This window comes from Salarias fasciatus, chromosome 23 (assembly GCF_902148845.1).
Source record: "Salarias fasciatus chromosome 23, fSalaFa1.1, whole genome shotgun sequence".
NCBI lineage: Eukaryota > Metazoa > Chordata > Actinopteri > Blenniiformes > Blenniidae > Salarias > Salarias fasciatus.
Window position 1 is genome coordinate 6,356,170 of NC_043766.1, and position 144,179 is coordinate 6,500,348.

Below are 144,179 nucleotides of genomic sequence, written 5' to 3' on the forward strand. Positions count from 1 at the left end.
GGCACAAAGACTAAAACGGAAAACTTTGTCCAATCTGCAATATATATCCATCTTTAAACATCTGGAAAGGCGATTTATATTTAGATTCAGGAACATATCTGGATGTACTGAATGCCCTGTGAAAACAGTGGAATAGTGAGTGAAATCCATATGAAGACGAAGGAACACATAATAACACAGGACTTGTTTGGATAGTCCAGGTTGCCACTTGATATCGAGCTGTCTGCTAGAGTGAACTGAGCTGAACTTTTGTTCATTTCTAATTTGTGAAGGAGAAGAGATACGGGCCTCTTTAGGTAAACATCCCTGACAGCCACCTGCATGTGAAACCAGACCTTTTCTCCTCTCTTTTTTTTCCCTCCTGCCTGTTCCCTTAATCTCTGCTGACCTTTGAGTCTGTTTCATGGCTGCATGTTGACCAGTCTGCCACATAACACTTGGTCTTTGTGTGAGTTTTCTTTTCTTTTTTTTTTTAAGGAAAATTTCAGTGAAGTGTCTTATTTACTCTGATGATTAATCCTCAGGAAAATGGACCTTTGATGATGAGAGTCAATGCACACACATTTACAACCATCTGACCTTTAAACCGGGGGTTTGCAGAGTGTTGGAAGCTGGACAACCAGCCTCTACTCTGACAGCACACATGCTTTGTCTCACTCCTAATAATAAGTTTGATTAACTTGTATTGTGTGGATTAGATGCTTGCAAGTTGAAATATCTGCTAGGTTTTTATAGAAAGTCTGCAGTGTCATATTTATAACATATATGGTCATGTGCTAACACTTTATCTTATTTTTTTCTCAATGAAGGTCTAAATATATTTATTTTAATATATGCGTAGTAATAAAATGCGGATAATCTCAAGTCTCTGAGTTGGATGAAACAGGTCAGTCAACGTGACGAGTATTGTATGAGCGACGGCCCTGACATCTGATGGTGTGCCGCAGTATAAGACACCCTGATGATAGCAGGAGACCCTTTTAACTCTTGAAAGTTGTGAGAACATTAATCTTTAGACCGTTCACTGATTTGTTTTAATCTTTTTTTTCCCCCTTTGTATAAATTTTGATAGATACTGATCACTGCAGATTGACCCCAGAAGAGCTGCAGTTTTAGGAATGCAGGAATGATCTAATCCAGTCATCTCACCATCTTTGTCAAACAGGCTCTTATCTTTACTACAGCAACCCCTCCCCTGTCATAAACACCCAGCAGAACTGGGAATTTAACACATTAATTCCAATTATTTAAGTCCAGGGGGACAGAAAGTGTTTTCACTTTACAATCCAAAACTAAACATGAGTGAAGAGTGCGCCTGAGAAAGTTCCCTTCGGTTCCCAGCATGCCCGTCATGCTGCAGCGACCCAATAATGCCAGTTTTATATCAACCTATCAGTTGATACTAAGTGTTGAATATTGCTTTCAGCGCCTGTTCTCAGACGTGAGGAAGTGCGGTTCTTGTCCTGGTTGATGGAAAGCCTCAGTAGAAAAGCATGTGATGAGGGAGTTAAATATGTCGTTCAGTTAACACAATAAGTGATTTGAAAGAGCTCTCTTCTTTTATTGAATACTAATAAAATGTCAATAAATGTGATCAATTATGAAAAAAACACCTAATTAATGAGATTGATATTTTCTAATTGTGTTCCTCAACTACTTTTAAGACATCAACATGGAGGACGAACCTGGAAACAGGTGCCATGGTAAAGACGTCATCGGTGATATTTATGTCGCCCGTCAGTGGCCATGAAGTCCACTGACCACGTCATGGATGAACAAAACAACATTCAGCACATGAGAGAAATCTTCTGTGCCTGCTGTTCTTCTGGTTCGATCACTCGGATTATCTTAAAGCACGTGTCTTATAAAGCAGCTGTGAAGTTAGGCTTCCTTCATTTCTTCCACAGGCTTCATGTTCTCCTCCACACATTACCATTCACTTCTTAAAAACACGGTGAGCTAAGCCTGGGTAATTGCTGGGAAACCTGGTGCAGTGACCCTGGGCAGACATTCCATACATGCAGTGGCCTTCAGTAGGAGGGCTATTAAACACATTTTATCAAGGTCTGAGCCTTTCTGCTGTGTTTTTTTTAAGGGTCTTTTGTTCCCCCCTGCAGTCCAGCCCCTGTAGTTGGCAGCTCATCTGAGGGCCCGAGGGCAGATCTCTTGACGCAGCGCTGACAGATCCGCCTGTTCTGGACAGTGGTGATGATGAGAGAGGAGACCAGAGGAAAGGGGGCGAGGGGGCATGGGGAGGGGGGGGGCCGAAGGGAGAGCGAGAGGTGAAAGTGAGGAATGGGAGGAAGGGGAACACAGAGGACCGGCGCCTCAGATCCTCCCGGGCCCGGCCTCACACAACGTAGGCCCTCTCCTCCGTCCTCCCTGCCTCTTCCCTCCTTCCACCTCCATTGCTCTGTCACTCAGGACTAGACTATTTCATTTTAATAAGGCTAATCCCTCCTTGAGGTAAGCTGCTCATCACCTCTCTCCCTCCCGCTCCTCCAGAGGAGAGCAGTCTCCTTTCAGCTTCTGCTTGATAGGAGAGAAAAATGTGAAAGGTGAGCCTGAAAAGAGGCCGTGACACCAGCTGTGGCCGAGCTCAGGAAGAAAGCTTGAGCCTGGCTGGTTTGATAAACTCGCAGGTGGCACACCTTGAGTAGTGGTTCAGCCTCTGGTGAGCCTTTAACATTGTGACGATATGAAGTGCAGTGATAACTTTGATGTAAGTGGAGGAAGTGAAGGGATGCAGGTGGTATTTTAGTGTATGCTATCGCCTTCCTGCTGTCAGCGCGGCGCTCTGCAGCTATCAACAGGAGAGCTCAGTTCACCTGCTCCTGGAGGTGATGTCTCCTTCATGCACAACACCGGTCGCACGGCCCCTTTTGTCAACAGAACATTTTGAGAAGCACATTTATCGAGAAATATGATTTCACTGTGCATTGTTTATGCCATGAGCAGCAGACAAGTCAACATTTTCATATGAACTTTTTAAAATCAGAACCAAAAAAGTAAGTATAACACAAAAAAGTTGGGATGAATGATTGACCAAACACCCAAGCGTCTTGGTAATGGATATTATGGCATTTTTAAAACATGTTTCTTTGTCTTTGGTGCAACATCAGAAGGGAAGATGCATTTGTAGGATGAGCTGAAGAGCTAGGTCTGTGCGTCTCCCTTGACAATCTATCAAATCTTCTCTTCCTTTGCCAAACAGCTTCACTCTGCTATTGACTCTTGTTTTCAGCTGCAGGTGTTGGCAAATTATCAATGACCTATTAAAATAGCATAAATTACCAAATTATTACATAGTATTGATCCTGTGAAACCCTTTTTCTGACATATTGAGGTGCATCCACTAAGACATCATTCCATAATAATGGGATGCTTTTTGTAAACAGGTTCTTAATTAATTTTTGACTGTGTCAGCATTTACTTGATAGTCCTCCTCTCTCTTCATGTTTTCAACTCAGTGTAACATGCATCAGTATTCAGCAGTCTGCTGTGATAGTAAAAATGATCAGGTTTATAGTTTCATATGAGCTTGAAGAATTAGTTCCCTGTAATGATTCATTGAATGGCATTGGATGGACTGAATATAAGTTTTAATGTTCTTGAAAGAACTCAGGATACACACACGGACACACACACTGATGCGTCGAGCGGCTGTGTATCGGGGAGGGGCCGCTAAAATGACAGGAATCCAAACCTTTGAGAGCTCTGAAATTAGAAAATGAAAAGGAGTCAAGAGGGAACATTCCTCAGCAGTGCCCTGGTCACCTGATCTCTTATGAGGTCAAGGGTCAACTAATGAAACCTGCCACCAGCCTCTCAGAGGCTTTGAGGAAAAACAGCTTTTAGGTTTACAACAACAAAATTACCCAAACAGTTTGATTGGAGATACTTTTGGTTACTCTGCAGCTGCTATGATGAACCAAAGAAGTTGTGAATTGTTTTATGTGTTTTTTATTAAAAACAAAAACAACAACAACAACAACAACAACTTGTTTTGTTTTTACTGGAGCCAATGGCAAATGCATGTTTCTGATGTCCTTATGCTAAAACTTTTAGCCCAGTTTTGATGCCCTTAGCTTCTGTCACACAGCACGGGCCTGCTCCGGCAGGATCGCTCCTCCTGCAGCTGGAGTCCAGCTTGGATGACCGAGTGTGAAATGTGCAGGGTGCCCCCATGATGGGAGATTTGTTGAAGCAGCTCCTCACTCCACCCCACCCCACCTAACACTCTCCCCAGCAGGAGCAGCTAAGAGGCCAGCCAGAACAATGCCAAGGCAATGGCTTAATTCGGCAGGCCAGATTTACAGCCCCTCCTGCACAGCACCTGCTTGCATTGTTTCCCAGGATTTGGCTTGAGAGCTTTGAAGAACTGGCGATAAAAATTGGGCCGCAGGCAATCCTTTTCTTCATAGACATCCCATTAGTTAAAGATCTCTCTTTATGTTTGGGAAATCTCTTGAATTAAGATGAAGAAGTCAACTGGGGAAAATCTGACATCCTGAATGCCCCTCATGCAAGTGGGGGTCGCATGGTTTATGGCTTTGCTGTTAATTGTGCCAAACATTAAAGGAGTGCTGAGTAGCCGAGTTCAACCTGAAAGCATCAGTGCACACATCAAATGAGTGTTGACGCTGCGTATAAGCTCAGGAAAATTGCACAGAGCGTTCTTTGCACCAGCCACTTTAATAATAATCAACCAGGGAGTGTTGGAACTCTCCACGTGCGACTCTTGGTTTGCAGAAGGCACATTCCTGAGCTGGCCTGGAAGAAAGTGAGAGGCTCTGCAAAGGAGAGGGGGATAGCAAAACGTAATTCCCAGTGAGGTTTGAGGAGGAGACGACTCCAGAGCAGAGGCCCCTTTTGTCACCAGGACCTTGTTGGTGCCTCAGGGGCCATATGGACGCCTGCCTCTGTGCACCCTCACATTAGTCCATTCTTCACCCTCCTCCACCCCCTCCACTCCGTGACAGGACCGTCCACGTGAATGAGTCATGGCCAGAGTGAAGTCGACCCCAGCTCATCTGAACTGAGCGGACTTGTCTGCGTGTCTCATGTCTTACCATCTTCTTTTTCTTCCCTCTGACTCTGTTTGCCACTCTCACCAAATCTGTGTCTCTGTTGTTTGTCTGTCCTCTCACTCCTCTTTCTTTTTGAGGCATTTCAGACAAAGTGTGAAAACCTGGCAAAAGACAGCTGCCCTTATATTATGCAGGAGCCCCCACCTCTGTGTCTCCCCTGCCTCTTTTCTGGCAGGATACTGGCTGTCACTTCTGACTATAGGTTTGCTGCACTGCTCCTGACCTGAGGTGGACCCGACACTATGAGGCGTCCTTATTTTATCCCCATGAAAGAGCGAAACTAATGGACCACAGAGAGCTAAAGAGGGTAGTGCGAAGAGAAACTTGTACTCTCATAAGTGTTTTAGACAATGTGGCAGAAATACAAACCAAATCACAAAGACTTGGGGTTTTGCATTAATTGTGAGCAAAAAGAGATCATTTGTAATTTTCTGACACCTACTGTCTATTCTGCTCCCTCATGAACATGGACTTGTCAGAAGAGTCACTGTTTCATTGAAAACATCAGCATTTTTTAATGTAATAATATGTTTCTCTCATCATTCGTCGGTGAAAGCCTGTGAAGTGAGGGAAACAGCAGCAGTAGCTTTGTTAAGGGGACGTTATCAGACTTTTTTATGAGAGTGTCACAAAGGTTACTCCTAGTTCTTTAAGAGTTTTGATGATGGACACGTCAAATTCTTTGCAATTTTGCATTGAGAAACGTTCTATTTCAACTTCTCATCTCTGCAACTGACAGGGCCGACCACTCTTAAATTCCACATTACTCCTGTCATGTTACTAGGCAAATTTGCCTAATCAGCTTTCAAATATTCCTCCCATTGTTGATTTCCTGTACTGACTCTTTCAGATGTCATACAATAATATAGTTAAGCAAATTACAAAATGTTTCAGCATCTAATTTGCTGTTTTTATTGTATTGTTGATACAATTTGTTTTTATGTCATTTCTCAAAGTTGATGTTAGATGAAGAAAAAGTGAGATGGCACTGGGCTTTAACAAGGACTGGATGGGGATGTCTAGATGATTGAGTCAGAATATCTCCAAAACTACAGCAGTAATTGTTGTCACTTATTGGGAAAGTTAAGATTCTTTAGTTGATGAGGAAGTAAATGCTAATTCTTCCAGAATATGAAGCATTTCATGTTTTTGATTTGGATGTGATTTATAAGTGAATTAATGCATTTCCAAATTTTGTCATGTCTTGCAAAAAGTCATATTTTGTGGGTGACATGAAGCTAAAGAATCAAAACATGGGATCCACTGCTGCCTCACACAGCTAGCCAATCGCACATTAGTGTGCATTCTGTGAGAGCGCTGACCAGACCCGGCTCCAGAGAAAATTAGCTGGGGGGGGGCCGTAGCTTATTTTGGGGGGGGACTAATTTTTTAATATTATTTCTAAACAAATTGATTTAATGTTTAAAAACGCATAAGGAATTTGGTCTTTGATAAAAAATAAAAAAAAAATCAGTGACTTTTAAATATACTCAGTCAGCTTAACTCAGATCATACATTTCAGAATTTTTAGGAACAATAAATCTGCAGTATTGGATTTTAATCAAATTGCTTGCAAAAACAAAAACAAAAATCTTGAGTGCAGAAACTTGAAGCTTACAGTCCATCAACTTCCGAAGAGAAATGAAAATGTTTCTTGAAATGTATTTGACATAATAACCACTCTTTTTTGCACAAGCCTTAAATGTTAAGAACAGAAAAATGGAAAATTCACAAAACAAAACATTGAAATCAAATGTGTGTTTTTGTGTTTTATCAAATCCTGGACTCGAGTGAATACAAATGCTGATTCTGCTGCTACCGCTACCATGCAGCGCTGGACACTCCGATACAGCAGACAGTGATGCGGCTGGTGTCGGAGGGGAGAAGTGAAGATGCAGCCAGTGTTGGGGAGGGAAGAGGTGAAACTGATGCGCTGGTCGCTGCAGCGCCTGACTGCACTTGCCTCGCTGACGCTGGAGTTAGGATTAGCAGCATCATTACTGCTCTTTTATTTTATTATTTAGCCATGTTCTAATGTCCATTTCGGATATTTATGGTAATAATAGTGAGGAAAATAATGCTTTTTGCATTCACCTCAGTCCGTGAAACAGAAGACTGTTTTCTAATGTGGCAGTCTGTCTATGTGATCCTCATTGTGTGTAGAAGATAACACGAAAAGCATCATCATAAACAGCCACTGGAGTGGTTGCTACTTCATTTAAAATGGTGTTGTAGTCTGTCCTGGGGGGGCCCGATTGCTGGGTGGGAGGGCCCAGCCCGCCTGGCCCACCCTCTCGCCAGGTCTGATGCTGACCATAAATCTGAAAAATGCCCAGATCACAACATTGCAGCACTTAAGGAAAAGCTGAAAGAAGATGGGAAGGTGTTTTATATGTTTAGGTCCAAAACATATTGCCACATTCTTCAGAGTGAAGGGCGCAACGTGTGCCTCTTGTGGAGCAAAGTGTCATGTTGCTGTTTGTGAAGGAAATGAATCTCAGATAGTAACAGTTCCTGAAAATACAGACACTGTCATTTCCTCAGTCATTCCAGATAAGATGAAACCCTACATTGACAGCACAGTGCTGTTACAAACCAAGGTATGGGTGTCTGGTCCAGCAGGTCAAAAAATAGCACGTCGTTTGCTGGATGTGCTGGAGTGGACCATCCTCCACTCGAAGACCACTACCACACAGCCAGGAACAGCTGGGAGGGTCTGAAAAGAAAACTCAAAAAGAGATGTAACACTTTACAGTCGATACAATGATGTGGTGGAGGACAGAATGGCTGAAGATGCTTAACAGACAGCATCAGTTGGCCGCATATATTGCTTACCCCATCATGGGGTACTGAGAGAGGGCAAAACAACAACAGAAGTATGAGTTGTATTTTATGCTTCCTCCCATCAAAATGGAAGTCCCTCACTAAATGACTGGACCCAACCTGACCCAGATCTGTTGGGTGTTTTGATGAGATTCAGACTGCATAAAACTGCATTTCTGGCAGACATCAAGCAAGCATTTCTGCAGGTATCACTCAAAGAAAGAGACAGAGATTGCTGTTAGATTTTTGTGGTTTAACAACCCCCCAGCTGAAGAAAATGAGGAGAAACCACACGTTAAGAATGGCAGGTCTCGTATTTGGTGCCTCCTCTAGTCCATTCTTACTGGCAGCCACATCAGGAAACATGAACCGGTATGAGTCAGATTATTCACACATGGTAGAAACCATCAGAGCTTCACTTTACGCCGATGACTTTATTGCAAGTAGACAAGAGGTATCATAGGCTCATTCACTGACAGTGACAGCAAGGAACATCATGGCTGCTGCACTGATGGATCTCTGTAAGTGGATAGCAGAAAAACACAAAGACAAGTGTCTTTCAATCAGCTGCTTGAATATTCAACCCTCTTGGATTCTTGACCTCCTTCACTATCAGAATAAAGTATTCGAGGAAATGTGGAAGAGAGGGCTGAGCTGGGATGAAGAACTGCCACCTGATCGCACTCAGAAATGGCAACAGTGGTTCTCAGAACTTTGTCAGTTACAGCAGCTGTCCATCTCAAGGTGGTACAACACACACGTGCAGCCCCAGAACATTCACAAGTTAAAGCTGCATGTGTTTTGTGACTAAAGTCAGAGCTTACCAGAGCTTACAGTGCAGTTGTCTATCTGCAGGGAGAAACAAAGGATGGAGAAATGACAACAAGCCCAGTTGCATCTAAGTCCAGAGTGGCTCCACTTCAGAGAATGACACTCCCACGACTGGAGCTGATGGGAGCAGTCACAGGAGCTAGACTAGGAAACACCATAATGAAATTGATTCACCTAGACCAGACTCAAATCAGACTGTGGACAGACTCAGTGATAGCACTGCACTGGATATGCAGTTCTTCTCTGAAATGAAAGTCTTTTGTGGCAAACCGGGTCATGGAAATTCAATCTCTGACTGATCCAAAGTCCTGGTCCCATTGTCAGGGAAAAATGAATCCAGCAGATCTTCCCACCTGAGGACTGATCATATTAGATCTAAAGCAGGGCACGTTGTTGTGGGACAGACCTCATTTTCTGATGTGAGATGAACACTCAGAAAGGATGCTGTACAACAGTGAAGTGAACCCTGAACTCAGCTCTGAATACCAAATCACTGTGCAGCTCAATGAGCAGGATGGCCAGCAGCTCACAGCAGTGTTATGCCTCGAAAGATGTGGTAACCTGAAAAGGGTGTATAGAGTGACAGCCTGGATGAAGATTCAGAACCAAAACACACAACAGCATGAAACTGTGTGGTGCACTGACATCAGAGGAGACACACAGAGCAGAAAAACTGCAGGATCAAGGTGACTCAGAGTCAGAGCTTCAGCCAAGAGATCAGCCCTCTTAAAGCTGGAAAGGACCTCAACACTGACTCCAAAATATGAGAGCTTAAACCCTTTCTGGATGAAAATGAGCTACTCTGTGTAGAAGGTACACTGCAGCACTCTGATTTCACCTACAGAGAGAAGCATCCATGGATTCCGCCTAAAGACCACAGATACACAGAAATGCTGGTTCAGCAGGAGCACGAGAAAATATTACATGCAGGCATGAGAGACACTTTTGTGCAAATCAGAGAGAGCTGTTGGATTCTGAGATAAAGACAACACAGTTGTTGGGTCGCAGGCAGTCCTTTTCTTCATAGACATCCCATTAGTTAAAGATCTCTCATTATGTTTGGGAAATCTCGACACACCGGTGTGTCGAGTTCTATCAGGTTCAACACTTTGCAAAAGTCTTAATACAAGGGCTGGACAGCAGACCACTGCCCCACTCCCAAAGGACAGGGTGACTGAGTCCCTGCCATTTCACATTATATGGGTGGATTTTGCTGGACCACTCTATGTATAGATACAGCTCTACATGAGGAAATTCTAGCATTATTCACCTGTGCAGTGAGAAGAGCAATTCACTTAGAACTTGTCTCTGATCTGTCCACTGAGAACTTCTTGCTGGCATTAAAAAGATTCACCGGATGAAGAGGATTGTGCAGGGTGATCTAATGCCAAAACATTCAAGAGGGCTGATCAAGAAAGGAGCTTTGGCAGAGCAACAAGGACCCTCAGCAGCAAGAGGTCTTCTCAGAAAACAGCATCTCTTGGCAATTCATAGCAGAGAGAGCTGCCTGGTGGGGTGGATTCTGAGAGCGTCTTGTGTGCTCAGTCAATAATATTCTGAGAAGAGTGTTAGGGAGAGTCAAGCTCAATTTTGAGGAAATGTGCACCATACTGACTGAAGCTGAGGCCATACTAAACTCATGGCCTCTCACTTACAGGCACAGTGCCCTCTTCGATAGAGGTGGGAGATATGATACTCTTGGAAGATGACAACACCAACACAGTCCTGGAAGCTGGGAAGAATCGAGGAGCTTTTTCCAGGCCGTTCTGGTCTCGTGCGTTCCAGTGCTGTTCGCACCAGCACTGAAACTATAATAAGACCTATTCAACTTTTATATCCTATGGAAATGTAGAAGACCTATAATTCATAGGTGGGGAGAATGTTGTGACTTATTTGAGGAAGTGTTTGAAATGTTAGATCAAAATCAGTTGCAGAATATGAAGCATTTCAGGTCTTTGAATGTGATTTCTAAGTTAAAGACTCCCTTTCAGAAGTTGACATGTGCATTAATTCTTGTTTAATGTAAAAAAAAGACTTCATTACCCATGATTCAATGGACTGAGGAAGTTGTTTGGTGCAAACTGAGCTTCATGGGAAGAAGAGAATGAATGAATTGAAGTGTTCAGAGAAAACATGTTTTTTGTAACTTGCACATTGAGTTTTTCACAAAAGTTGAAGTTCAATAGTAAGCCACATTCTCGTCTCATCCTTTTTAGACGTAGTTTAGTTAAACTGCAACAGTAATATTCCCATCCTCAGTGGTCATTATCTCTCAGTTGTGATTAAAGCAACAAAAGGTGGTGAAGCAGCTACAGGGCTATGACATTGCTCTCTCATCCTGTTGAGGCCTTATTTAGCAAATTACAAGATTTGTAAGTCCTTTAGTCTTTCACACTGGCGAGTCTGCTGAAGCGTGCATGCCTCTTTGAGCAGAGCAGTTTTTCTCAGAATACAGTATTAAGACAGGTGGTAGTATTATACAGACTACTTGCTTGTCATACTAAAACACCGTCAGAATACATTTATGCATGAAGTTGGGCCAGTCCAGGGTGGGAAATCAATTTTCTTGAGGGGTCCCATAAAATAAATGAAAAATTATTCAAACGTTCTCATAAAAAAGCAGTATGTTACATGACTGATAAGCTACTTTCTACTCTTCATTTGTGAAGTTAAACATCTCTGTTTGTTTCTGCTATTAGTGACTTAAATTACAATCTTTATCACAGTGATCAGCTCTATAAATGCAACAGATGGATTTACTTTTGACTTCAGCAAATATAGTGGCAAGAAAAAGTATGTAAATAATCATATGATTTACATCAAAGTCACAAGTAGGCAAACAAGAAGGGCTTCACATAATACCACACAGTTATAATATTCAATGCCTTTATTGAACATATCCAATAAAATGTATTTGTACAGATGGACAAAAAAACAAAACAGACTTCTCTCGCTAATTTCTTTAAAAATGTTAATCGGACTCAAGAGTTTGTCAGTAGGCAACAGTAAAAAACTGATGCCTTGTTTCCTTACAACATTACTATTTCTGTTATTCTGGTTTTATCACTGTAGCTGCTTGTTGTAGAGATCTAACCAAGTTGACCTTTAAGCGTCAATGCAGGACACAGCAACCCAAAACCACCAAAGAAATAAAGGAATCACTCAAACTGGTTAAAATCCCCAATGTTCTGGACAGCGAGTCCTCATTTCGGAGTTGATTAATTCACAAGTTTATAAGAGGACCCAGCAGGACAATGACGGGGTGGCTCTACAAGCTAAAACTCATAAGTGATGCATTGAGACAAAAACCAACACATGCAATTTATTTGAACACAAAATGGCTTTAAAAAAAAAATCTAAAAATTTCTCTTTTTGAGAGGCCTAAACCGTGAGCTGAACCTTTTTCTGCATTGAAGAATGAAGAATGATCCAACGTGTGTGTGTGTGTGTGTGTGTGTGTGTGTGTGTGTGTGTGTGTGTGAGAATCATTAGTTATCCTGTGGGTTGGCAGTAACAGGCTTCAGGTCCATGGCCTTCAGGACACTCTCCTTCAGCACCAGATAATCACTGTACTCCTTCATGTTCGCCTCCTCGGAGTCCTGCAGTGATTTCACAGGCTTGTCAGGCTCCTGCAGATAAAACAAAAGAACAAACAGCTCCATAAACTTCAAGGTGGCAAAATTCAGGCATGCTTCATCATCTATTATTCAAAGTCCCATAAAATGTTTACAGGTTTTTGGCATAAGAGGTGTTTTCTTTGTGAAAGTAAATGTTTAGTATTGTGAAAGAAGATAAAAAGATTGCATTTTTCAAAATCATTTCAAAATCTGGATGTGGCGTGGTCATCTTGAACATCAGGGAAATTGCAAGCCCGTGAGAAGAACCAAGGAAAAAATATCTGTGCGCACAGAAAAATACTGATTACTGTGGCAAATGAAAGATTTAGCTTCTATAGTTAGCAGACGGACTGCTAATGCCAGGACCGACACTATTCCCAGCGGCTGGGATCGAGTAACTGTTGGGATGAATTAAACATGAGCAAGGAAGAATGAACTGACAGAGACGGTGAGAAAGAGGCAGCCTGCAACGAGCTTTTAAAGTGTCACCTTCAGACTGGAGCACACATTTATAGTGTCAGTAATAAGCATTTATTTCAAGTCATGTTTCGCGTTTGAAGGCCGTTTTGCGTACAGTTACTATAAGTGAGGTTGTAATCCCACCAAGGCCAGTTTGACAGCAAATGGTTATGACTGTGGAATAAAATATCAGGCATTCATGTCTAAATTACCACACTTGTATTACTACCGTGACCTGAAATGCTTCAGAAAGCCTCAAATGAATATTCCTCACAGCATGCTTTAAAACTAGACCTGAAGTTAAAACCGTTACCGGACATCCAATCAAAAAAATCTTTGTTTTTTTCTATAAACATTTTTAGAAAAGCTCCACTCAGATATAACTGTAATGCAACACTTAATTGTAAAGACTTATTAGATAAAATATTAGAGAACAAGTTTATTTTATGGTCAACTGCATATCAAGTGTTTTGAAATTAATGTTTAGAAATAAAATCCACCACTCACCGTTTTCTTTTTGAGTTCCCCTTCCTTTTTCAATTTTTCCCACAATTCCTGTCTCTTTAGACAGTCCATCAGTCTGTCTCTCTGAAAATCAAAGTATTTTGTCACATTCAAAGTGTCTTAACAGAGACAGAAGAGAGACACTCAATCGAAGCTCCAACATGTGATGTATCCTTTTTGTCTTTATTAACAAAAAAAGACACACGAACCACTCTCAGAGATGACCGGGGTTCTTACCTCTTTTTTGACTGAAGTGCGAAGAGTCCGAGGCAGTTCAAAAACACGAAGCATGCCGAGATCAATCACAGCCAGGAAGTGCTGTTTGGCTATACAGGCAAGATAAAACAGAGAAAAATCCTACAATGTAGATCCACAGAAAATAAGCTTCGATGCATTCCTTTGTTGAAAATAAGAAAATATCTTCCACTTAATGAATTTGAGTTTTTATTTTTAAGGTCTTGTTCCTCATACTCAGCCAAAGATTACAGAAACCTCAAAGCAGCTATATGGCCTGGAATGATTTCACTCATCTTCAGTTCTACCCAGCAGCGTGTAACAGTGAAGTGCAGCCTGGACGGTGATCAATACCATTCAGTTTTAACTCAACCTCGCTGTTCAGGATTTCATCATGTTTAGGTTATTGAAGTTAAATCAACAATCTGCACCACACAATAGTCTTCATGCGGTCACTTTAGTTGCGTTCAATATAAACATGATATACAGTATATTACACATTTGATCAAGTGCATTGTGGTTCACACTTCTGACTTAATGCACTTCAGATCATGTTTGATGACAATGCAGACAACGTGGAATTGAGATTCAGCTTTTCTTGCATGAGACACAAACAAGTAATTACTCATGACTTTGCTCCTGTGTGAGATATCAAACAGACAGAGAACTCACGGGAAATAATCCAGGGCTTGATGCAGGTAACCTTGACATGTGTGACGTATGGATAGACCTGTGAAGGCGCACTGGTGTTTGTCAGCAGGTTCCACACCTCAATACTGCCATTGTCTGTCCCAATAAAGAAAACAGCTGGTCGGGACAGGGACCAGCATCCTGCAGTGCATTCCTGCTCAGAGCTGGGCGACACGATGATGGGACCCTCCTGTCAGAGTCACACGAGAAAAAGATGTCGCCTTAAAATGCGTGAAATATGCGTCACAAAAAAATGAATAACAGAGGGATTGACTGAGGTGTAAGACTTGGAAACTTCAGTGTATTTTTTGTTACCTTGACATCTTCCTTCCAAATGGCGAAGTTGCGGCCTCCAACTGTTAAAATAATGTCTTTATAGAAAGGCGATCGCTGTATCGTGTTGACCAGCCCGTGATGAATCCTGTGACAGGACAGAGGCTTGACACCTGGGTGAGAGGTGGGTGGGAAGAGAAAAAGCACATTTTTTTATAAACATTTTTTTTCAAGGAAACCACAGTGTATCCTTATCAGCAATTATACAACATTTACACACAACTAACCTCTAATGGTTACGAAACTCACGGTGGCTGGCAGTGATTAAACATAACTGTTTAATATTTTAACTGGTTCCCATCAGAAGCTTGTTTTACCATGGAAAAGCGAATACATAGCTATACACGGTTCATAGTTAAGATGACAGACCAGACCACTCACTGTACATGCGCCCAGAGTCCTCTTGCACCAGTTTCCAGTCAGTGTAAACAATCTCTCCATCCTGGCAGTGAGACAAGGAGCAAGAACATTATGCATTTAAAGCATTATATAAAATTGAGGTGATCTTAAACTGAATTGAATTTTCCATTTTAGTGCACAAGTTTTAGACTGTTCACCGTAATGTAAGCACAGATGGTGCAGCTTGTGCAGACTATGGGCATTTGGTTAGGTGAGAGCAGAATAATATGCAAGTAGTGAGGAAGTGACCAAGAGAAATTCAAATGAGCATTACTGAATGAGCATGCAGGCTTTGGGTAAAACAGTGGCGGGCATATAAGGATCTAACTACTTCACTTTCAATTTCCAAAGAAAAGCCTCCAACTGGCATGCTTACAATAATACCTATTGAGCTCAACAATGCATTCACCTTCGACTGGACCACCAATCCCAGCAGTGTGCAAAGGCAGGGTACATTCTCAACAGGCCATCAGTCACACCAATCACAGTTATTTACGATTAAAAACACATTTTCATATGAAACTTCTCATTTAGTCCAGCGTCAACCAAAACCTGATTAACGTGACTTTCTCGATGCCTTTTTATCGTAAAACTACTGATGGGTTTTGTCCAATCTGCTGGTAAAGTAGCTTTAATCACAAGGGAGAGAGATTTTATCTGCTTCTGCAATAAAAATAATTCAACAGAAGGGAGGGTGTGTAGAACAGCGGGTGGATCCCTTCTGCAAGTCGCACTCCGTCCGCACATTTGAACTTAAAGGCATGTGAGGTTAATGATGATAGAACTTGCAGAACAAGTCAAGAGTGAAATTAAACTAAGATGGTGTTTTGTGTTGAGTTTAACAGTAGAAATACTTACCTCTGTTCCAATAAAGAACTTAGTATTACCATCCTCGAGAGGAGTGACTGCTTTGGCTGAGCGTGTTCTAAGCTGGCTGTTCTCTGGGATGACCTCTGACCTTTCGTCTTCATTTAATTTGTCTGTGAGATAAAAGAGTGAGACAGTGAGCGCTAAGAGAGTCAACAGAGTCCTCATCAGGAGCACAAATAGTGACATATAATATTATTATTATAAATGGTAAATGGACTACACTTGTATAGCGCTTTTTACCCTGCTTGACAGAGCCCAAAGCGCTTCACACTGCAATATCACATCAACCCTTTCACACCATACTCGGTGGTGGTAAGCTACGACTGTAGCCACAGCTGCCCTGGGGCAGACTGGCGGAAGCAAGGCTGCCAATCTGCGCCATCGGCCCCTCCGACCACCACCAACCATTCACTCTCACAACTTTCATACTAGGCAGGGTGGGTGAAGTGTCTTGCCCAAGGACACAATGCCAGTTTTACGCCTGCGGGAGCGGGGATCGAACCGCCAACCTTCCGGTTATAAGACGACCCACTCTACCAACTGAGCTACTGTCGCCCCAGTTTTATAACATATAATAGTCACAAATAGTGAGGTTGCAAAGCAACATTAAACATAAGCAAAGCCAGATGCATTTGCTATAAATCTGTCATTTACTACAATATGAAAAGCTAATAAAGACATGGCCTATTGATTCAACATAAGAAAGCAACAAAGTCTGAGAATGCCAGTGGTTGAGGCCGCTGTAATCTGACCACGAGCAAGATGGCAGAAGAACAAAAGTGAGGGAAGTGGGGTGGGGTACAGCTGAGGTGAATGGAGTGGTACGAGGGGACGTGAGTACAGAGGGAATAAAAGAAAAGGCAGACGATACAGCCAGGCCACAAACAACGTTTCACTTTCCCAACATCACACTGCTACTCAGCTGTTTTGATCCCCATGTGGGGTGTCCTACAATAACCTTGTTTGGAATGTGGTATTGAAAATGAGGAGGAAATAACTGTAGCTGAAGGGAAAACGACTCCAGGATTTGATACCACAAAGGAAATGATCAAAATGATGAATATAAACAGAGACTGAGGGAAAATAAAAAGAACACACTCGATAAAACAAGTCCTGGAGCACAAATGTATTAATCACACAGGTACTTATTGACACCATAACAATACACCATCCGAGTTTATCAATTGCTTTTGTTTTAAAGCACAACAACTTTATAATAACCAAAGCTGTGTTAGTGGAAGCTGGCTATTTGCAGCCAGGACACACACGATCATCTTTGAGCCCTCAAGGGGTCTGAGCAGCATATAGCAATGACCTGAAAGCCAGTGAGGCCAATACTTTCCAACTATGAGGGCCTTGTTTATGAAGAACAATGTAAAAAACTGGCTTGAAACAGACAGAGAGTCACAGACAGAGAGGCAGAGAATGAAACTAAAGCCCAACCATTGTCCATTAATTCAAGAATCTAAATTTCTTAATTACTGTCAGAGAATAAAAACACTAAGAATCAAAATCACTAATAATTCTTTAACTTCATTAAGCAGCTTTGGCAGTGTACATGTGAGTGAAAAAACAAACAAAACTAAACAAACAAACAAACAAAACAATCAAATCAGATGGTGGTGGCCAAATTGCAAAAAAAAAAAAAAAAAAAAAAATGCACAATACACTTCAATTTCAATACTGGTGCCACCTACAGACAGCAAGGTGGCACAGTATCATTATATGGTTGAGTAATGAGTAATTGAATTGATCAAAGAGTAATTGAGAGAAACATTAACAGCAAGAACAACACACTGAGGAGCCTCCTCAGTCTCTTACCTGTGTTACTGCTTGGACTATCATTTCGAATGTACGGTTCCAGGCTGATCTTCAGTGGAGCAAATTCTCTACTTGTTTCAGTCTTTGTCACAGAAATCTGACACATCAGAGAGAAAACATTTAAAAGACTAACATCAGTTATCCTTTTTCAGAGTGCTGAGTTACACACATATTGCCACAGATTTAAATGTATAATGGGGATCGAATGAAGACTCGTACCCTCAGCAGTGGTTTCCATGTCTGACCCAAGTGTTTATTATCAGGAACATCGTGAGGCGTCATCGGGGCCTTCGGGTCCACAGTCGGCTTCTGCAGCTTTGGAATCCGCACATCCCAGAATAATACAGTACTTTTGAAGAGGAGGCACACACACACACACACACACACATAGAGAAAGACAGTGTAGAACGAAATAAGAGCACACAAACATTAAATAATTCATTCTCACATGGTCGTATATGTGCAAACACAATCAATATTGACCAATACAAACAGAATGTGTGGGGTTATTCCAATACAACCCATATCCACTCCTATGTAACCACTGAGAAACTGAAATCAACAACGTGCAATCAATGGACAAAAAAAAATCAGCCAAATATTCTATTCAATAACAATGAAAGCAATAGGTAAATGCCTTAAAGGACTTTAACACAGGACTTGCCATTATTTTACAAACCAAACAGAAGATGTAAGTTGTGTTCTTACTCTGGCACAGACACAGCATGGTAATGATAATAATAATAATAATGCATAGGTTTTATATATATGGTGTCTATATAGTTGGAATATTTTACTGTATACATGTAATCTGTAAGCACATTAAGGGTTTTCATGTTGTGTGATAGAAAATACATCTAATGAAATATGTTTGAAAACTCACGTGTTCACAATAAATACATTCATAAATTTTGTTTTATATATCAGATCACTTAATTGCTTTAATCTTGAAAGACAATACAGTATGACAAAAATGCAATTAACATGATATGCCACTGCTTTGAAAAAGGTTTTCAAAACAGGAACCTTGAGACAAAAAGTTTTTTTCTTTTTAGCTTCAGCTTTGATTGTGGGTAATATAAATAAAGGTACAATGGATGACAAGAACAATATGGCTTTAGAGAGCATCATAGATTCCTATGCTGGGAATCAAACGTAAGAATGATGTACTAAGTCACATTAATTCCATCAGTACCACTGCGTGTCGGTGCAGCATCACATAAAATGCAGCTGTGAGGTTTAAACAGTAGCACAGTCACAGTTCACTTCATCATCTGATGGTACAACATGATCACACACAACACACCCATAATGGTGGCAAAGTGCTAACGGCTACATGGCGAGATATACTGAAGTTGAGAGGTGTTTTTTTTTTGTGTGTGTGTGTGTGTGTATGTGTGTGAGTGCAGTGCCTACCAATCTGGAGAGCAGGTGGCAACCTGAACAGAAATGTTGTGTTTATTCTCCACTGGTAAACCCGTCCTGGTCATCTGAAGGGAGGGAGAGAGAGAAAAAGAGAGAGAGAGAGAGAGAGAGAGAGAGAGAGAGAGAGAGAGAGAGAGAGAGAGAGAGAGAGAGAGAGTAAACATGTACTGGTCTTCATCAGGTGCGGTTTTGTAAAGAGCTGATGGAGATGAACAGCATTGCTAAAGATCTGTGGCAGGTTAATATTTCCCCTGTGAGCACTTTGATGATTGCCTTATACTTATTTAGAAGAGTGCAGGTTGTGATGATTTATTATGACTAGCCATATAGAGATGAGGAGAGGAAACCAATAGAAAGCCAGTATTACTGGGTTGATCATAAATATTGATTGTCTTTTTTTTTTACAGCCATAAAGTTTTCATTGTGCTTGTGTATTTCTGTGGGTGTTTGCTTTTCTATGAGCTGCATTGCTTTATACCTGTTACCGAACAAAACTCTAGAGTTACCACTTCAAAATTTATGCCTTTTCAGAAGTACGGTACAAAACAATCACAGAACCATGTGTTTACAGATGAAGAAGGAAAGCAGGGCTGATTTCCCAGATTTATCAACCCCTAAAATACAATTTTCAATAACATGAAGGTAAAAGAAAAAAGGGAATTGAAAGCAATTACAATGATAACAGTTGACGAATGAGAGGAAACACTCAGGTCTGGACATAAATTACCTAACACCTCAACATGGAGAGGGTTCGATTAGAGAGTGAAAATGTGTGATTTTAACATGCCAGTCCTCATCTCAAAAAAGTAGGCGACATTGCTCATGTATTCTGAGATTGCCCAAAGCGAGAGAATTTTTGTAAATACATGCAAAAGGAAATCAGGAAAACTGAATTTACCTTATTCCCACTGCATACAAACTAGGGATACTACTTGATGTCCAGGTTAACAGATACTGTAGATATTTTAGAAGAATCCCACTCTTATTAGTAAGGAAACTAATAACAACCTCTTGACTGAAGCCTCAGACACCCGACATCATACAACAGAGAGTAAAAAAAAATTCTATCATGGAACTAACAACTACAAGACTACAACTAAATTTGCAAAGAAATTAGAGAAGATGGCAATGCAAAATAAATCTAGTAATTTCCTTTTCTTCTTATTTACATGATCTAATAATCTCATGTTCTTTCTTTATGTACATGGATGCATTTGACCAGCGAAAACTTGAGAGAAGGAAAACATCCATCCATTTTGCTCCTATGCCACCGGAGCTAACCTGAGCAAACTCTGGGCATGGGCAGGATGCACGCTGAGCAGGTCGCCAGTCCATCATGGGACAAACACACTCACTCAAATTCACACCTAAAAGCAATTTGCGGCCACCAAGTAACCTCACATGCATGTTTATGGACTGTGGGAGGAAACCGGAACACATAAAGGAAACCCATGCACACCTGGGGAGAACATGCAAAGTCCACACAGAAAGACCCAGCCAGTACGATCTTGCTGTCAGGTGAGAGTAATAACCACTGCCCTATCGTGCAGAGATGGAAAACACGAACTAGGTCTTGCTAAACTCTCTCTGGCCTGTTTGGTTTGAGGCCTACTGTTGCTGGTGCCTTAAAACCCTTCAACTCCAGGTACCTCAAATGTCTGAGGCAGCCACTGCACATCTGTGATTGGTGCTTTGTGGCTGCTTTCCAAGGCCGACGCTGCACAGTAGCACACAACCGGAGTCTTCTTGTGATCTTCTTTAAGGTCCTGTTAGGAAGAAAGAAAGAGCACTGAGTTCTGACGATTCAATTTACATAAAAAGAGAATATAAAACTTCTTGAATGGCCCTGCAGGATATTCAGATACACCAAACTCAAACTTGTGTGTACTTCAGTTCAACTGTCTGAGAGCACCTCAAGCACTGTATGCACAAAAAGCAAACAGCAAGCAACAGCTCTATAAATATATATTAATTTTCTTGAGTTTGGATTGCTCGGTTTCAACTTCTAGTGCTGCATGCTAATTCAGAGTTTACTTACAGCTACTAGGTTGGTTGTGCTGAGCACCCACATCTGGATGTGTTGTGTACAACGGTGCTAACAGACCACAAACCTACACAGGGGTTTTTAATTCTTCTGTTATCTGATAAGTCAGCAACAGGTGCTGGTATACTAATGTTTTCACAGCATCCAGAGGCCAAATAAAGCCTTGTCGCAGATACAACTGCTTTGTTTACACTGCAAACAGCGGGGAGGGCGGTGATCTGATTTGCTTGTGTGCAATCTTCAATGTGGGGACCAACTATGGTGGCAGAGAATGACTTTTGTAACAGCTGGCATATGTGGGTTGATTCTTGCTGTTGACTTTGGGGAATGAAGAGCAAACAAGGACAAAGATAATAGTGGGAGGTGCAAAGTGTGGGAGAGGGGCGACAGAGGAGCATGGAGAGGAGCAAGATGGAGACAGCTGTTCGACTGTAGAGGCAATAAGAACACACAAAGCAAACACAGGCAGGATGATGGGGACATATGTGTTTGTAAGGATCAACCGTCTATTGAGGATTAAATGCACTTAACATTTTGGTGCATGTATCATCATGAACATTATACATTCACTTCTACCTTTAGTATATTTGTGCAACTTTTTCTGACTTTAAAATGGGACTAATCTCACTGCATTGCCGGCTAATGAAAAAAGTAAGAATGATAACAAAACTTAGGAGTGACATATCAGTTTTTCCTGTATTTAGAGCAATAATGCTACATGCTTCGATAAAACCGAGGAACAATATGGACTGACACGATCACTGGCAGAAAATGTTCCAGTAAATGGCGTCACATTTACACCCACAGCAACAAAAAAACACAGAACAGCATGTGACAACACTGTACACATTAGGGACAGGACGTGGTACTTACTGCTGCGTCACTGTTGACTGACACTTTTTTACCACAAGTCTGTGCTTCTTGGAGGTGTGTGATTTCAGAAGAAATGTCCCACAATACTACCTGCAACACCAGCAACATTAAATCAGTAACAGCGCATATGACTCTAGTCTTGGAAATTATAATGCCCTTGGCAAAACAAATACTCAAGTCTCAAACATTTCACTTTTTTGATTTCAAGCACAAATAAAGCCGTACACAATATTTTCAAAGTAGGAATTATAAGAGCATTCAGAGCATATTTTGTGATAAGAAATTAGAGAGGAGAGCTTAAATTTTCATGTTTCAGTGTGGGTGCTTAAATTGGCTGAATGATAGACTGAACAAACATAAATCAATTAACGGTCATGAATTTAAAAAATAACTAAAGTATGAAAAAAACAAAAGTGAAATTCAAAAGAATTATCTTTATGAGCACCTGTCCATTCGTGCAGCCACCAACTATAATATTTGGATTAGAAGGGCAGAAGTCGAAGGCTAAGATGTCATCTGGACACTCCAGGAGCAACTGCAAAAAAAAAGAAAAGAAAAAAATCTCCATAAAGACAGTCTTTAAATGCAAAATTTCAAAGGAAGCATTTCTAAGCACTAAACACTTATCAGCTGAGTATACTTTGCTGTGGCCTTTATCTTATTTCACAAACGAAACTGCATGCGTAAAAAGGCATAACGCTAAAACCAAACAGTATATTTTCAAGTGCAGTGTTTCCATTTATTCATCATAAAAAGATATGGGCATTTCACTCTCATTTTAATGATTAAAAGAGATACATATCAGGTTTCCATGGCTTTAACATCCCAGTACAAAGGGTCATGTGCTATTTCAACTCCTGACCAACAGACACGGTTCATTCAGTATCATGGAGAACTCATATTACTTCTGAGTGATTTAACAGCTCAGTTTTATTGATTAAGTGCACTATGTTAAATCAATAGACGCTCTCAAATTTTTGTAAGGGAATAATGGTATTGAATAACGAATGGAAAGCTATTCCGTTATATTTCTCGAGAGAATGAGTCTCAAGCATAAAAAAAGAAACAAAATACAGAAAACAAGGTAATAAATAAATGTTTGATTTCAACAATTCCTCACTTTTATCGAAAGATATACTCTTCTAGAGAGATACTTATTTTACATACCTGAGGAGTACTGGGATCTGAGAAGCAGTAGAAGACAATGAAGGCTGATCTGACATCAAATGCGGAGGATTCCTCCAGCTCTTCCTCCTTTATTTCTGTTAAAGCCACTGCTATCACACCTGTCACCCCAGCAACACAGAAACACAGGAAATCAGAAAACAAAGCACATTTTACACAATAAAAGAATTTGTAACTCAATCAATTAGTTAAACTTTATATGTGGGGCACTTTTCATGCCAGAAAATGAAATGATTTCATTGATTATACCAATGAAGACATTTCCGAGATGCACCCTTTGACTTTAATGCATGATATATGTGTTTGCTCTGATTATCATTAAAAAAAATAAAAATAAATCACTATTGGTTGTGAATAACTTAAAGACAGTAGGAGCTGTGATTGAACTGGATCAAATTTGTTTGATGAACACGTTTACAAATAAATGTCCATTAAAATGATCTCTGTCTGCATGTATGACTCAAAACCGAACATCTGTGGTTGAATACTGCGTCAGCCTGAGTCTGAACCAGGCATCAATACAATCTCATTACTTTCTTTTTCTCAATACATGACAAGTCATAGTGCTTGTCATTTTCAAATCGGTCGCAATTACAGGCAATATTGATGTTCAAGATTGGTCTACTGATGTGTAATCTGAAGAGTATGTTGCACTGTACCTTGTATGGTAGGGTGCCAGTTCATAGTGCTGATTTTCTTTCCCTTTGAGTACTTTTGATCTGCGAAGGCCTGATAGAAGGCCAAACTTTCAGAAGCCTTCAGTGACCAGTCACCAGCTTCAGCGGTCTCCAGAGCCTTCCAGTCATCAATACACTTGTTCATAATATCTTCCTGTTGAAGGGCCTGCAAGACGCTACAAAATAAAACAAAAAGAAAGTTACTAGGAGAATTTTGACAACAAATATTGTCTAAATTTTACATTTCTAGGTGTGTATCTCTGAAGCCACAGGTAATAATGCTCCATCTCCTCTTCTCTTGTCCAGACACACTGGAACACAACATATCTGTATTGCTGTCTGAGACTGTATGTATTCAACAGATACCATAAACACATTTTCTTCACAAGCATGGGGAACACATGCACTTGGAAAGTACCGACTGTTCACCAACATCTTATATGCTGTAAACACTCTAGGCTTGATACTGTGCTGAATGTGTTTAAGGATAACTGAAATTCATCCTGCATGATTTCTCCTCCCTCAAGAAACTGATATAAAAGTGAATTACAGCATTATTTCATTTTACCTGTTCAGAACTGAATTGCAGAAAGTCTTCAGACGCTCAGACTGGAGGATGGTTGTTATTTCCGTCTCGTTCAGCTCTCCTGGCTCATAGTGACTAAAAACATTCCTCTGAAACTTCCTGTGAATCAGAAAAAAAGGCACTGATACAAAAGAATATGTGCATAGCATTACTAGTGAAGTGATGCAAACTGTCTATTCTCTTATTATTTTTATCACGTAGCCATACAACCAATGTGGAGCTTTAATTTCCTCTCCTGTATAACAAAACCATGTGATGGTTTGCTGGCATACCACTGAGTCTGAGCACTGCTGCACTGCAGCTTCAGCACTGCCTGAATCCCACAGTCCCTCTGCATTTTCTTGATGCTGAATCTGCTGTCTCGGTGAGAAGGACACTCCTGGAAGCTATCCTTAATATCTGCAGCGTTGCGGTCAGAGAAACAAACCGGTAACCCAAACTTCCTTCTGACTCGTGAGAATTCATACCGCAGCTGACGGTAACAAAGAGGCAGAGCAGAGACATGAAATGAAAATACAAGAATTAATGTCATAAATCTGGTCAGACATGCATATTTAATGCATGCTTCATACACTACACTACCTTTTCTCTGCTCTCCTTGACAGATTCTTGATCTATTTCCTGCTCGCTGCCGAGCGATATCCACGGCTTTGGTTCTGGGGTTTTATTGACTTCATCATGAACTTCCTCTGGTGTTTCAGGGCGTGGGGACTGCAGAACAAAGATAAAATTACAATCCATGGGGTACAGAACATGAAACATAATAGTTTGTGATTTTAATGGCTAATTCTTTAAAACAAATGTAGTGGAGAAGGTTTAACTATGAAAGACAAAACCAATCGCGTTATCACACAAGGCTACTCTCTGCTTACGCTAAATATTGTAGCCCTGGCTTCCGGTGTCAGGACCAGGTAAAAATTGTGACCATAAGTGAAATTCCAGTCATACACCAGCAAGATCGTTTCTTCTGGATATTCCTGTCAAGCAAAAGAATGAGGAATTCGGCTTTAGATATTGGTTGATTATGGCCATGATTATCATAGTAAATGAGAGAACAGGTTAAGAACTTTATATAAGAGGACGTTGTGGGGCTTACAAACACAAAAACAGAAACCACAACATACACTGAAGTCAAATCCAAACCCTGCTTGTAAGAGGAAAGTTTGCAATACTACCTTATGCATTCTACCTTTTGAGAGACTCTGTTCTCACTAGTGCATAGTGAAAAAAGGGGCAAGAATGTACAAGTTAAAAATGGTGTATACAGTTTATTTAACCTACGTAGATCAGAGGGAGAGGAAATTAGGCTGAATGGGTCCTTCTGTCAGTTCCCACAGCCCTTCACTGGAGATCTGTGCATCATCACAGTGGCTTGAGGGAATTATCTGAGTTATCTGTGCAACAATAGATCAGCCTCACCAACACAATCTGCTTCACGGGGCTGAAATCTGACACTGCCGCCCTTGTCTTAATGTCCTGCATGATGTCGTCTTTTTTTAGCAGCTTGTAAGGATTTTCCCTCGTGACATCCTCATCAGCGCAGCAACCAAAGAGCTCCTGAGTGGCTGATGTAAGGACCATGGGGAAGATATCATCCGGGTGATCTTGATGAGAAAGTTCAGAATCAGCTTAGAGTGGACAGATGACAAATGTAGAGATATATTTCTATATAACAATGAGTCACATATGTGTCAAACCTTAATAAAACCTTAATAAACTGTTTTTCATGGCAATCTGTCACACAATTTCAAGGTGACTGATAAGATGGACACTGTCCGAATAGGGAACAGGTAATGCTTAGAGCCTCAATATGTGTGCTGCTTAAGACTTTGCTTCCAGCCTTTCTGATCAAACATCTCCCTGTGGGATGGACCATCAAATTATATCACAGCATGTAGTTCAGTCCTTACGAAAAACCTATGTGCAAAATGTCTGAAGGCTTATAAAGAGAATTATCTTAATTCCTAATACAGCTTGAATATGTCAGAGTAATATCAATACTGCATATTTTACCCCTAAACTGCAGCTACAGACATCAACCTGCATCAGTACTGCATAAAACAGTCCAGCACCGCAAAGTATTTCATAATATACAACTTATGCAGTCTCTACCATATATAAGGCCAGAGTAAGTCCAGTGCATGCTACAGTAAACAGGGCTCTGCATAATGATAGTTTTCATCCTGCTTTTGGTCTCTCTCTTCAAAGCCTTTCTGCAAGGTTGCTGAGGGGACGCTGGGAATGCTCAAGTACAGCTTAAGTAACCACTTCCCAGCTGGGTGTGTCAACCTTTTTCACTCACACCACTTAGGCCTCATGCCAAATCATTGTACTGGAAACTCACACCCTTCATTTTCCAGAGTCATGTGTCAACTATGAAATTTGCATTCATGTGAAATATTTGCCTTGGACACAAAGAGTTTGGTGTGCGCCATTTCATGTCCCTTAAGAATTTAATTCAGCATTTCATATTTCAGATTTCTTGGGTCTCTTCCTTGTTGTGTAATCCACCCAATTCTTGGATCACATGCAGTGACATATTTAGTATACATCCCTGTATGCACTTATTTGACTTTTTTTCATCTGTTTTGTTTCTTTTAAACCAAAAAAGCTTGCCAATGATAAACAGGCGGGGCTGTGGACATAGCCTGAAAACTCAAACATCTAACTAAAACTGAAAAATTTAACTAAAACTAAAACCTAAGCAATAGGGAGCCACAGGTGAGTAGTGGGCTTTTACAAAGCCTATGCAATGCCACACTGTTCACATCAGAACATCTGTGATTATTCTGCAATCAGTCACGACAGGGAATCCAACAAACTATAATAATAAATAAACATTTTAAGCTCAATTTTGTAAAAGATGAACACAAAGGACTTCACTTTCTCATACCAGGCTTTTCCTGAGGTGTCGGTGATCGCGTCTTTCCATCTAAATAGAAATTTAGCAAACAATTCAAAATTCATCTAACAAACGATTTAAATAGCAGCTCATCTTTACACAAACTTGCATGCATTCAAGCACATGGAAAACTCACCTTTGCCTTTCTTCCTACTGCCAGCACTGCTTGATGCTTTCACTGGTCTCTTCGGTGCCATTCTTGCTCTTTGGAAAGCTTTATAAAGAAATGGATCAATTATCTTTGAACAAAGGTAGGTGACAGATTTCTCAAAACAAATAAACATTGTGTTGTCACTTTTCAAACTTCTCTGTTTTACTGAAGTTGAAGTCAGTAAAGAACTGAAAAAGCGGGGCGATTCCCACGTGTCATTGTTAATGTCTGTGGCGACATCTTGTGGAGAATGAGAAAAGTGTAACGCAGCCGTACCTTTCATTGTTTCTGTAAAACAGTAGTTAGACTTTTTTAAGAATATAATCCAAAGAGTTTTTTTCTTAAACACTCACTTAAATGAAAGTAAAATGTCAATATTGTGGATTATTATATTATTCAATATTGCTTACATACATGCAAGTGAAGCTGCAGAAGTTATACTGTTTGATGGCTTGTTAGTTATTTTTTGCCTTCCAGACTGCCTCATATAGGTTAGGATTTATTACTTATGAAAACTTTACATAGGTTCTTTAATTGAACTGATATATCGGCTCAGTAAGTAGAAAATATTGGAGCATAATGCATGAATAAGCTCTATGACTGTATACTTTGTAAGTAATCACACGAAAAACAACAACAAAGTAAAACACAATTCAATTATCATGCCGAAATGAATATATTAATGATTAAATCAGGAGGATGCAGCCAGGGAAAATCTGAGTGTTCTCCTGATGCCAAAGTACAAAGTACTGTTTAACACATCTTATTACAGCATACTTACATTTTGAAAGAATCAAAGAAGTATGCTTTTACCTAAAGTTTTGTTTTGCTAATATGAGCCAGCTAACGTTAAACTAGCAGAGTTATTAGGGCAAACATTTATGGAAATTACACTTGAAGAAACACAAGGACAAAATATGCTGATTATATTCATGCTCGAGCTCAGCAAATAGCGACAGCGGTGCTTGTAGGAATATGTGAGTGTTTACCGTGGATTTAGACCAGAACAGCTCTGTACTCCTCCTCGTGAAAGCTTCTGCTCGCGGTTCATCAATGGGATTGTTTGGTTGACATGGTGACAGCAGCGAGGGAAGAGGCGGGGATTAAACTGACTGACAGAGCGAACAGCCAATCAGCGCTCAGATCCGTGTTGGCACGTCACCTCGACATACCTGCGTGTGACACCGCAAGACTACTGCAAAAGGTGCAGCTTCTGGACTTCCGTCTCCTGTAGTTCCTTCAGCCGTGATTTTAACATAAAATGTTTTGATTCCTTATTTTAACTGGAACAGATGTGTCTTGACTTTATTTTTTGCGTTGCAGTGAAAAAGTGAGCGCTGAGGGACTGGACTGCTCCTGAACTCTGGTGAGTGTCCTTTTAGCCTTCAAGTTGGGTGTTGTTACATTGATCGTGTTACAGTTGTCACAGCAATCGAACTGGATAATGCTCTACTTGAATTGTGACGTTTTCACTTATACTCTGATATATTTCTTTTCATGTCCCACCTCTCTGCCAAGTAAAATTACTGAAACTTGTCCAGCAACCACATGAAACTACTTAATAGTTGCTTAATTTAATAAAAACAAACATGCCTTTAATTCTTTAGAAATTTCTATCTTTTCATCTATTCTCATATACAGTACAAACCATTAGAAATTAGATCCCTGACATCAAGTGATATAACATTCAGATTCCTTTTCTCATATTTCACAGATTTTTTTTTGTCTGGTGAAGATGTTGTATCTGAATCTTGAATATAAATGACCCATTTGCAAACAGTTTTGAGGTATGGAGGACTCCAGCGACCCGCATGATGTGTATGGCATCCATGAAGCCTCTCCCTGGGCCGACAGCCAATCCCAGCAAGATGATGAGGATCGAGACAAAGTGGATTCCCTCAGAAGGAAGATCAAATATTACTTCATGAACCCTTGTGAGAAATACCATGCTCGTGGACGAAAACCATGGAAACTCATACTGCAGATTGTCAAAATTGCCTTTATCACCATTCAGGTACCAGTCTCAAAACATGGCCAAGCCAGCTGTGATCATCTTCACAATTCTAAGAGATTCCTGTCATTTTTTTAAAATCCTAGTTGGTGTCATTTGGCCTGAGCAACCAGATGGTTGTTACATTCAAGGAAGAAAATCTGATGACATTCAAACACCTCTTCCTAAAAGATTATGTTGATGGAGGCATGGACACATATGCTTTGTACAGACAGTCAGATACTTATGATCACATCTATCACATCATTACACAGGTGAGTGGATTTTGTAAGAACTCCAAAAACAAATGGGTGTGATTCACTGTTATGGGGCTTATTATAGTTTTACGGATCTGTAAATTATTGTAAGAATTTTATAACTCTGAATGTTTATATGCTCAAAAACATAACCAGGCAGAAGTTTAGTCATGTGATTGACCTTTGTTCATGTGACTTGAACCTGCCAGTAGTCGTGTTGATAAAGACGCTACAAATATGCTGCTTCAGAAAACACTTTTTAAATTCAAAGAAACGAACAAAAAAAAAAAAAAAAAAAATCAACACAGACTTGGTGTTTAAATTTTTTTTTTCAAATTGTTTGTTTTGCAGTTTGGACTTCTGCATAACACCACAGTTGGTAATCATGAATATGAGAGAAATGGTGGCATCTACACCCCGCTGACCCTGTGTCAGGAGTTCTACAGGAATGGGACCATCTACCCTGGAAACGAGACCTTTGAAATTGACACTCACGTCGACACCGGTAAGCACGGGTGCTGTTCAGACAATTCCATAATAAAATAGGAATATGTTAGTATGTGAGTATTGTAACATCTTGGGGAATGTGAAGTGACTGGTTTTATAAAATATTGAAGATAATAATTGTGTCATTGTTTAGCCAACACTCCTGTGAGGGTCCTGTAGTAATTTTGATAGTAAGAAGTGAGGAAGACTTCAGGAATAATCTCATCAGCCTTCAAATCATTCAGTTAGGAGCATCTCAGTCTACAGCCCACATTGTCTCTTCAGTCAAAAGTTCAGACGCGTCCCAGCGTCCACAAACAGTTTTAAACTGGCCTTTGTGGTTGATTTGCTATAAAGAAATTGCTACTTTGGAATATTAATAAAGAGGGATTGTTTTGGCCAAACCTAGCAGGATTACACCACTGGACATCTGGATTTTAGTCAAGTTATTTCAAATGTGAGACTTTTGGTTCCAGCTACTTTGTCTCTGAGAGCAGATGGTGTCTTTGTGTGTGTTCCCAACATGAAGAGCTGCGACGGTGTCAGAGGCTGCTTTGCTTATGACACTGATGAAAGCTTTTTCAGAATTCAAGGCAGCACTCCATCGGTCTGTGAATAACGACAGCCCACAGCGCCACAACATGCCGTCTCATCCTGTTGAAGTTTAGTGGGTCCCATCATTTGTTCCCTCACAGCACATCGAGCCAAAACACCAGATGACCTGGCCTCCACACAATAGCCTGACTTAAACCCAGCTGAGAGGGGCTGGGATGAGCTGGAGCACAGAGTTCAGGAAAAACTAGCAAGCACAAAGTCCTGCAATGTCGTTCAGAAAAGATTAGAGTTTACATTGTCAGAAAGCTGAAGAAGACAACTTAAAAACAACTCAACATCAGGGGAAAAAACAAAGCATTTTCAGTCTTTTTTTTCTGTCTATTGGACACTTTTTCAGCTATCTCTTGATCAGTGGCAAATCATTATCACAATATTATATCGATATATTTTTTGGTTTTATACCAAATGTAATAATGTTAATAAGAATAATGAGCCCTGGTGAACTCCACTTCCGACTGCTGAAGATTAGTAGCCTATTGATAGTTTTTCAGCAAATTGTGGAGGACCACAGAGATATGAAGTAAACCAATTAAACCAAGAGAAAGCTGAATTGTTCTGGTCAATAAAAATTAAGCGGTTAACATAGCATTAGAAGGATGCTACAGGAGATTATTTTGAAAGATACAGTGAGTTCAGAGAGGATGATAATGCTGTTTGATTTCTGTCTGCATTAAAATTTGTGGAGACAGATTTATTTTATGTGCATATCCAAATTTGTGGTTTTTGTAATTTTATTTATGCTGACACACATTTATGGACACATCTAATTGTAGACACAAAAACATCATTTCACTTATATCGTCAGTTTACATACACAAAAGGGAGATTCATATAACGCAACAGTGTTTTTGCTACAATAATAGTTAGAATAGAATAGCTCCATACCTTTAGCTTTTGTTCCATCAAACTTCTCAGGATTTGCAAACAATTTAGCAATGGTGACAAAGAAGTGACTAAATGATGCACTAATAAGTAGTAACTGCTTTGAAAAGTTTTTTTTTTTTTTTTAATGTATGGTACAAATTGTTTTGTCATTCTGCATTTTTCTTGTGATGTCTGACAGACTGTCTTCAAGTTTATCCAATGCATCACCCATCGCTTCCACAATTTGAACTGCACTTTAAAAGGTTTGTAAACCTTTTTTGTGCCACCATAATTTTGCTTCATTGTGTGGTCTAATAAATGCCCATCATTTGTACCTGCTCTGCCCTCCAGGATGCTTTCTGTCAAGATCACATTTGTCCTCAAGGCCATCAATTTGCAGACAGTGAGACATCGCGAGTTGCCGGACTGCTACGACTTTGCCATTGCCGTATGTCACTTAACCTTATCTTCATGGCTCAGTGAACACAAGGCTTTAGTTTCACGAGCAGCAACGTGACACGTGTGACTGCTTCACGTCTGCCTGGAGTGTGACAGCAATCCGGTGTGACACTGCAGCTGTTTACGTGACAGAGACGATTCAAGGCTGAAAGGAGCTGTGTGAATCCCGTTCTCATTCCTAAAGCTAATTTGCAGACAGAAATCACACCAGTGAGAATTTCCACAAATAGGACCTCCTGTCTATACTTTGGGGTTTAAATATTAAAAAAAAAAAAAAAAACTTTTACGCCTGGCAGCTCAGTGGGAGGCCTGACTGTAAAGATGTGCTTTTGGGGGGGGGGGGGGAAGGAAAAGAAAACCTGAAAAATTATTTCTGCTCGGTGAAGTATGTCTGCCTGCTTAACAGATCACTTTCAACAATGGCGCTCACAGTGGCAGGATAAAGGTTGATCTGGAAACTGATGTTGACATAAACGAGTGCAGAGACTGGAAAGTATCTGGAGCGTGTAAGTTTGCTCAGCCAGTTCTGTAGAACACTGATGAATTACTGCTTCAAGCCATAGCCAGAAATGTGTGGTTAAACCTCGAGACAGTGAAATTGATTAATTAAAATTTCTTTGTTCCCTCAGCGGCAAAAAGCATATACTTGACGGTGCTGTTCGACTGCCTCATAGTTGTGATGTGCATCACCTCCTTCACCCTCTGCACCCGCTCAATAATCAATGGCATTCTGCTGCAGCATGTGAGTATCATAAACAGTCCTGGATGTATTTGTCTCATCGGTGGTTGATTTACTCAAAGCTGAAAAAGCTGTGATATAGCTTTTGCAGTGTACCTATCAATGCTTCAGTAATGTTAAATTTAAGGTAACAAAACTAAACAAAATTAAACAAGCAAACAATCAAGCTGATAAACACAAAGGCATCCTTGTGGAGATTTATGATGCAAACATGCGTTGTGGTTGTTGTGGTCTGAACAGGAATACACTAGCTACTACAGGAAGCGCTGCGGAAAACACGTGCCGTGGTTAGACAAGTTGGAGTTTGTGAACGGTTGGTATATCCTGATCATCGTCAGCGACACACTCACCATCATCGGCTCCATTCTCAAAATGGAGATCCAGACTAAGGTAATGAAAATATGGGCACCAAAATTACTTCCTGTTGTAGTCATATCATGGAAACTACAATATATATATCTGAATGTCGTTGGATGTTTGCTCATGTTGCATTTTCATTATTCATATTTTTGTGAATATCTTTCAGGTTGTCACAAACTACGATGTGTGCAGCATCTTCCTTGGCGTCGGTACAATGTTTGTCTGGATCGGTGTCATCCGCTACATGGGCTATTTTAGGAAGTATAACGTAAGACCACACTTTAAAATACTTCACATGGAATGTTGAGTTGAGGCATAGAGCTTCAGTTAATCCCGGCTGAAAGGGTTGCCGTCCATAGCAGGGTGGTTTAGGGTCACTATCTCTAACAACATAACACTTGTTTGATCCACCTGTTCAGGTACCGCCTGCTTTTCTGGCTTTGCAGGACAGATGACATGCCGGAAAACAAAAGAAAGAAAAAAAAAACACTTCACCGCAGAATCTTGTGATATGAATGTTATTACAAGACTTGAGAGGGGAGCTTGAGTAGAAATGTTAGACCTCTTCATTTTCTCATCTCTTGTTAATTTTTTTAAATACTTTAAACAGCCATTGTGACATATGTGCCTTTAATCGATGTAAAACAATTTCCTGGGAATATAATTTAGCTTTATTATTCTAAAAATGAAAAGCAGTTCATTGTTTCATACCAGGCCAAAACATAAACACAACCATCGCCTCGTAGAGGATCATTTTTGTATGTAGCAGAACACTAGCTGAAAAAACTCCCAATATGATGGAGGACCACAACATATTTCTGAGTTCATAGACGCTAAAGCAGTGAAAAGGCTGTTTTTATCAGCATCACATGGTCAGGTCTGTATGTGAAATTTGATCTGGAAGGATTTTGGAGCTCTTTGATAATGATTGCACATGATTAGGAGAACATGCAGATCAGTGAAATCTCTCTTGAGCATATCTGTAGGTCTTGTCAGCACATCTATTACAATTTAGAGGGTTTTTTTTTCTTTCTTATTTTTTGGGCTATTTCCAGATTCTCATCTTGACACTCAGAGCAGCTTTCCCAAACGTTATCCGTTTCATCTGCTGCGCGGGAATCATCTACCTGAGTTACTGTTTCTGCGGCTGGATCGTCCTTGGCCCCTTCCATGAGAAGGTAACGTTCATGTACTGCATAAAAGAAGAAATGTGTAAGATTTAACCGAATCCAAACACTGCTGATAAAATGACCCGCTGCTCTGTGACTTTGCTTCAGTTCAGGACCTTGAACACGGTGTCGGAGTGCCTGTTCTCGCTGATCAATGGAGACGACATGTTTCCCACTTTTGTTAACATGAAGCAGAAGAGCAGCCTGGTGTGGATTTTCAGCAGAGTCTACCTTTATACCTTTGTGTCGCTCTTCATCTACATGATTCTAAGCCTCTTCATCACAATCATCACTGACACCTACGACACAATCAAGGTGACGTCTGCCTTAAAGGTCCCATGAAACGATGTTGATTTTAGTATATTAACTTATTTTCTGTTAATAATTGAAATCACAGTGGACATGCTTCTGATCTGATTAACTTTCGTTAGAAAATGTGAGATGTGTGCTGGAAAAGTCCTGTGGGTCATTATTACAATGAACAGGCAGAAATCAAGACATAAAGAGTTGGTATTTGAGGAAAAATATTGTTCTTTTAAATACTAAACGTTCACATTATTGGTGTGATAGTAACACTATGATTTGCATACTTCAGCAGCAGCAGCAGAGTGGAGTCCCAACATCAGAGTTGCAGAAGTTCTTGTCAGTGTGCAACGATCTGCCGAATTCTGGCGTGTACAGGCTCGACAAGAGCAACCACAGTTTTCTTGACTGCTGTTTAAGGAGGTAAGTTTGCATTGTTACTCATACATGTTTAACCTAATAGCATCAGAGATCAATTACCTTACTCAGTGCTCAGACTTCATTTAAGTTTAGGAATTACTACACTTGTTTTGGATTCCCCATCATACTGGTCAAACTTCTCCTAGTGTGTGCCAAATGAGAAAATCTCAGGCTCTCCAGCATTATGGCTGATCTGAACATTCAGTAGTAGAGGCTTACCCTATTAGATATGGACCTTTTTATTATGCTATTATTTTAAATGTAAAATGTAATGTTTTCTATTGTTTCCATTGTTAGCTTTTTTTCTTTACTGTTTAAAATTACCATGACTAATGTCATACATGTACCACTATACATGTACCACGTACCACAATTTCAAAATATTTCTAAAATTCTCAAACATTCAAACACTGTCAAACATTCTAAACCAGTCATTCTCAAACTTCTCCCCTCCATGCAGTATCGAAGGCTTACAGTGTAAGCTATAAACTTGCTCTATTTTAAATGCGAAACCCTTTTTTTTTAAATTACAAGTTTTGCACTATTTTAATAATCTGATGTAACAAATATATTTTATTGTGAAATATGACCTTACAGCTTGTCCCCACATATCACAGTTTGAGAATCACGGCTCTATCAGAACTAATTAAAACCAGTAAATCAAGTGTAGCATGTCGAAGCAGTTCCTCGTATGTATTGACCTGAGGTGAACTTTTTTCCCCCTCATTTCAGACGCTGGAGCCAACAAGAGGGACTGACTTCAGAAGCCTAGCAGGTCTTTATATACAGATGAGCTGTTCACTTTATCTGCATCAAACTAAGACCTCTAGTCATTAATGTGCACTTTATGCTGGTATTAAACGTGTGTTACCCTCTTTGGCATTCTCTTCAGATAAAAACTTCAAACAGTGCCATCAGTGCGAAATCTTGCTAGTTTGGTGAAGTTGAGTTCCATGCACTGCCATGGCGGACACTTTCTTAAAATGGTATTGGAATTATGGCTTTACATTTATTATATTGACAAATGTCACTGGAAAAAAAAACCCCACCATATATGACTTAAACGATCACTTGACTGTGAATGTTTTCTTTGTCAAAACACAAAATCAGCGCTCAAGCTCCATACTATTTTCTACTCAAGACACTACCTAACTTTTCTATGAAGTGTTGTTACAAAGAAAAATCCTGTCGCTGTACAGTTTTGACCACAATAAAATGGACAGTTTCTTCAAGTCTGCAATCTGATGCCTTTGAATTCGAATGCATGGCCCACCGTTACAAAGAGACATCCACAGAATTTTGCTTGTGCCAAGAAAAATTTATTGACTTTGTGATACCAAAACAACCAAAAACCTGAACCACCTCAGTGTGGAAGAAAAAAAAACCCGTAACAGTGACTGAAAACTATTATAAAGGTGCATTAAGGAGTTTTTCAACTTTAAAAATACTTATTTTCCACCATAAATATGTTACAAATGTTCAATGATGTGTACAATGTGCCCTGACATATTCATTGCAAGTACCGCTAACAGCGCTAAATTGTCACTTGAAAGTTGCAGTGCCGGTGCGGCACCAAAATTTTTGGGGGACAATTTGAGATGATATGACGTAATGCGTGCTTCCGCTGGCCTGATATCCTTAGGTTTCGTTTTGTCTGCCATTACCCCGCCAGATGGATCTTCCAGAAAGTAAGAAAAGACCGGCTTCTAGCACTGCCACAGCTCCACACAGACCCCACCAGGCAAAAGAAAATTACATTTTACTCGAGCGCTACTTTAAGAGCAAGGAAGGAGTTCTCCTCTTCCGTGCACGTACATGGATGCGAGCACAGGCACAAGTGTTTCACTAAGCTGCAGTTACGCCCAAGGCCTGCAGGGGCCATTGTTTCGCATAAAACGTGCAAACTCCTTAATGCACCTTTAAACAAACAAGTAGACACCCTCATTCCTTCCTCATTCCTAGGAGATGACAAAGGAAACAAAAAAGCCCACTACACTCCATGTTTTTCGTCCGGTTCAGTGGGGGTAATGGCAGGGGGAGGGGGGACACGCTGCTCCTCCATCCTTCTGGACTGGAGAGACACGATGAAATTGTAAAAATCCTCATCCGGCAGAGTTTGTGCTTTTCTGGTAGGCAGAGCAAAGCTCTCGCCGCTCCAGCTGGAGCCCTGAAGCAGAGCAAAAACAAATTAAGCATTAAAAAAAAAGAGAGAAAAAAATCAGAATCTGAATGTTATTTTATTTTAAGCAGTAAGTAGGTACAGTAACGTCTGAGACAACGTTTCTCAACTGCTCTGAATTTGCCATTTTGAACTGTAAAATGAATAAAGTTAAGGTTTTACATTTTGATAATACTGATCTTGTTTTTTTGGGAAGTTCGTGTTTTCATTGTTTTTCAGACATGAAAATAAAGACTTAAAATCAAAGACATGTTTGACAAAAGTATTCGCCTAAGGGTAAAAAAGGAAAAAAAACCAAAGCCAAAAACAAAAACACATTTCCACCAGATAAATGTCTCACAAGTTTTCTTTTGTGTTATAAATCTATAACCTAAACATTCATCTAAAAGGATGTGAACATAAACTATAAATGTGGACTCTTTTACCAAATTGTTTTCTGAATAAATCCATACTTAGTCCCCCTAAAAAAATGCAGTGGAGCACAAATTGTGACTTATTCAATTGTAGCATTTCAAAAAGGAAAATTAAAAGAGTTCTGTGAGTCTTAAACACAGCAGGATGTAAATATCTGCCCAGATATACACATCTGAACATAGAGAACATTTTTTAATGGCACATCAGAGCCCATCATTAGAATTAAATCATAAATTAATCAAAGCATGAGCTTATCACTGTTAATGTAGATTAGTATTTCTAAATCTAGAGATCTAAATTATGAAACAATCACGCATCAGGACTCTGCCATCACTGATAATGAGTTTTAGATATGTAGACGTCTGTATCAGGCAGGACTTATTCTCACCTGGGACTTCTCCACCATGCTATGGAAGACACTGTCCTCAGACGGCTCTGTACTGGCCTCGTGGCGAACGCACTGGGAGGGTGTTTGAGGGGAACCTGCTGTGGTGGCTGGGAGGAGTCAAAAAAAAAAAAAAAAAAAGTCAAAATATGAGCACAAAAAGCTGGAGGGCAAATACAGGGGCAGTGCCTCGTGTTTCATCACCTTGAGAGGGGACTTGATCTGTGCTGGAGGTGGATGGTGTACGAGGCTGGCTGGATGTGCTGGGACGTAAGCCAGGAAAATGGCTCAGGCTCACTCGCTGGTCGTTCAGACGACGGGCCTGGGAGCTGGCCAGCAGCTCCAGGAAATGACCAGGATCCTGCGATGGTGTGGTGAGTCCCGGAATGGCTATGGAGAAAAAGAAAACAACATTACTATGCGAGGCTAAATAATGTGGGATTCTGCCTCCTTTTACATTATGAATCTGTATAGGGGTAGTAAGGTGGATAAGATATCTAATTAGTTATCCCAAGAAGCTAAGTGATGCCCAGCCCAACATGAGTGATTGTACAAGTAGAAAATGACCTCTGGTGACGAGGGAAGGTCATGAAGAGCTTTGACTCTACATGAGCACTAAAACTTACATTTACTTTATTTACTGTACGCTACCACCAACCAAAGTAACAGCTGAAATTGACAACTGTCCTGTTTGGTATTACACACACTGGTCACAAAAGTTCAGGATATGTGGCTTTCAGGTGAAATTTTTTGAAAAAAAAAAAAAAATCATGCTACAGTGATGCATCAAGAAAGTAGAGCATTTTAGTGGAGGCATCCAGTGGCAATTTCCTCATCTCAAACCATTTATTGAAACAATGTAGACACTTAAGTTTATCCTGGAGCTTCATCCAAAAGTCTAATACCCCTAGCTTCTCGTGAGTACTGTATAGATGCCCTGAGATAAACACCTTTCCTTCATAAGAGTTCCCTTTTTCTATTTTCCAGTCTTCACCACCAGCTTTTTAGTTGCTGCTGCTTCCTGTCATTTTAGAAATTAATTTGCTGTGGCGGCTTCAGCAACCATCACTATCCGCCATGAGCATCCCCACCCGGAACAGGTCCAGGTGGTAGCCGCAGCCTTCCTGCAAGGACGCCACAACAGGAACACTTTAGAGGCAACATCCAGAAAACGTAGAAGTGAGAAACCAGCATGACCAGGGCAGCTGTTAAAGTATCACTATTAAGCCTTCTAAACCACCTCCACCCACAGCCACTGTAGAAGCTTGGGTCATGTGATGCATGCGGTGATTGACAGGTAGCTACAAAAGGGGCGTGTTTACCTGCAGTCAGCTGGGCAGAGGGGACCGGGTTGCTGTGATTTTTGTTGAGCACGTCGCTTTGTTTTGCTTAGTTCTGTTCCAATCAGCAATGCACTGCTAAGTACAGCACTACTTCAGACTGTATGTTCCATGCTGTAGCTACATTGTACCCGAAGCAATCCAGTGTGTGTGACTGTGCAAGCAGATGTTATATTAAACCACCTAAACTGCATCCCAAGTGTCAGTGTACTTCCTGGACAAGACATAAAAACATAAATCGATACTGTTGTGTTCATGAAGAAACAACAAATTACAGGGTTTGGAGGAGTACAACTTCAGGTCATCTCTGACACAAAATGAAGGACTGACAACATTCAACATGCACAAGAACATTTATGCACATGTTGCATTGAGGGGTTTTGGCTTCTCTTCACTGTAAGCAAATTAACTGGTCCAAATTAGTCTCAATATGGTGGAACTGACTTAAGCATGGAGCACTGAGCTAAACACACTGTCGTCCAGTCTTTCAGGTCAGAGATGTCCACTCCTGGTACTAGAGGGGTGCAGTCCTGCATGTTTTAGAAGTCTACCTGCAACAATACACCTGATTGTAATGAGAGACTGGGGCTCTCTGCAGAGCTTTGCGAGGATTCAGTAATCAGATGCAGCCATGTCTGAGCAGGAAAGACATTTTAAAACATGCAGGGTCATGGAACTAGAGGATCAGGATTTGAAGTTTCTTGGTTGGGATGATCGGTCATATATTTGACAGCCACAGATAAGATTAAAAAAATATAAAATACTATGCTGTCAGGTGGTGAATACCAATGAGAACACAGGGCTGACTCACATTTCCTTTCAGCTACAGGTGGGGTGTAGGAGGGAGTGGACGTAAGAAAATTGGTCTGGCCATCCAAAGTACACCTTTGATCGTCCATCCTGTGGCTCTGAAAGCGAGAGAGGAAGTCCAAAAAGGTGTCCTCCCCGATAGTGTCCAGTGATCCTGGCTGCAGCATTAAAACATAAACAAGGCATCTCAGTATCCTCAGGAGAAAAACCGGCAAATGAGGCATTCAAATAGCCCAGAAGACTGCCCCGACTTTCAGAAAACACTCAACATTGTGAACAGTAAAACATTTTATTTTTCATATTTTCTAACCACATAATTATAAAGCATGTTTATGTGATTATTCAGTAAGAAATAATGGTTTGGCTCAGTCTAAACCATGAAAATCTTTAACCTGTAGCTGACAGAAAATGCAGATCTCTACAGACATTGATTAAAAACATCTGATGAGCACTTCATTTGAAGGGTAGTGGATTTGGACAAATTAATACTCAATGAATAAAACTAACCATTTTCAAGAGGAAAACCCACCCCAGATTGAACTTGTTGTAGAAGTTGTGTTTTTTGCACAGCATTCCTTAGGCTACAGTTAATTCATCACCACTTGTACTGAAAAGCCCTCAAGTCAGTTTGGCCATAAAGTCACTCCAAGGTGTTAGGACATCGCTTTGAAACACATGATTCACAAACGATGACCCCGTACTGCAATACTGCCTCACTTTCTCAAACATGACCCCTTTGACATAATATGCATTTAATCTTCACTTCGTCTTTGCAGAGAATCACTGTTGCGATTAAACTTGGCTTGCTCGGATCTTTTGTTGCCAGTGACCAGAAAATACCTCGGGAGACGCCAGCACATCTGGCTCAGGGTCAGTGGACTCGGTGGCGTGCTCAGGTTCTTCAGGTTGAACGGGTGACTCGGCGTCACGTTTCTCTTCATCGTGTTTTTTGCTTCTCAGCTGCCGAGAGGGGAAGAGCGTAACTGAAACCTTGAATACTCAGGGGATACAGGAAATGTATCATGATTGTTTCCTCAATGTGATAATATTCTGAGTTATGCACCAAAATAAGATATAACTATATTAAATATACACTACTTGTGAAAAATATTTCCAAAAATAAAATAAGTGTGTTGTTTCCTCAAACCACCTACAGAATAAGAAACTGAGCCACTACAATAGAAGGGAGCCTTCATAATATGAACTTGATTTGTCAAAATAAACATGGCTCATTTCAAACTGCAGTTATTTAATATACACAGATGCAGATTAAAGAGTTTAACTGCAACATAAGCAATGTTTCGGAGGCAGTATCCACTAGGTTTGAAAGTGAAAAAACAAAAAGGTCCATACTACAGGTCATTTTATACATACTGGAGGTGAAGGAGAATCTTCACTCTGCTTTTTCTGAGGACGTGGACTGTCTTTCTGGGCCTCTGGACTGCTTTGAATACTGGATGGGGACTGCACTACAGTGAACAGAAAATAATACACATTTGTTAACTTTACAAAGCATTTTCATAACATGAGAGCAACAGCTTATCAAACAAAAAAACAAGTTAAGGTGATTCTGGGATCTTGTTTCCATAATGTCAACACAAAATGATTACCTGACTTTTCTGGCAAACACTTTATTAAAAACCAATCACTGAGAGTCAGTGAGACTCTGTGAGAGTGGTCCACTGAGAGTGGACAAAGTACGCAGAGCTTGAACTAAATTACTGCACTTGACTTGTCACATACTAAGATGTAAAATGTTCTTGACGACCAAGCAAATGTTTCTCACATTTTAAGAAACTGGTACTAGCTGTTAGAAATCTTGGACAATAAAAAAGAACAATGTAAAAAAAACAAAAAAAAAAAAAAAAACAAACATTAATTGCATCAACCATTAGAGGTTTTGTATTGTTTTTGTATTTAAACTGACGTTTAATCAACTCTGCCTATTCCTGTATTCATAGTTTCGACATGAAGTTAAAAGGAGATAAACTGAGCAGGAGAGCGAGGTGTAACTCTTCTGGTGACACCCAGGGTAGATCAGTCCAACAGTCTGAAAACCACTTGCCTTAAAAAAAAAAAAAAAAGAGAAAAAAAAGTCCTTTGGTGTGATGTCAGTAAAAACATCTTGAATCTGAGTGATTTACCTGACTGCTCTTCCAGTGAAGTGGCAGTGGTGTTGGATTTGAGCCTTAGAACCTGCTGGAGGTCCAGTAAATTCATTCTTGCAGTTGCTGCTCCATTTCTATCCCCCATCTGCAGAAATGATAACATTAAATTCTGATGTGTGCATGATCCTCAAGAAAAAAAAGCCATTCAGTTCAACTTCATATCAACAGTGTATGCATGTGAAGTCCCTGTTAGGTGCAGTTCCCGATGTGACCAATAGATGGCAGTGTGGTGTGATGAAAATGATGAACAGACTCAGGCAGAAGGGAAAACTATGAACTATCACCTCCAAAGCAATTTCCAGATGTTTACGTGTATAATTTATCGCGTGCTCGTAGTTGGACATGGTCGTGTACAAGTTAGCCAGAGTCCAGCACACTCGGGCCTCTCCGACCCTGCAGTGAGAAACAGACACAACAAGCTCAGCTCGATTTATGCAATAATGGCAATGGTGATCATCACAACACTCTGCTCCTAACATGAACTTATGTACATTTTGCAACAGCTGGCATAAGACAATTCAGCAATTGTCAGAGCCCTTCATCTATACATTTCAGAGTATAACACATTCCTGTTTTTCACAGGAATGCTCTAAAGTTATGCTTGTACAGCTTTTTTTTTTTTTTTTTTTTTTTGCATGTAGACATTTCCAAAACCAAGTATTCACAGGAGAACATTCTTTGGGTTTCCCAAGGCTATAAAAAGAGAGGTACTCTCAGACTATACTACAGGGTTTCCATTCAACCAGAGATGTAGTGGAGAAATAGTCTATTTTGTCATTTTAAAAGTCCATAATTAAACACATTATTGTGGAGGCAACTTAAAAAAATTGTTTTTGGATGCTAAAACCACCATTTTATTGAAGTCTAAAAAAAAAGTAACTTTCACGTCTTTGTGAAGGCATGGCTTTCCTGGACCTTCCTCTGCTTCCTTGTTGCTGGTTTTTAAGTATTGGATCTGTGCTACCAAGCTAAACCACTAATGTCACATCACTTGTTTATGCCAGTTAACAATGACTGGCAATAAATGGCTTTCATACCTGTCATTGAGTTCCCGAGCGATGGCCAGATGTTTCTGGTAGTAGTCAATAGCTTTTCCAAAGTCCTGCAGCAGAGTGTAAGTATTTCCTATGCTGTAATTCACCTGAGCCTCTAAGGCTCGCTCGTTCAGCAGCCTGGTGAGCACCAGTGTTCTTCTGAGGGCAAAAGAAAGCGGGAAGAAGAATAAGGTCACACAATGGAGGGCAGGTGGGGGAGAATGATAGTCCTAAATTTTCTTGGTGAAGAAGTCTTTGAAGAGTGTGAACAAAGAAGAAGAGGACTAACAGTCTGTGCATTTGATCTCATGCTGCTCACAGAGATTACACGTTTGTAGTTGAGACTGGGAATGGTGGGGTTAATTTATGATTGTGTTTTTATGCAATGATGTGTATTGTGATGTATTTGTGTACAATCAGCTAAAAGTAAAACAGTTTGTGTAGCACTTTGCATAACCTTTGTTATTGAGCCCAAATTTCTACTAGTATTCAATATCAGTGAAAACTGAAACGACCCACATCCTGTGACTGAGTGTGTGTGTGTGTGTGTGTGTGTGTGTGTGTGTGTGTGTGTGTGTGTGTGTGTGTGTGTGACATGCACGCCTCCTAGCAAAAAGTTTTGTTGTTGTTGTTTTTTGTTTTTTTTTTTTTTTTTTTTTTTTTTTAATGTTTCTGTTGTGGATACAAATAAAACTCCAGAGGATGTTGCCATGATTTGATTAACCAAAATTCTAACATCACTGATTAAAATCTGTTTTGTTGGTAATCTGGCTTTTTTTCTCATTGTCTATTCATTACTGTGATTAAATATTTTTTTTCAATTGTTGCTGCAGCTCTTGTGGAATAAACATGACACGGGAAATTGTCACTTTGATTCACTTGTTTGAGTTCCAAATATGTGTTGAATCAAAATCAACAATCACAAGGTGAGGAACTCAATGAGCTCACATTTACTCACTTATAATGGAAGATTGCCTTTTCGTATTGGCCTAGGTAGATGTATGTGCTGCCCAGGTTACCATGGGTCCGTCGTGCAGCCGGCCTGTCTCCAAACTCCTGTGCAATGAGCAGTCGCTGCCAAGAATTAAAAGTCAGATGCACATTACTGTAACCGAGCCAGGATTAAAACATGGAACACCTCCTTCATCGCAGACTGAGAAATATTATTGAAAGAAGTAAAGACATACTACCTTTTCATGTGCAGCAACTGCACGTTCAAAATCACCCAGGAGATGGTACGTGTGGCCAAGTTTGCCATAGGCATGGCCCTCGGCTGCCCGATCGCCGAGCTCTTCCACTAGGCATAGATTAACCCTTTGTAAAAGGAAAAAAAAAAAGAGGGTATGAGGAGATCTTAGCATGTTAGCAAATAATTTTTATTAGAATTTAGCACTATATAAACACTGATCAGCCATATCATTGTGATCACATGGGTGAAGTACTTGACACGGATTATCTCTTTATTGTGAATCCAAAATATCAAGCAGAGACCAAATATTTAGTTCTGAAAGTTGAAGTGTGAAAACCTGAAAGTGATCAATGTGTGCTGAAAGTGGCCCAAGGAAGAAAATATCATAGACTGATTAAAGGGTCATGGATGACCAGCGCTCTCTGATGCACATGACCCCATAGAGGACCATGCCTCTCCCAAAGGAGGATCTGCTGCCAATATGTTGGCTCTAGATGCCACAGCAGAGCTTCAGATAGCAACTGGAGTCCATGCGTTGATAGGCCTGTTCTGGTGAACGAAAAGAAGAATCTACACGTTGTTAGGCAGGTAGTCATAAAGTTGTGGCTTGAAAACCTTAAAATGTGACAAAGTTTGACAGTTTAACCTGTCAACAACAGACTGATAATCTGACACTTTATCAATTTTAAGTTCCTAAATAAACCTTCCTTGTTGAAGTCCAGGAAACCTATTAAGGACACCTGATGTCAAAACGCGTTGTAATAATGAACCTCTTCTTAAAAAAAGGCTATAAGACCTGACTAAAACCCAGAGAAAAATAAAATACAAGAATAATCTTGAGTTGAACTATTTCATCGTCATAACTTTGAGAAAAAAAAACTCATCTCAGATAGAGATTCCTTACAGCATTGCTCCAAACAGAACAGGACAGTCAGTTCATGTGTACAGCTCTTCAAGATTTTCAAAAGAAACAATGTGATCGACTGATGCCAACTCACTCGTAGTACTGTACAGCCTTCTTTAGGGCCGCTGTTGCTTCCGCTGTGAAATGTCCTGGTTCCACTCCACTCCAGGACATTTCCATAGCCTTGGCGTGGTACACGTTCCCAAAAATATAAAGTGCTTGGGCTTGGCCAACCTGCAGCGGGCACACCAGATTTTTTACAGAGGGAAACCAAAGTGAGCAGTTCTGTAATTACACACCTAAAATTACACAGACACCACGCTTTCCTGTTTGTAACCACTCCTGAAAAAAGTTTGACGTCTGTATGCAGAGTCGGTGATCAAGGAAACTGTTCAGCTCCCTCAAAACATGTTATGCAGTATGTTTGTAAATATACCTGGATCAGCAGCTTCAAATTGAAACTAAACTGCCAAAATCACAGAAGAAGACAGAAACTCTCAATGTGATCGACCTACCTTATCAGACATGGCTCTGGTAATATCCAAATATCTTTGGCAGAATGGCACTGCTTCATCACACCGTCCTACGGACTTTAACGCATGTCCAAGATTACCACAGGCTTTGGCCTCACCAGCTTTATCGCCGATGGTGCTGAAATTGCATATGTATTGTGTTATCGGTTAGAATGAAAACGCAACAGGAAAGACAGTACAGTTGTACAGGGACAGTGATGAAATACATATTTAAAGAAACAAACTATCCCTTTTGCACGATTCGTAATAGAGAAATAGAGGTAAAAAAAAAAAAAATTACACAAATGGGAGAAAGTTATTTTTTTCTCCCAGGTCCATCATACAAATTGAAAATAGACAAACGCTTAGGGAAGAAATCTATACTAAAGCTTTGAAAATGTTTACCGTGCAAGCCTGAGGTCATAGTCATAGTACTCCAGTGCTTTGTTATGCTCTCCGAGCTGAAAGTAGGCATATCCGATCTGGCTATAGATGGCGCTGAGTAGTTGGAGGTCTTCAGTTCCCACCTGCATGGCTGATTCAAAAAAAGACACGCCCCTGCGATAGTTTCCCAGCTTGCAAGATAGCTGGGCTTCCAAGGCCAGGTCAAGACACGACAAGTCCATTCTGCAGTGAAAAAGGAAGTGGCGTTAGAGGGAACTCAAGGTACAGCTTTATCCATCCATCCACACAGAAAGGCCCCAAGCAGTACTTGAACCCAGGACCTTCTTGCAGTGAGGCAAGAGCACTAACCACTGCGGCACTGTGCATTATCCAGCTGCCGTAAATCTTTGTCCAACACGACAGTCTACAATGGACAAAAGAAGGCCACAGCCTCGATCGCCCACCAGTCTAAAATAAACAGACAGGTCATCACCCACACACTAATATTAAAACCTATGGGCATTTTGGAGACAAAGATTCAGCTAAAAATTATATGAGGGACTGATTGACGAAACTGACATGTACAAGGAGACCTCATCCCACCTTCACTCAGAAAGGGCCCTTATATAATCCAACTGAGGCAAGAAATCTCTTCCTAAATGTAGAGGTTTCAGTATTACAGTTTTAGATAGCAAGCTTAAAACAAAGAGGTTGGATAAAATTCCTATAGTCACGTCAGGAAAACGAGCAAGACCTCTCAAATTTTCCATTGAGACAGTAATCAAATGAAACAAACTGAATCATACTTCCTGACTTGCGTTGTGAGTCACATTCACATTGTCATAAGGCGCTGAAGAAACATCTGAGTCATAGTTGTTTTATGTATAGAATAAAAATGAAAAAATACTTTATGTACAAAACAGAAAGCAAATATTGATGTCACAGAATAATCTCCATTTCATCTTTTGTCATTATTGTAAGTTACTAACAAATATGAAAGACAAGAGTTAGATGTGCTGAGCTGCATCCATAACTGTTCATAAAAATCAGCAAAGGCACCACATGTGCAGCACAGCATTTTCTCCTCTGGTCTACGCTTGGTAGTTTCATATGCAAGTTCATTTCACTTGACCCAAAGAACTGATGGGATTCTTCCGTGCTTCAGTGTGGCAATTCCTTCCCACAAATAAACACATGAGGCAAAACAAAAAGAAGTCCTTGTAAATCCAGACACAAAAATTCAAAATCTAAAATAGGCATCTTTCTAGTCTGTCACCACAATTACCCTGGAATGAAAATATATACCTTACTCTTAACCACGAACACAGATTCAACCCAAATGCTTTTGTGGTGGCGTATAGAAAGAAAGCTTAGAGAGTCTAAACTTTCAGTATTACACAAGAAAAGTGAGATTTAGAGTAAATCTGCCATTCAAATGTTAAAAGGAACATTTTAAAAGTAGGCTAAATGGACTTTAGTTGGCTCCTGTTGAATTTCCAACACTTTTTTTTAAAAGAGTCAAAGAAAGAATTGAATTTTCTTCTAAACACATAGAAACAATGTATGTACATATTAGTGTATATACATTGAGACAGTGAACCCAAAAATATATTTTTAAAACACTTTTAAAAAAATAAAGATGAGCTAATTCACTCAGTATTAGAACAAATTCGGCTACTGAAACTCTGACGATGCAAATGGAAACTGATGTTCAAGCTCTGCACCCCCCAACAGAATAACCTATATGGTATATTACTTACTTCAGTTTCTTCTTACTGCAGAAAAACATGCATGTCGGCTTAAACGATGACATACATTAGCTGTGGTTATCAATGATTCAAGAACTACAGTTTTTCCTGAAAACCCCCATAACAACACCGAAGTGCACATACCTTTTACCTCTCCCCATTCTGATGCACTTCAGGCAATTTGACACGATGGACATTTCAAGCTTCTTGATCACTCTCTGGAGCAAACACAGCTCTTCCAGCACAACACCCTTTAATTTCTCTTCCTTCATGGGCATACTCATAACGCATGAATCCACAAGGCTTAGGGTTCACCGACAATTAAAAAAAAAAAAAAAAAAACAACTCTCTCGGACCTGCTGCCTTCTTTTCTCGCTCCCTGCTAACTAGCGGCAGGAGCAAAACAAAGGACTTATCCTCTCAGCATTCACGTGGACCGCGACTGTCATGCGCCAAGGAGAAGAAACCGTTCGTTTAAGCCACTACAAATTAACAGCAAGTTGATTCGGTGTACACATTGTTGTGAGAGCAGTCAGAGAAGCATCCAACTTGCTGTATTGCTCTATCATCTAGCAATTGTAGCCTGCATGTCTTAGCCACCTGATGGTGTGTGTCACTTTCAATTAGACGAGATCCCAGAGGTAATTATAGCCACTCTAAGTGGCTCCAGTGAACCCTAAGGCTATTTGCGCAACACTCCATGAAATAATCATTGGGTGGCCAGCAGACTGGATAGACTTTTGACCTCTCAAAAATATTTCACCCTCTATTCACTTAGATGGTTTGAGAGCTTTTGTTCTCAGTTACTGCTAAAGGCTCTGCCCACAGTGACAGCATAATGATGTATTAGTAAAAGAAAGGCTTGAAATAAATTGACACCACTTCACAATCCCTTCTCCAAAGCTTCTAGCAAGTCAGCTGCCAATCCGAAGAAATCCACTTGACTAAATTAATTAGGATATCCGGACCGACATGACCTCTGCAGGGAGAAGTAACTTCACCTCACCACCCGCTTGGCCCTGAGCACACCAACAGGCCATGTGACACTAAACTACAGAATCTGCCAACAAAAAGCAATGACAGCCTGTATAGGCAAAAGGACACTGTTCTGCAAAACCCAAGCCCATTTAGGAAAAGAAACAACTGTACAGGTTGGTAACACTCAAATTCTTTAAACATCTTTACTGCAATATCTACATGTAGCACAGGATAATATATTTCAATCTGGATAAAAACTACGTTGCGAGCACTTAAAACAGATTTTGCAGTTTGTGACGAACAGCCTGGTTGTCAGGTGTGACATGCACTGCACTTTGCACAGAGACACTTTCTCTCACTCACTTAGCACTTTCATGCACACAGCACTTTTAAGAAGGCTAATGTGCACATAAAGAAAGAATTTGCATGATTGTCTTTTTAAATTATTTATTTATTGAAAGGCTGTTTGTCTGGGTCCGGTCGGATTTGGTGATGGTGTCGGGCCTGCAAGACAAACATATGACAAATCAGATTGGGTAATGTGCATGTGCCTTTTTTTGACTGGCTTTTCTTTTAGGTGTTGGCATGCATGCAGTGAGTGTGAGAGGGTGTTGGATGTGTGATTGTGGGGTGAAGTGTATGTGTGATTTTTACTCATCTTCCGGGCTGGACCAAGAGTGGAAATGGGTGGGGGGTGGTTGCACAGATTTTAGATATGGTTTAGGATTTCATGTATTTATTTGGGTAGTTAGTTTGGTTTATTCTTAAAGGTGCATTAAGGAGTTTTTCAACTTTAAAAGTACTTATTTTCTACCATAAATATGTTACACATTTTTAATGATGTGTACAATGTGCCCTGACATATTCATTACATGCACCGCTAACAGCGCTAAATTGTCACTTGAAAGTTGCAGTGCCAGTCCAGCACCACAATTTTTTTGGGGAGAATTTGAGAGGAATGACGTAATGCACACTCCGGCTGGCCTGATTTAGTTAGGTTTCGTTTTGTCTGCCATTACTCCGCCAGATGCTTAGTGAGCAACAACTGAGCAGGATCTTCCAGAAAGTAAGAAAAGACTGGCTTCTAGCACTGCCACAGCTCCAGCACAGACTCCACCAGGTAAAAGAAACTTACATTTTACTCGAGCGCTACTAAAAGAGCGAGGAAGGAGTTCCCCTCTTCTGTGCACGGAAGCCACAGGCACACTAAGGTGCATTACCCCCAAGGCCTGCAGGGGGCGCTGTTTCGCATAAAACGTGCAAACTTCTTAATGCACCTTAAAGTATAGGTTTTGTTATCTTTAGGTTAGTATTAGGAGTTTTGTAGTGGAGAATTTTAAAATAGTTTTAGTGAACTAATATTATGTTTTACACCCCAGGGAGTTTTATGGTTTCACCCTGTTAGACTGAATGTATATAAGGGCCCAAAGACATTCAGACAGCAGTGATTGTGGTAGTGGCAGCTGTGGGCTACGCTGCTGCTGGGGAAACCTAGCTCTGGAAAATCCTCCGATGCACCTTTTTGCAATTTCTGCACTTTAATTGTGCACAAAAAAAAACAAAAGAGAAGTGGACCACCCAACTTGGACTCATCTCCTCTTCGAGCTCACTGTTTTTCCACCGCTCGCGTCACACTGCTTACAAAGCTAATTCATGAAAATGTCTGTGCACAAATACCAGCTGACATGGAAAAAATCCATCACACTACAAAAGGCTGCATTGGAAAATTCTATGATCAGTGGCAGCCATTTCTGACTTATTTTGAAGGTGTATCTTCTGACAGGCTAACATAACTTTCATTTTTTGTAATATATTCAAGCTTTGCATTTCTTTTTATTCATTCTATGATCCGGTAGAGCTGGGGTGGGGTGCTGTTTGTTTGTTCTGTTTGTTTATTTTTGTCTTTGTAATTGTTGTTGAAAAACAATAGAAAGACATTATTCAAAAAAAAAAAAAAAAAAAATACCAGCTGACAGCAAACCCTGCTGTTCACTGCGATTGGAATTCATTCAGAGCAAAAAAGACCTGACAGCACACCGACTTGACAAAACTTGCACTCAGCGCCTGAAGTGACTGGTGTATGATGTAATCCAGGTCTATTTCATTTGCATACACAATAAGTTACACAATGGAAAAAAATAAACACTAAGCAAAGAAGTGCTGCTGTAAATGTTTTCTGTAAGTACAAGCATAAAGCACAAAAACTTAACCTGCAATCAGGTGTATGTTCAAATAACTGCTTCAGTCCAACTATGAGAAATTCACACTGTGTTCAGTGAGGAGGACCTCCCACAGCCTAGTCAGAATCACCCAGTTAGTCATGTTACAGTAAGAAGCCTAAGATTGAGGGGACAACTTGTTGAAGCTGCACACATCTGAGCTAATAAGCACAAGCACAGAGACATTTTTAATCAGTTAAAGTGTTTAGCTGGTCAATGGCACAAGACAAAGATATCCATGCATGCACATCTGTTATTATTCACCTTCTGTTGTCACTCCAGGTGATGTAGACTGAATTTGCTCACAATATTTGATGAGTAAGCAATCTTTAACCTTCTCAGGTTTTATATTTTGAGAGCTCAACATGATGGAGCATTGCAATTCCAATAAAATCATGTTGTCATGTAACACATACAGCCTGCCACTGGCAAATATAGAGTAAGTGATTCTTGTCCTGTGCACTTTGCAGACAAATTCCACCATACTTGATAATCAGTGCTAACCAATGCCTAGAAAAAGTAGCGGTGATGAACACCACCATAATGGATCACCTTTGGAAGTGTTAAACTCAGCTGAAACCAGCTTTGTCTGAAAGTCTGGAAACTAACTGATAAGAAATGGGCACACAAACACACGTGAAAGTCATCAGGAGAAACTGCACTCACTATATGCATGGGTTGAACCGTCACTTCATCTTCATCCCACCTCTTATCTTGAAACAGGAGGTGAAGAGCAAGAGCTCACTGTCACATGTTCACAATAGCAAAATATACTAACAATCAAGCACTTTTAAGAGGATGCAGATGGGAATGCACTTGAATCAGCAATTCTTTAGAGCTTAATTGAAGTTGCTGCAGCAAGAAAAAAATGCTGTTGCTTGTGCTTTAACCAGAAAAAAAAAAATCTTGTCCTTGCTGCTTTGTACTGCCTTCCCATTGAAAGAGGATTACTTGATGTTTGAAAGCTGTGGCTTCTTCCTACCTGTATGAATTGAGCCACTTTGATACTCCCTGTTGCTCACGTAGGTGGATAAATGATTGTATATGAAAATAAAAAAAAAGACTGTACCATTGCGTCACTCGTGGTTTGTATATTGCATAATAGCAATATGTAGTAGATCCATCTTTGTTACAAGGGATCATCACAGAAAGAAATAAAAATGCTGCTTCACCCACAATTCAGCATGGAGTGTGCCAAGAAAATCTCATGTCATCCTCACAAGCCCTCACCTCTGAAACCATGCTGAACAAAAATACCACTATTCATGCCAAGTTCCCATAACTGTGTCAAAAGAAACCTGAGCTTCACCAACCAGTTTTATCTGCTCTTCACGCCTCAGGTCTTTGGGCTCACGTGCCCACTGTGGACTGTTTGATTTGATCTGATTTGCACATACCAATGCACCGAGCTGTACTGGACTGCTCTGCCTCCCTGTTGGCTTGAATGTGACTTTTTATTATCCTTTGACCTCGTTCACTGACTGAAGGGTTTTCACTCACAGTACTACAGCTGACTACATGACTTTTTGTGGATTGCATCATTCTCTGTGAACTACTGACATTGTAGTGCAAATATATTCCACTAGGGTAACAATTTCTGTTGCTCAGACCATAACATCTGGTAAAAATCACTCATTCTTTTCAGCATTTATCAAACAGTAACTTTCCTTTATGATACGTTAGTCCATTATTCTTGTCTGTAGTGTTTGACTGTTGTAGCTATAAAAGTACAAAAACAAAAGCAACACATGCTAGTCTAAAGCCTGCCACACACTACAGGATTTTGTCAATCTTCCCCGATTCAGACACCACACACTAGAATACAACAGAGGACAGATCGCACCCGATCTTCCTCTCCTGATCGTCTAATGTGTGGTGTCGCTCTGGAGCAGACCACACACTAGCAGATTCTTCAGCCGAGAATCGGCTCCTCACTCCTCCAAATCTCGCATCGTCTATCGTGACTTTGCGCGGTTTCCCTTCATTCCTGTGTTTAACATTCATCTCCACTTTAAATAATAGGTGGAGAACTCATTCATTCCCTCAGTTCATTCATTCACATCGGTATCGCTGTCAGCGCAAACCCGCCCCCCCACCCACCCCTGCATGCACACAGAGCACGGACTGTCGGGACCTTGTCAGAAAATTTAAATGTTCCTGGACGGAATAAGGAAACATAGTTTGAGATCATTTTCTTATAATTTACCCTCCACATTTGATAATAATTCAGTTTATTAATGTGTGTTTTTCAGAGCGGAGCAGTAGAATTAGTACTAGTAGAATTAGTAGACAAATGACAAATAAAAGGTAGTGTTTTAAATCACCAAATATCTTAAATCATTCTTTTTGTCCCCAGATTTGATATTTTAAACCAGAATAAAAACTCGATGAGCTTTGATTAGGTAAGTTTCATGATATGTCCGCTCTCTGAAGGCAAGGAGTCAGCGGAAAGTTTTTTTTATTTATTTTTTCTCCATTCTTCCGTGATGGTTAATAATGTAGATAAATTAAAACATTGGGATACTTGCAGGACTGGCGGAGATGAGTTTGGGTTTGAATGGAGGAAATACAGTTTACTCAGGAGCGATATTGAGGAATGATCTCTCATTTTCTGCATTACTGAGTTTAGGAGCTCTGGCTTTCTGTTTCACTGTCATATAGTGAATATATTTCACTGACATATATTCATGTCCCCAGCTCTGACAGCTAAGAGGGGATTTTTTTTAGCAGCTTGGTGAGACGGAGCTGTTCAGCCAATCAGGAAGCTTTATTCCGAGGATGTGAACAGGTCAAGTCAGAGCTGATCGGCGCCTCTCGGAGCGCACCACACACTACAGGATTTGCAACCGGAAATATTAAACATGTTCATTATCTACGATCTCCCCTTCCGAAGCCTCCCGAGTGGCTCCGACCGGAAAAAATCTCTCGGAACACACTGCACACTACATGAATTTTGGACCCGAACTCATTTGCATACTCCCGACAATCGGACCCTGTCAACTTCGACCGGGAGGAGGTGGTGTGGGTCAAAATTCAGCCCGATCATCCTGTAGTATGTGGTGGCCTTAAGGCAGCAGTTCCCAACCTGATTTAAGGGACACCTTCAGGGGGCATCAGTGATGACATAGGGATAAGCAAGGCTGTGTCTGCTCTGAAGAATCCATATCTCAGGGGGAAAAAAACAAAACAAAACCAACAATACATCTTGAGCTAAATACAAAAGCAGAATGTTTTAAGAGTCCTGATTTTGTGTTTGAAAGTGTACTTAGAGAATACTGACAATTTGATGACTGTATTTTTATATTTGCACAGACTATTTAAGCTGCAAATCACAGCATAATAACAGCAGAAGACACATTCATTAATAATGGATGCTATGAGGAAAACAACACCAGAATAAAAAGTAAAAAATAAAATAAAATCTCCTGTCCCTGCATAAATTCAGTTGTGTTTAAATGTGTTAGGATTAAGGACTGCATGATATGGGGCTGTAAATGGCCCACGTTCCAAAAGTAGTCCGCAATAAGTTTCCAAAATGTTAATTGGCTGCAAGAAAACTTGGCCAAGCAAAAAATTTCATTTGTAAATTAAAAAGCTGACATCTGAATTCCTCTGCCTCTTACTTAAATAGCTTTGGAAACACTACACACAAAGCACAAAAATAGACACTGTTCACAGCAATCCTTTAGTCTCCATTTCAATATGACGACGTCTAAGCAATCCCTCCCCAATTAAGTGATGCTGTCTGAAGTGATAACTATTTTTCCCTCTTGACGAAAGCTTGGGAAACGATCATTAAAGACTTACCCTATCAAACACAGGAAAACGGGTCACAGCCAATTTAAAAAGAAAACTGAACTTAAACCCATAACTGAAGACTGCTCTGTAATTAAAGATTATCCTGAAGTAGTTTGTGCTTCACATAGAAAATCATCAGAGAAGAGTGAAGTGTGTTTAACTGCAAAAGCTGAGAGATAAATCTAGATGTCCTCTCGGTACCTTCCTGCAGGACATCAGAGCTGAACTGGAAGTTTGTGACCTGTGCCTCCTCCTGTCCACTTCAAATCTGCAGTGTGAATGTCTTTGCTGTCAGATATCAACTTGTTTGTACATGTTCTGCTCTCTGTCCTGTCAAATCTCTATCTCCTGATCAAGAACAGCAGAAGCGTTTGACCTCCACTGCCAACTTATCCTTGCTCATGAGGGACTGTTGGGTTTTTGTATGTAAAACTGCAAAGGAAATCACTGTTGTAGTTGGTGCTATAAAAATACAACTGACATGCATGGGTCAAGTGGGCCACCCCCAATTAGCATTCAAATTTAATTGACTTGAACCCACTTTCATTTGTCCATCTTGCACTAAATTAGTGACTAGTCCTGAGTTCTGGAGGACTGTCATCAGGAGGGTCCCTGCTTAAGCACACCTGAATCAAATGATGGGCACACCAAACTTTGAGGAAAAAAATAAAAGAGCCCATTAAGGAGTCTATCAGCTGAGAAAGACCATGACTTCACCACTGGTAATATTTATAGCAGATTTTTCTCTGCATGCACGTGTGGTTTCATTACAAAAACAAATGGCAACAACAGGAAACCTACATTCTTTTCAGTATTTCTGCCACTTTCTTTCAAAACACTGCTGTATTGACACAAAAAAAATTCAATGTCAGTCATGCCGAGTGGAAGGGTAACATTATTGTTACCCTTAGTCTGCCTTTTAAAAAAAGAAAGAAAGAAAGAAAGGACAATAAGCTTTATTCTAATGAAACTTTGAAAACAATTGTGTGTATGGGTTTCACAGAACAGGGAGGCCGTGATGGACTGGTCACCTGCCCCTGTGCATCCTGCTCTCACCCAGTTGGGATTGGCTCCAGTGCCCTGAGACCCTGAACAGAACAAAGTGGGATGAGAAATGAGAGAACAGGGTGGCCTGCACACACCAAATCTCCTGTATGGGCGAAGTGATGATAAAATCAATGCGTTTTAAACAGTAAACATCCATAAACAACTTGTTTTTCCCCACATATATAGTATTTTAGTCATCGTAATTTACGAGAACAACCAGCTACATGGTGATTAAGAGTCACCAATAAGCCAAATAAATCAAACATTTGCTTGGCACTTAATCAGTTTAATCACGAATCAAAAGTTTCGTCGACATCTACCTCCCTATCATAACATGACATTCATCCCAGACAGGGAAAATTTGCCGTGACTCAGAGAGTTTGGGGGGGAAGTTACACACCAGAAAGTCTGAAATGACTCAGTTTGACGTGGACAAGCTGTCACACGTTTCCCCGAGCGAAAAAGAAACATTCAAATCCGTGGTTTGTGGTCGAAACCCTGAGCCGTAAACTCACCACAGAAAGCAAAAACAATCACAGCACGCCCACAACGTGTCCGAGAAACGAAGCACCGCGGAGACACACACTCTTCAGCTACCGACTCCTCAAACCGAGACGAAACCTAACGTGGCTCGGGAGAAAAGTAAGCTTGTGTTAAAATCCTGGAAACAACTGAATCCAGTTTAATCCAGGTGTGTGAGCACTCACCTGTCCGCAGGATGAAGACGCCGCCTCTGGAAGAACTTCCCCTCTCCTGCTGCCTTCACGGACTGTCGGAATCTCCAGAAGCTACCAATCACATCAAGTTTTGTTTGTGACGCACGGTGGGGCAGTGATTAGCGCTCTTACCTCACAGCAAGAAGGTTCTTGGTTCTGTGTGGACCGGTCTCTCGGTCACGTACATCTAAATGTTTAAATGTTTCATTGATATAGTAAGAGTAGTAAAAGGTAGAAGTATGCAGACATAGTTGTCGTGGGAAACTATCTCAGCTGTATTTACTCATTTTTGAACTATTTGCCCTTTGTGACAAGTGTGTTCCTCTGTCCTTTAGATGAAGACATAGTGCTGAGTCTTGACCTGTGCGCTCTGCACTATGTTGGTCGTATTTCATTCCCTGATTTATGGTTTTCTGAATCTGCCAGTGCTGTAGACACAAGATTGCTGTGTTAATGTTATGGTGAGGTGTTGCTTTTTTTCTTTTTTCATCATACCAGGTTCTTTGAAAGCCTCTGAAATTTAGGTCATTGACCGTCCTCCTGACTGCCACTTCAGCTGAGATAGCTTATCATATTTGCACTGATTCTCTTGTTTGTGTCGGTCAGCTCTTTCTAATAGCTGTTGATGCTGTGTTGACAAAGGCTTGCTTTAGGTAGCTGCAAGCTTTTTTGAGGTTTTCCTGAAAGGTTTGCAGTTTCTTTTGAATGAGTGCTATCTGGCACAGTCTTGGGCCTGTGGTGAAGAACTGTACTGTAATAAACTTTGACTTTTCCTCTGCTTCCCAGGACATATTTGTACAGCTCTTTTAAAAGAGAGTTGATATTGGAATATAATGTGATGAATACAAACTGGTGTTTCTTCTAGATCCATCTTAGTTTTCATTTTCTGAAGTTTTTTTGCTCATTAAATGAAAATTAAAATGTGCAGTTGTTTCATAAATGTGGCTGAAAACATATCTTGGCACCAAGTACAGTAATAAATAACCAAATAAAACTATTCCATCAAGATGATCACAAACCCAAACATCAACCACTGGTCAGATGATCCATACACAGGCATGTGAACAGGATCATCAGTCAACGAAACATTTTAAACCACAACAAAATATGGTTGTACATTTTATTTACTAGAAAGAATACACAGGAACACCCTATTTATTTATTTATTTATTTATTTATTTATTTATTTATTTATTTATTTATTTATTAACCCTGAGACTGCTCATATAAAATTACTAAAAATGTGATAGTGAAGCTGAAGTTATCAAATAATTTCCTGATGAATGCTGGAAGAAGAAAAGCCTTTGTTTCAAACAGTTGAAAAACACACTTGAGGTTCGCACAGCATCAAACACACACTCATCCTCAAGATGTCTTTGGAGTCTTTATGACATTTTAATTCTCTTTATTTATGACATTAAAATTATAAAATGTGGCTATGAAAGGAGAACAAGGCATTAAAAGCATTAATCGCATTAAGGATCACAAAGCTTCTGGGAATTTAAATTCCAGCATTTCAACATTTCCTTACATCAGCTTTTACCTTTACATTTTGTAAATTCAGTATTATTTGCTCATTTGATACATGTGAAAAAAAATTTATCGGACTGATCGTAAGCATATAGTGCTTCATTCCAATCAGAAACACTATTTGTTTTTTGGACTTCTGCAGCTCTGCAGACCATGCAAGGACCCCTCCATCCCCTGAGAATCACCAGAGAACGAAAATGAGGGGAGAGGCTGAGTCTGGGACTGAACCAAGCCCAGCTAAGAAGAGGAAGAAACTAATTTGACCAGCCAAGCACCCCGGCTGCAGAAAAACTGTCCCTGCACAGGACTTATTGGCCCACTGACATCTGATATTCAGACTTGTAATAAATGACTGCTGATGATCAATTAGCATCGATGACATTCAAATTCAATGACAAATAAAGTGCCCGAATCTGAAGTTTGAACCACTTTTTGTTCAGTCTTGGGAAAAATTAGATGAAATAATACGGGACACTGAGTGATGTTTAAAAACTTAAACTGATGTTTTGAATTGATTGGTATTGAATTGGTTGAGTTAATGAATCAATTGATTTGAAGTTAATTTGAAAAAAATATCTTAAAAATCAACAAGAGAAATATGAAATATGAATAGATAGATCGAAATATGAAAATAGATAGATAGATAGATAGATAGATAGATAGATAGATAGATAGATACCTGTCTGTGCAGTTGATGTGTTTTGGTCCAGGGGAAGGGGGGATAGAAAGAGGAGGTAGCGGACAGAATTCAGCATCCTTGACAGCCTGGGGGATGAAGCTGTTTAACAGTCTGGTGGAGCGAGCCTGGAGGCTCTGGTACCTTTTTCCTGACGGCAGGAGACTGAACAAGGGATGTAAGGGCTGGGAGGTGTCACTGGCGATAGTGATAGCTCGGCAGGTGGGGCGAGTTTTGGCGATGTCTGTCAGGGAGGGCAGAAGGGCACCGATGATCTTGCTGGCTGTCTTCACTATGCTTTGCAGGGTCAGTCGGCAGGAGGCATTGCAGCCTCTATACCACACAGTGATGCAGAGCGTGAGGACACTCTCTATTGTGCCCTTGGCCAACGATGGGATGCTGTTGATCCAGGAGACGTCGTAACACATGTGCACCCCTATTGACTTGGTGCTGCTCGCCCTCTCCACTGCTACAACATTGATGGTCACTGCATTTACAGAATGTCTTCTCCTGAAGCCAACAGCAATTTCTTTGGGTTTTTTTTCCACTTTGAGGAGGAGATTGTTGTCTTATCTCACAAGTTGGCTTCCTTGGTAGAGGAGATGAGGCCCACTACAGTCATTTCGTACGCAAACCTGATGTGAATGGTGCTGAATAGGGTGCACAGTCAGGTAAGCAGGTAGAAGAGCAGTGGGCTGAACACACGCCTTTGTGGAACCCTTGTGCTCAGCATGAAGGCCCTGGAGGAGTTGCTGCTGACCCACACTTTCTGTTGTCTCTACAATAGAAAATCTAGCACCAGTTTCAAAGAGAGGTTTTCAGTCCCAAGTGTCCAAGTTTCTGTATGAGCTGTGGGGGAATGGTTGTGTTAAAAGCTGAACTAAAATCTAAGAACAGCATTTGCACATAGGGATTCTTAATAGTCTATCTTTGTGAGCGCTGGACGGAGAGCGGTTTCTGTGGATATGCATGCACACTGAAATGGCTCACGGTAGGAAGGGAAGAGGGATTTGGTGTGACCAGCCTCTCAGAAGTCAGTGCCACAGCCTGCAGTCACTATAGTTGGATGGGTGAGGCTTCTTTTGGGATCAATATTACGTACAGTATGTATTTGAGATATGTGGGGACAACAGGCAGGCTCAGAGAGATCTTCTACAGCTTCATACAACTCAGAATCTGGAAGAGATCCCAGGTGACTGTGTGTGAAGGTTTATCACAGGAAAAACATACACACCCCACACAGCAGTCGGAAGAACAGACTTTGTTTCCTGGGGACAATATTTTCTGACAGAAGCAAAATGAAACCAAGAGACAGACAGCACACATATATAGCGCTGACATTTTCAGCATGGTGGCCAACGTTGCTTATTTCTGAAAACACACTGCCTTTAATCACAATCATCAACTTGCAGTTTTTCCACTTGCGATTCATTCAAAGGCTGTTCTATGTGCACTCCTTCCGTTGCTGCATCTGCAATGTGGCTTTTGTTGTTGTGCCGTGGTGTTGACTCTTCTCTGAAAACCGTATAATTGATAATAATGTATTTAAACTTATTGAAATGCAGAGTTAAATTATGTGTTATATCATTCATTTAGAATAAAAACACCTTTTCTAGTAACGAAAATCTCTTTCATGTCATAATATGTTTATTGTTAGTATTTGCTGTTAGTGTTGCTTGCAGTTTCCAATGTTTGTTTTTGATGGGTCCAAATCAGGACTCAGTGATGTGCCAATAGATACCACATTTCTACAGGAAGATAACCGAAACAGGACAAATAAGCTGTCAGTATATGTCCTGCACCTCAATTCAGTAACAGACAGCATGATTTATTAAATTCTTTAAAATATTTGAAGGCATTTTTAAATACATACTGAAGCTTTTGACAGGTATATTAGTTCATAATGCTCTTTCTTTCTGGTTATACAATTAATCAATAAATGAGAAACCCCAGCTAAACTGTGGTGTATCGAGCTGGTCCAGGACAAGATCTGAAGGGGGAGGGACCACTGGGGAAGTCCGACAGAAAGACTGGGTAGTAGGAGGGTGAGGTCTCCACCAAAGCCTGACGTTTCTTGCGGTCGCGCCTCTGGTAGCGGAAGCCGAAAGGAGGTCGCAGAGCCACGAGGCCTGCAATTTCCTCAGAGGAGGAGTCCACAAATCCAGCAGTGGGTGGCTGCTGCTGCTGGTTTACTAGACTTTCTTCAGATTCACTTGAGGAAGAGGAGAGAAAGACAGATGGGTTATCCACAACAGCAGGGTCAAGGGGCACAGGGTCAATAGGAGTGGGGTCGAATGGTGTTGGCTGAACGACAGGGGGCAGTGTGGGGTCCGAGGGCACTGGCTGTGCATCACTCCCCTTGTTGTCAGTCTGAGGCGGGAAAGTTGGAATATCAGGATCTTGGGGGAAAGGGAAGTCGTGACCCTGTGGCAGTACAGGTCGGATCACGTCCACATTCTGCAGACAAGACCACAACAAATTGACAGAGTCACAGTCTGCAGCAAAAAGGGTCTCAGACACTGTGGCAATGTTACATTACGAACCGCGTATCTAAAAAGACCTGAGAAGACAGCATAATTATAGCACAGAAACATACAATTTCAAATCTCATGCATACTCTTAAACACGTGTCTGCACAGCACATATTTGAAGACACAAGCACAAGACGTGACAGAGTAATTACATGTCCAGTGGCACCAATTCAGAGAAATAAATTGTCATTCTAAAGGCTGCTTTAGTCAAATATTAAACAAAAACAGAGCAGGAAACACATTAATCAAAATTAGTTCATGTAGGACTTGACTATATTTCTCAGCTCGTATTCTTACAGATTGAAGTGACTTTCATAACATGCTATGTTCCCTTGGAGTTTTAACATTTTACTCACTTACTTACATGTATCTCTAAACTTATTTCATTGTTTTATGTATTCAGGTTTCATCAGTTGTATTTACTATGGCCAAATCTCTTTACTGTTGTTTCTGTTGTTGTTTCTGTATTTCATGTGCTGTTATGGTTCAAGGATCATGAGAGATTACAATCAAAACAATTTGATGTGGTCTGTGACTCAAATTCGACATGCAAATCCAAGGTCAAAGCAGCCTCTTATTTTCTTTTACTTTTGTTTTAATCTGCACAGTCTCACATCATTTTGTTATTCTTGTCACCTCACATTAGAAATGATTGCAGCTGTTTTGTTTTTGTGAGTCGGCAGTAAGTATTTAATAGCAACCTGTACCTGTATTTTAAACATCTCACAGGACACCTGAGCATCAGCGATGTCCATTTGTCCATGCACCGACCCTGTGCAGAAACCTGCAGTCTGAGATAAGAAACAAAAACATCTTTAATTTATTTGTTTTAGGACACTCATGAAATTTTAGAAGACTTTCAGCGGTGTCAGTTACAAACATAGAAATTAATCTGTTTGAGGAACAGCTGCTGAAAGCATTCTGAAATAAAGTCAGCAGATATTATCAGAGTTTTTAAAACACCATAAGTTAATATCAGAATGTAGACATATGTTTTGTTCTATACATTGATTAATCAATTTTTGACTCACTTTGAGCAGTAACGTGAAAAACACATTAAATGGACAGTCAACAGGAATTATTGATAAAATCTATCAAAATATTTGATGAATTTATAGCTAGTTTTAATTATTTGCTGAGGTGATGGAAATGTGTATGTTTTTGAAAATGTCTCTAAAAAAATCATTTCAACATTATGGCCTGAATGTTGGAAATCCCCTTCATATATTATAAAGCAAAAGATTACTTTAAATTGGGCCTAGCCATCACAGTCAGAATTGATCATCTGGGCTCCGTTTACACGACAATGTGGTGAAAATTTAGAGTGAAAACGTATCAAATTTATGCTTTCGTTTCAGAAAAGTTTCACATTTACATGGCAATGATTTAAAAAAAGACAATGTTTGTTTACATGGCAAGGGCAGAAGTGCTGAAAATTATGTAGCTGCAGTAACTTGTAGGGCAAGTAGTGGGTGCTGCTGTGTGTTTTTGTAATGAAACCACAAACGCTAACAACGAACAATTTGCTATAAACAATAATAGTGGTGAGTGCGTGGGCATTCACATGGACAGAGGATGAAGTTGGATTGTTATTACAGTGACTCTCAACTATATAACTACCAAATCTGAGGAGTCATGACACTCTGCAGGCCGCCATTGTTGTTTTGGTCCATTTACTTGAGCTTGTGCAGAACAACTACTGACTAAAGCTGCAGTGTGCATGAGCATTAGCAGTTTTTCTGTCATTTCCACAAAGCTTGGTTTTTCAAATGTAAATAATGACCGAATCAGAGTGTTTCAAAAAAATGTCCACCTTGGGAGCCATTTGAAGAATGGTGCATTTTCTGTAGGTTGTGAGCACCGCTGTTGTTTACCTGTACCCCCAAAATGCTATGGATGTTTGTTTTTTCACTTGTAAACATTTTCATGTAAATTGGGCTTCAAGATGAAACTCTATTAGGGTGTACAGGTGTATTTAATAGAGTCAATATCATCTTTATAACATTTTTCATATGTCAGCACGACGTTGGTCTGAGTACCTCTGTGTCAGATTTGAGTGTGAGTCGATGGCATGTTCCTCTATGCGTAATACCCTCTGGACACTGTTGGACCGTATACTCCACAAAGTGGGCCTTAAATGGCTTGGTCTGGCATGTAAAAAAGAAAAAAAAAAAAAAAAAAACAAGAACAGGGCAAATTGTTAATGCACACAAACAGGCAGAGATGGAGTTGGTGTGATTTTCTGCGCCAACGCCATGCGATGGCTGTTAAATTGCACAGCTGGACAATCGTATTACAATGCATTGCGCTTTGGCCCCCGAGCCAAATTCAGTTTCTGATTTGCTCCTCAAACAGAAGCCGTATCAGTCAGTAAATGCTGCAGTATCTTCAGTAATCCTTTGCAACCTTGCAAGACTTTTCTAATATTATGTTGTTATGGTTATTGTGAAGCAGTAATGATTCTCATCTTAAGTACAAGAGGCTCGAAGGGAGCACTGCTCAGTCTGTTCATGCATACTGAGACATTTTTCTTAAGTGTAATATCCCCATAAACTCAGCACTCAACATATTGTCACGCCGTGAAATCTTCCCCTGAGCTTTGTTTGCTTCATCAAGGTTACTGTTACTGTGTAGCTGTACCTGTACTGCAGCTCTGGTGATCTTTTTAATGCCGAGTCCTGCAGCCAGAGTGGACTGCCTTTTAAAGGAAGCCAGCGTGACCTGAGCGGCTGTCATGGCCTCGGGGTCATCAACAGAAAGAAGGGTGGGGCAGGTTGGGCAGGTTTGTTGGAGCTTTTCTGGGGGATCTGCAGAAAACAGAGGGTGATACTGAGTGTGATTTAGTACACTTCTGAATAACAATTATCTCTAATAAGACCCGAATAATCCTTTTAATAAGGCACAAGCAATCAACATACAATAAAGGCAAAGCAAGTAATGATGCTTAATTAAGAACGTCTGCTGTTTTGATTGGATGAACAATCCCTGATACACCTTTAATTTGGATGATTGCATTTATTTTGTAGACTGTAAGGAACTGACTGATTAAAGACTGCCTCTGTGTTTGTTGACCTCTGCTAATTATCAACATAAAACCACTGATATTTTACAAGAAAAACGTTTAAACGGGCAGAGTTATATTGTTGGATTTACACACTATTGAGCAATATAAACAGTAAGCACAATGTAAAGGGGCATATTGTAATCATGTTGAAACCAATGAGGATTTTCATGGCCGACATTATGATTTGTCTTGGTAGGAAACACACAGGTGTGGCTAATTAATTAAGGCTCAGTTCCTTGTTGCTGTGCAAGCAATCCATTGTTAATGGCATTAGCAATACCTGTGTGCGACACCGAGAGAAACACAGAGAAAAGCCCATTTCTTCTTCTTTCACATGAATTGCTTACAACGGAAGCACAAACATGTATTCTGTAGACAATTTTCCCCTGTAATAATTTCTCCTGAGACTTAAATCAGCATTTTTCTGGTGTCAAAAGGATTTGCAAAATACAAAACCAAACAGTATGTTAAAAGTTGTACAGGGAGGAAAAATAAGCCCACTGCCCTCTGTCAGATATGCTTTGGTTAAATGGAGGAATCAACAATATTGTCACGTTATGTTTCTGTTAACTCTGTTTCCGATTTTGTTCTGAAGCCTATTTTTAAAATCATTTAATTCGTCCCATATACAATTACATTAAAACTGGCAGGAAAAAAGTGAGCCCTGGATTGCTGTGGCCCCCTCAGGCTCTTTGGTGCCCTCTAGAGGGTGGATCCCACACAGTGTAAACCACTGATTTAGTTAAGGTGGTGATTCTCTGCTAGTTGCAGAGACGCCTCCATCAGTCGCGGAGACTAATTTGTTCTAATTTGTTCTGCAACGTCTCCAAGACTCGGTGAAGAACAAAGGACACTGAGGAGATGTTGCAGCGGCATCTCCGCTTTGTTGATTGAAGCTGCTTGAACCACTTGACGCCTCAGTCAGTGCATACACCATTTTTTGGTCTCTCCTGAGTTGATCCCACTGATCAGTCGCCACGGCGATGAGTGCTGACCCTGAAACTCATTCAGGTACATCTGGATGTTACCTGGCACTAGAGCGCAGTCGTAGCTGTACAGGTAGGAGTAGCCCTCCGGTGTGTGCAGAATGGTGGTGTTGCAGTTGCCAGAAACTTGCTGAAAATAAATATTTTTTTTAAAGAGATGAAAAAGAAGGGAGAGAAATCTTTGGTTAGCACAATCACTGCCATTTTACTACAGAGAGTTGGCAACATCTGACCAACGTAAAACAGGTCTAATGAAAATGCCTTTCTGTGTGTGTGTGTGTGTGTGTGTGTGTGTGTGTGTGTGTGTGTGTGTGTGTGTGTGTGTGTGTGTGGATTAGGATAGGGGATGTTTGCTTGTGTTCTTGACCTGGAATTACTTTTGAAACTAGAGGTTGGACAACAAAGAGAATAATCTCCTAATAAACCACAGTTCCAATCAATAGTTTGCAAGAGAGAAAATTAAAATTTTTTTCTTGGTCAATGAATTCTTAGGATTTTTACCAACAAACAGAGATGTGACTAATACTTTGTGAGAAAGAAGCCTCACTCCTTTCACCAGTGATATATCAGAAGTCAGTGATAGTTACTGAAGTTCAATGATGAAGCTTTGATGCAGTACTTCAGCTGTTTGTGAGCTGCTGTTTCTCTTTGTTCTGCTCTACGAGGTGACTGTTGGCATTAACATTACCCAAAGCTATTGTCTCCAGTGAAAAGCATCCCTGCTACCACTTTGCCATTTATTTAAGAAGCCGCTCCCCATTAATCCTGCCCCAACTGTGTCCACCTGACAGTAATGTGAAGGATGTCTAACTGTAAGCAGTAACATTAACCTGTAACCACTGCTGAGATTGATCTCCGCTGTTATCTTGCTGCTTTCTGTCTGTGGCATTGCTCGTGAATCAACAACTGATAGCATCCAGATTGTAGGGCATCTTCCGCCAACTAAAGAAATTAGTGAATCGGTCATTAGTCTGACCCACACAAAGCTGACTGCTCAGATAATAAGTCACGGCAACTTTACCAAACTTTATTTCTATTCTTCACTTTAAAAACAACTAGAGCTGAATCAAAGTGCTGCGCCTATACGTGATCATAAAAACACATAAAACAGAGACAATACAACAATAAAACCAAGAGCAGACTCTCATGCCGGGCTGAACGCCAAGAAGTAAAAATGAGCTTTAAGAGCATTTTTAAAAGCAGGCAGGGAAGGAATCCGTCTACTGTGCGATGCAAAGTTGTTTCATAGTTTGGAAGCAGAATTAAAGTTCCATCTCCTCTTTGCTTCAGCACTTTCAAGAGCAGCTGATCAGAAGCTTAGGTTTTAAAGGTTTAAAGCTTTAATTCCATTGAGAAGAAATGTCTTTAACGTTACAATAATACAGTCAAGTACACATTAATAAGGCTCAGCTGAAGGACACAAAGGCATAAGGAAAAAGTTACTTTTCCTTTTAACTTTTTCTTTTTTATGTAACTAAAAAGTAACAACTTCATTAAAAGATACCTAGTAACTCAAATCAACTAACTCTAGATAGCTGTAATAACTTTTAATGAAGCATGCAGTATGCTCATTGGGCATTTCTTGTTAATCTTGGGGTAAATACTCTATTACAATTCATGCCTCTTTTCAGAAATTTTTTATAGAAATAATGTTTTGTGTTTGTATGTGTGTGAATGAATGAATGAAAGAATGAATGAATGAATGAATGAATTATGTCTTTATTAGTACCACAAGGGGAAATTTCATGTCTGCCCCGGCAGCCCTTTACAGGCGCCTGACATGGGTGAAAAAAAACAGGGGGGGGGGGTGTGTGTGTGTGTGTGTGTGTGTGTGTGTTCTGCAGTTACAACACATTCTAAATTGAGCATTATTTTCCCCAAAAGCTTGAGTACTCGTATGTTTGTTATTGCCGTGGAACACATGAGATAAAGTAAAAACACATCAGTGTGATTGTTTGTTTGTGTGTGTGTGTGTGTGTGTGTGTGTGTGTGTGTGTGTGTGTGTGTGTGTGTGTGTGTGTGTGTGTGTGTGTCCTACGGTTTCCATGAATGGTCTGACGTCACATCGTTTCCAGGGTTTTGGGCTGCCTGTGTGACACTTTGTCTCCAGGACATCCAGGTCCAGGTAATACACATTGCCTGCTGGACCCTGATATCCCAAATATAAACACATACAACAGACAGAAGACAAATAAATAAATAAATAAATTTAAAAAAAAATGCTGTGTGAACTAGGTTACCTCACAGCGAAAAAAAAAAAAAAAATCATCAATATTCAAATTAATAAGAAATCTTCTCATTTGGTCACCTACAGGAGATATCTGTTTATTTGTATGCAACAATAAATTGATTCCAGCTATACCACTAAAAACCCTCTGAGCAGGTGTAATTCCAACTTTTTTAAGCTGTGAAGCTGAACAGCCCCTTTTAAACCTGATCCATCCCACAGCCTGTGGCTTCTGCAGCCTTCAGCCACTGACAGCATGAAGTTTATAAAGTATGTTGTGCAAGGTTTGTCCCAGCGGTCCTGCACTGAAATGACCTGGACATTATTAACAGTCACTTCAGGCCTAAAGGCCTTTTTTCATGGGGCGTGAAAGGGGGATGGCTACTCATTTCAGGACATAAAATCATGTCCTTTGTCTTTAATGTTACGTTTATTAAAGACGACACGCGCTGATAGTGATCGTTCACAGGAAAGTGCCAACTGCAAATATTTATTGTTGTTGTTGAGTATTTAATGGTTGCACACTACTGTAGCTGCGGGTTTTTTGTAACTTTGAGACTAGAATGAGTCCAAGTAAAACACAGTTTATTCTAACCCTGATTATTACAGACTGAGAGGATAATTAGAAATAATTAATGATTGGAAAATGCGACCCTGCAGAAGTAAACAGCTCTCGGTGCCTCGTGCGGCTGGTTAGATCCGTCAGCCTGTGGCTCTGTTTTCATTTGTTTTGCTGTTACAGCAGCAGGAGGGGAAACAACCTTTCCACCCCGGTTAAACACGAACAAATCAGCCAGTGACAAGTTTTTACACCAACCGGCTGCAGCAGCCTGTCTCACCGAGGCGCGCCCCCCCACCCCCTCACCCCCTCACCCCCTCACCGCCCATCCATCCCTCCATCCACTGACCTGAGCGTGCAGGTGGACGTTTGTCACGCGGTTGAGCGCAAACTTGTAGCCTTCGGTGCGATCCTCGTTGATGTAGGTGATGGCCAGACGAGACAGTTTCTCCACCGCCTTGTCGTTGCAGGGAACGGGAGCCAGTTCCACGGGCATCAGCAAGAATCCGTCCGCGCGCACGGCAGCGGTGCGCAGCCACAAGAGCAGCAGCAGCGCGGGGACGGCGCGTGTGTCCATGGCGGTGGCGCAGGTCGGGACAGCGGCGGAGCACAGTTTGCTCTCTTGTGTTTGCCCTCAGCTGAGAGGCAGTGACTTTTGGAATGAAAACAGGAGGGAAATGTTGAAATGACGCCAAGGACAAAGTTTATTTGATGGCACGAAGCCAGTGCTTGTGAGTGAACGAATTAACCCTCACCCCAAGCAAACTTATTTCACAAAAAAATACGAGTCAAGAAATGTCAGTCCTCATTATCCACAAGTACTCCTCATTAAATATTATGGGATTAATTAATATTTCTATTTTATATTAGGACAGGACCCATACTCAGCCTAACCTTCTGGTGTATTTTGTTGATTTATTTACACCAAACGAGTTCAAAAAGAGTCCCGACATTAATCAACGTCAATGGCTTTAGTTCTGAGGTGCAGGGATTGTATCTGCAGTGCTGCCATCTAACCAAGAGGGGGCACTGTGTGTCTGGGGTGCCCTGCTGGAGAGAAACCCTTTGGTTCCCCAGAAACAACGAGGTTAATGATTCTATGATATCCAGTTAATTAGTTGAAGCATTACACTTTCTTTGGTCGTGGATCTCAAACCTGTAGTGTTTGAGATTTCACTATTGTCTGTGTGTATGTGTGTGTGTGTGTGTACTGTGTACTGAAAAAAATTGTATTCTTATGTGTGCGGGTGGCACATTAGATGAATTTATAATGAATGAATACAGTCTGTTTTTTTAAAAAACGTAATTATATTCGTGTTTTGTTTCTGTTTTTTATTTTTGTCATTCCTATTTTTCTTTGTTTTCAAGTCATAAACAGCAAGCCAGACCTGTCTCTATATTGTGGGTGCAGTGTTCACTTTCAGAGCTCTCAGGTTGGTTTCATTGTTCATGACAAGATCGATTAATGTCTGTGACTGCAGACTCTTTACACACACACACACACACACACACACACACACACACACACACACACACACACACACACACACACACACACACACACACACACACACACAGAGTTCCCGTTCCTTTATGTCGCTCATACACATTTGATTCAGACATTTTCCAGGAGAAATAAAGAAAATATTTGTAGATGAAAATAATGTGAGATTACATATGTAAAAGATTAATTACATGATATGCAAAATAACATCAACATCAGCCTTACATCTCAAGCTGCTGGCACTGGAATTGCTCGGTTCTGTATTAAACAAGGAGAAATGTTTGCCCAAAATCTTGGAAAATATCTGTTTATTTTGGTGAAAATAGTTTGCTTTGCATGACAATTCAACAACTTTGTGCTAATGTACTGAAGATGACAGATATATTACTGTGCATTTGTAGTTCTGATGCGTGTGAGCTATCGACACCTAAAAATAATTTATGTCCACAAACTGTATGAAAGTTATGCAAGAGGAATGAAAATTACAATCCTCCTTATAATCCCAGCAGAAATACATCTGATTGTTTTTAGATGTATTTTTCAAAAGAATCTGCAGCTGCCTAATAAGAAAAAAGAAGTCAGAATGGTCGTGCAAGTGATGGAGTGGCCCCCACAGGGTCTTCTTCTTCACTATTCATAGCAATTTTTCTTCAGTGTGTGAGGAACCATTTGCATCATATAACCTATTTAACCACTTTTCACAATTTATACGAATAAAACATTTTGATCTCAATTTTGGAGTTTAATGATTTTATTCTTTTATCAGATAATATTAATTCCTGCATGATTTCTAAACACCTATAACTTTCATATGACTTACAAATCTGCTTTTAAGGAAGATATTTTTAAACAAGCATAACGATTGAAATGCCTGCTGTTAGCAATTCAATTTTGTGAAACCTTGGAAGAATTTGTGAAATGGGTATGTTGTATGTTTACTAAGTTTTCTTTTTTTTTCTTTTATTAATTTGACAAAAGTAGTAGCAATTGTATACAAGTACATACTGCTGAGAGCTGGAAACCCCACTCAGCTGATGATTCACCTATGAGCCTTTTTTTCCCCTCATTTTGTTCCTTGTTATTCATGATAGAGTAAAACTGCATGTTATTTAAGTCACAAAAACTTCCCCACACCACACCAGTCAAACTAGCTACATGTTTCATGTTGTCAACAAATCCCACAATGCACTGTGGTGCGATTTCACTCTGTTGTTGGGGTTTAAATAGAACTCCTTTCATACCTCAAATGCCCCGGAGGGGCCTGAGTAGTGGCAATGTACTCTGGCCACTACACAAAACAACTCATAAAGTCCCTGGTGGAGCTGGTTCCAGTCCACCTGGACATTAAAAATTCATATATACCCAAGCTGGCAGTAAAAAAACAAGTGACTTCTTATGTAAAAACAGACTGTGCAAAAAAAAAAAAAAAAAAAAAGAAAAAAAAAGAAAATGCATTAGTGGAGTCAAGAAGAAAATCACTCAGTGGCTTTTTACCTCAAATATTAATTATGCATCTCAATGTAGTTTCATCAGGTAGCTTCATGAGCCAATCAAAAGCTCCATGAGTGTCAGAGGTAGTCAATGTCAGCCTTCACTATCTGCAGGTCAAAAAATGAAAAAGCCGGAAAGTGCAGACATTGACTCAGCAGTAACTGAAACCAAGAGGGAGGCAATGCTGAGTTTTATTACCTCTAGTTATCGCAAAAAAAGGCAATTCGATTGAAATGGTGCTTTGTGATGTTTTGTTTATTTCTCTTTGAAAAATGATTACTCGATAGTTATCAATACAACCATGTTTTAGCTATTAGAAGTGCTTTTTGTGATCATTTTCATGGATTGTTAAATATTTGAAAACACCATTCTCAAAGCAGCATAATGAATGTTCTCCAATTCATTACTCAGATTTGATTTTATTTAGTTGTACAACAAAACTTTTGAAACTTGATCTGCGCTAACTGTAACACAGTAGAGTTAGACTGTTTTAATTCATTTAATTCATGCAGATGAGGATTTGATTTCATATGAAAAGTATCTGAATGTAATTTCATTTGACTCTTGTCTGTCTTGTTCATAGGTCGGGGTGTGTGTGTGTGTGTATGTGTGTGTGTGTGTGTGTGTGTGTGTGTGTGTGTGTGTGTGTGTGTGTGTGTATGATGAATGTGCATTGTGTCGGTGAAGCTCCTGATGAGGACTGGAGCCATATTCCACCAGGCATTGGAGCTTTTCCTCCCAAGTGTGAGTGGAGCTTCAGAGCCCAAAATCTTGATTCCCTGTGTGAAACTGGGTGGGATAATCCTAAAATACTGTCAGTAAGTGGTGGTGGTAAGTAGAGCAGGTGCAGGGAGCTGTATATTATTACCTTGTTTTGAGCTAAGCCACCCAAATGCTGCCTGTAGCTTTATATTTAACATGCAGGCATGAGACACTGGTGGCATGGTGGTGCAGTGGTTAGCAGTGAGTTTTACATGTGGTAAAAGCCTAATTTGAACCTTCTGGCCTTTAATGAGGTAAGGATGTATGTTGTCCCTTTGCAAAACAAAACATGTGTTTGGTTGATCAATAATTTTTGGGATGTGTATGTGTGCAAGTAAATGTTGTCTCTGTATCTTTGTGGTTTGTTATCTTGCTCATATCTTCAGTGGAAAATGTGAGGCACCGCATTCTTTAAGTACTTAAGTTTTTCCTACAAGAGTAAATTGTGACATTCAGAGGCAGAGCCTGGGTCTCAGTACAGAGGGGGCGGAGCATTCTCTACGGGCCCTTATGATAGTAATTTACCATTCAAACAATACCTCATGCTACCATCAAACAACACACTAATGCTCACTTTTATTGAGCCAAGCAAACCTATATGCCTCAGAAAGGAGAATAGAGTCACAAACCAGTTGACAAACTTGTTCTGAAGAACAAATACACAGACGCACGCACGCACACACACACACACAACTGCAGCCTGACAGGTGTCACTCAGAGCGTCCGCTGTCCATGGTGCTGAAAATGCAGATTAAAAACTTACTGGCTAAATCTGTACCATCTTTGATACAGCTTAAACATAAAATGAACACAGCTGGTCTAAAATTACACAATCTATTCAGATAGATATAGACACAGCTATCTATATCTTTGGGAATTCACGTATATTAGAAAAAAAAAATAGACTCAGAGGTCTCTTGTAGTTGAGAGCCACACAAGGCACATTCAAACAGGCAGGTGTTTAAGACCACAGCATTCTGATAAAGATAATATTTTTGAAGGTTTCACTGACTCACCAGTGGCTCCGATGTTAGGTTTTGGGTAGTACCGCTAGCAGCTAGCATAGTGTTTAGCATATTGTTTAATTTCACTCCAAAGAGTTCAGATCAAGCGCAAAAGAAAAAACTCGTTCATGCCGCACAGCCAATCAGCGCTGGCTTACAGCTCTGATGCATTCATGGACAGTCGTAATGTAAGAATTGGCAAATTGGAGCCCACAATCACATGAGTATACCTTCTCGCACACACTGCACATTTTATTATAATAATTTATTTAAGAGTAAATGTGAACACATCACATGAAACGGGGCCCTATGACCTTGTGGGCCCTGCCCCCCCTTGCCCCCCCTTGCCCCCACTCTGGCTCCGCTACAGGTGACATTTGTTCTGTACGGAATGGTAAATGGGTTTTTGGAGTCAACATTAAAGAAAGCAGATATTTTAGACCTTATGTGGCTTTTTTCTGACAAATAATTTATTTCACCAAATTGATTTGTTTAACATAAAGATAAATGCTCTATTGAATATTCAGTTTAATTTATTTTAATTAGGTTATTTGATTATACTGAAATTGAACACTTTTAGGCTTTAATTACTTTTTAAATCTACATGTATATTCAGTTTTTCTTTGTAAGGCCAGTTAGCATGGCACTTCCAGTGAAACCATCATTTCTGAGTTTTCATTTCAGAAAAGTTTTGCATTTTACAAAAATTGTTTGAAAACAGTGGCATTTACAGAAATGGCAGAAAAGGCTTTTTTTTGAGGGGCTACTAGTTGGTCACGTAGTTGTGTTTTTTCTTTTATTTTTTGTAATGAAAACACACAACAGAGAGAACACTGGGTTACAAACATTAATGATGGCAAATATTGAAGCCCCAGGAGAATCCAGACTGGGACACTCTGGAGGCAAACGTTGTTACTGTCCAGCTCATCACTCATGTGAAGTAGAGCTATTACTGCAGTTGTGGTGCACAAGAACAGTAGCAGTGCTTCCCCTATATTTCCAAGATGACGGAGTTGGAGCGTTTTTTAAAGGTTCTACTTTTGCAGCCTTTTTTAAAAAAGTTGCTTTTTCAGTGGCTCCAAGCACCATTGTTCTTTAAATGGAAACCCAAAATGCAACAAGTTTTGCTTTTTCACGTAGACTCATTGTTGTCCATACCGACCCTCATACGCCGAACAAGAACATTTCTTGAAACTCACTTAAATGTATCTCTTTCCCCCTGTTTCCAATATCACCCCCTTTATTTCTTACATACAGTGACAAAAGTTTTATTGTCTGTCCTCACAGGAAGAAAGAATGAAAGAAAGAAGCAGCAGGTGCCAATGAGAAGAAAATAATATGCTGAGGACTGAAGTACTCAACTCAATGAAAAATACAGAGTGAATACTCAAGGAGCGGGACTGAGGGGACACTACAGCAATTCACCACTTCCAATGTAACTTCAATCTTACTCACTTCAACACATTAAAGCCAAGCACTTATAATCACAAAAAAGTGTTTTGTTAATGTGTTACTCTTCCTTCAACTGATTTATAATATCACCTGTAGTGTCTTCCCTTGAAATATTTAACAACATTTTCAAATGCAGTGCATTCCTTGTGTGAGCATCTGTCCAGGGATAATCATTTAATCCATTTCAAATATTCAGTGAACCAGGTTCAGCTCTCAACAGAGGCTGGAGGAAGGAGGGGGAGACTCACTCAGCAGAACCAATTCTGCTAATATCAGAGTGAAAAAAGAGCTGCCACAATATGTGTGTGTGCGTGCGTGTGTGCGTGTGTGTGTAGTGTGTGTGGTGTGTGAGCTTTCATACAAGAGAATGTGAACTGGTGTTTGTCTGTGTGCACATTTGACCGTGCAGAGCCATGCATTCATGCGTCAGTGTTACCAGGAGCCAGTTTGTGTTGCAGCAGAAAGCAGAAAGAGTCTGTGGGGGAGAGATAAGAACGGCGAGGCTGCTCTGAGGACTCGCTCTACCAGCACCAACGCCAGACCCAAGTTAGACAAACCTCCTTTGATGTGAGCACAGAGTAATCTCCCCTTCTGCTTGCTGCTGAGAGATGCCACGCTGTAGTGATGCCCAGGCACAGATACGAGATACGAGGGGGACTCCTGCTGCTGCCGCTCACATTGTGCAGTGACAAGGTCTGGAGAGAAGAGAAGAGAAGAGAAGAGAAGAGAAGAGAAGAGAAGAGAAGAGAAGAGTTTTCAGAGTGACTTGGTCTAAAGAGAAGAGTTTTCAGTCGTGGCTTCAACAGTGCCTGGAAAGCTTGCACCAACATGGTTCAAATGCTGTTTCGGGGAAATTCATTAGGATTGTTTTCAGTGCAGAATTCCACTCTTACACAGTCTAAATGTTGTTTCACGGGCCTTCCTACCTTGCCAAGAACACATTTCTGGGGGAAACACTGGCAGAAACCTCCAACTGTATCACATCTCCTGCCAGTGAAGAAAAAAAAACAAAGAACTGGTTTACCTATACTGCAGTACACATTAAGGGGGAAAATAATGATAATTAAAAAGGACCATTGCCAGTTTTAAATTCAGTCCCATTCTACCTGGGACCTGTTCATAGTGTTTTTCTTTTTACCTTCTTGAGCAATGTTGGAGATAACGTGCTATGAAATGTGGAGACTTCATCAGAACTGCAGGAATAAGGAAAGATTTCTGTAGGTCAGCAATTTGGCTTTCAAAATGACTGCGTGACATGATAGAATAATTGCTATTTAATTGTTGGTTTTACAGTACAGGCACACATTTTCCACCCATTTCAATGGGTTCCTCTTACTACAGCTTCGCTGTGTTCCTGCTGAGATTAAGTTTTTTGGTCTTTCTGCGAATGAAAGGTAGATTTTATTGACACCAACACAGCGCTAGTGTAGGAACACTGGACATTTATATGCTGTTTTCTGATTTGCAATTTAATGACTTGTGTAATTCTACAACAGTGCTTTTCATTATTCTAAGTTTAGCAGATGGAACCAGCTAATTCAAAAGGAATGGAGCGTAACCTCTATTAGCAGTATCAGATGTTAGTAAAGTTACCATTTTAAAATGATTAACTATCTCTGTGAAAAACATTGCTCTTCACTTTGGAGTTACTGCGTCTGTCCTCCTGGCTGAAGATACTGTTAGCTTTAATGTTAGCCAACAGCCACAGCGCTGGAGATGTATGTGCAGTGTATCAGTAAGTGTTTGCTCACTTTGTAGGAGCTGGCAGTTTATCGCGGGTATTTTGTTACGACTTCTTTGCCTAATTATTTATTCTTTAAACAGTTTCTAATGAAATTATGCTTGCACCACAATTTAACTTCCAGCTGAATCAGTCATTAGTACTGACAGCTGAGCCAATGTATCACAGCGGCACTACAACACAAGTATTTTCACATTAACAAGACGGGCTCAATTGAAGGAGTAATGCAAGAGCTCTGTGTGTGTGTGTGTGTGTGTGTGTGTGTGTGTGTGTGTGTGTGTGTGTGTGTGTGTGTGTGTGTGTGTGTGTGTGTCCGTGCGTGCGTGCGTGTGTGTGTTTTGTTATTATAAAAATAACCATAACTTTTTGAAAGATGTAAGTGATAGCTGTATTCCAGTGGATTTTTTTTCTCCGGCAGCTTTCCCCAATGTGGTTTATTTGTATTTCTATCAATGATAAGTGTGAGGCGAAAAATCAAGAAGAAACAAAACAAAAAAACAAAGCAACAACACAAAAACAAACAGAACACCAGGAAACTGTTGCCCTCAGAATGCTCTGTGTCAATCTCATGCTTTCTCTCACATGTGTGCATTTGTCCTTTCGTTCTTTCTAGTTTTATCTTCTACAGCTCTCTCTACACTGTCTCTGTTTTCTTAATGCTGCTGGGACTTCTTTCTTATCTTATTGGTCACAGTTGCCACGGAGAAGCAAAGACATGGGGACAGGGAGAGCGGAGGAAGAAGGATAATTCCCCTCATTTAATTGGTTTCAAACTTTTCCTCCCCCCGGAGAAGACCTGTTTCCTACACTGTTGTGGCCAAAACATGGACATTGATGCTAAGCCCATTAAATTTCAGTGTAATTGGGCAAGCCATGAGCTCATGTTAGGAGAGCTTTCCCAGTTGATTGGCATTCTCCACAGTGGTAGTCACAAATCCCAGTCATTTGACTTGGATAAAGTAGTCAGCTTTAGACCCTTAATTTCTCTGTCATGCATTCATTTATTTTATTGCAGCACCATGAAACAAATGAAAGGACACATGGAGTGAAGCCTTTCTTCAATTAGTTTGCATCTTTTCATGCCTGCAGTCAGCAGTAGATGTGGCCGTTAAACCTCAGATGTTTTTTTTTCTTTTTTTTCTCTTTATTTATGTGCAGCATTTTGTTCTTTAAAGTGCAGTATATATAAAGTTGAGCTGAGTTACTCTTAGATTATCGTATCCTCATTGCTTGTAGTGTTTGTGATTTTTCAAAGCATGTTTGGGATTTCTGCTGTTAGGCAGCACCAAACATCCCATTTGTTATCTAAGATGAGGCTCATTGGAATCTCAGCTGAAGACGAAGCTGGAAGGAGCTCACACTAACGGTACCCTGACTTCGTCAACTATCCACCACTTTATAAATGGACTGCAGTATGCAAGACTTTACAGCTTGGATGCCAACATGGGAGCTTCTTCATGTTTCATTTGAACATTTTGACTGTCGTCATAACTCAGTAAGCTGTTACCTCCAGATAGTAACACCAAACATAAAGTCAGAGTTGGATGTCAGTTTGGTGCAGTGTTGGAAATGGAGCATCATTATGTAACATGGAACTTATACATAAAGTCCAAAGTAATTGATCATTAAAATGAAATGGTAACATGTTCATCCCGAAGATTAACAAAGCACACTATAGTAACATACAAAAACAGTAGCATTAGCAATTTAGCTGAAGCTGTTGTGTCTACTGAAGTGCAGCTTTATAATCCTGTTTGCATGAGGTTTGAATCATTAATCCTGAACAAACAGAATCCCTCTGAAAGCAGTTCACCTATAAGTAGTAGTATACAGGGCCTATCATATTTTAGCAACATCACACAAATGTTTGCATTTTCAGTATTTGTCTGCTGCTGTGTGCATGCCTGTAGAATATCTCAGCTGTCATCACTTCCTCTCATTTCCGTTAGTTCATAAATTCCAGTGATATCCCCAACAATATGCACGACTTCCATACTCAGCCCCTACTTCTTCTTTCCGATCAGTCACTTTAGAGGCATCTGTCAGAAGCCATACTACCAGACTGCTCCAGTGTTTATCTTAAACCCTGGTAGCATGGCCATACCTCTTCCAGCATTAATACGGCATGCTACAGGCAGTTAAGAGATTAAAACATTAAATATGGACAGGTGGATCAACCTTGACCTGAAGTCATCCATTTGCTGTAGAGGGTGAGGTTCATTGGAGTCTGCAGGACTCCGTAAAAGACATTTTATTACTTTGCAGTGAAAACAGCCATTTTTTATGCAGTGGTCTGCTAACAGTTTGCGGAGAGAAACAGAGACAGGAACAAGCTGAACAGACTCATAAAAAGGCCAGCTTTGTCCTGCAGCATCCCCTGGAATCCACTGAGAAGGTGGGAGAGGAGGATGCTTGCCAAGCAGAGATCCATCATGGACAACATCTCCCACTGGCTCCACAACATTATGGGATCTGTAATCAGCTCCGTCAGTGTGGCAGTCTGCATGTATGAAGATATGCTTCTGCAGGTCATTCATGTATGGTGCAGCTTAAGACTGGCATCGCCCCAGCTCAACGTTTCAAGAACACCTTTTTCTTATTCTTTATTTACACTTTTCATTTCATCCGATTTGCCGCATACAACATGATTTGCATATTATTTTTCAATTGAGTGAATTCCATTCATGCTTCACACCTGCTTCAGCCACGTTGGTGTTGTACGGAGCTGTAGACAATCGGCGCCAACACCAGGAAGCGAGACAGAGCAGTCCATCACAGAAAGGAACAGATCAGCACAGTCACCCACACATTCACACTTACAGACAACTTACAGTTATCAATTATCTGACAAGTTCTTGATCATGCTTAAAGCAGAAGCATCCCTAGAAATCCACACATGCACAGGACGAACATGCAGACTTCACAAAGAGCAAGCCAGTGGGACAGCAGATTTAACACATAATGTTTCAAATGAGAAAGCGACAGTACTGACTGCTGCAGACCTTAAATATATTGAAGTGTATTGTTACGATATATTGTTGTTAATGCTGGTGTCTTAAACCTTATCATGGATCTTATAACTTTTATTTATTTTTTACCTGTGAGAAGCTTAAATCATTGTGGAAAAAAAAAACTTATTTGAGCAATGCAGTTGTATATAGTACCGCACATAAGTGATTAATATTCCTAATGTTGAGTGTTTTTTTTTTAAAAGAAACTATTGTTTATTTATGAATAAACTCTGTGTATTTATCTTTCTTAAGTCTTCTCTGCTTCATGCATTCTCATTTTTTATTCTGTACAGATTCTCTATTCACTGAAATTTCTCACTTCTGCCCAGTTATAAATTGCAGATTTCAACTATTTCTCCTACTGTTTTTCAGATATTTTTGGTAATTTGTAATGTAGTTTCAAAATTCATACCATGTTTCAGTTTTTTTAAATGATAACCAATATCTTAAAAATATTGCAAGGTATAGTTGACTTTTTTTTTTGCTACTAAGTAATGTTTTCAGCACTTCGAAAGTTTTCCAATGCTGACATCAATTATTTACATATAGTTCACCATAAATAAAAGCAGTGGTGAAATTTACACTTTATTTTTCTTCTACTATTTCTTGGTGGCCTGTGGACACTGACATATTATATATGTTTCATTCTGAATAACTCAATTCAGTTGAGTATGGACAACTACACTGGAATGTGATGTTTCTACTTTCGCCTCACAGCAAGAACATCAAGTTCTGGCTTAGTGGCCTTTCAGTGTGAAGCTTCAGTGTTATCCATGTGTTTCCGACCACAGTCTAAAGACATGCAAATTCACTGACTTGCTTTTCTATGGTGACCTTTGCTGTAATTGAGTGTGTGACCATTCGTGTCTGCGTTGGCCCTGGTGTCCATGCAGGGTGTCTCTTGCCTTGTGCTCAATGTCAGCTACGATGTTAACGGAGAAATTGACAAGCCCTGTTGTTTGAGGCGAGTACAATTATCTTTTGTAGCTACGTATTATAGAAATATTGTAATTAACATGGGGAATGTTGCAGTAATAATATGCATACAAAATTAAAAATTCCCTGGCACTGTGAGATGCACATGAACACACAGCCAAAACAAAAACAGTCAAAGCACCGAGCATCACTTTGACTAACAGATAGAAAATACAGGGGAGCACAGCTATATCAGGGTGTATTATAGAAACTTGATGATGCACAGTATGAGAGACTGGCTCAATCACTGAATGTGATTGAAGTACCATGTGTGCTACTTGAAACTGGAGCTCTCATGATGCACTGCCCACTTCTCATTCTTCCTCCGTGGACATCTCTGTGCTACATCAACACCGTTCACCTGCTGCCCATCACCCAGCTGCTGTGTTATAACCTCCAACTGATATTCGTATTAAGAGCTGTGTGTGTGTGTGTGTGTGTGTGTGTGTGTGTGTGTGTGTGTGTGTGTGTGTGTGTGTGTGTGTGTGTGTGCATGCATGCATTTATGCTGAATATATTAAAAAGTGTTTGGAGTCTCGTGTTTATTTGCACAAGCTGTACAGTGTTTGAGAGTCTGAGAGCAAGTTGTCTGTCTGAGTATTTATGTACTCCTCTCTGTGCACTTGCATGTTTCTCTGAGTGTGTGTGCAAGAGACAGAGAGAGAGAGAGAGAGAGAGAGAGAGGGAGAGGGGTTAGAGAGAAGTCACTGAGTCAATGCATAACCTTGTCTAACCGACTGGGTATCAAACTCATGACAACTAAAACTTTTTCAGCCCTAAAGCCTATTTATACAGCCATACAGGCCTCTTTGATGTCGGCACTTAAAAGCACCACTAACTCACCCTGGAGGAAGAGCCTGGCACACAGAGGATGCTCTGAATGTCTCAGCCTGTGTGAGTGAGCACACATGAGGGTGCATGCTTCTGCATGTCGGTGTGTGTGGGTGTGTGCATGCATGTGTGTGCACACTTGGAATTTTTAAATCCATGTATCCATGCATAGATTTTATTCATTTTTTTTTTTTTATAAGGACATATGTGTGTCGTGCTTTATGTGACACACATGCACACTCATACACACACCTGTTCACTCTCTTTGTTTTAGGTTCATGATGACTGCATTTTTTTTAATTTTTAGTGTAATTTAAATTTTTCATATCCCTCTGCTGCTTTTCTGGACCATCTGCTCTAGCAGCTGAGGTGCACTCTTTGTTTTAGGGTGGAACACTTTAATTAAGCTTTATACTTTTTAAATTTTTCAGGGCATATTGTGTTAATTGGCTCACTAAATTTTCCTTTTTCTTGATTATTTTAACTTTCAAATCTAAATTTCAAAGTTAAAATCTGTATTTCCCCAGCAGTACTGCATCAGTGTCTCTTCTGTCAATACTGCTCGACTACATTGTTCTTCCCAGCTCGCCGTATACACCACAGACATGGGATGTCCTTGGCAGCAAGCCATTTCAATTATCTTTCCCTCTCACTTTCTCCAGAGTAATCTTTTAATCTTACTGCTATCCACCATAGTCTCAGCCTGCTCTTTGAAAATCACTTAGCATTTTTTCCCTCTCTTTAATGTTCATCAAATATTGAATTTTTTTGGTGTGTGTTTTCAATCTCAATGTGTGTCTTGTGAAAGCCTACCACTGTGCAAAACCCCAGTGTGTGCTTCAGAGTATTACTGTGCAATATTTTAGATTAAAAAGTACCTGCTTGTTGTTTTTTTTTATGTCCATTTTGTGATGTGGTGAAGTTTTTAAAGTTCATTTATTATTTCAGGATTACAATTAAATTAAATTAAGTAAAAGGGCCGACAGCGCCACCTAGGTTAAAAGGACCTAGGACTCAATTATAACTACACGGGTTTTTTGTTAATCAGGTAAGCAGAGTTAAAAATCAAAAGTTAAAAAATCAAATTTTTAAACCTTTTATTATCAACTAAAAGAAGTTAAAGATAAAAGCCCCAACCAAAGTCTCCTTACTGCAGGCGGCGGCTGCAGCTGACAGAACGCTCAGCCCATCCCCCCTTCGGCTCTCCATTCCAAGGTGTGTCTTCCCCTTCCCTGCTCCTGCTGGTCTTAAAGGTTCTGGCCACACACCTGTAGCCAACGTATCTGATTGCAGCCAGTATGCATGAGCCATTCAGGGTCAGGATTAAAACAAGACATGCAATAAAAACCTCTAAAGACCACAAACACAGTTTATATAAAAAAAAAACCCGACTTCGTCACAATTTGATTCCACCTAACAATGGTCCATTTCATCAGATATCTTCGTTAGGATTTCTATCTTGTATGGATACACATGAAAATGGATTCTTCTCAGTTTTACTTCAGATTTACTTTTTTTGAAAGAACAAAAAAAAAAGATGGGAAATAGATTTATGTGGGAATTTTAGGTGTTTTAAGGAAATAATGTAATTTCAATATTTTGATTTTCTTTCTCTGATTATGTTTGTTTCTGTAATAGTTGCTCACCCTTTTCCATTCGTCCATCCATCCATCCATCTATCCATCCATCTCTCCATCCTCCTTCCATCTATTCATCCCTCCTCCATCCATCCATCCATCCATCCATTCATCCATGTATCCATCCATCCATCCATCCATGTATCCATCATCCATCCATCCATGTATCCATCCATCTAGCCATCCAGGTGGTTTTCAATAAGGTCAAGAAAAAAAGCAAGACGAAATCCCACCAAAATGAAGCAATGTATAAAAGTGGTGAGGAAAAATCTCCTCAATATGAGGGTAAAAGACCAATGGATGAATGGATGGATGGATGGATGGATGGACTGATTCACTTTGAGTCTAAAGTCTACTCTACAGACCCATGATTAGCATCCAGTCTCCAGGATGTGACCTAAATTACATTCAGTCTAAGTAGGTCAGGTAGAGTCATTGTGTGGCAGCAGTGGTCCTTGGCTCTGTGCAAGACCCTGAGCACATTATGCAGATGGAATGAAGCAAATATTGATCAGTTCTGATAATGTATTGTGGCACACTCGCAGCTGGAACTCTGCATGTGGGATGTGTTGGTTTGAACAGACAGTGAACTGTTGCACACAGCAAGAAACATATTTGGACATGCTGGTTGTTTGCCCTTGTGCATGTTCTTGAAAACATTTAAAAAACAAATGCTTTTGGGGCGTGTTGGTGACTTTAAATTGATGAGGTGGGATCTTTACCAGGTCCCTGTGTCCTCAGCTTGGATCAAGCTGTTATAAAACATGAAGAAAGGTGAAGTATTGTGCTGTGTGCCTAAATTCCCCTCCTCCTCCTCCTTTGGTCTCTCTTTTATGCTCCCTCTGTTAGCTTTATTATTTATGAATGTTTTCATTTGCCCAATTTAAACTTCCAATTTATTGTGTAAGCAGTGCCTTAATTCTGAAATAACCAAGTCCAGCAACAGGAAATATGTTCAATTGTTGCTGATTATTCTTGTTGTCATTCATGTGTCTTATTTTTATATTTTTAATCATTTTTTTTAAATCAGGAACAGACGCCATGATAACTGAAAACTGAATCTCACGCATAGAAGTGCAGAGATCGCAGTTGAGAATCTGTGACTTTAATGTTGGGTGATTACAAACAGATGTAACTGAAACAGGATTTAATGAATTAGACAATTAGTTCTAGTTCTAAAGTAACAAGTGAGATCATGTACTGATTTTAGTAACTGTGCAACTCGGTTTCAGATTGATTTTATCATGCATCTCAGTCAGGTTCTGTGAGGTTCATGTTGGGTCTGGGTGGTTATTGTACCTATTACTTCTTTTATTGCAATTGTTTAGTCGGTTTTATCACATTGTGTGGATCTGTCCTGAAAAGATGGACATGTTCAGTCCCGAAGCTGTTTAAAAAAAACAAGCCAAATGTGCCATCAGTATTAAAGGATAGTGACTTTCTTGGCTGGATCTTGACCTTTACTTCACTTCAGCTGGATTGATCATGGCTTGATGTCTGAAAAGGAACGGCTGGTTGGGGTAGAATAAAAATTCAGGTCCTGCCACCACTCCCACTCAGTCTGTCTCTTTGTCTGACTACCACTCTTTGCTTGGCTGCATCTGACCAACTATCTGCCTGATTGCACTCTCTCTCTCTCTCCCTCTCTCTCTTTTTCTCGCTCTCTCCTTTCTATCTTTCTCTCTCTCTCTGCCCATCAGATCGGTGTTGCTCACAGTCGGAGAGGAAGGATGTGTGAAAAGCTCTTGCGGAGACAGCAACCCCAGGAAACGCCAGCCAAAGGATGACTGAAACAAGACAAGTGTGTGTGCGCATGTGTGCATGACTGATGGTGTGTATGCGTGCACTTGTTTGTGTGAAGTTTTGAGTCTACGTGTTTTACATGTCATCCCCCTCTCTCTGGTTTTCCACCTGTCTGATTCTCTTCGCTTGAAAGGATGAGACCCTCACCCTCACAGCGTTACAATGCATGGCAGGAATATTAAAATCCTGTTGTTTTTAGTGAAAACGGGACCACTCAAGATATACATCCACATTCACACGCATGAATACACCTCTCACACGGTGGCCAATTATAGAATACACTTGGATTGTAAGTGAGGGACTGCCACATTGCATTGCAGAATCACATATGAAATCCATTATAAGATGTGTATGAGCACCTGCTGAAATATCCCTGAAGTGTTCGCTCTGACTCCGGAGGCACATGAGCAGCATGAGGAACATAGTCATGTACACATTTCAACATTTTAATCTGATATGTTTCAACACTTACAGGCTGTAGGAGATGGAATACAGAGCGCCACCCTCTGCCTGTGATATTACACGTTAATAGATTAAAGGGAAAAAAAAAAAAACACTCCATTCACACACACTTCAGTAGCTACTGCAGGAAACAGTCCTGCAGCTTTATCAACCCTGAAATGGGAAGTGGTTTGTGGTATTAAAAAGGAATACGTGACTGTGGCCAGCAATTGAAAGCGGGTGGCTTGCCGGTCAGGAATGAAGAGAGAGAGAGAGAGGAAGTGATGGTCCATCGGGCAAACAAGGTCCCTGAAATCCTAATTAACCCTCCCATGTAACATAGCTCTATTCCAGGGATGTTCCTCCCTCTGGCTGGTGTCGGACACAGAGGAATGATGGCTGTTGAACACGTAACTGATATTGGGACATAAATAATAACACATCATAAACAAAATGCCCACAAGCTGGTTCACTACACTTCCTTTGAGTTTGGTGTATAGTTCAAGGGCATCACATCTCCTGAATGTTAAAGAAACATTTTGGATATTGTTAGAGGTGGAATGCACGGATGTCAATACTATAATGCTTCTACTTTAGGTGTCAGAATATTAGTAAGTAGCTACTCAAGATAAACTGTTTGTTGGCGTTATTTTTGTCAAACGTCACCAGATGGAGAGTTGCACAGCTGCTATCTCTCGTCCTGCGTACACAGGCATTTTAGTATTATCATCATGTAAATGCTGCTGTCTGAAGAGTACTGCTGTTCAAATTTCACCAAATTCCTCTATACAGGATGGATGCACTCTAATAATCAAACAAAATCCTCTTGCCTAAAAGTAAAATGTGTATAATACTGGTATCCAAAGTACCCATGATGGATTAGCACAAATGTCAGCTCACTTTCAGATTTAGCTTGCTCATGTTGGTAGTTTATCTCAGCTAATTTGTTGCGATACTCCTGATTGTCATTAGCACATCATTTATTTTCAGAAATGCTAACATGCAGATTGTACAGAATCTTCCTCCAACTTCAGCTAAATATTAAGGGTCAATCAGTCATTATAGTCGCCCACATAAAGCACATTATTGCAACAAGCTGAAATGATGAAGACAAAAATAAACTATGGCTTTGGCTCAGGTTATGGAGCTGGTCATCTTCCAGTCCTGAGGTGGTTCAATAGTCCTTCTCATCCTGTCCATATGTTGAAGTTTTCCTAGACAAAAACGTTGAACCCCATGTTGTTCCTCCTGACAGTGCAGGAGCCCCTTATTCACCATGAGTTGGTCAGTGGAAATGGGTGAATGTGACTGATCATGTAAAAGCATGTTGATTCTTCTGAAGCTGTAATTTGCCGTTTACTGTAATTTACTATAAACCATTAAAGTAGCTGCAGTTATTTAGTGAATTATTTTTGTATCTTGCAAAGTAACTGCACTGCTTTTAAAGTATGATGATAGACTAACTTTGGGAACTTGCATACTGATGGAACATAATGAAGTAAAATCAAATTACACTTTAATTATCATTGCCTGAGTATTTTTATGCATGTCCTTTGTTTAATACTGTTAACACTGCTTTCTGATTATATTTTGCACAGTAGTATTTCATTTGTCCTCAAGACATCAAGAAGGTCTCTTACTTAAAAACATGTCATGCATGACAGACAAAAAAGAAAGAAGACAAAACAATGTAAAGGAAGCAAAAACAAAAAGAAAAAACTCATAACAATTTACACCCAAAAACAATAACATGCTTTGTCAAGACGTAGATGACTGAATGGAGGGGATTTTTACTTTGAATACATTTTAGAGCCTGTCATTTTGTATTTTTTATTTAACTTGAGAAAAAAAAATTTAAATTCAGAATAATAATGGAATCTGACACACCTGTGCTACTGCTAAGCTAAAATATATAATTTCCTCGCTCTGCCAACACCCTGCAATTCCTAAAACTGAGTGTGACAAACTATCATCTATAGCTTGAACGTGCAAAAAAAAAAAAAAAAAACATTCAATCCATTTTTTCTCAGTTTTCCTTTGATTAATTCTCCCACATGGGTTTATCAGGAATCTATTTGATGATTAAGGTTCAGCATTATTTTAGTGTTGTATTTGTTTATGACACAATATCAGCATGTCGAAAAGACCCACCACATACCGTAATCTCCAACATGCATTGAGTTTCGAAGAGTAATATTTGGGATACAGTAATTTGAGATACTCACCCAAATGAGGACAGAAAATCTGATGCATTATTTTATATTTGTGTTGCAATGCTGAGACACTGAGAGATTCAAAGTGGTTTTTAGAAACATTAGATTATTATTGGGACATGAAGAAGACACGATGAACAAGAGGAAACCTGCGGCCATCAAATGAACAGGTAAACATGAAAAAATAGTAAATATGTTTTCATCGTGCTAGAAAACAAAAATGCAGAAAATGTTTGAATCCTCAATTGATTTTTTTTGAAACAGACATCCACAACAACAACAACAACAACAACAACAACAACAACAACAACAACAACAACAAATACTATTGTTGCAAAAACTTAAAATGAAGTCAGAAATTAAGAAAAAACAAATGCAATTGATGAAAAATACAGTAAACTGAATTAATCAGTGTAATTGCAAACTCTGGCAAATAGTTTCTTGTAGATATCCACTTTGAAAAATATACTTCTGTGTCTTACATAACTTCCAGGCAGTTGTAATATTTTGCTCATCTCATCATGTAAGAACAAGAAAACCGCATATCATTAACTCATGTTTGCATTAGAAGAAAACAACTCCAAACTTCCAGCCAGTACTCATCAAAAAACATTCAATCTGAAGGAGAACAAGAGATCTTGACAGTCATGATATGTCCCTCAGACAGCCCTGGATCAATCAACACAATCATATTTGCCTGGGTTTTCATGTAGGACCAGAAAAATGTGAACCAGACAACATACACAAAGATCTGTGTATCCAAGTCCTAGATGAATCACTGTGAACTTTCTCCAAAACCTGGGAGCAGCATGCTGAGAAGAACTGATGCTGCTTAGAAAACAGAGGCCCGTAACAATGTCATATCATTCAATATCATAACAAACAAACAAACAAAAAAATGGGATTAAAAGTCATGAAATTTGAATCAACTCATGAATTACTTTCATTATTTAAAAAATAAATAAAGTTAAAGCTAGGGTAGACGATGTTGTCCAAAAGCACTTTATGTCATACTGAGTGAAATGCTCCTTGCTCCCTGGGAGAAGTCAATACTTTATGTGGACGGAAAAAGGTGCGGAAAAAATCTGACAACTGTAGCGGCCAAAGGAGTGTAAAAACTACGACCAATCGTAAGGCGCGGACCGCTCTTAAGAAACCAATCAAATCCCTTCGCCGTTCTACCAGCCCCCTGCGCGTACATCTCAATGGCGTGCACTGGCCCTGGTTCAGTGCGCGTTGCCAAGGCGCTTGCGACACTCGTGGCTCGCGTGAAAAATAGAAGGAAGCGGAGCGGGCGCGCTGCGCTCCTATGCGCGTTGTGTGCGGGCAGTCAGAAAGGTTAATAACATTGGAGGCAATCACAAACTCCGTGCGCGTGGTGCTTCCGTGCGCGCGTGCGCGACGCTTCTGCGTCCAGTGCTTTCGCTCCCAACGGGAGCTCCTCCAATGGGGTGGGAGCTGGGCGGAGCCTTGGGGAGATGCTACATTCGTGCTACATGCTAATTTTCCAAGATCGGCGACTCTCGCTTTAAAATGCAGCACATTGTATATGGGCATTTTAAAATGCAAAAACATATAAAGTCGCAGTGTCAGGTATTAAAGACACTGACCTCTTCACTAAGCATTTAGAGACGAGAGAGATAATTTTTCATTCCCCACGCACCCTCAAGGCAGCAGCATCTACAACAACAACAACAACAACAACAACAACAACAATGACTATAACAAGAAGCAATAGCAGCTCTGATGTGACTTTGTTCAAAATGCCTTCAAACATTTCTAAACAAATGCTCATTTGAGGGTCAGCTGCACACTGGTCCTTCAAAGAATGACCAGAGGTAAAGATGTTAGACTGGTGCAGGATTCGCTGCATTGCAATGAGCTGCAGCTATTGTATTTTTGCATGTACAATCATGTGTGAACAATGCCACTGATCTGTGAGGGGACCTCCCACTGCGGGACCCCGTGTTGCCAGTCCCTATGCTTTCACATCTGGCAAGAGCTTTGAAGTGGCAGGTGTGCATCTACATGCCACACACACACACACACACACACACACACACACACACACACACACACACACACACACACACACACAAAACGCTGGCAAAAGGAAAGAGAGAAAGGATTGGTCTTTGTTGACAAGTACAAAGAAAATACACTTAGTCGTTCTGGTGTCCAGGGATTGTTTTTCATGCAGCACAGTCATATTCACACAACTTAGGTTACTTGAGGCTTTAACGAACAAAAAGAAATAGGCCCAAACCCCTCATAGTTGTCATGCAGAAGTCATCTGGGATGAATGGTGATTTGACTCGAGTCTCACAACTCATGTGTGGAAGACCCGATCTGACACATTTTCCTCTCCCAAAGGCACAGCCAACTGCTTCAGAAATGTAAAAAAAAAAAAAAAAAAAAAAAAAAGGAAAGATGTGTTTTACACACATGTGCACATTCACACGCATGCAAAAGCACCTTGAAACTGATGCAAGTGAGTTGAAGCCTCAGTAGAATCAGTCACAGAATCGCAGAAAAAGTCATTGTCAGCCTTCTAATGTCACAATTCCACACAGGCTCTCATACATCAGCATGCATGTCTTGTTTCAAGGGTTGTAACCAAGCTGGAAAGTTTGATGAAACTAGAAGGCTCTTTAGGGATGCATAAATGTGATCCCCTAAAAGATTTTTGCAAGGTTATATGTGCATACTTTCAACAGCAAGTCTAAATGCACACTTTATGTTTTTTTTTTTGCAACAATGGGGGTGAATCGTAGAAGAATCGTTTGAGTTTTGTAAGTCATTTTATGTTAATGTAGAATAAAAATTGTTAATTGTTTAAAATTTTCTTTTATCTGATAATATTGGTGTAATTCAGAATATTCCCAGTTTTCTGAATATTGGAGTTTTACTTTTGGGCTGAATTATCAATCAAACAATTCAAAAATATTCACTGGCCTGTAGGTCATAATATTCCCTCACTGGCACCTCGTAAACATCCAAACTTGCTTGGTTATATAATCACTGGAGGTCGAGTCCATTATGATGCATTGGTCTCTGTGTTATGAATAATAAATGCTCTCAGAATGGTGCTGCATGAGAAGCTGCTGCCTGGACTTATAAATGCTGGGATGACAGTCGCAGGTGGTAGTAGTAGCTTTAATAATGACTGTAAAACACATTAAATAATATTGAAATATTGTCTTGCATTTATAGCCCATTTCTTTTTATGCTCACAGTAAATACACAACATGTGAATTTGTAAAATAATTGTTTTTACTGTCATATATATATATATATATATATATATATATATATATATATATATATATATATATATATATATATATATTATGAGTAAAATGTAAAATCACCTCCTACAGATGTTGTGAAGAAGAAAGTGGGAACGAGGCTGATAGGGTTTGATCAGCTTCAGATTATTATGCTGTTGCTTTTCTCTGAAGGCAACATTTTACAAACTGTGGGTCAAAACACAGTGCAGGCGAAGAACCAATATTTTTGGATTGCCAGATGGTGGAATGATGTTCCTAATAATTTTGTGAATTTGTTTTCCAATTAAAATACAATTAAAGAAAAAGCTTTTTCATGTTGGCTCAGAACTGATGTTCACCACCTCCAGTCATCTCTCTCTCTCTCTCTCTCTCTCTCTCTCTCTCTCTCTCTCTTGCTCTCTCTCTCTCTCTCTCTGTCTCTCTCACCATCTCCTCCCCCCAGGAGTCACAACCCCGGAGACAGTTAAGTTCACCTGTGTTCAACTTGGTCTGCTTAACGTCACTTAAATGAAAAAAGGAACATTTCTAAAAAGTTAAATTGACCATAGGAGATTATAAAAATGAGAGGAGGCTCCAGTATGTTGCACGCCGTGAACTGCTCGGCAGCCATTAAAGGAGCAGTATCATGCTTTTCCGAGCCCACCAAAGTCAGCTGCAGGCAATTATAGGCTATTTTAGCACCCGTGACACGATGGAGTGCTTTAGTATTATGAAATATTAGTGATTCTATGTGTAGTCTAAATTCTATATGTTTTCAACGCAGAAGCCCAAACAAGTCAACCTCACTTTACCATGCCTTAGAATTCAATATGAAGAAATTACTGTTTGCATCATACAGGTCAGATTTACTTACTGGTAGTGTATGAACTGCACCGCTTGTAAGAGTCAATCTCGAGCAGAATCCACAATGAAACTGGTCAAGTTTTGTGAAGCAGTCCGGAGTGAAACATTTAACTCAATTAACAAAAAAATATCTGGGTTGCACGTCGTTTACTTGCCTCATAAACCTGCCCCACCCACTCCTCATCTGCATTTGGATTTTGGAGGTGAGCTCAGTCTGGGTAGGAGCCCAAAGAAGGGGATTTCACTCGGTCGTGAAATGGCTGAGCCAATCAGCGTTGGCGCTTTTTGTTTTCAAATTTTTTTGGCAAATTCTGGTGGCTAAACCGGAAGTGAAGCCATCACTGCACGTAGCGAAGACAACAGACTTTAACTGCATCGTCTGAAAGCAGCAATAAGTAAAGTTATAGCCAAAATATCAAGTGTTACAACAATCAAGCAAGAGCAAGAGTCTGTGCTTGGTGAGTTTCTTTGAGGAAAAGACGTTTTCGCGTGTCTTTGTGTGTAGGGAAGCTAGAGCTAATGAGCTAATGCTAACCCTGAGAGAAGCTAACGCATTTTTGATGGCGTATTTGTTTTGAAGCGCTGATTGGCTGAAGTGCGCTGTCAGTCAAAGTAGTAACCGACACCCCCTACAAGAAGTTTCTATGGGCTCCTATCCAGACTATGTCCAACTCCAAATCCAATTGTGGATGAGGAGTGGGCGGGTCTGGTTTACAAGGCTAGTGGTTTACTACCAAATACAAAATTCATCCACTTTCGATTTTTGTGCTCTTCTTTTGGAGGGGTAAACAAGTTTGTTGAGCAAACAAATTGCTATGATGCTGCGCACAAATGTTGGACTGATTGGTGCCACAGATCAACGTAGATCAATGGAAAGCCAGCTGTTTGAAGGGAGCTAGGACTGGATACTCATATAGATTATTTAAATGAGAATGAATTAAGATAAATGATTAGTTATTTTTCTATGAGATAATCACATATTAACAATGTTAAAATCCCACGGCATTTATTATTTCACCCACAAATTTATAGAGCAGTTTGTTAAAACTGTATGTTACATTCTCTCGGTACTTGATGGATTTTATATGATTTAGATTTCGTCTTAGATTTCGTCATGCCCCCATGTATGATGACAATTAAGCTTTTCTATTCTATTCTATTCTATTTGTAAATTCATGGTTGGAGAGTCAGCAAAATTGTTTGTTGGGTCTTGAGTTGAAAGAGTCTTCTCTAATGATGACTTACACAGCTTATGTTGGCCTAGCTTCAGATTGATGCAACAGGATGATGTATTTGCAAACAAAGGCATTACGCTTCATTTCATCAAGTTCAAACAGAGACATGTTTTGTCTGGTCCAGATCCCAGTGGATTTACTGTAGATGTTATATGAATTTAAATCGATTAATTCTAAAAATATTACATTACCTTACATTTTTGAGCTGATTTAAACAGTTCACACTAACGCCTTGGAGTCTCCATGTGTCTGTTTGGCTTTTCCATCAGACGAGCATCATTTTAGCATCAAAAATGTCCAAAAACTACAAAAGTCCAAGACGAAGGACGGGAACAGATCATATCAGAAGTGTGGTAGGATGAATGCTGCCTCATGCTTGAACCACATTGGTGCCCCTGTAGCCCTCCAAACCAATGCCACACATGCTTTGTCCAATGTTAAGTAGTAATATTTGGCTAACTACTGGATATGCTGATATATTTGTAATATTTATAATTTTCCACTGGTCAGTCTACAGACTTCAATCAAAATAGTGAAAAGGCAAACAGAAAAAATTCTGTCAAAAATGCAGATGAAAACACCTCAAAGAGAGAGTGAAACGATCAAGATGGTGAAAAAGGCTTCAAGCTGACAGGAAGGTGCTCGGAAGTTAAAAACTATCTGCTATAGTGGCGCTCTGTGGCTTCACAACACTGACAGATCTGAAGTGGAAGAGCAATGGCTGCAAATAATGAATGAATTAATCAATGGATGAATCAATAAGTGTATGAATGAATTAATCAATCAAGAATTTCCTGTTAGATATAGAAACAACCAAAAAATGGCTGCTCATCTAAGAAGAATAATGGAGAAAAGATAGCAACATTTCCATGGTGATGCTCACATCATATTGGAGTTCTTACAGTATTTACAGTTATTTTCCTATTTTGTGTGAGATACCAGGTCAAAGGTGTGCCTTTAACTCTCGGCCTTTTTGGCCTCTTTCCATTTATCCCAGAAGAATGTAATTTCCTGCAGCACTTTAGTGGTTTTGAGACTGATGGTCCAAGACCTCTGTCTTACACACACTGGATTTAGAGCGTGTTACACTTCTGTTAGTTGGAGAAATGGTCTGGCTTATGAAGGTCCAGTGCTATAGTCAAGGCTGCTTTCTAAAGTTTTGCAACCTCATAAATAAAATTCAAAACAATTGACTGTGGTATCATGCTGTTATTTTTTGTTTTATTAATATTGAATTGGATTGTAACATTATCATTATTTATGTGCTCACTTGTGTGTTCTGGATCAGTGCTTGCATGTTTTTATTTCAAACATGTAGAAATCCTGAAAATTACCATCTAAAAGCTCTTAATAGAAGGACAGTATGAGAGTGATGTCTTCTGTTGCGGTCATTAGACCATAACTCACATGAAATTGAGCAGGAAACCAATGTCTGTGAGTAAATTTCATTAAAATTTACCCATCAGATTTGAAGATACCTAAATTGTCTGCACTTTCAAAGAAAAAAAAATCAATCATACCTTTGTACTTTTATAGACTATTGTTTTATCAGTTTGGTGTATCTGCAGAGTCTATGGGCAAGCATATTTATGAAATATCAGTGAGCTGTGCAGTATTTTACCAATAAAGTCCAGCAACAAAATTCTTTAGACCTTTGAGTATTGTGCAGCATAAAATCTGCAGGCAGGATTTTACTAGCCAAAGCTAATTTTTCTGTGTTTTCTTTGGATTAAATATTAGAGTATCCATTGATAATACTTTAGGAGTGTAGTATAATTGCACTACTGCGAGGGCACAGCGTTTCCATCTGTCACTGTTCTGAGCCGAAAAGGATTCTCGACCGCTCCCGGTATTTTTGACCAATCAGAAGAGCCCCTGAGGCTGTATCCTGATTGGCCGAGGGACGGCGCTTCAAAGCTCTGCTTCTCGTGAACGCGCATGAGGAAGTCCAGGCCCGCATATTTACCTGCCTCGTCGGACATAACATCATCAAAACACCACGGAGGACACTGTCTGTTTCTACTGGAATTCTTAAAAAAAAGGCTCTGACCCCAGGCCCGCCGTGAAAAGGTCACAGGTGAATCAACCCGCCGGAGCAGGCGGCCGTGACACTGCCGGCTTCGCTCGGCACCCCGAGGTGGGCACGACTCCGGGTTTCAAATCGCCATCTTGGACGGGTCAAATTGCCATCTTGCAAAGGTAATCCTGCCTACGGCACCTTTAATGAAAATGCAGATGCCTACAGTTTGTGAACATGTTTGTGAACTTATCTGATTTCCACAGCTGTCAGTTAAATGCTGAAAGGACAGTCTGCTCTTGACAGCGTGCCAATTAACAGGTTTGTTTCAGCGAGTATGGTTCAAAGGTGACTGATCTGTAATTTACCCAACAGTAAACTTTAAGTTTGTTTAATATGGAATGCACAAAACTGATGCTCTGTTGGAAACAGATCAGGGATTTCTGCCAGTCACTATCACTACTGCTTGGCATGTAGGTCAACACAAAGTAAGAGATTACAGAAAATCTGACTTACAATATGAGCTATGAGCATCGATGGTATGTTGGTTCAATTCAACATTACCGCCAGTGCGTAGCTTCACTTTATTGTTAAAATACAATTGTGTCTACTAAGGGAATGCAATGCACTACAGGTAGTTATCTAATATTGTTTGGCATTTTAAAGTTCCTCATGAGGAAGTGAATGACAACCATGTTTACAAAAACCAACAATTACACACCACCTCCTGTCTAACACCCCTTTCCCACGGGCCAAAAAACTTGCTTAAACCCATTAATAATCTTGTCTTCATGGCAGTGTGAAAGGTTTTAAATGGCATTTCGCCCCGGGTCGACTGACCCTACAAGCGACTCGGATTTTAATCGGCTCGCCTCCGATCGACTTGAGTGTGAATGGCAGCCCCGGTTTGAAGCGGTAATTTAAGTGATGGCATCGACGCAGCGTGCCTACGTTAGCACGCTTGTTGTTTTTGGACACAGCGTGAGGTAAGCATTTGTCAAGATGTCCCAGCATTGGCAAGGTAGCGAAACCAGAGAGCTTCTCTTAATCCGTGGGGAAGAAGAGATTCGTCGACAGGTAATGGGGATTGTGCTCCAATCCATTGCTCACCTCACTCCTTTACCTATGTCGCGCTGATGATGTCATCAACATGGGACACCATCGGTGCGGGAAAACGCAGCCATGCATCTCTTCTGCAGGCGATTAGACCCGGGTCTGCAGGCAGTGGAAAAGGAGTCAAGTGCCGATTGTTAGCGTGTCGACCCGTGTTGTTGACCTGCTAGTTTCAGTGGGAAAGGGGTGTTAGACTATCACACACGGTCCTGCATTAACCACTTGTAGATCACTCTTGTATTTTCCTGATGTGAGCATCGTCACAACACTCACACAATTTAAAATCAACAAAAGATATAGAAAATCCCAAATGCTGAAATTTGAGGACCTGACTTTAAGCCATTCTTTTTTTTTTTTTTTTTTTTATGTATTCTGTCTGCTATTAACCCGTCAGCATGAGTGTGAAAAAACAAGAAATGTGGGAGTTGTCAACTGTGGTCACTTGCCTGATGAATTATTCCTCTCTAGAATTAGAGAGGTGTAGCTGATAAAAGGCTAAGAGTAGTACAGGGTGATTGGGTAGCACGTACAACACCCCCTTAGTGAGTAACAGTGATCCTGATTTAAAAATAACTGCTGTCCAATTAGTTTTCTGCTGTGTGTGTGTGCATGTGTGTGTGTGTGTGTGTGTGTGTGTGTGTGTGTGTGTGTGTGTGTGCATGAGCGCACACATGCACGCGCACACACACAAGGGCAAGATAGGGTTGCAGCGACAGAGTAATTAGGAGAAACAAGTCTTTGATCTTAATGAGGTCTTTCCAGTCTTGTTGGTGAACGAGGAGATGTGTACACGTGCAGCAGGGTGTGTGGATTTCTTAAAAAAAAAAGAAAGAAAGAAAGTAACTAAAAATTGCGCCAAAATGATCAGTAAACTAAATTCCATCTAAAGCCATAATGCCACAGTGTGGTTGACATGTCCTAGCTATTGCTTTGAAATAACAGATTCAGGTCATTCTAGAACAAAATAAGAAAAAAAAAAAACTTTCTTCATGAGCGTTTTTTTTTTTTTCTCTTTCTTTTTTCTCAACTTCATGACTAATTGACTGGAAGATCATTTGAATGCTGAACAGTGGCAGCAGGAGTCCACTCCATTCAGCAGTGAGATTGATGCATCTAAACAACACCAACAAACATGGCCCGCAATCACTCTGGAGGGGGTGCTCCACTGAGAACATCATTACCGACTCTGTGTTGTCTGCTGAATCAAAGTAGTTTCCTCAGCTTTGATAAAAGCGCCCTGTGCCGACTGGGGTGGGAGTTTGCTGCTGGGTTACCCAGATGAGATTCGGCCAATGATACATCAAGAAGCGCTGTGATTTCTGGTCAAATGAAACAAAAAAGGCAACAAAACTGAAAAAAAAAAAAAAAATCCAACAAAAGGATGATTGCGATACTAGCTGAAACCACGTCAAACAAGAAAACACACTCTGACTACAGATGTACAAATCAGAAACAAATGGATTGAACAAGTTAAACATTTCATTTATTATTTTTGCTTCAATCTATTTTATGAACATCATATACTGAAAAATATTAATCTTGTTGCAATACAATTTATTATATGGTATGAATATGTCTTTATGGTTTTGAAAAACTGAAAAAGAAACTTAAATTCCTTATTAAAATAGAATATTATCTTCTTAGTCTAAATCTACACACTTGGCGTTTGACTTCATAAATGCCAAGAGTTATGAAAATTTAAAAAACTCCATAAACTTCAAGTCACACTAGAAACAAAGCAGAAGACTGATAAAAAAAATGCCTTCAGGAAAAACCTTACTGGTGGCTTAATTGTAAAGCTGAATGTTGTATAGTCTCACTCCTCATCAGGACCCCAGGTGGTGGCTGCCCATCCTGGAGCTGCTGCCACGGAGACCCCGTTTACACAACAACTGAAAACACAAGACACACATGAGAAATTCTTAGGAAGATGCCTTGAAAACAGTCGCACTGACAATATGGAAGCTAACATAAGAAGGCGTCTGATAAATATGAATATGAAGCGGCATCTTCTACATTTGCAGCCATTACCATTACTGGGCAGAAAACTACATTAGGCCAATGTGTGTGTGTGTCTGTGTGTAAGCAAAATTGGGAAAAAAAAAAAAACCCACAGCAACACAAAAGCCACTCTGCCATTCTACTGCACATGACCCACACAGTCATTATTTGTCCGTGTATGGATTCCTGTGGAGACAAAGCACAAAGGAGGCATTGCTTCACCTGCAGCAGGTTTCTGTGTTAATGATGCTTAAACTAAAGCTGGAGAGCGAACTGCTGGGGAGACTGGGTTGTCAGTCAAATGGCAGCTAAATCAATACTGCTGAAAGACATTGTTCACTGACAGGAACTTCCTGAAAACAGAATCAGTCCATGGGTTTTTTTAGACAGGGTTTGGTTTAAATTCATGGTTAACACTAAACTTGCAGCTTGTCGTGGTTTTGAGGTGAACCGAATAATACTGAAAGGTGTTTTTGATGTTAAGTTCAATCTGGAAGCATACCTGAGAAGGGCAGATGATTAAACAAGCTTTGTCAGAGCAAATCACTCCAACTGCAGTGATGAAGAGAAGGAAAAATCATTACTGGTGTTGGTGCTTTATACACACACTTCACACAAGCAGAGTTCATGGATTAACTGCTGTGTTGTTTATTTACATTGAAAACAGATCAACCTTTAACTCTGCTGGAGTGTATTGGAGTTTGATTCAATGTAGAGAATTGCCATATTGACAAAGCAACAATGCAAGAAGAGTTGTTCACATTGATAGAGAGAAAATCATCACCTGAACCTACAGTCGCACTCAATTTTATGCAGTTTCGTGCCCCAAAACGAGCTGCAGCTCATTGCTCACTGCTCAGGCTCATTCTAAATGAAAGAGCAAAGTCTGGAAACTCACACAAATCTGCTGAGCACCAAACAGCTGAGAATGTTTAAGACAATATAGTAAATAGCAGTGAAGGGACCAAGTCCTTGTTTTGCAAGTCGAAGTCCAGTCTTTGCTAAAGTCCAGGACTTTTTTCCTCTAGTCCAAAACAAGTCACTAAAAAAATTGAACTGGGGCAGCATTGAGAAGGGACATTTTGGCTGAGATATCATATTTTTGTTGTGAGGTGTTAGCTTGTAGATTCTCTATTTTCACATTTGTCTGTACAACCAAGTGAATCAAATGTAATGCCCCATTTCTAATTCCAGACATTTTTAAACACTTTCACACTTTGAATTAAAGATAAAATTGAACTTTACTAAATAATAAATAATTGAATTATGTTTCAAAATGTTCTTTTTTTCCTCAAAAGGTTTTTTTCCTCAAAGATGACACTGAACTTTATAACAAAAGCACTGCAAAAAAAAATAGAACCAAACACAACTTTCTTTGTTGCCTGTAAAAACCTTTGAGTTTCTCTATACAGGATTACTGAAATTAACCAAAATTTAATTTTATTGATTTCACATACAAAGCTTGAACTGTTAAGGACCACCTCAGCTTTGAAATGACTTGCTCTCTCTCAGGTTTATGAAAAGCAAATGAACAAAAAACTGTTGCATGAAGGTATTGTTTGCAATTGTTGCATGGTAAATTAACTGACGAGAATCTGTCCATCCATCTTCTATACTATGTCGTTTTGTTCACTGAGGAAATCCCAGCTAACAGTACACGAAGGATGGGACACCCTGGACACACTAACACTATTGTCTATCAGTAATTCTGGTTGCACATTTTACTGGAGTACCTTGAAAAGACTTGACACAGGAGCGCATGGCCCCGATTTGAACTCGGAAGCTTCTTTCTATGATGCAAATCTGCTATCAATCCAACATGTAGACCCCAGATTTAATCCAAAAGCTGTCTCCCTGTGACAAGCAGCAAACCTCTGATGCCCCGGCAGGAGGTCTTTGTTCATGTTTTCTTTGTCGTTGTGTGGAAAAGTGCGGCCCTTCACAGCGAGAGGTTGCAGTGGTTTGCGGAGGAATAAAATAAAAGGTTAATTATTGACCGAGTTCTTTATAAAAGCAACATGAGCTGGGTCCTGCTGTTGTACATTTATTTGCTCTGGTGTTGTTCTACACAGGAACCAGGATCAATTGAAAAGCTTCAGCTTCAGTGGAATTTTCATAACTGTGAAAAACATCTATCTGTCTGTCTGTCTGTCTGTCTGTCTGTCTATCTATCTATCATTTTATATGTGTTGGAAGTATTGATGTTTTTGTATTGATCAGCACACCAGATATAAGCAGACAGAGTGACAGCTCCAAAGAGACATGTTTTGTCAAGCAAAGCATGAAGTCATTACATAAACACAGCATAGGAAAGAGTCTTTGTGGCCTTCAATAGATGCTTGGCTCTACAGGATCAGACAGTTTAGACAGCCAGCTCACACTCCTGGGACTAATCACATGGACGAACAGCCGGAAGCACCGTGTGACCACTGGAAAAAGACACCACTGAAACAGGAACAGAAGGACCGCTTGCCACTGCATATCCACCAAAAACATCTGCATCCACTTTGCATAGGATAAAAAAAGCTATGCATTCCTTTGCATAGGAAAAACTCAGAATAATTATACTTCTTACTTACTTACTGACTTTGTGCTCCTGCGTTGGGCTGGTGTCCCGTCCCGTTGCGTAGAGCCGACCAGAGAAACCAGGTTTTTCCAATACAGGCGATCTTGTGCCAGAAGGTCTGCATCCTTCACGGTAATTCCATGTTGTCGAAGGTCGTCCGCAATGATGTCAAGCCATCGAGTGCGGGGCTTGCCTCGTGGTCCTCTCCAGCCTGCGGCCTTTGGATCAAACTTCAGAATGGCTCTTGTCGGGTGGTCAAGGGGAAGACGGAGAACATGGCCGAACCAGCAAATGCGGTGTTGTGCAGCCAGGCAGGAAGCTCTGGGCTGGTTTGTGCGGCCTCTGAGCGCTTCGTTGGATATTCGCTGTGGCTACCTAATGTTCTCGATGGTTCTGAGAGCCCTGCTGTCAAAGCCATCTATTCTTGTGGCCAGGGTCTTATTTAAGGGCCATATTTCGGAGCCATATAACAGAATGGAGAGTACGACGGTGTTGTAGATTTGGAGCTTCGTCTTGCGTGAGATGGCTTGGTGCCGCCAGAGTGGTTTCCAGAGAGACTGCAGGGCAGAGGATGCCAGGGCTCTCCTGCGGAGAATCTCTGGTTTAAGATCCCCGCTATCTGTCACTGTGGATCCCAGATACACAAAGTTCTTCACAGGCTCAACGGTGTCGTTACCAAGCGGGATAGGAGGTGGGTCTGTTCTCTCACCAACATGCAAGAACTTGGTCTTAGTCCAACTCACATGGAGACCAAGCTTTTCTGCCTCTTCACTGTATACACTCAGAGAGTCCCTCAGCTGGCTGTAGGAGGTGCTGAACAGGATGGTGTCGTCGGCATACTCTAGATCAGTCAGTTGGTAGTTGCCAAAGAACACTCCGGGTATTCGCTCACAGACCCTGCGCATCAGGTGGTCGATGATCCAGTTAAACAGGTCTGGAGCGGCTACACAGCCCTGGCGGACACCACTGGAGATGGAAAACCAGTCGGAGTCACGGCCGTTGGCACGGACACAGCTCTGTGCATTGCTGTAGAGCAGCTTGAAGAGAGTGGTGATCTTCGGAGGTGCGCCAAGGGTTTGTAGGATACTCCACAGTGATGAGTGGTGGACTGTATCGAATGCAGCCTTGAGGTCTAGGAATTATACTTCAGCATACACAATAACTGATGTCCCAGGATCAATGATGCATTACTGTGGCTACAGTGATTCCCAAACAAGCAGAGACCAGCACCACCTTCCAACAAGAAGTGCTGACAGACTAGTCCCCCTGCAAACCCCCAAACCATCCGCCAAGACCTCAAGGACCCCTTGACCGAGTTGAAATGTTGTTTGATTAAAGGTTTGTTGAATTTAATACAACTGTGTAACTCCATCAATTTATTGATTCCAAAATGAACATTTTAGTAGACACTAATTTTAGTAGACTATGGTCATGGTCAGACAGATAAACCAACAGACTTATCATTGTTTGGTGAAAGATCAAAGCTGTTGCTTTATATTTTGAATGTCTCTCTAAATGTTTGTCTAAATAATAAATTGGATAAGTATCTCTCCTTTCTAAACTCAAATTAAAATTATTTCATAAACCTACCTGCACTTGTAATGAGGACTGTACACTCTTAGGTTTCTGTACACTGTTAGGTATTTACAACACCATCCTTGACATGTGGGTTTTACAGATACAGTTTGAAGCTCTACACCAGTGTCATTGCTGCAGTCGGGAGGACATGAATTGACTAAGAAAGGATCCGATCATCTGAGGAGAGCGCTCACTATTTGCTGTGGAAACTGGAAAACTTTTTCAAATTATATTATGGCTCCTGGAGCAGGCAGTCTCAGGCTCACATACAGAATAACCTCTGCAAAGTTAAATACAAGAAATCAGTTTGCAAAATGTAGATATATTGTGTCAGTGGGTAAATGAAGACATTTTTGTTTTTTGTAGCTTCCTGAAAACTTGACCTTTTTGAGAGCTCAGTCTGCTTTCTGTTTGTGGGACACAGACGATAGGTGTCTTAATCAGACTGGAGCATTTGGTCCAGGCTGCCTCTGACAGCTTCAGACAGTTTCTCATTACTGAGTTGGCATTTAGCATTTAGTCATTTTAACATTCAGTTCTACTCGTGTCTGCTGACTCACAGCACAGCCTGAAACTCCAAAACACACCCAAACACACTTCACAGAGGGACACTATCAGGGCTCCAAAACACTTAATGGAACAACAAAGAGCTGACTAATAGACTGATTAGGTGTGGATGTAAAGCCAGACAGACAAAGTGATGGAAGTTTTCCCTTTTTTTTTTTTTTTTTTGTTTGGGTACTTCATTTTTTGGTTCATTTGCTCTGCTAATTCACTGTGTTGGCGGCTTGTGGTGCCATTGACTTTTTTAAGTACACGTACGTGCACACACACACACACACACACACACACACACACACACACGCATGCACTGATTTTACGGCTGTGAAAACATTTTTTTAATCACAATCGCATAAAAGATAAACTTTATTCACACAACAAACAACATGAACAAGTCAGTCAAACTACTCACTTATTGACATGAGTCATGAAACTTGCATACTTTACGAATGACAAGCAAACATTCCACATTTAAAGCAAACATTTGGCTAGAAGTATCATTTCATAACTTAGTTTTGTGAACAAATGTGGGAACAGTTCAGTCAATTCTTCTCATTCAAAGCCGATCAGTTCCTGTCCTGCAAGAAACAAAATGATAAACAGAGCAGCTCATGAGGGAAAGAGGTATGACACCATCAAGACTGATCATTTTCCTCTTTTCAGTTTTGAATAAATAAGCATGGTTTACTATGATTCTATCATCTTGCTGCTTTGCTAGTTTACTAAAATCTTTTTTGAATGTGAATGTAATCCAATATTACATAAGATGGCCACAGTTATTTCAAGTACATGTCACTTTGGTTTTACTTTTTCTTTCTTTTTTGTTGTTGTAAATTTTATAAAATGTGTTATTTAAAAAGCAATATCATTAATGTCATCAATATCATTAGAAAGTTGGGGTTGCACACTTAACACAAAGCTCATGAAAGCCCATTTATTTATATTTGTCCCCTCTGTGGCTCTTGAGGACATGTGTCAGTTCTGACAAAATAACCCAGCGTTGTCAACCCCCCAGGCGCACCCTGACATCAATTTGATGCTGAAGATTGGTCAAGATTTTGATTACCATCATAAAGAGCCTACACGCTTTGACCTTCTTACGGTCGTAAAACAGTCCAACCAAAGAATCAATCTCACATTGTTAATCAATATATTTGATATCAAACTGACGCTGATTTCATGTCTGGAAACAAGGCACTGAATTGATGTCGCTTTGATGTCCCTATAAAACTTCTCAAGTTGAAGCATTTTTGCAATGGTTGCAATGCATTTCTGTTCAATGGTGTTGTTTGTGTCAGACCTGTAGTCAGTTACCTGTTAGCACAGCTGCATGGCTGTGGAGATCGATCCAACCTGGGATGATTCATTTGAGAATAAAAATGTTTTGTTATGTTTGTATGTTTGATCATTGAAAGACAATATCATTGGAGAAAGTATTGGAGCAATAATAATAACAGAACACGACTCAGCGAAGATAATGCCAGAGTCAGACAGAGTACAATTACAGTACTGTAGACACAACATATCATTGAATTGCTATTTTTAAGGCCATGAGCATGAAACTCTGCAGAAATGAAAATATCTTGCTCACTATTGCAGTACAAGACAGTACAGGATCCATCAATCTTAATTCCAACTGCGTGTTTTCTGTTGTCCAAGTTTGACATGGAAACAACGCTGACCTTGGCACAGTGAATAGCATTCTTGCCTCACAGCAAGAAGGTTCTACAGTTCAAATAGCAACTGTGGCATGGGGCCCTTCTGTGTGGAGTTAGCATGTTCCCCCTGTGTGAGTGTGCATGGGCTGCCTCCAGGTATTTTGACTTCCTCTTACAGTCCAAACAAGTACTTAAATATCATTATTTGGTTGACATTTCAAAAGAAGCTTGATATTGAAATAATGCCAAAATAACATCAATAAAATCATTATTTGACAGATGTTGAATTGATGTCAAAGGATTGATGTCATGTTGATTTACATTTTTGACCAAATTATGATTAAAAAATTGTTACTGGTCAGTGTTTGATGTCATATTGATGTTCAGTTGACATCAGATGCCCACTGGGCCATAAACAACCAGGAGGGACATTAGCGCGGCTGTGATATTTTAGGTAGTCATTCAACAATGAAACATGAGCCTGATGTTAAAGGGCTTAGTAGATGTTCCATCACTGTTCATTATATAGCTGGGACAAGCTGTTGGCTGATGCTGGCCTAAACATGGCCTCAGTTTTGTAATGTCTTTGGGGTTATTTTGACTTGTTCTTGAAGATGTGGGTTTTTCTTTAAAAGCACAAGCAGCCATGGCAGAAGACTGTAGGCATGCATTAAAGATGTCTGCACTCGAAAACAGAGGTTCTGTTTTGTATGTCTGAGAAACTCAAGAGTTGTTCTGGGGTTTAGCAGCGGTGAAACAAAACATTTGCATGAACTCATTGTAAGTCTCACAAATTAAAAACAACACATCTAATCACAAAACGAACTGCTTGGGTAATTTATATAATACCTCCCAGGTATTTCAATTATGAATAGAACAAACATAAATAATTCCCTGCTTCATTACCACACACCAATGTAAATGAAGGCAAAATACATTTCTCTATATCTGAATTTATTAAAAAAAAAAAAAAAAAAAAAAAAAAAAAGAATTTGAAGTTATACACATGCATAGTTGCATGGATCAAAAAGGTGATGTAAAAGTTTATTTTCCTGCCTCACAAAGAGAATTTCATCAGCTCAGTTCGGGATGTTTATGTGTTTGTTAGCTTTTCTCTACATTTGAAAGACATGAGTGTTTGGTGAATCAGCCACCAAACTGCTTGTTGATGCAGTTATCTGTCTCTTTCTTTCTGCTTATAATGTAATGAACGTTTGGCCTGTCCATTCTGTGTCATCTCATTCATACGATAGTCACCTGGGATCAGTTTCACTGCCTCCTAACCTTTACATATATGTGATTACCCTATTAGATGAACTTAATCCAGATTTTCACCAAGAATATTTTGTAATGCATGAACAGAAATTTGCGGTCATAAGTGGTGTCCATGTTTCTTTGGTTCCTCGCTTATAATAATGATTCCCTGAGGAGGCATAATCTGAAATGATGTACCTTTTTATAATTTCCCCCTGCTTCACCCCCCTCCCCTACTCTCATATTTCCTGGGTAGAGGTGGCACACTTGGTCACTTGAAAAGCATCAAACCACATATCATGACTGTGTTTTGTACTTGGGCTGTACTGTGTAACGATAATAAATGCTATTCTAATTCTTTTGTTTTTATCTATACACAGAACGACTCAGAAAATTATTCAAATGTGCAAATGAAAAACATATTGATCAGCTAAAATTGTGACTCTTAATCTCAGGACCAAGGGTTTGAGCCCCATGTTGGACGCATTGTCCATTTAATGGCAGTGGTAGCCAAGAGATTAGAGAGGTGGACTCAGAAGTCCACAATTATGAATCTCACAGCTGAGGGTCCATGAGCATGACCCTTAACTCCCAGCAGCTTCCAGGGCAAAGGCAATAACTTCTAGAAATGAAGCTATGATTAAATGCAGAGAAATTGTTTGATCAATCGAATGCACAATTTTCGAAATTAATTTTTTGTTCCAGATTTGAAATTGAAATTCCACAAATGCGTATTCATGTATATTTTTAAATATCTATTTAGAGGGCAAAAAAACGTTTTCAACTCGATGCACGGGTATTTACAGTTATTTATTTTATGACTTTATGCATAAGTCTTGCCATTTAAAATTAATTTGTTCGCAGATGTGTGAAAGAATCTCAGTTTGACCAGATCCCAAAATTTAGGCTGATGTTTTTTTTTTATTTAATTGAAACTCTGTGCAGCTGGAGAATGTTTGCTAACTTCTGAGCCTACATGGCTTCAGGGTGAACTAGTCTCTTCACCAATTCCAAAAAAAGGAGACCACAGCAAAAGGTGAGGAAAAACAAACTTTGAATACGTAAACTGACCCCCTCCCCCCAAAAAAATTAAAATGGCTGGCTTAGTGGTCTGACTGGCTCAGTGCACAGATAAAAATCCAAAAGGTGGCAGTTTGCATGATACAGCAGAAAAGTACAAATTCAAAAATGCAAAACACACACACACACACACACACACACACACACACACACACACACACACACACACACACACACACACACACACACACACACACACACACTCAGTTGGGATTTGGAACACAGCCAGTCTGTGAAAAGCAGCTTTTACTACATTACTGATATTATTGAGCGATGGATTCCAGCATCTACAAACCTCTGTAAGGCAAAAGCAAGTCAAGACAGGTTCATGTGTTATCAGAGAAAATAAAAACAACTTGACATGAGTGATGAAGATATTGAAACAAAAAGCAAAAAGAGCCAATTACAGTAAGAGACCATTGAAAATGGAAGATAAAGACTCAAAAGCCTGAGATTTCAGAACCTAAAAGGATCAGTGAGTCAGGCAGAATTAGACAAACCCCTCTGTATCCTCTCTGCTACTCAGGGATGAAGAACAGGTGTTGCAGGTTAACAAGGGAAATACATTTTGGTCATTTTGCGAACAAGAGGGGCTGACATCGCCCCCTTAAATCGCTGACTGACTACTATTGATCTGTTGCTGCTCCCAAATCTCATAGTGACTCACTCCTGGAAGTAAAATCCTTGCTGCTGTGTTGTTGGTAACCCTTGCCTTTCTCAGGTGCAATACTTTGGAAAATCCCACAGCACCGAAGCTGTCTACTTGCCAGGTAATGGGACTTTTAAATGACTTCCACAAGCTACCTGTGCTGCACACCCCGCTGCTACACAACCCATTATCAGGAGATTATCCCCCAGCATACAGTGAATTCTTATCTTTGTATTGCAGTTGGGATTATTCAGCTTGCCATTTTGGACTCACCAGTGGGAGACTTGGTGATGTAATGAAAGCACAACCCAACAAATTAAAAAGAGCCCGGACACCTACTGGGACCCCATAATATCAAATTTCCCTGAGATGCATGCAACTTGGTTGTAATCACATTTTAAAATGTATTTTTATTAGGGTCAAATTTATTTATTTAATAAACACGGCAGACTCAGTGAACTGGCACAAGGCAGACGGCACTGCCTTCCCGAGCCAAGAAATGTCTCTACCGTGGCAGCACATCAGGTACCACAGGTGACACAGGCGCTTTCTGTTAATTTCCACAGCAGCAAGTTATATTGCAGCCAAACAGACACCAAATCAGCTTGCACAGTAATGACGAGTGGAACAGTTTGAATCCAATATGCATAATGCGTGCAAGAGAATTAGTACATTTATCAACTTGTGTGTGCACATGTGCATTCTTGTGTGTATTGCATTGAGGGATTCTTCACTCCCAAAAGATGTCATTATTTTCCACTTGCAAGCTCTCATCTCAGCATGAGAGCAGAGGTATTTCTATTATTCTGTCTGTTTTTTTTCTCTGTGTGTGTGTGCACACATGCACACTTGGATGAGTCCATGATACATTGAGAGGGAGTGAAACATCTGTGCGTGTGCTTTGACTGTGGATGCGAGCTTCACCAAATTTTCATCTTGCAAAAAGTTCCACTTTTTTGTGCTTTCAGGTTAGCGGAGGAGTGCATAAAATCTTTGCAACAAAGAAGCTATGGCGTATCAAGTGTCAAGAGTGTCAAGGGAATCGGTTCAAGTTGGTGGCACAAATACAATCTTTCATCTCGTTCAGAAGCAATCGTTTGAATTAACTCCGTATGTGGCATGACTGTCTATCAGGCTGCCAGGCTCGAGGCTCGTGTGTTGGAGAGAGGGAAGGGTTTCACCCTGAGCGGAGGGAGATGACACGATCAATTACATCAGCAAAAAGCTAGCATAAGGTGTTGAAAGCCCTTTTGTGAATGCTGCACCTGGATGAAGGCAGTCAGGCGTTGCTGTATTGCTGTCAGCACCACGGACAGCACTCTGCTCACTGCTCTGATCGCTGACATACGTCTTATTTTTGCCCATTTGTCCATCGGGTTTAATTAAAACCTGGCTTAATACATACATTTAAAGTCTTTACTGGTAAACTAGCCCTCACACTTGACTCGTGCTCCTGCAGAAGAGCGACACCTTTAACTCCAATGAAGCAAATCTGCTAAATGGAGGCAATTCAAGGGGCTCTCAGTTCAAGAGCAACAAATTCACCTGAATAGGAGGGAAACAATAGCTCAGCGGGTTGAGATTGATCAAGACTGAATGTGTCTGTGATGTGCTGAGTGGTGTTTATCGCTGTCTGGAGAAGATAAATCGAGTTTTGAAAATGCTTTGACTTCGATTTGAATACAAAGTCACTTTGAACAATTCATTCTGAGAAAATTGAGAATTACAGCTTCAATTTGCTCTGAGAGTTTAGAGCAGTAGCCCCACATACCGAGGAAGCTTGTTGCTCTGGCTTGGAATTTATACATTTATAATTACTGGCGTAATAATTTTCAACTCAATATATTCACTTTTTGTCAAGATTATGGAAAAAAAGCACACACTTATCTACAAACTTTGCAATCAATATATCACAGAAGCACCAACGATAGCATTTTTGGATTTAAATGACTAACTGCCCTACCTTACTATAGTGTTGTTAGCCACAACATCTCGCAGAATGTGATTAGCCTACTAATTGCTGAGCATCTGTCAAGTAAATAGAAGCTCTAAAAGTTCAATTGTGATTAAACAAAGAATTACAGACATGATCGGTTTGCACCTTCAAATGAATAATCAACTTGTTTTCCCCATCAGCAACACATAAATTGAGCTGTTATCACATACAAGGTGTAACATGAAAGAAAAATTTGCAGGTTTAGTAATGAATTGCCAACAGAACCCCAAGTTCATCAATGTATTTCTAAACTTGCTGAAGCTCTTTGCAAAGTCTTCTTTCTCATCGTCCTTTATCGCTTCCACAATGGAGAAAAAAATCTTTTTCTTTTTCTTTTTTTTGGAGGACATTCATCAACCCAGAGAAGAGCCAGAAGTCACAAGGTGTGATATCGGGAGAATAAGGTTTGTGCTCAAGAGCTATCATCAATTTGTTGGCCAAAAACTGCTTTGCACAGTGTGTGAAGAGCCATAACTTGTTTCTCTACAGAGTCCGCTTACTGTGTCAAACTCCAGCTTGGAGGCAATCGAGGACCTGCTGGTAGAAGTGCTTCCTGACCCTTGGTCACACACTCATGGTCTTCTCAACAAATATTGACCCAGTGCTCCTTTCGGTCATCTAGCAAAAGTTTTGCAACACATTGGTGACCACATTTATCCTCCCCAGCTGGTGCCCAGACATTTCCTGCACCAACTCAGGCTGAACTTTTTGCTATTGTCTGTAGTTATTTTGCTCCATCGTCACATATGTGCCATCTTCAGGTCAGGCGACAACATTGAGTTACGCGCAGTCATACAGGAAAGCACAGAATGAGAACCAGTGCATCAGTAAGCAATGCTATCATGGGATACAGGAGAGATATTAACCAACACATTTGCACCTTTGCTTTATTAAATGAAAAAAAAATGATACAGTGACTTAATCATCCACATTAATGGTTGCTGGTCAAAATATATCCTACACATTTTTGAAAAACAACCAGACATGCAAAGAGGCAGTTGTTGATGATTTTCATACCACCTGTTAACCTTTGGCGATGCCGTTCACTGTCATTGGAACTGGCAGTTTTTCTTTCTTTCTTTTGTTGCTGCTGAAATGTCCTTACAAAAATGCTCTCACAAGCAACTTTCTTTTCTTTAATTTGTTTTCTGTTTGACAAACTCTGTTTCCTAATGGAGCACAAATCAATAAATCTAATGCTGGATGGGTCACACTGCAAACACCCTGCAGAGATATTTAATCTGTCATCCTCAAACAATGCTGGGCTTGTTGCTTCGTTTTGGTTGTCAGATGGTTAAAAGTCTGCGAGGTGGATTTGGGTAACAGTACACAGTTATCTTCTCTAATTACCAGAAATTTTCACTGCAGCAAGTCAAACTTGGTATGAATCACTCCAATCAGCATTCCAAGCTGAACACCAGACTTTTCTGTCCTCTTTCGCTGTAGTTTGCTTTTGTTTCTGAGCTTGAATATCTTCATAGTTTATACCAAGATTCATTCCCACTGTCTGTTACTCAAATTAAACGAAATGAAACTCAATGTCTCCACAGCCAATCCAGTTAAAGCCAAATTAAACTGATTAGGTTTCCTGCTATTCACAGCCTACTTATTATTTGTGGGAGAGCTGGCACTGAGCTTGTTATATCAAAACACGCAGAAGAGTTTTCAACTTTCTTCCATCGTCCAGATTTGAGTCTCAGCACAGATTGACTGTAGTTTACATACCTGGATTCATTTCATGAGAAGCTCGTGGGTTCATTTTGAAATCCACTCATCTTTTCATGATTTTCATGGAAAATCTTTTTTATTTAAACAAGCTGCTCAATCCAGTCCAAAATGGGATGATTTAATATAATAAAGGTACACGATGTGAGATTTAAGCAGTGTCCCGTTTATAGCATTGATGTCTGCAGTGAGCAATATTTCATGAAAGCTTGAGCAGTCTGTTTTTTTTTTTTCCCAAAAGGTTTTAGCTCTCTGAAATTTTCTGTCCGCCTGCATATTAGAAACTGCAGCTGCTTCTGCTGTTCCTGAAATGAATGTGGAAAGAGAGGTCGAATGACCCATCTTATGAACCATTGTGCAAATACCTAAATGGTTCAGCTGGGGTTCGCTGATAAAAAAGAAAGTGAAATTTATTGATTCATCTATGGGAAATTACCTCTCTGCATCGTTCTTTCTTTTTCTTAAAGGCTCTGGGAGAGGTTTATTTTTCTCCCCTTGGTTGTTTTTGTAACAAAATACACAAAACAAAAAAAGTAACATTGAGTTTATTGAATTTTGTCTTTCGATGTGCCAAACTTGTAATTTGGAAAAGCAGGAAGAACCCGGTTTTAGGGTGAGGTTTTACTGATCTCTGGACGTTTTTAAAGGTCAAGTCACAGCTGGATCGAGAGTGGGGCATAACCTTTATACCCTCGCAAAAATAAAACTAGGGTGGTTTTAATTCAGTGTGGGGAATCGGGCAGGTCTGACAAGGGAAGGAAATTCTCTAATAATGAAATTTAAACGTTTATGGGTGTAATCATGTGTTGATATTATAGTTGATCATGCAGAGTAAGAACTCTAAGAGTTCAACACAAGAGGCCATTTGTTATCTGTTGTCTTTAATATTCATTTTAGCATTTTACATCTTACTGCAACTTGATGCAGTATTGTATTTTTAAAAATCACCTATTGCAGGTTCAAGCAGAAGTAATTTTCACCAACCAGCAGGGAATAGTTCCTGTGAATGGCATAAAACTATTTGAGTTTTTTTTTTTTTTTTTTTTTTTTCAAAAAAAAGAAAAAGAGCACAATAAGTGTTTATAGAAACCTTTTCAAATAAAAGTAGTTTTAAGAGAACATACTGATGTAGTCTAGTTCGGGTACTCAATAGCAATCTATTGAGTGTTTAAGATTAGATGATGTTTAGGATTAGAGAATATAATAAAACAAACATACAATCAGAGAACAAACACATATAATCAATAACAACCTTTAGTGGGAATCTACAGTTATTATCAACACTTTGAAACATCATCATCAACGACTGCAGATTAGTTGAGTGCATTAATTCTTTATTAAATTTGTGCCAAAGCCCATCTGTACAAGCTGTCTTCATAATCTAAAACATATTAAAAAAAAAAAAAAAAAAAAAAAAAAAAAAAAAAAAAAAAAAAAAAAAGCTGATAGAATTTCTACACTCCTGTCAAAAGCAGGTTTTATTCCTGGAAGAACTTCAAGTCCTGTGCTTAAATGTAATCACTACATTTGCTGCATGGTTTTTGAAAGTTGAAAGCAGCAGTGTGAAAACACTTGTGTTCTGTCTTTTGATATTGGAGCCACTTTTAGTTGTCATGGTGATTGTTATCAAAATCAATATTTTTGACTTTGGGGAACACACAGTCATATCAACTACAATATCAACACATGAGCATACCTGTAAAAGTTCTTATACATGTGAATATTAAGCACAACTTCTAAATTAGCAAAACATGTTTGGAAAGATGGTAGAGGAGTGTCTGTTGTATGTCTGGATCCAGAGCTTTCTGTTTTAAAACACAATTTCTTGATTAAATATTTCTTGTCATATACACAATTTTTTATTCACAAACAGGAATTTAGTATTAGAATAAAAATAAAGATTTTTAATAAAATTTTTAATGAGAGTGAAAACATAAGGTCCCAAAATAAGGTCTGTTGAATTGCCATTATACTTCAGAGGAACAAATTCATAAAAGTTTAAAGATTAACAAAATTGTGTTGTGTGGAGGAAAGCTCTGGGCACTGTCCACTTGGTAATACACCCTCAGAAAATGTTATTTACTTCGGCCTTCGCCCACATTAATCTTCAGAAATTACAGATCTCAGCCCTCAGAATACAAAAATGCACGCAGATGGATAACTCTTTCACCTTCTCCGTCTTCTACCCTCGATCCATCTCTGTCCTCCTCCTTTTTTGTTGTGAAAACTGTGACCAATCTGAGGCTGAGTAACTCCCTGCAGCACCCAGAAGGAAAGAAAGAGACAGACAGAATGAGAAAAAAAAAGACCGAGAGATGAAGAGAGTAGAGTCAGTCGAGGGAAAGGTGGAAAATGAGACAAAAGGGGAAGAAAGTGGTGGACGGGGAGAAATGGATAATGAGGAGGGACACAGCTGAGCATTTCAGTGCTGGAATATTTCACACTTCACATAATATTTCATTCCTACCGTCAGATTCCTTGGTTTGAGATTCTACCCAGGGCAGGCAGATTGACAGACTATTTTTCATCAGCCGAGCTTTTCCTTCCCAGCTCCTGCAACTGTAAACCTCCCCCTAAATGACCGCCATAAATCCTCAACAAATCCACATGTATTCCTGCCATATTTCTGGTGACGGCTGATTACTTCTGCAGCCGCTAATGTGTGTGTTCACAACTACAGTGTATTAATCTGAAATCGATCGACTGGTCAATGCAACGTGGGTGTGTGAGTTCATTTAGTGGATACATTATAAGAAAGAAAGAAAAAGTAAGTATAAGAATGTGTTGGCTCAGAAAATAAATCTGAATTCATTTGTAGTCATTTATGAAACAATAAGTTTTGAGTAGACAGCAGAGGTTCATGGGGTGTTTAAGTACAATCCGTGGCGAACTCACCTTCATGCTGCAGGGCTGGTGCTTCTTCACATACAGGACTCAATCAAACTAAAGCCTCCGAGAATGTTATTACCCTGGGGAAACTTTTATGTAGCATAAAGTAAAACATTGCTGAATGTTACCTTTGTCGCCCACTTGACTGATTATTACGTAAACCGTTTCCGGCATCATGGCTTCCACATCAGCAACAGTGGAAAGGAAACACTCTCTCTCAGTGGAACGAAACCTTTGCAGAAACAAACACAGAGGTGGAGATTTTATGCAGAAAGAGCAAAAAAGAAAAAAACAACAACAAATTGTCATGGTAAAGTATTATATCCACTCGCAGCAGATGTGACGAGTAAGACAGATCAGTGAGATTACCCAGCTCTGGGTAACTGAGCATGATGAAAACTGCAGTTGACTAGAAGAGAATCAGAAACAAAAACATTATTTGATTTATAGTAACTAAAAAATAAATATTGTCTTTGTTCAAGCTGTTAATTATAGAACATAACATGTTTGCTAGAATACCACGGTCTAATAAAGACATGAACATAAGAGAGACACGTCTGAGTGAAAGAAATTCACCTTCAGAATCATAAAAAGATAAGCGACGTGATTATCTCCCTCCTCATCTTTGTCCTGAAACATTTGACCTCTATTCTCCTGCTCAGGTCAGAACATCCCTTGAGTCTTCATTATGTTGGAATGAAGGCATGAAATAAAGAATAACTCACTGAATAATATGAATTGTGGTTTCATAGATGTATTGCCCCGGCATCCTCTGGGACCTCACTCTCATGTGGCATGCAGTTTATGTCTCATGACGTTTTGGCTCTGAATAAAACCGTTAAACTGAATTCACCCCTCTAGGTACACATGGAACCACTGGCTCATTCATTCCCAAAGTATTTGTAAAATCCTTGTGTAATTACAGCAAACAAATGGCTTCTCAGTGTGGACGATTGCTAATCTTAGCCTTGAACCACTGATGCAGTAAATGCTAATGTGTCTCTGAATTAAGACATTTCACATAAACCAATAAACCTCAAATCTTTTTAACATGAAAGTTGCTCTCAAAAATAAACATTGCTTCTTCAGAAGAATATTTACCCTACTATTTTACTGAAGAGAACAAACATCCAGAAAGTGATTTTCCATCTGTCTTTCTCCCCTTCGACCATCTGCTTTGTGGGAAACTCCGGAGCAGTAGTTATGTCTGTGCTGGCATTGGTCGTGGTCCTGTTTGGAGCCATAAAACAGTCCTTCGCTCCTCCAGTTAAATTTGACCCAACAATGCTCAATGTGGATTGTATCCTTTTGAGCATGCTCTTATTCATTTACAGTAAACAACCCAAGCAGCCAGCCAGAATCCCAACCAGTTGCAGCTGAGTGTTTGTGCACTCTGAGTTCTGGCAGCAGAAGAGCGAGTGTTAGCCAGCTTGATGCCATGCATGGATGCCAGATCTGGCAGGAAGCGGCTCCAGTTAGCAGCACTCAGGCTGGGTCACACCTGGAGCAGGACCAACAGACCTGGGACAGTAATGGCATGTGATTCATCTTCAATCTGGCAGCCGGGCCTGCAGGTGCACTGAAAGGCACACGTGATTGTGTATTATTGTAGCATTTCCAGGTTTGACAGGAATTAAATGTGTGTTTTTTTGTCAGCTAAAACTCATGTGCCACGTAGACAACGTGTAATGTCTTCTGTGATCGGATACCAGATGTCTCAAACATGGATGCTCCCACTTTAGAGTAGGGCTTCATTTCCTGCTGGTCAAATAGTTCATAATAAAACTGCATGATGCAGCTTGTGATATTATTATTATTGTTGTTGTTGTTGTTGTTGTTGTTGTTATTATTATTATTATTATTATTATTATTATTATTATTATTATTATTATTGTAGGCAATTACTCTGATAACCAGCTGACACAAAACCAAGATCTTTCATTTAGTATTTCTAAACTTTGAGGAAATATGTGAGGAGACCTTGACAGTGATTGATTTTTATCATCACAGGGATTTTATCCTTTTAATATAGTAACTACTCTATGAAATGAAATACTCTCAAAAAATACAACTTGACAGAGTCACAGGGAAGCGGTGAAGAAAAGGGACTAATTTAACTGAGCAACACAGGACATGAAACGGAAAGAAATCGTCCATCCATCCTTTATACTCACCTCATCTTTGGTAGAAGCACATGGGGGGCTGGAAAGTCTTACTGCTGGAATTGGTTTAAAGGCCATGCATGGGTCCTCACCACCATAGGGGTTACAGGCACGAGTGTGTGTGTGTGTGTGTGTGTGTGTGTGTGTGTGTGTGTGTGTGTGTGTGTCTTCATATCTGTTGGTGAGAAACAGGGTGTGCCCTTGATGTGAACCCAAATGTATTTTTGATATATTTTCCATATCATGATTAATTTTAACCACCAGTCCAAAGACTGCACCTTCTGGTAGACAATATTCCTCGAACGAATCCTATGCATGACGATAATGGTGATCACCATGTTGCTCCTAGCCGAAGTAAGAAATGAGCGGCATTAGCAGACGAGGCAGAGAAACGTGTTGATGTCCCCCTCCCCTCCGTTTTTCTCCATCTAAATCGCAGTGTGACGCTCATTGACAACACGAACCTGTTCAGCCCAAGCATGTGGCATAAATGTACATCATGCAATTGCTGTGTAACCATTTGCTGTCGCTTTCACAATACACGTGCACCTTCGCTCAGATGCATGCCATTGGCTTGTGGGAGGAAGAAGGAGCATCTGGAGAAAACCCACACATGAAACATGAACAGAGAGGCTGCAACCTCCACATTAAAGATCTCAAGCATTCGATCGATGTATGGTAAATGGCAAATGAACATTTGTTGCAAATGAAGATGATATCCATGGTGTGCGTGGGTTTTATAGGTTCAGGGTTATCCTTCAATTACAAAAGACAGCATCACTCCTCAGCATCTACATCTTATCTCTTTTTGGTCCAAGGAATAATATTAACAGATACGTCTGCAGCACCTCATCTCAGTGTATCTTAATGGTATCACATTTAAATTCAACATGCAATGGAAGACAAGTTACTAATACCTCTTTGATAGCTCTCCTCTCACAGCCACTCACTTTGTTTCACTTTTGCAGACTGCGACTTCAACACATTTTCACCATTTACCTGCAAACGCAAACACAGTAAAACTGTTCAGCACTGACAAGCTATGGTCCTTGGAATAACTGAAAAACCTACAGATCCCACAGACTGATACAGCAACCCAACGCACCCTCCCCCACCCCACCAAAAATAGAAAAAAGTGACAGTTGGCACTCTCACATGTACAGTATTACAAAGTGAGTGGACTGTAGGTTATTAATGAGCATTAACACACTTCCACATATTGGAGTTACTTTCACTTCACTGTTTTCACACTTTGAAGAAAAGTAATCAAACTTTCACAAACCACAAAATTTCTATTAAGTAAAGAACATGGTTTTTCTGTTTAATGAAAATCCTTTTTAAAAAAAAAAAAAAAAAAGGTAATTAATTTTGTCTTCATTACTGATTATAATTGCTTAACAAATGTGGAGTGATTTGGATGGGTGCTGTTTCTTGAACAAAATGATTAATCAATAAGCAGCAAAACATTTGCTTGTGACATGCTTTTAACTCATAAAATGTTAAATATATTTGACAATGAAGAATTACAATCCATACAGGATTTAGATGAAAGGACTTTGGTTTATTTAGATCTTTACATTTGGATAGAGCATCCTCAATGCTTGTTGTTTTTTGTTACAGTTGTATCACATGCATTGTTTATTTGTTATTCTGGACCTTTTTTTAAAAAAAAACAACAACTTTTTTTTTATATTTAAAGTTTGTCTTGTTAAATGAAGGGATGTGAAGTGATGAACGTGGAATGACTGTGCTACAATCACCATGTCTCTCCAGTGAAGCGCTCGCTTCACCTGGTTAGTATGGAGATTTTGTGCTCCAGGTTAAATAAGGAGACGACTTTTTGGAGAAAAACCATGACTCTGCTCTGGCTCCTAACCATGTGAAATATTAACAAGGCTTGAGACTGTGCAGCAGCTGCACTGCTCTGGACTCTGCAAAACGTCAAGACACAGAGACAGCACAAAAAGAGACTTATTTCTAAGGAAAGAAGATAAAAAGAGAAGGAAGGCAGAGGCCACTGATACTGAAACTCCAAAGGATTAATGTATTAGGAAAAATGTTTTAAATTTTGCCATAGAAAATTTGAATAACTTAATGACTCGGTCTTAACCTGTTAAAACCTGGAACAAAATATGTTTCAGCTCTTTATGATCATTTGGTCTCCTCGTGTCTTAGAGTGCAGGACATGGATTTTGCAAAACTAACAAAAAGGAAAAAAAAAACCAAACATATATATTTGCTGATCCAGATCTGAATGAGTTAAAGGTCCAATATTTTCAGGCATAGACATATATTTTAATTTGTCATAGCATGAAGTTTTACTGATGAATAAACACTGAAAGCTTTTATTTGGTTTCTGCTCTTGCTAACCATATTCAGCAAATGCGTCTGTAAACAAGCAAATGTGACTTTGTAGTTTTGTTATTACACGTAGTTGATCTCATATCATACAAACGAACTCAGCAAAGCTGACTCCATAACAAATGTCTCAAGACCTAAGAACACGTGTGACTTACTAAGATGTTTGTTGCTTAGGGAAAGGGCATTTGATTAAACCAAAAGTTACTGGTTTGAACCTCCAAATCCAAAGGCACAACAAGTGATAATACCTTACATAATGTACTTCCCCTCTCCCCCTCCTCCCCATCAGACAGCATCTCACAGGATGCCACTTTGGGAGACTTTAAGTGAGTTTAGACAGTCCAGGCGTGTCACCCTGGTGCCTCACAGACGCATGTGCACGGTCAGTCGCTGTCGCCGGTGGCCTGCAGTGCAGGGCTGACAGTGTGGTCATGAAATTGTGCTGCCTGTTTTGCAACTTCTGGAAGTCACATATGATTGGCTCTGGAATTGGGAAGCATGAGGGTCTGGCTCCGCCCACCAAAGTTGTTCTGGAAAACTATTTTTTAAAGAACATAGCTTTACAAAGACATTGTTGATGGAGGTGACAGATTATAAAGGGAATGACTGGTGAAAAATAACAATGATTTTAGTCCTTTTTTAAAGTAAATTCCTTACTTATTGCACCTCTAAGACATAAGATGACGCCGGAATATTGGTGTGGCACATTTAGCATGCAACGGCAGATTATGAGGAAACTACAGCTTTCATTTAATCTCAGTCAATGCTAAGTTGTACTGTCAATGTCCACAAAGCCAGCAAGCAAGCCATCACCATGAACGTCTCAAGTCTTATAATATGACTTTAGATCACATTATGAAAATTACGAATCCAGTGAGCATATTTACATGGAACTAAGCATCCTGGTTATGAACACAGTTTTTCCACATTTTTTTCAAATGCAGCTACTTTACACTAATTTAGAAACAGAAATAGGTGCCGTTTTGGCAGTGATTTCATGTGACAGAGGTACAAATGATTAAATAAAAAATACTCCTCAAATGTATAATTTTACTACGCCACACTGATACAAAAGGAAACTACTCACACTTAGCAATGGATAACTTTCCTTCATCCACTGGCAGAAACAGCTTCACACCAGTCACACTAGGACTGGATTTAAAATGATCTGATGCCCCCGTTCGAAGGTTGATTTATAAAGTACTCAGTTATTTTCCAAATGTTGTGTTTCAGTTATTAAAGCATGATGTACAGTAGATAACCTTGATTTAAAAAACAATGTTGAAATCTTTTCATGAGCATATAACGCCCAATGCACTGAATATGGAAGGTGTTTTCTAAAGGGAACAAAGAAAGCTGTTGCTTTCCAACAAAAATCAGTATGTCTAAGAGACTGAGCATGTCCGAATTTAAATTCCATGGTGGCGTATGGTGGGGGGAGCATCATGACTTAAGCCTGCTTTTTTGCATCAGGACAGGAACCAGTTGTTAAATCCTGCAGAAGCATATCGATGTAGCTGATGCTCGGTTGAATTTGTTTGCTGGAGCAGGACAGTGACGCTTAACATAGAAGTAAATTAAATAGAACATGAATTCTACAATGAAAGACATAAAGAAAACTCATCTTGTGCATGGGCGCTGTCAGTTCAGACCTCAGTTCAATGCAGGTGTTGTAAACGTGGCCTCAAGAGAGCCATCCATGCAATATACCCCAAGAACATTGCTGAGCCATAACAGTTTTATAAAGAATCAGCACCTACAAAAAAAGTGTAAAGAACACCAAGCAGTTTTTAAATTAACTATTTTCTTACTTTTACCAACCACACTGTGAAATATTTTAATATATAGGCCTACCATTGTTCGATAAAGATGTGAATTAGTGATGTTTATATTAGTTTCAGCACATTGTCTATTTTTATGGCTCCAGTGCATATTATATAGACATTTTTGACCTGTTCATTCAAGAAAATCTAATTTCACAAGGCTTTCATATTCTTTTGCAGCTATAAGAAAAAAAACCTAACTAAATTTCTTTTCTATTTGATGGTTAACATTCGTGGCAGTATCTTGAGCAGCTTTTTAGATGTAAAACTTGACTGAGATAGTTTTCAATATTGTTCTGAATGCATTTTAAGCCTGTTATCATAACAAGCAAAAGACTAGAAAAGTGTAAAATCAGAGACCTTTAACACAAGCCATCTCACTGATTTCGGTGCTCACTGAAGTGTTAAGCATGCAATCAATCAGTAATTTAAAGGGGATTATAATTTAAAATGACCTTCTGCGCCTTGCTGTGTGAGTCAGCCAGAGCTCAGAACCTAAATTAACTACAATATGATGCAACAATCCTGCAACCGAGACACACCGAGAGAAAGATATGTAGAACACCCTGCTAAACTATGCAGCTTCTCTGCTTTTAATAATTTTCCTAAATCACATGTCGGTTGTATTAGTCTTATGTTCAGGGTGTTTCTGAACCTGAGGCAGACACTGACTCACACCTCATGCACGACTGCCCCTGGAGAAGTAAAAATGATGCTCATGTCAGCAAAACTGTGCGCTTTTTCATTCGCTGCAAGCAGAAACCAGAACTCAAATTTACACTACAACTTAATTACTTTCCAGAGAGAGAAATAAAAGATGGAGATTAAAGGAGAAAGTAGCGGAGAGGAGGCCAGAATATGTACAAAACGATTTCAGTCGACCATCTCTTTGAAACTTTGCCATGTGTGTCAGTTATTCATATTTTCTTGTTGTCTTTAATCTTTGTTTTTTCAACAGTGGGATTGCAACTAAATCATCTAACCACTTAAATATTGTCCTCCTGCTGAAAGACACACATGAGCCTTCAGAGAGCTTCGCTTTGACTCAAGAGCAGAAGCATTCTGTGGTTACATGAGGAGACAGGGGCCAAATGAGGCTGGCTGATTGCTATTCTGAAATACTGTGTTGTGCAGAGAAGAAGACAAGGCCAGCATGAAGGGAAAATCTATATACTGACAAAAGAGGAACGGAGTGAAGGGTGTGTGTGTGTGTGTGTGTGTGTGTGTGTGTGTGTGTGTGTGTGTGTGTGTGTGTGTGTGTGTGTGAGGGAGAGAGAGAGAGAGAGAGAGAGACAGTAGTAGAAAAACAGGGGCCACAATTACTGTAGAGATTCGTTCTGTCTCCCTTGTGCTGGCTCGCACATGCTGATACCGTCACTGAGCAATCCATTTTTTTTTCAAAGATGATTTAAGAAAAGAGATTAAAGAAGAGAATCAGATTTTCTATTGTGCCCTGTTGCTATGACGATGCAAAATTGAGCCCCCCCCCCCCCCCCCCCCCCCCCCCCCCCCATTTTCTGTAATGGTCAAATCATCCAATCAACAACAGGTGCAAGCGTGGCAGGAAAACTACCATCCAGTTCTGCGTCTTTGCTGGTAATCTTTATTTTGTGGTGACGCGTATGGGTTAGTCATAACAATACGGCCACTTACAGGTGACGTGAAAAGCAGTGATTACACCGTATTTCAGGCATCAAGTTAACATTTTGACCTTAAAGTTGCTACATGTGTCTGGGTGACGAAAAACAGAAGTTACACAAGAGATTCTGAATGAGCATCTTCAAAACGACAGCTTTTGGGAGATTTTTCCAGGCTGCAGAGGTCAGTATTTATCAAAAATGTGCACGTTGAAGTCTGAAAGGTGCCAGTTGCAAGCCTTCACTTTAAAAGTAAGTCATGGTAAGACCTTTCATCAGCCTGTGTCCATCGGTTATAGTTACATTTGTTTAAATCAGATCTTTTTCTTAAATAATTTTGATTAGATTTTCTTGAATTTATTCTGCCTATCACAGAGATAGAGGCTGAATTCCTTTACTTGTATCAGAAACAAAACTACATATACTGCAAGATGAGGTACGTAGCTAGATTTTACATTCAGGATCAGAAAACAGCATATTTCATAGCGTGTTATTTCCATGTGAAGCCATGAATGTGAGGGAAACACAGGAATCGAGCGAGCACTGAGACGTGTTGGTCTTGAAGCGGCAGAGATTTTGGCTGAGTCTCCAAGAGGCTGAGGTGTGGATGGACTGGAAGGGATGGGAGTGCCGAGGGGAGCCGGGCGGGCGAGAGGAGGGCAGCCGATGATCGACGAGGAGCTCAGACACTGACGAGTGACTGATGTTGAGATTCTGAGCTGGTAGCAGCTGTAGGCAGGTTAGACACAGTGGAGGGTTTATCTAGAGAAACAGATACGGGGCATCTCGCAGAGAAACACGAAGGTTCTATACAGGAGGTGAGACGCCAGCCGAGGTGAGACAAGGTTACCTCTAAAGGGGACGGTTTATTTCTGCACTGCTCACAAGGAAGGATAATTATCCAGGTAAATGAGCTGCATTGGGATCCTTTCTCAATGTGGAATATGAGGCAAATAATTCACATCCTGAGGTGTTTTCCATCATGTATTAATAAAACAATACACAGCAGCCAGGGTTCAGTTTCGACTCAAACGGTGGACATTTCAGTTGCATATCTTTCTTTCCTTTTTGACTCCCGAGTGGAACAGTGCCAGCAAGACATGTGTGCCATAAAGTTTGAGAGAAATGAGGCATGTTTGACAACTCCAGAACAGCCACTACACAAACTCCTCTGTGTCTTTTTGATTGACAGGAACACTTTATCTCACAAAAAAAACAAAAAACAAGAAAAACCCCATAAAAACTTAATTGGTCGACTTACCTCCTTTACATGGTTTTTCATCACTCAGATTTTTTTCTTCTGTTTAAGACACATTTCACCTTTTATACACAACATGCCATTTTTAAAATCTGTAGTCCAGAAATTGTGTTGATCTGTGAATTAACATTAAAGCTGATGCTTGGTAGAGCCAGTTGAGTATTCTGACAGAATGATACCCATTTAATGAAGTCTTGCTTTCAGTTCTTTGAGAGTGTTAAACAAAGAAAGGTTCGTCAAGAGGTATTTGGAGCTTAAATTTGACTTAACCTGTGTGTGTGAAATACAGCAGAAGTATGCGAATTGAATAATATTTGGGTGAATGAATCCCTGTAATGTGCATATGGTGGACTATTAGCTTCACATCTTGCTGATGTAGATCGTTGGTCTTCAGTCTATCTTTGAGTGAATATTTGCTGCTGATTTATGGCCGTTTAGAGATCGTCTTTCTGACATTTAAACCCTCAGAAGAGCCATCCCGCACTTGGACCGGATCATTTTACAGCTTTGGCTTTAAGTGTGGTGCTCGGTTTCTTCTGGTGCATACTTCAAAAATACTTGAGCGGGAGACTTGCACCGTAAAATATAACATCAGACTGAACTACTTCCTGCAAAAAACACCGAGGACTTCACAACCGCTGATCCCTGCAGCAGAATCAGCAGCTAAATTTAGTCTTCACAGGCTTCAGGGCAAAAAAATAGAACAATGGGATGCAGGAAACAGAGGTGGGAGGGGAAGGTAAAAGAAGTGGGAAGAAGAGCAGAAGCAGGAAGAGGAATGAGCAGGAAGAGAGGAGAGTGAACAAACCTGATCTGAAGTTTGCCGAACCTAAAATACATTTTTGGATCTCATTGATTTGAGAGATTTTGCATTGTCACTCACACATGCACACACTGACTCCACATTCTATGGATCTACCAATGAAATAAATTCAATTTTGTATCCCTTGACAAAAACAGATAAAGTTGGCAGGTAATTTGTGCGGTCCCTATCCGAAGGAATCCGAAGGAAGCGATGTTTATCTTACCTCTGAATCTCCCTCAGGTATGACTTACAGGGAATATTAAGTTGAGATGAAGTTCAGAGACTCGAGAGTCGAAGTTATATTTGACCCAAATTCCTCAGTTTCACATGCTCAGACTAAAGCCCTGAAAAAAGCCTTGATTTCATAAACACTGAAACGTTGTGCACGAAACCGAAATGTGAAACAAAGAAACAAAGAAGCCTGGAAATGTAAGTATCACAGTCTTTTTATTCACAAACAATGAAAAAGTCTTCATATCAACCCTTATCCTTCATATATCTCCTGTGAAGTGGTCTGACCCTGCTGTGAATCACTGATGCTGTCACTCTTTAGTGGGCAGCTGTGCAGTGGCGAGGTCAAGCGTGATTTAACTCACACGCGGCGGTTCACAGTTCAAAAGCCAAGAATGCCATAAACCTTTTTTTTTTTTTTTTCTTTTTTTCTAAACAATGTATTTTCTTCCTGTTTTAAGGAGGCTGAGTGCCACTCTGAGGAGGAGATTTACAGCACTGTTGTTGCTGTTTGTGGAATTTCCTCAACTGCTTCTTAACGCTTCTGGTTTCTGTCTTCACATGTTCCTACTGCAGCTGCACACAAAGAGTCAGTCACAACGGGCAACAGAGGGGGAGAAATGTTCACTCAACAAAAACATGAACAAGTTAGGTTTTTTTAAAACAAAAAAAATATTTTTATTAATTTTCATTCACAGTAAACAACAAGGTGAATTTAATTACTTTTTAAATGAGTTAATGAGAATGGCAACAAAGTAATATTTTGTTACAACTTGTAGAATTTCACTGAGCTATTTAAATGTTCTTTTTTTTTTAATCCTGTTGGTTCACTGTGGGGCTTTTTTCAATCCTTAACGAGCTCTTTAAATCTTGATATCATGAAAACTTTTCTTTTAATAGTGAAGGAGGTATTGTAGCCTTAAAATCCTGCTATTCACTCCAACTACGAGTTAAATCATTTGCAATTGCATTGGGATATAAACTTCCAGGTCTTTAAAAAAAATCCTCAGCATTTAATTTAAATGTCATTTAAATGTATGAAATGACATTACGATAAGTGTCAAACAAACAAACAAACACAAACTGGCTCTGTGAGGATTCTTTTTGAAGGCCAGCATGTTTAACATTCTGAGCCTGAATGATATTAAGCATGCTGAACACATCCTACTTTCATTATAAATTAAAAGGTTTAGCCCCATGCTGAGCAGTTATTAAAGGTCACAATCTTTACCTCAAACATGATAATTAAAGACACTGCAGCTCTCTGGGAAGCTGCATCTTGACACGGTGTTCAGGAATTTGTGAACTCAACAGTCGAGCCACTGAAAGGGTCTCCATCAGCCTGACTGACTCCAGTTGTTTACAGAAACTGTGTTCAGTGTTGGACATTAACATAGACTTTGAACATGGTGTTTCTAGTGCAAATAAGGGGTTTGACTAATGATGTGAATCTGGTGTTTTTTCCCGTAGAAAATTCTAGTTATGTTGTAATCGTCCTTTAGACTAACATCTGCTCTTTCTCCCTCATTAAGTTCTGAATGTGTTTCTCTATTCCACTTCCATAGTTCAGCAGTTGGACACAAGATTTCTCATGCTTTGCTGTAAAGTCTATCCCTGTTTTTCTGGGCAGTAATTTTAAAGATTCAGCAACACACTGTGTAAAAGATGTTTTGACTGGGATTGACTTCCAAACTTTTCACAATGTCACAAGTCTTGTTCATATGGTCAAAGGCTTAAAGACGAACACTAAGAAACATTCTTTCTTCTGCAGATGAATCTAAAAGTAGTTTTAAATTTAAAGTATTTTAATCAACAGAGAACTTTATGAACAAATCAATTTTGATCAAAGAGGAATTTTAAAGAAAGGAACATCAGGAAGTGTAAAAGTATATTTTACTTAAAAAACAACAGTTGTTTTTTTGTTTTGTTTTTTGATGATTAAGGTTGACAAAACATTTGCTTCTAAGTGAACTGCATGCCTCTTTCCACTAGTGGTTTGGTCTAGCAGCGTGCAGACAAAACTGCGAACCGCACAGCACCCTGGGTTGCAGCACGGCTGCCATATCGTTCGTAGTTTTAATACTCTCCCAGTGGAGTATTCCTAAAGATCCAATTGAACAAAATATGGTTTGATTTAGCCCAGTAACCACTCAGGAAATACACTCAAAAGAATTGATGAAATGATTAATAAGGAAAATATAGTGTTTGCTATAAGCAGAATTGCCACAAAACAACAATGTAAAATAACATTTGCCAATTACTTTTGACAACTTGAGTCCGGTTTTGACTTTGCCTTGCTGGTAAAATGTAAAACTCAGAGAGCTCAGTGCATGCGAGGGCTCGGTTCAGATCTGTGCAAATCTCTCTGGTGCTGTGTCATATTTATTTTAGCAGTCTAGTAGATAGAGATAGCTGCTGCTGACTGCTGCTCAATAATAGATAACCGTTCATTCCTTTTAAAAAAAAAAAAAGAAGCTCAGCGTTCATCGTTTTTTTGCAGAGACTACTGCAAGAAAAAGATAGAGGAGAGAGAGAGAAACAGAAAAAGACAAAGAAAGCACCACATCATCTCATCTCTGAAGTCCAGAGAGCAAAATGCCTCTCACATCACTGGACAAGTGTCAGAAAAAGAGAGTAAATTATTTATCCCGGGGGATTGTTGGGGGAGGAGAAGAAAGACAGGTTTGTGTTGGTGAAGTTGTGTGAAGATGACTCACTGTGCGTGACACAGACACAGGCTTTCACATATACAACCTTTCATCGCTCCATTTCTCATTTCTGCCTCCTCCATCTCCTCCGTGTTAACCTCCTTCTGTCACTCACTCTGTCTGCCAGTGATGAAGTCATGCCACCACGCCCGGCGTGGCGCTCCCCGCGAAACCTTCTGCTTGGGCATTTGTCTGTTACCTCTAAAAGCCATTAACCCTCAGAGCCAAAAGGCCGAGGCAACACACACATGCACACGCACACACACACGGTATGATTCATAGCATATGAGCCCCATTTACTTCCTCTGGCCTGTTTAAACTCTGACTGTAATGAGACGCAGGCGCTGCATTAACCAGCCGAGAGGTGGAGAATTACCTTCGGTAAATATGAGGCTTTATAAACGAGACGTGCAGATCGCGACAGCTCGGACTGATGGTCTTCAAAATGATGGTATGTGTAGAACCAGGAGTATGAAGGCACTCCAAGGGGCACTCCAGCTTTAAGATCATATATTCAAGAATGCATCAATTCAAATGTCCTTTAGAATATCAAATACGCCAATAAGACAGTGGTTCCAACCTTTTTCAAGCCGTGAGGTTATTTTGACATCAGAAATTGCTGGCGAACCCCAGACACATTTTTTTTTGGTTTTTGATCATGTTTGTTATACTTTCATGAATGCAGAGTTGCCAGGATTAGTGCAGAAAGAGACAACTTTTCCCTAATTGGGATATAGTCTTTATTTACAAGGTTGAATATTAGCCCATTTGATACTCAGAAACATTAGTTTTTGTGAATATTTTCTATGCACACACATCAATGTTTTTTAACTTAAAGGAAAAATAGTAAACTGATAGTTTTTGTGCAGATATCATTTCATAACTTTATTATTCATATTTTTAAGAAATCTTTGGTCAACTTTATATTTATTTCCCCAGAAACGTGCATTGTTACACAGTCAGTGAAACGCTTCAAAGTAAAATTAAGTAAAATACTTTTTTATTTTAATGAAAATTCTTTACTATGATTATGTGGTGTTCTATTAATGTATGTACTGTGGTATTATATTAAAATACATCAATAATAACAAATCATTTATGAACTCCAATTTATTTTCCTTTGTATCAACATTTATTTTACAAAAATCTAAAATAACTACAAATAAAGAAGTAGCTCTGGTTAGTTTACCTGCTGAATGAGGATCCGCAGGTGGAGGACGTTTTCCTCATGATGCAAAATCAGGAACAAACTAAGGCAGAACACTGGTTGCTGTCAGTCAACCAGGAATGAACCGATATCCATAGCAGCACCGACACAGAGACTTTGTGGAGGTGGTTCCTGGCAGCACATGACCTTTGCATACAGTTTGCATATGGAACAATTTAAGCTTTATAACATTTAATAGGTACTCAACACCGTACTCAATATCGGCAAGTAGGTAAAGGTTTGTACTGGTACTCGTCTTTAAAAAGATGCTGCAAAAGTGGTAGAGCCTATCATCAAATAGAAAATAATGTACCTTGAACAGACGATAACAGTTTTCCTAATCTCTAAACTCTAACCGCTGATTAAACCTTTTGTTGAAATTATTTATCTGAAACCATTGATGCACAGTGTGACTGTTTTATTTTTTAATACTTAAAGTTGAATGATTAAAATTGATCTCCTAAGTGGAAAAAAATGACTGCAGTTCAAGGGTCTTGCATGTTTTCCCTGTGCAAGTATGTCTTCAGGTACAGCGGCTTAATCCCCCAATCCAATAGAATAGCAATGCTTCATTGTGTGAGTGTGTAATTTATTGCCTCTCTGTGCTCGTCCTGTGATGGCAGGTGACCGGTTCATGATTTCACACAAAGGTTCATCCAGTGTTCGCTGGGATCTGGCTGCAACCATAACTTTGATGTCAAAATTGAGAAATCAGAAAATGTTGCTCAGTTCATATCAACACTTAGCATCCAGCCAGCATTTGTGATATGACAGGCAGGGGGAACTATAAAGTAAATCTTCACAAGCACACTCAATGAAGGCTGTTGCGTTTAAAAATGTCAGTATGAAAGGATGAGCGCATGGAAATGTGCTCATCCTGTTTCCGTGAAAAGATGAAAAGATGAAAAGATGAAGCATTATGGCTAAACTGCAAAAGGAATCACAATTTACAATATCAATACACAGGCTTTAACTCGTCCATTTCACTTCCTACCAATGCAGGCAGGGTGGGACAGCAGAATAAATCTGCAGTAAATTTCTCCATCCATCTATTTTCTCTGCCACATTATCTCGGGGAGGGCTGCAGGGTTGGTAGCTTTCCCTGCCAACATTGACCATAAGTCAGGGTAAAGCCTGGACGGGTCGCCAGTTCATCACCGGGCTAATAAAAATAAAACACACACACACACACACACACACACACACACACACACACACACACACACACACACACACACACACACACACACACACACACACAAGTAGTCACAAACATAATCACACCCACACCTAGTTTAAGGTTGTATGCTAAAAGCCAATGTATCCCAAGTGAACCCATTCAAGCAACTACTGATCAGATCTGAACCATAACCTTCATGCAGTGAGGCGACTGTTCAAACACACCTCAGCGTGGATTAAAAATGCCACATAATGATCCTCCTCCTTTTGATGAGATGAAAAAGGATGTTTTACTCATTAGATTTCGCCTCACGTCTCCCAAGAAACACGATAATAGCAAAGAAGACAACCACTGAGTGGTGACTCTCTCCATAATTTAATGCCGGCAAACAAAACACGGCACAGAGCCACAGCCTGGTGAAGTGCTGAGCGCCACATGTGAGAAGGAAAGAGGGAGACTGGCTGGAGGGTCAAGAGGCCAAAACGAGAAAAGCACACAGCATAATGAGAATGACCCAGATTTAACAATAACGGAGCAGAATAGTCCAGGATCTACTTCACTCAACTGTTGACCTTTGGCACCTGCCACTAAATACTGTCGCCGCAGCTCTAACGAACAGTACACAGCCACCTTTTCATTTCCCACATACACAAAGAAAATAAGAACAAGTGAGTGGCATGGAGGAGAGAGAAGAAAGACGATGGCAAACAAAGCAGGGTGCCTCACCAGTGAATGATATAGTACATGATTGATCATTTCATGATCATTTCCAAAGAGCAGAAGTTTTTCTATTAATTTTTTCATTGTTGTAGAAAAACTACAGTACCCTCACATGTATGACCCACAAAGCTTGAAGCAATGGCTTTAATTAAAAAATATAAAATCATACATAAATAAGTAAAAAGCACAGTGGCATGCAGTCAGCACCAAATTATCAGTTTATTTGCCTGTGCTTGTTTACTTCACAAAAGCCTGGACATCACTTCAGAAATACAACAATTACTTTACAAGGATGAATCTAGAAATATACAAACATTCAAGACAATCAAAGGAAACTATGCATGGTGTGCATGCACGCACATGCGCAGCGAAAGAGGTAACCGTCACCATGATTCACCAGCCTCACTGTCGAAGACCATGATTCAACACTTATCACAGACTTGAGTCACAAATTAGATCATTTTCTGAAACCAAAACGGGTCAAAGCCTGAATGAAATGCTTTGAAAACACTGCTGGTTTCATCTGGAACTTTCAGTTTGAAGGTTTATTGAGCAGTAGAAACAGGAAGTCTTGGAAATCAGCCTTGCTGTATTCTGAATTACTGGAATCCTCCTCATTAAGAGCTTTTGCTTCAGCTCTGATTTAAAACCCAGACCAATCACATGTGAAACATATGCAAGACATGTAATAAAACCGCATTTCACACTGATTTGGCTGAATCTTTTCCAAGTGTAGCTCTGATTAGGACTGCAAACAGGCATCAGGCTCATTTTATGGAGCTCCAGCCACTCGAGTGATTTCACCAAGCGTTAAAGCATCCAAAACAGCTTGAACAAATCAGCAGTAACAAATTAACACGGCAAACAAATTATGTCTGAAAGCACAAACAAATGACCACCAGGATATAACAGAGAATCCGCACAGTTTGAAAGGATGAAGGACCAGCAGCGTCATCTCGCATATTCTGATAGCTGTTTTCCAACACATTAGGGATTTAATATTCAGCCTCACATGCTATTTTGAGTGGTGGCCTAACCGGTGCTGCAGTGGTCAGCACGCTTGCCTCACATGGAAAAGGTCTGGGTTCAAACATAGGCCGGGCCTTAATGTGTGGAGTTTGCATGTTCTCCCTGCTGTGCATGTGAGTTTAATAGGAGATCCTACATTCTTAGTAGTGTGAAAGAGAGTGCATGTCTCTGTTTGTCCTGTGATGTACTGTTGACCCGTCCAAGGTGGATCCTGCCCTCACTTGCAGCTTGCTTTGATTGACTCCAGCTCACAACGGCTTTTCATGTCTGCACAGGATTAAGCGGTATAGAAGATAGATGGATGGATGGATGCTAAGTTCTGTCAGTTGTACAAAATGAGCAGTCACTTGGCGATCACACTGGGCGGATGACGGCTGCAAGTGGAAGTTGTTGTTAACAAGGCGTTAAAAGGCTTTAATTATAAACAGGAAACATCTGAGAAATAAGCTCTGTGTGCATCTGCGTATAAAAGTTAAGAACAGCCATTTAGTTTAATGTGCTTTTATAATCTTCATTTTTAAAAATTAAATTAATCTCATTTTAAAAACAACATTTGGTCTGAAAACTTTTTCTCATTCTCAATTTTTTCCATCTCATAATAAGGCTTGTGTTATATTTGGACCAACATGATACATAATAATCTGTAAGTGTTTTCTTGAGTTTGGCTGTAGCAACAGTTTCTTTCATCTCGTGGTCATCTGTGTGTGTGTGTGTGTGTGTGTGTGTGTGTTGTGTGTGTGTGTGTGTGTGTGTGTGTGTGTGTGAGTCAGATTTCTTTACAGAAGAAAACAACAGCAGCATGAAAACTGCATAGTTTCCAGCCTTTCTGTAATTTCCGTGTGAATGAAAATCTTCCTCAAAATGTTTCCATGCATGGCAAACACAAAAAATATTTAAAAAGAAAACGTGAAAACGATGTGCTTTCATTTGAAAATGCATCATTTTTACTTTTAACTTTTCCAATAGAACTGTTTCATAAATATCTCCACAACAGGTAATTATTTAACCATGATAGATTTGAATGATGGTAATTGGCACAAAAAAAAGAGATCAAATTAAATATTTACTGTGTGGCTGTGAGAAATCCATCTGATTTCAGGCATATGAATACAAATCTAGAAAAAAAAACACCTTTTAGGATTTGGAAGTCATAAAAAGTACACACACGCGCGCAAAATCTGAACTTACTGATGTGACCTTGGTCTCAACCCTGTTGTGTTTTGAACCTTTCAAAGTTTTAATGAAAGAAGGTCATGGCTTGAAATGCTGACAAATCGTCCATTTAAATGTTTTATTTGAGTTTTAGCAATAGCAGTTGAAATTTACCTTGACAAATGAATGTACCTTTATGAGTTGGCTTTTCTGACTGCAGGTTTTGACTTTGTATTTGGAGTTTTTATTACTCCGCGTGACTCACGGACACTGTTTTTGTGTAGCGACTATGAAGGTCAGCGACAGAAGAATAACATCAGAAAATCAATTGATTCTGATATTTTGATCAGTTTCATCTTTGAAGGCTGTTTTATATGAATCCAACAATTAGCTGAAGGGGCATTTAACTAGAATTTTGGAGCAAATGTATATACATGGAGAATTTATTCACTTCATTATAATCTCATTTCTCTCTCCATCTTTTAGCTACAGTTAACCGAGTTACATCAATGACACTCCTCATTAGACATTTTGCAATAGTTCCTGTGCTGTTAATCTGTTTTATATGAATTGATGGGGCTCTCACAGCTCTGAATAACACACTGCAGCAAACTCCACAGGCTGTCAGGTAATAGGTTTCTTTTATTAGTGAATGTAGTTTTGGCTGTGATTCAATTTACCCCTCCTCGTGGGTTTCTCTGTTATTGTGATTTGTCTTTTTCCTTGTCGGTTCAGCTGTGTTAAATGACTCTAACTCTCTGAGGAGATCGACGCTGCATCACTCAAACGCATCCTCACGACTCGTAATCTTCGCCATTCATCATCAAAGAGTTACAGTCAAAAACATGAGTCGTTCACACATTTAAAATACTCAATCTAGCTCCCATGAATGATTAATTTAGTCCGCTGGCATAAAAAAGGGAACTCATTACAGAGTTTTATTACCTTTTTTATTACTTTTGAGAATGCAGTTGTCTTCTGTAATCTACTGTGAAATTTATCATACACTACATCGGGGCAAATTAAGGCTTAATTTCACCTTGAAGAGTGAATATTTAACAAAGAAAATTGAGAAATTTATTTCCATTATAGTTGCTGTGGCCTGAACAGACTTCATTCAAAAAAAAAAAAGGTCATTTGTCGACTTATTCCTTTGAGTTCTTTTTAAATGCCATCTCTTTGAAACCAGATACGGCTGCTGTAGGGGTAAAAATATTAAAAACAATAGCAAAATCCACTTTTTTTTCTTGAATTGTTGAAGTATAGGAAAGAAAATCCTATGAAGAGCCCCAAAAATTACCCGTGTTAATGTATATAGATTTTCCAACTTTTCAGTTAACGATGTTCAAAACATTATAGAAATGTCCTCTTGCATGAGTGACTGGTTTATTTCCACGTTCACACTAAACTTACAACAAGCATATTCAAAAACAAACTGTCACCATTGGCCTATTTCATTATCAGTGAGAAAGAAAGAAAGGGAAAATCCCATTAGAAAAATCTAAGTTGATCTGCTCTGAATAACCGCATGCTGGTGATTAGATGATATACTTAGATTGGCTCCACCTGATTGAAAGTATAATCACACTGAGGAGGCGGTGTGAATGTTTTAATGATCAGATCAGAGTCCGCTTCAGGTCGATGTAGGCAATAAGGCTCTTCTGACACACATTGAATACTGTGAAATACATGAAAGGGTAGAAATTCTGCAATAGTGATTTGTTTAACTAAAAGCTGCATATTCTGGAGCTAATAAGTCCATCTTATATAATAAAGTACAAAAAAAATTCAAACAAAAACTAGTTGATATTCATTCATTTTAGCTGGAACCATTTTCAATATCGAAACCTCTCCTCTAAAATAACGTGTGAACCTTGTTTAAGGAGTTTCTGAAACATCCTAATTTTTTTTTTTTAACTGGAAAGTTTACTTTCCCAAGTAAACACATTTCAAATGTTAACAGTGACTAACAGTGACCAATCAGTATAGTAGCTGAGCTGAATCAGTACACTAACACAGTTGAAGTTAGATTACTAAATTAAACTAATGTGTTAATGCCTAAATAAATTAAATAAATCAAATAATTAACAGAATGAGGGGGAAAAAAAGAGCCATCATGTCATCCCAAAAATAATTTTGTGATAGTTCTCCAGCTTGTCCAAGCTGGGTTAGAGCTGCAGTTTCAGATTTCACCACAGGACTGTGCGTCAACTGACTGTAAGAATCAGTAGGGGAAACAAAAAAAGGTAGGGAGAATAACTGCACAAGAGCTAACGCCTTTAGTTACAGCACGGGAATGATGTTCAGCTGATAAGCAGGTATACTCCATTTAGCAAGTGGACCTACAATGATCAGGCAAAGGACAGGCTGACAGTCTGACAGCTGCTCTACACTGACATGTAGGCAGAGGCCAGACATAAATGTACGATATTCCTTTAAAGGTGCATTAAGGAGTTTTTCAACTTTAAAAATACTTATTTTCCACCATAAATATGTTACACATTTTTAATGATGTGTACAATGTGCCCTGACATATTCATTACAAGTACCGCTAACAGCGCTAAATTGTCACTTGAAAGTTGCAGTGCCGGTCCGGCACCAGAATTATTTTGGGGAGAATTTGAAAGGAATGACATAATGTGCGCTCCGGCTGGCATGATTTAGTGAGGTTTCGTTTTGTCCGCCATTACTCCGCCAGATGCTTAGTGAGCAACAACTGAGCAGGATCTGCCAGAAAGTAAGAAAAGACTGGCTTCTAGCACTGCCACAGCTCCAGCACAGACTCCACCAGGTAAAAGAAACCTAAATCTTACTCGAGCGCTACTAAAAGAACGAGGAAGGAGTTCCCCTCTTCCGTGCACGCGAGCCACTCACGAGTTTCACTAAGCTGCATTACGCCAAAGGCCTGCAGGGGGCGCTGTTTCGCATAAAACGTGCAAACTCCTTAATGTTACCTACAGTGAGACATCTTTGAAATTAATTAATGTCCCTTAGAGAGAAAGACGGACCCAAGAGCTCTGCGGGTCTGTTTTTAAGTGTAACATAAGTAATATAAGCTTTTAGTTTCCCAGTTCGACAAAGCTAATGGGTTTCTTTAGTTTCTAGTCTCTGTGCTAACAGCTATCATCTTTAATATAGCCTCATCAAGAGGTCCAAGATCTTTTTTATCTTCTTTTGAAGACTTTCAAAAGTTGAAGACAACTTTTAAAATTATAAAACAGTAATATTAAGTGGAAAAATAAAACATTAATGTATTTTTACTTTCCACTTACCTTGTCATTAATTTCAATAAACACAAATGCAGAAAACACTTTTTACTTCTATTTATCTGACCTTGACATCAGAATTCATTGATTACCAAAGCTGATCCGTTCAGTTTGTCATCTTTATTCACAAACAGTGCATTGTAAATGAAGTTTCAGAAAGTTTACAGCTACAAACTCACACACATGATGTACAAACATTTCACTGTACAGATAACAGAGCGCGCGCACACACACACACACACACACACACACACACACACACACACACACACACACACACTCCCTATATTACAACCACACGCAGCTGCAGGTGCAGGCGCACATACACACGCACAGGCATGTGCACACACACGGTATTTTACAGTATTATATTACAATACATTGGGATGTCTTGATTATATGAGCAGATAACACCGACAACAGTACTGTAGGTAAACAGAGAAAGGCAAACTACAGCCGACCGGGCTGCTTTTCTTTTTTCAATAGAAATTGTACATTACATACAAAGTGGAAAAAAACGTGGCAAGCAATTAGAAAAAAAAAAAAAAAACAGTGAAAAACTGAGTAAAAGAAAGTGAGAAAACCTTTTCCTTTCAAGAGAGTTTATATCCAGACCGTTGTTCCAAGTTTTACTGATGAACACCCATAAAATGTGATTACACTGCCATAAAGCTTGAAAAAGTAAGGATCTCTACAGTTTAGGGGAAAGGAAAACTTTCATGTTCACAGCTTTGAGATCAGAACAATAGATTTTCCAAGTGCAGTTTGTTGAAAGAGGTGCAAGTTAGATTTGAAGTCTGCAGCTTTTCATGTGGCACGGAGAGGCTGAACCCAGGCTTTGCTGAGTTTTCCGCTACGCGATAATACTGCACACAATAAATGATGCTAACAAGCTGATCAGATATAGGGCGTGATTATCGTGTTGCTTCATGAATTAGCGTGCTAATATTTGCTAATTTGCAGGAAACACACAACAGTCGAGGCTGATATGATTGGAAGAGTTTTGTAGAGCCGTCCAATATAAATAAAATTTCCAAATCCATCACACTTAAATGTTTTAAGGTTACAATTTGTGCTGTATTTTGAGGTATAACTGAAAACAATTACACCCTCTGGAGACATGAATGCAACAGTTAATTGTATGAAAGTCAATGTATTGAAGAAATCTAAATTAACACAGTAAATATTAAGTGATGCATGCTGAAATAAAAAAAGTGTTTATACCATCCAAAGTGTACCATGTAACACAATGTTCACACCAATGGCTGCAACTTCTTTAAAGATTCTATGAAGTTTTGTCTGAGTAAACTTTGATTTCTGTAAACCTGGTGAGAACACTTCAATGTCGGACGGCCATCAGCAAACACTGACAGTGCGTGGCTGCGCCTTGAGATGTTAGGAAAAAACATTCCTTCACCAAAAGTTAGTGTTGCTGATGCTATGAATGGCAAAAGAATTTGCCGTGTGTGTGTTCTAATGACACCAAATGCATTGACAATTATACATTATTTAATGGTGCAAAACAAAACAAAACAAAACAAAACAAAACAAAACAAAGAAACCCAACAAGAGAACAGCGTGTGTCTCTTCTGTTTTATCTGTCATGAGTTGAGTTGTATTTGAGATGCGTTCCAGACCTGAATAAAGTTGTGAAACAGTCAGAAAAGGGGAGAAAACCTCCTCTGCGTGTGCAGGTAGTGCAGACTGTCAGTTCAGGTCAGCTTGAATGAAACTGTGAACGACTGAACTCAAGAAGAAAAGCTGCGGGGAAAAAAAAGTTGCCTGAAAAACCTTCAAATGTACCATTATATTCTCAAATGATGCAAGTTCACCATGTTTGTGAGAAGACTGAATGACTACTTGCTTTTAAAGTGGAGAGCGTGGATATGTGGGCTGGAAGCAGCGTGTGTTGTTCAGAAAAACGTCTGTGGGCATTAGGAGAAGAAGGAGGACAGCTGGGCTGAGACAAAAAAAGAAGAAGTAATCTCTCCACACCCAGCCTCATTTTCATTCAAACACAGGCCCAGCTTTGCCTACTGCTCCCCAACCCCATACTATTTCTCTTTTCATGTTTTCCTCCCCTTTTCTTCTTTCCCCTTCCATTACCTATTCTCTTTTACTTTTCCCGTCTCTTCATAACTCTGCGGCTCTCGTCTCGGTCTGCACGTATAGTATCTCTGACACCACAGCAACAGCAGGGGAGAAAAACAGCCAAGTCTTCTCAAAAAATACCAACAATTAAGGGATGAATCCACCGTAAAGCACTTCGAGGAGACTCACCTTGCATCTGTATCCATTTTATTTACTTTAGTTATTCTCTACTGACTAAACATAATGCCACATGACAGCACAGCCACAGATAAATCTGATCTGAATTTTTATGAAGTGAAATTTACAGTACATATTTTTTTTTTAAATGTAAAACTTTGAGAATCACAGAGAATCAATGCTTTTGTCTGCAGATGCAATTTTCAGTATCTTGAAGCAATAAGTGAGGAGTCATCATCATGATCTCCACTGAACGTTTCTTGAAATAACGAGATAAACATCAGCTAGTCACGTATTAATAAATGAAGAGGGAACAGATTAATCTGGTACATGAACTAAAAGAGGCACAGTCATTTTAATGCAACACAAAATAATCTATCACATTAAAAAAGAAAGAGAGAGAGAGAGAGAGAGAGAGGGAGATAAACAATTAGGTTTGGGCAACATTGATCTCTGTGAGGCCACAAAAAATTAAATCTCAACACCAGGGGTCCAATTTGTGGCATAAACTTCTACCAAAAGGATCGATTATATGAAAATTATGGTTACTACTTCAATAAAAACAACTCGCTGTCTCTAAATTACATTAATCAGATCAACATGCATTTGCTGAACATATGCCACATTAAAATATATCTGGAATATAATAATTAGAAATAGTATGGCTGATGTACAAATACTGAAACAACCTTCCTGCAGTCACTGGTAAAATCATTGGAAATTAAAAAATTAACCAATGAGCAACTGAGGAAAGGGGCCGCATGTAGCCCAGGAGTCACTGCTTGCCCACGTCTGTTTAGTAGATGTTAATAAGAAGTTTAAAACAACCGGAAAACAATAGCAGCACTCCAAATTAATCATTCATATGCAAAAAAAAACAAAACAAAACAAAAACAAACAAACAAAAAAACACTACATCAGAAAAGGTGCCCTGTGGAGGTTTTTATTCTCTATTCACCACTTGCAGCAGTGTGAATCTATTTTATATTTATTTATTTTTATGGGGGACGGGCTGCATTTCTGCAGAGAGAAATGCAAATGCATGCAGTTGATTTACATTCCTGCCAATGGTTAAACATTAGTCAAGGTGACAGTGAAGCAACAGCATAGTGCTACTGGGAAAGTTTAAGTGTTTATATCAAGCCAATCAATATTCAAAGCAATTACTGCATGCCTGTACCATGACACTATTAGCCAAATGTCTCTTAAACTCAGAATGAAAAAAGAAAAGCATAAATATAAGTGAACAAAGTAACGTTCCTAGAAAACCCAGTGTGGGACATCAGTACTTCTTTCTTTGACAGTTCATCAATAAAGTGACCACATTAAATTGTAAGAGTGATTATATTGAATTCAATGTGCAAAAGAGGGACTCTCTGCATTACATATAACTTTAAGCTGATTTTTTTTCAAAACAGAGTTCTTATTTATAAGAAATGAAATAACTAAAACAAACTATATTTTATCAATGGCATTACAGAAATACCTTTTTCCTCATTCACCCATTCTATTTATAGGATGAGGCGGCCAGTCATATTAGGGGCTTTCGGGAGCTGATGGGGGTCAAGGGATTCACAGTCCTGACACATGTTCTGTGGGATACATATATATGTGTTTTGGGAATGTTTTTCATCTATTACAGATGGCCTTTTTTTTTTTTTTTTTTTACTTCAAAAGCAACTTAAACTTAAGCGAAGTTGAAATGTCACATTACAGAACATTTAAATGACTAGAAGGAGTTAACAATATACTGTCACAGCTCTCTTGCTTTGCATTATGTCTTGTCTTAGGACATCATTAGTTCTCTCTCACCTGGTTATGTCGATTAGATCAAATTCATGTTCCATGTCTGGGGTGTGTTTTCATGAGTACTTTCTATACTACTGGTGTGTAGCACATCATGGGTTTGCTCATTATGTGTTCTGTAATACAAGCTGTGCTTTGCTGTCTGTCCAGTTGCCAGTTGTAGCGTATGATATTTAACCTCTCATTTGTTCATGTAATCCTTTGCTAACACCTGTGCCATGGCCTTCTATATTTTTATTGCTTGCACTGATCTTCTGCTTATGAACCCAAACTTCCCAACATACAAAATACCTGTTACAGATAAGTCTCTTATTCTTTGTACCTGGTCAACATGGAACCATGCATTTTGGGTTCTCAGGAGGAGATCACGGAACCTTTTTGTAACTCAACTAACATCACTGGCAGTACAAGCCTGGTAAGAAGAAACCTTGAGTACAGATCACATGCTTGACCTTGTTGCACAAACGAATTTTGCCTTTTTTCCAGACCTGTACTGAGAGGGTTTTGTAATTTACATACTCCAGCTTACAGACTTTTTACGGTTGTAAAACTGGGAGTTGAAAACCGCTTGCCTGCAAGTCAATGACCAACAAGTAATGTGCTGGCAGGGAGCAGTCGCCATTACTTGCACATGTCAGGAAATCCATCTGTCATCACCACCACAAAACACCACAAAATGTATGGTCTGTAAGTGCCAGGGTCTATGACGCTTCCCTGCTTCTCATCTATGGGGAGGATTGATGCCAACAAGCCACCGTCAAGAATGAGCAGAGCCACCCACCATGTCTCCAGAGGGGTCAACGTTGAAGAGCCTAGGCCTTGGTCCAGCTGAGTTCTCAATGATGTGCCACATCTCGTGTCAGGATGGGTTGATGAAACTGACCCAATGCTGAGGTCTAGAAGAACAAATCTAGAAGTGTAATTGTCACTGCCATCCCACATCTTGTTTCACAGGGGGATTGACTCCACAGAGCCAGCTCAGGGTTGTAAAAGAGTCATGGGTGCCATCCCTCACCTGGTTTCCAAACAGGCTTTGGCTGCTGAGACATTTTGGAGCCAGGAGAGCTTTGACTGCACACTGCATCTTGTGTCCTTGGGGGTGGTTGCTCATTTGCAGACCACCAACAATGTCCAAGAGTACCTGGAACCATCAGCTTCTCACTTGAGTTCAAAGGGGTTCCGAGAGAACCACAGGTGTCCAGGAGGGGCCCTCTCTGTCTGATCCCATGCCTGTCTTTAAGGAGGTCCAGGAGGACCTGTCACCATCTGTTGAGTTGCCCATCTCTTTGGGGGGGCCAGAAGAACCTGCCACCATCTGGACTTATGCCCATCACTGAGGCGAAAGAACATGCCACCATCTGGTTCTCTGCCAATCGGTCAAGGAGTCTCGAAGGAGCCCCCTCCAACCATTCCCATTCATGGAGGGGGTCCAGAGGGACCTGCCTTCATCTATGTTTATGCCCATTGCTGGGGCATAAGCCAGCTCCAGTCCAGGAGGACACGCCACCATCTGATTTTCTGCCCATCGCTCAAGGTGTCTTGGAGGAGCCCTTTCCAACCGTCCGTGGCTGTCTCTGATTGGACCAGTGAGGACCCACCTCTTTCTGCTCCTCTGCCCATGACTGAGGTGGTCCACAATGACCTGCCTCCAAATGTTCCCGTGCTTTTCTCCAAGAGACGGCTCTCTCTGCGCCGTTGCCCGCCAATGACTGGATCCACAAGGACCCACCTCTGTTAGCTTCCACGCCCATATTTGAGGGGGCCTCAGTAGATCTGCCACCCTCTGTTCCTGTGCCCATGTGCCAGTCTCGCCCTGTGCCATTCTCTGAGGGGTCCAGGAGGACCCTCCGCCGTCCAAACCCATGCCCATCTCTGTGGTTCACAAGGACACATCTCCATCTGCTCCTCTGCCCATCTTTGAGGGGGTCCAAGAGGACCCACCTCTGTGTCCTCCTTTGCCCGTCTGCCATGAGGTCCCGGAGGATCCCCTTCACATGCTCCCATGCTTGTCCTCATTGCTGTGCCTTCAAGTCGGCCCCTGGTGGGGCTGTGCCTTCACCTCCATTGGCCTCCTGCTCCTTCTGTTTACTGTAGTCTTCAGCCATCCTTCTTACCAAACCGGACTGCTCTGCTTCAACCAAATTATCCTCCCAAGCAGCCTCATCTGTTCACCATCTATCCAATGTTCTTCAGTCACCCAGGTCATTTTTATATGGAACTGTGTTCTGGTGGTACTTGTTGTACTTGCACATAATTTATTAATGTAAATTAATTTAAAGTCTGAGACACTGTGTTGTCATGTTTGCCATTTCACATCAAGCCCTGTGTCACCTGGTTAAGTCTGCTTTGCCCAATTAATGCGGTGTATCTGTATTGTTTTCTGCTGTTTAGTGGTTCTGCTTTCCATGTCTTACTTTGATTACACTTTAGTGTCAGATGTGTTTTTGTCCCCACTGCATGTCCGTGTGTACCCATGCTTGGTCATACTCAGACTTGTCAGATCATTCAATTCATGTTCATCTACACCTGGTTTTTCAAATATTTGGGTTTAGTGAGTTTTTCACCTAGTTAATGTCCTTCACCTCTTCCACTTTCCATACACACACAAAAAGTCAATGTCATGTTTTTGTGTCTTGTTGTACTGTATCTTGAGTTACGCCTACATTAGTGCTATGAACCTATTTTTTTTTGCCAATTTTCCACACAGGGCTACTTTTTCAGGTGTTGCTACCAAAATCCAGAGAAAAGAGCCACAATAGGGTTGTTTTTTTGGAAAGAATTTGAGATGTGGGAAATTTATTTAATCTGATGTTTCCTTCTCCTAACAGCAGGGTGAACACCCTACTTTTTTCTTAGTGAAAGAAATGGTGCATAAAAGAATAACAATTCCGTAATTGATACTATACTTTTCAGTTTTTTAATTTCTTCTGTCTAGATTACACTAGAAAGTTGACAAACACATTCTCACCAAAACAAAACAAAAGAAGTTATATCCGTCTCATGAAGACCTACATGTGGCTTTTGAAAGAGACACACATTGTGAGGATATCAGTTTTGCAATATAGCAATACATTGCAGTTAATTGGCACATGGGCAATGTGAGCTGAATGAAAACTTATAAAATCACATACCATTAGCTCTAAATTGTATATGTATTTTTAATTTGATCTGCAGCTTGAAGGGAAAAAACAATTCTGTCTGTATTTTCACAACATATTTAATAGAAGTTCGACACAAGGACAGAGTCATGGACATCCAAATGATGTATGTCTTGGGTTAAATGCACTAGTAGGATTAAAATGATGGTACTATACCAACCTTGAGCTCACCATTGCTTTTAGACAGCATCGAGAATTAATCCCTTAGACGCACACCAATGTATATATACTGCAAATAGACAAGCAGACATGCATCTGGTTGCTTTGGGAGTCAGCCTGGATGGTGACAACATTTTATAGCTGCACTGTGAAGAAGTGGTTGGCGTTTACAGCCAGAATATCCCCAGTTCAATCCAGGGCCATGAGAACTTTTTGAATGGCGTTTGCATGTTCCTCCTGTGTGTATGTGTGTTTCTCTTAGTGCTCCAGTTTCCTTCCACAGTTAAAGGGATGAATTGAATTAAGGTTTCTAAACAGAGTTGTAAATGTGTTTGATTGGCAGTCTTCCTGGCAGACCTGTAATTCACTGGCAACCTGCTTTTCATGCCCTTTTTCCTGGAATTGGTTCCACAACCATAATATGACAGCTTTGGAAAGATGATGGATAGAACTTCTTTGCTCTGTGCAGCATTTATATTTCAGTGACACAGTGCCTAAATTGTGAAAATTGAGAGGGCTTTTAGTCTACTTGTTCAGTAGACTAGGAAGGTACCTCCACCCCCCAGAAATTAGGTAGCAAAGTAACTGCTATGTTCTTTCACCATTTATTTCCAGCAGGAAATATTTCCTTGTGACTGAAATCAGTTCATATACCATCAAAATGCAAGAGTGAGCAAATGTCACCCTTGGTCTTGAAGGGATAATGGAAAATTTTCTTCACATCAGCATGTTAAACCACTTTCATACTGAACACTAAGTTACCACACACAGCAATTCAGTGTATGGGACAGTAGCACTGAGAAGCCACGGCACAAGTATGGCTACGCGACGCTAAAAGCAGATAGCCATCTGCACTTCAAGTGAGCTGATCTTTCTTCACACTGTACTCAGAGACATTAGTGGCACTATTGGGAGCTACTCTCTTCTTTTTACAGCATGGATGGCAGTTACATTGGTCAAATTTGTAAGCTGAGCGTTAAGGTTCAGGTCAGATTCAGATTGTCAACAAATGTGATGAGACTATACCTAAAAGTGGTCCGACTGTTATCACTTCCTCTCTGAAAGAAATATTTTTTTTTCAATATTTTGTTGACAGTGCTGTAATGAAAACTCGGGGTTTAATGAAAAGGGGTTCCCAAATATTCTTTTTTTATGAAGAAGCACAATTTATTCAACAAATGTGTTGAATGAATTTTTGCTTGTAGGAAAAACTCCACAGGGCACCATCACTGTTCCGCGGTGACAAGAAATGATTCAGTACAATCGCTGATGCATGCCAAACAAGCTGAGACTTTTCAAATGTCAGTGCTAATTAAACGTCACATGTACGCATCAAAAACATTTTCCAAATCTTA

At 39.9% G+C, this 144,179-nt stretch overlaps 4 protein-coding genes across 9 annotated transcripts; 1 reads left to right on the forward strand and 3 right to left on the reverse strand.

The window, feature by feature from the left end:
• Window positions 1–11,816: 11,816 nt before the first annotated feature.
• On the reverse strand, window positions 11,817–28,510 carry dnai3 (dynein axonemal intermediate chain 3). Its single transcript, XM_030083636.1, has 23 exons — window positions 28,504–28,510; window positions 27,500–27,602; window positions 27,355–27,393; window positions 25,881–26,065; window positions 25,334–25,438; window positions 25,044–25,172; window positions 24,734–24,933; window positions 24,444–24,560; window positions 23,858–24,051; window positions 23,181–23,299; window positions 22,459–22,548; window positions 22,014–22,103; window positions 20,746–20,862; window positions 19,088–19,161; window positions 17,891–18,020; window positions 17,672–17,768; window positions 15,839–15,960; window positions 14,963–15,023; window positions 14,564–14,694; window positions 14,231–14,438; window positions 13,562–13,650; window positions 13,328–13,408; window positions 11,817–12,373 (listed from the first exon to the last, which is right to left on the reverse strand). Exons 2-23 carry the CDS (start codon window positions 27,558–27,560, stop codon window positions 12,233–12,235), a joined length of 2,580 nt encoding a protein of 859 aa, XP_029939496.1. The 5' UTR covers window positions 27,561–27,602; window positions 28,504–28,510; the 3' UTR covers window positions 11,817–12,232.
• A 189-nt stretch (window positions 28,511–28,699) lies between these two features.
• Window positions 28,700–36,856, forward strand: mcoln3b (mucolipin TRP cation channel 3b). Of its 4 annotated transcripts, XM_030083771.1 has the most exons (15): window positions 28,700–28,718; window positions 28,838–28,880; window positions 29,295–29,528; window positions 29,612–29,779; window positions 30,113–30,266; window positions 31,926–31,989; window positions 32,078–32,174; window positions 32,592–32,691; window positions 32,815–32,927; window positions 33,165–33,314; window positions 33,451–33,552; window positions 34,340–34,462; window positions 34,562–34,768; window positions 35,049–35,179; window positions 35,909–36,855. In XM_030083771.1, the coding sequence occupies exons 3-15, from the start codon at window positions 29,304–29,306 to the stop codon at window positions 35,946–35,948; spliced, it is 1,674 nt and encodes a 557-aa protein (XP_029939631.1). In that variant the 5' UTR covers window positions 28,700–28,718; window positions 28,838–28,880; window positions 29,295–29,303; the 3' UTR covers window positions 35,949–36,855. The 4 variants fall into 4 exon arrangements, with proteins under 4 accessions (XP_029939631.1, XP_029939633.1, XP_029939630.1 ...); XM_030083773.1 differs by lacking the exon at window positions 28,700–28,718 and having other exon boundaries at window positions 28,732–28,880; window positions 35,052–35,179; window positions 35,909–36,856; XM_030083770.1 differs by lacking the exon at window positions 28,700–28,718 and having other exon boundaries at window positions 28,732–28,880.
• Window positions 36,857–36,984: 128 nt separating this feature from the next.
• Window positions 36,985–57,009, reverse strand: LOC115382297 (G-protein-signaling modulator 2-like). Of its 3 annotated transcripts, XM_030084005.1 has the most exons (16): window positions 56,801–56,890; window positions 56,270–56,326; window positions 46,517–46,738; window positions 46,115–46,250; window positions 45,694–45,833; window positions 44,697–44,820; window positions 44,465–44,580; window positions 43,510–43,665; window positions 42,757–42,865; window positions 42,449–42,557; window positions 41,679–41,773; window positions 41,145–41,264; window positions 40,306–40,462; window positions 38,359–38,544; window positions 38,158–38,264; window positions 36,985–37,343 (listed from the first exon to the last, which is right to left on the reverse strand). In XM_030084005.1, the coding sequence occupies exons 2-16, from the start codon at window positions 56,281–56,283 to the stop codon at window positions 37,167–37,169; spliced, it is 1,968 nt and encodes a 655-aa protein (XP_029939865.1). In that variant the 5' UTR covers window positions 56,284–56,326; window positions 56,801–56,890; the 3' UTR covers window positions 36,985–37,166. The 3 variants fall into 3 exon arrangements, with proteins under 3 accessions (XP_029939865.1, XP_029939868.1, XP_029939866.1); XM_030084008.1 differs by lacking the exons at window positions 56,270–56,326; window positions 56,801–56,890 and adding an exon at window positions 56,993–57,009; XM_030084006.1 differs by lacking the exon at window positions 56,270–56,326 and having other exon boundaries at window positions 56,801–56,932.
• Window positions 57,010–60,709: 3,700 nt separating this feature from the next.
• LOC115381767 (fetuin-B) lies at window positions 60,710–69,187 on the reverse strand. The gene is made up of 7 exons (XM_030083362.1): window positions 68,924–69,187; window positions 67,827–67,937; window positions 65,831–65,918; window positions 64,379–64,545; window positions 63,778–63,885; window positions 62,446–62,529; window positions 60,710–61,664 (listed from the first exon to the last, which is right to left on the reverse strand). The coding sequence occupies exons 1-7, from the start codon at window positions 69,149–69,151 to the stop codon at window positions 61,161–61,163; spliced, it is 1,290 nt and encodes a 429-aa protein (XP_029939222.1). The 5' UTR covers window positions 69,152–69,187; the 3' UTR covers window positions 60,710–61,160.
• Between the last annotated feature and the right edge of the window lie 74,992 nt (window positions 69,188–144,179).

Coding starts and splice junctions, on each gene's coding strand:
- mcoln3b (XM_030083771.1), top strand. CDS start 29,304: ATGGAGGACTCCAGCGACCCGCATGATGTGTATGGCATCCATGAAGCC. Junction 29,780..30,112: donor TCTATCACATCATTACACAG/GTGAGTGGATTT, acceptor TTTGTTTTGCAG/TTTGGACTTCTGCATAACAC. Junction 34,769..35,048: donor ACACCTACGACACAATCAAG/GTGACGTCTGCC, acceptor TGCATACTTCAG/CAGCAGCAGCAGAGTGGAGT.
- dnai3 (XM_030083636.1), bottom strand. CDS start 27,560: ATGGCACCGAAGAGACCAGTGAAAGCATCAAGCAGTGCTGGCAGTAGG. Junction 24,934..25,043: donor TCAAGGAGAGCAGAGAAAAG/GTAGTGTAGTGT, acceptor TGTTACCGTCAG/CTGCGGTATGAATTCTCACG. Junction 14,695..14,962: donor GGACTCTGGGCGCATGTACA/GTGAGTGGTCTG, acceptor CCTCTCACCCAG/GTGTCAAGCCTCTGTCCTGT.
- LOC115381767 (XM_030083362.1), bottom strand. CDS start 69,151: ATGGACACACGCGCCGTCCCCGCGCTGCTGCTGCTCTTGTGGCTGCGC. Junction 65,919..67,826: donor TCAGACCATTCATGGAAACC/GTAGGACACACA, acceptor ATTTATTTTCAG/CAAGTTTCTGGCAACTGCAA. Junction 63,886..64,378: donor TCACCAGAGCTGCAGTACAG/GTACAGCTACAC, acceptor TTTACATGCCAG/ACCAAGCCATTTAAGGCCCA.
- LOC115382297 (XM_030084005.1), bottom strand. Junction 45,834..46,114: donor CCAGAGCCATGTCTGATAAG/GTAGGTCGATCA, acceptor TGCCCGCTGCAG/GTTGGCCAAGCCCAAGCACT. Junction 40,463..41,144: donor ATGTGCTGGCGTCTCCCGAG/GTATTTTCTGGT, acceptor TTAATGCTGCAG/CCAGGATCACTGGACACTAT.